The sequence below is a fragment of the Vitis vinifera genome, chromosome 3 (genome assembly GCF_030704535.1).
Source record: "Vitis vinifera cultivar Pinot Noir 40024 chromosome 3, ASM3070453v1".
Taxonomy (NCBI): Eukaryota; Viridiplantae; Streptophyta; class Magnoliopsida; order Vitales; family Vitaceae; genus Vitis; species Vitis vinifera.
In genome coordinates this window covers 30,340-174,518 of record NC_081807.1, presented here as the reverse complement: position 1 = coordinate 174,518, position 144,179 = coordinate 30,340, and the positions used below count along the sequence as shown (strand labels likewise).

General features: G+C 37.5%; 7 protein-coding genes and 1 pseudogene across 10 annotated transcripts; 4 read left to right on the top strand and 4 right to left on the bottom strand.

Annotated features, from left to right (window-relative positions):
* Nucleotides 1–6,060: 6,060 nt before the first annotated feature.
* LOC100260651 (purple acid phosphatase) lies at nt 6,061–9,423 on the top strand. The gene is made up of 8 exons (XM_002274356.4): nt 6,061–6,610; nt 6,815–7,015; nt 7,111–7,222; nt 7,491–7,720; nt 7,866–8,004; nt 8,187–8,407; nt 8,868–8,989; nt 9,108–9,423. Exons 1-8 carry the CDS (start codon nt 6,413–6,415, stop codon nt 9,298–9,300), a joined length of 1,416 nt encoding a protein of 471 aa, XP_002274392.1. The 5' UTR covers nt 6,061–6,412; the 3' UTR covers nt 9,301–9,423.
* A 20,044-nt stretch (nt 9,424–29,467) lies between these two features.
* On the top strand, nt 29,468–40,743 carry LOC100258922 (uncharacterized). Its single transcript, XM_002274204.4, has 12 exons — nt 29,468–29,911; nt 30,733–30,842; nt 31,610–31,679; nt 33,532–33,676; nt 33,759–33,896; nt 37,047–37,186; nt 38,677–38,724; nt 38,876–38,986; nt 39,077–39,258; nt 39,339–39,460; nt 40,179–40,255; nt 40,352–40,743. Exons 1-12 carry the CDS (start codon nt 29,732–29,734, stop codon nt 40,460–40,462), a joined length of 1,434 nt encoding a protein of 477 aa, XP_002274240.1. The 5' UTR covers nt 29,468–29,731; the 3' UTR covers nt 40,463–40,743.
* A 1,071-nt stretch (nt 40,744–41,814) lies between these two features.
* On the bottom strand, nt 41,815–46,956 carry LOC100252013 (chromatin remodeling protein EBS). Its single transcript, XM_002263457.5, has 5 exons — nt 46,735–46,956; nt 46,262–46,604; nt 45,554–45,622; nt 44,407–44,542; nt 41,815–42,212 (listed from the first exon to the last, which is right to left on the bottom strand). Exons 1-5 carry the CDS (start codon nt 46,832–46,834, stop codon nt 42,186–42,188), a joined length of 675 nt encoding a protein of 224 aa, XP_002263493.1. The 5' UTR covers nt 46,835–46,956; the 3' UTR covers nt 41,815–42,185.
* Nucleotides 46,957–49,854: 2,898 nt separating this feature from the next.
* On the bottom strand, nt 49,855–56,328 carry LOC100257138 (beta-galactosidase 3). 2 transcript variants are annotated; one of them, XM_002263346.5, is made up of 19 exons: nt 55,799–56,327; nt 55,626–55,721; nt 55,380–55,492; nt 55,194–55,260; nt 54,991–55,083; nt 54,634–54,777; nt 54,212–54,300; nt 54,031–54,136; nt 53,566–53,653; nt 53,336–53,454; nt 52,878–53,042; nt 52,402–52,580; nt 52,216–52,325; nt 52,004–52,113; nt 51,531–51,641; nt 51,345–51,458; nt 50,813–51,015; nt 50,395–50,731; nt 49,855–50,238 (listed from the first exon to the last, which is right to left on the bottom strand). In XM_002263346.5, exons 1-19 carry the CDS (start codon nt 55,964–55,966, stop codon nt 50,110–50,112), a joined length of 2,541 nt encoding a protein of 846 aa, XP_002263382.2. In that variant the 5' UTR covers nt 55,967–56,327; the 3' UTR covers nt 49,855–50,109. The 2 variants fall into 2 exon arrangements, with proteins under 2 accessions (XP_002263382.2, XP_019073535.1); XM_019217990.2 differs by lacking the exons at nt 53,336–53,454; nt 53,566–53,653 and having other exon boundaries at nt 55,799–56,328.
* A 16,578-nt stretch (nt 56,329–72,906) lies between these two features.
* On the bottom strand, nt 72,907–88,554 carry LOC100257200 (uncharacterized). 2 transcript variants are annotated; one of them, XM_010649386.3, is made up of 18 exons: nt 88,398–88,554; nt 88,017–88,077; nt 87,228–87,264; nt 84,980–85,110; nt 84,777–84,872; nt 84,595–84,673; nt 84,035–84,168; nt 82,472–82,611; nt 79,693–79,743; nt 79,522–79,604; nt 79,386–79,440; nt 79,162–79,276; nt 76,982–77,498; nt 76,684–76,897; nt 76,493–76,563; nt 74,231–74,399; nt 73,969–74,098; nt 72,907–73,749 (listed from the first exon to the last, which is right to left on the bottom strand). In XM_010649386.3, the coding sequence occupies exons 1-18, from the start codon at nt 88,497–88,499 to the stop codon at nt 73,061–73,063; spliced, it is 2,874 nt and encodes a 957-aa protein (XP_010647688.1). In that variant the 5' UTR covers nt 88,500–88,554; the 3' UTR covers nt 72,907–73,060. The 2 variants fall into 2 exon arrangements, with proteins under 2 accessions (XP_010647688.1, XP_010647689.1); XM_010649387.3 differs by having other exon boundaries at nt 84,777–84,860; nt 88,398–88,547.
* A 1,945-nt stretch (nt 88,555–90,499) lies between these two features.
* LOC100854920 (uncharacterized) lies at nt 90,500–97,283 on the top strand (annotated as a pseudogene).
* Nucleotides 97,284–119,557: 22,274 nt separating this feature from the next.
* LOC100262246 (BEL1-like homeodomain protein 6) lies at nt 119,558–126,019 on the top strand. The gene is made up of 5 exons (XM_059735748.1): nt 119,558–119,669; nt 120,435–121,415; nt 123,482–123,861; nt 123,965–124,025; nt 124,992–126,019. The coding sequence occupies exons 2-5, from the start codon at nt 120,486–120,488 to the stop codon at nt 125,694–125,696; spliced, it is 2,076 nt and encodes a 691-aa protein (XP_059591731.1). The 5' UTR covers nt 119,558–119,669; nt 120,435–120,485; the 3' UTR covers nt 125,697–126,019.
* A 439-nt stretch (nt 126,020–126,458) lies between these two features.
* LOC100248561 (protein CHROMATIN REMODELING 35) lies at nt 126,459–142,857 on the bottom strand. 2 transcript variants are annotated; one of them, XM_019218911.2, is made up of 7 exons: nt 142,548–142,857; nt 140,572–140,656; nt 139,275–139,825; nt 137,974–138,240; nt 135,761–135,913; nt 126,868–128,651; nt 126,459–126,772 (listed from the first exon to the last, which is right to left on the bottom strand). In XM_019218911.2, exons 2-7 carry the CDS (start codon nt 140,648–140,650, stop codon nt 126,769–126,771), a joined length of 2,838 nt encoding a protein of 945 aa, XP_019074456.1. In that variant the 5' UTR covers nt 140,651–140,656; nt 142,548–142,857; the 3' UTR covers nt 126,459–126,768. The 2 variants fall into 2 exon arrangements, with proteins under 2 accessions (XP_019074456.1, XP_002273814.2); XM_002273778.4 differs by having other exon boundaries at nt 142,455–142,745.
* Between the last annotated feature and the right edge of the window lie 1,322 nt (nt 142,858–144,179).

The following is a 144,179-nucleotide window of genomic DNA, read 5'->3' as shown; positions in this document are numbered from 1 at the left end:
TTTGTTTTTTTTTTTTGTTTTTTTTCTTTTGTTGTCAGCATTTTCTATGCTCTGATTGGTTCTCAATCTTACCGAGAACTATGCAAAATCTGGAGAGAAAGAGAACCAAAAAAGGGATCCACAAAAAAACACCGGGCAAGAAATTAAATAGGGTTGTCTACTGGAGTAATTATTATATTAAGTGGCCATGCAATCATAAATATTCCTTAATTTTATGGTATTGGTTATATCATTCTCAGAATCAGTTAGTGGAAATGACACTACTTCAGAATATGGTATGGGTGAAATTGAGACATAATAAGATTTTGGACATGATGACAAAGAGAAAATGTATGTGTGGTAGATGATGGAGAATATGATTCTGATGCAGATTCTTTTAGTGGTGGAAATAGATAAAAAAAAATTGATTGTTTAGTAGATATCATGCATAGATTCAATCTACTGATTATGAGACAAAACTCAATTTATTCTGTACAAAAGACTTTTCTGAGTATGTTAAACAATAGTAAATCAAATATTAACTATTAGGAAAGTCGGAAAAATAGTAGTCTTAGAACTGATAGTGTGTTGTATTCTTTACAAATGGATATTGAAAATATATCTTACTATGAAATTTGATGAGAGTAGTGTTTTTAAAAGTTGTATGGAATTGTTCAATATATTAATTCATCCCAAATTGATTACATTTAATGATTATCTAAAGATGATTTTGATTTTTTGGATCTGAATGTGTTTGGATAGTATACATTTGAGACTATAATTATTCAACAATGTAAAGGATTTACTTGCTATTAGGGCATATCGAACAACTTCATTCAACTGTATAACTTTAAGTCAGATTGTTGCTAAAAGTATTATTAAATATAAATGAAAGTATTAATAAAGAGTTTAGTAGAAATTATCAATGTTTTGATAATCAAGTTGGTTATTAAACTAGAAAAGTTATCAATTAACGGTTTAATAGTCAGATTAATGGTTAAACTGTGATCAAACTGATAACGTCATAAATATATAATTTATATTTTACTAAAATTAAAAATAAATTTTAAAATTAATAATATTTATAATATAATTTATTCATTTTTATATAAAATGTATTAATATTTTAAATTTTATTAAACAAAATATATATAATATTTAAATATGAAAAGTTATTGAAAATGGAAGAAAAATGTATTTTTTTTTTAAATAAGATATACATCTTAATTAACTTTTAATACAAACAAAGGAATAGTAGAGTGGTACAACTATTTTACCGTGAACTTTGCTTCTCTTACAACTTTAAAGTCGATTTTTTCTTTAAATCACGCACTATATTAATTCCACATGAAAAATGAAAGGAGATATGAAGTGTTTTATAAGCCCTTACATTCATCCAAAAGCAATTGCTTGTTGGGTTGTGAGGCTTAGTGCATGAGCCATGTGTCAACTAGTATATATAAGACTTGTCTGAAACTCTATAGAATATCTCACATATTTCCCTTGTCTTCCACTCTTGTATAGAGATGTATGGACATATTTAGGCCTCTCCAAAATCTCCCAAGACTCCTTTACTAGTGTATATGACTCCAAGATTTTTCAAAAACTTCCTACTCCCCTACTTCCAAGTAAGAGAACTAGATGAGAAAAATTGAAAATGTTGTTCATGACTACTCATACACAAAGTGTAAATGATGGTTTTCATTAGAATTACTAAATTTTGTGTTTTGACAAGGATGCTTTTTGGGAATGAATTATCTATTCTCTTCATATGGATACGACGATAATTTTGAGCTATCATTTATAGTTATGGTAACTTCCATAGGCAATTGCAGAGGAAAACTTAAGGATATATGGCGTCTACTATAGCTTCATAAAATGATTGTAGGAGTGTTGCAATGATGATAAGTCAAATTGTAAAGCATTTTGGAAGGGTAAATGAGATACAATGCATAGAGATGAAGTGCCTCGAATCACGTTGTAACAACTTTTACTACCATCAATAGACTAGGCCTTTTGGTCTATTATAGGCCATTATCCCATGTTCTTGGATGGCAATATGAGAAATATAACAAAGATGAGACTAGACTTGACTATTTCTTGGACAAGACACTTCAATGCTCCCATATGTTTTTCATCGAATATAAAAATACAAAGAACTGAATTTCATTAAAGATGGATAGTGATTTCAAGCCCGTATTGAATAATAATCCATAATATCAAAATCCTATATGTTTTTCATCAAATATAAAGATACAAAGAACTGGATTTCATTAAAGATGGATAGTAATTTCAAGCTCCTATTGGATAATAATCCATAATATCAAAATCCTTATGATTTTATTAGGTTTTGACATTTTTATTTTAATTTATTAGTTATATATATACATTTTTTTGTAACTAATTATAAATTTTTGTAATGTTGCCAAAAAAAAATCCATAATATCAAAATCCTTATGATTTTATTAGGTTTTGTCATTTTTATCTTAATTTATTAGTTATATATATATATATATATATATATATACTTTTTGTAACTAATTAAAAAATCTTGTAATGTTGAAAAAAAAAAAACAGAGATCAAGAGCATAAATAAAGTTCTTTAACAACTTTTGGCCAGGTTTTATCGTAGCACTATTCAACGATATGATTTGTCCAGTATAAAAAATATTAATTAATTAAATTTATTTTAAGATAAATTACATATAGTATATAAAGATAATTATGATCTTTAAAATTTTTTAATTAAATAAAATTCCATTTCTCCTACTTAAAAAAATGAATTTCCTTATTTTTCAAAATAATAAAATATATATAGTGAGATATGAAAATTTAATGTAAATACTCCTAAAAAGATACGTTGAGGCTATAAAATAAAACTTTAATGGATCAAGAAACTCTTCCAAACAAGGCTTTTACTTTATCAAAGGACTTTTCATTAGGCATGGCAAATCCTTATCCCCTCTAGATATTTTCCCCCTAATAATAAGGAAAAACAGTGTAGCAATCTCTATATCTCGATCTATGATCAGTTCATCAGGGAAAGAAGACCCAATTAACAATAATGCAGATCAGTTGAAGTCTAATTTTTAAGCAAATCTATGAGTGTAAAATACAAATCGAAGAAGAACAAAAAAAAAAACAGAGGGTTTATCCTAATCACCTCAATGTGACTTCTTAACCACCGAAAGAACCTTGACAGCAACAACAAATATGAGGAGGAGCTTTAAAACCTGTGAGTAAAGTTAAGTATTGAATGAAATTGATCTAAAAAAACAATCACTGACTCTTGCCAACCCAATTCGCACATTCAGTGGTGCAAACCCGGTCTTCCGCCAATCAAATCAGTCAGAAAAAAGGCTACAAAAGAATGGACGGATACAATGCGATATTAAATCATTTTTATATATTATTTCAAAATATTAAATAATTAAAAAATGTACAATTTTTTAAATTAATTTTACTGTTTTTATTTTACAGTAAAACAAGGAAAATTATTAAACCTAATATTATTTTTCTTTTAATATTTTACTGGAATCAAATAGTGGGAATATTGTAAAAACGTTCTCTTGTTGGGATGGTAATTCATCGATATAAACTCTCTTTGCATTTGTTTCATTTTAGAATATTTTAAAATTGCAAAAAACCAAAAAAATATTTGGATGGTTTGATTTCAGGAATATATTGATATTATATCAATAAAAATTGAAACGTTTGTATAATGATGAGATAATACCTAGATTTGAAAAAATAGACCTCATTCTGGCATTTTTATTTTTGAAATTTTATCTAACAAATGATCCATGTGAGATAAGAATTAAATAATTATTAATAGGTTGTATTTTATATTTTCAAAATAGAGAGGTTAGGTGGTGTTTGTCTTTTTTTTACTTAATTTTAAATAGAATCTTAATATTTAATAGTGTTAAATATTAAGTTGTTTGTTTTTATAGTATTTTATTTCTATTAAATATTAAAAAGTAAAAAAAAACTAATATGTTATTTTTCTATTTAGAAAAAATTACATATTTCGGTTTTTTCTATTTAGTACAAAATTTATAATAAGTTATAAAAAAGTAAAAAAAACAAACAACCTAAATTCTAAAAACAAATTGTTTTCTGCAAAAAGTAAAAAAATAAATAAATAAATAAACACCACCTTATTATTTGAAATTTAGAGTTTAACTTTGATAAAATAACCCATAAAATCTATGTAAAAAATAAAATACAATCACGAAAATTTGCAAGAAACTTTGATAAATGAAAATGCAATAATACCATGTGAATTTAAAAAATGTTTGATAGTAATTTTGGGAAGTGTTTTTAATCTTTCTAATATTTGAAAATTTTTATTTTTCAAGTATTAAAAATACTATAAACACTTTGTAGACATAAAAAAAATTAGTGCATTAAATTACCATTAATTTGGTCTTCTAAAAAAAAGGATAAGCCTCTCATCTTATGGATAAGTCTCTCTCTCATCTCCAATAAAAAAGATAATAATAAGAAAATTGTTATTATTATTATTATCTTGTTGGTAAAACCTCCCGAAAAAGAAAATTTGCTAAAATTAAGGAACTAAATCACTTGAAACAAGAAAATAGGCTTGCAAAATAATTAGAGGGAAAATATTCTTTGTTGGAAAGAATATTATTTCTAAAATTGTACCTGCCATATTCTTAAATTTAATAAATTATTTGTTCACGTTATTTTTCCTATTTTATTTTGCTAATTTTTGCGTACACACTTATCAAAATTATTGCCAAACACACTCTAAATTATGTTTTTTTTAAATTAATACCGGTATGATATAGTAATATTAAACAATGAAGCATTGAGAGAAATAACTTAATTTGATTTAATAACTTAATTTAAGTAATTAAATATATTTGATAAAATAATTTAACATTACAACTTAAAGTTAAAAAATAATTTAAATTATTATATCAAAATAATTAACTTATTCTTACTCTTAATTTTAAATCATTTTTACCTCATTTACTCATGAGAATATATTTAAAAGTTATGATTCTACTTCCATGACTTATTTTTTTATAATAAATATTTTATTGTTATCTTATATATTTAAAAATTTGTTGTTTAAAATTAATGAAAATAAAAATAATTGATTAAAATTAGGAGTTATTTGATTAAAAGGGTAATTGAAAACTCAATTTTTGAAATTTAACCCTCTATTATTTTTTTTGGCTATATATTGATAAAAATGTTCTCATTCTGTTTTTTTTTTTTTTAAATATTTTCCTTTAAAATTTGCATGTAAACACTTGAAATAATTAAGGGCATTTATGTAAAAAAAAAAAAAAGGGGTTACTCTTCAAATGAAAACATGAAAGAGATTAAATTCACAAATATAAAGATTATATTTAACCCATTTAACCAATTAATTCTAAAATTAGTAAGGATAAATGTATCAATTTGATGATTTATAATGAATTTTAAGTTAATATAAATATTTAGTTAAATTATAATATTTTAAATTAGCATAAAGATTAGATTTTACGTTTATATGTTATATAATTTTAAAAAAAATTATGATATTTAAAATAGTCCACATTATATGTAAGTATTTTGATTTTTTTAATTGTGAATTAGATTTTTTAATTTATTTTATTATATTGAAAATAATATATGTCATTTTGTGGAGAATTGATGGTTATATCAATGGGCTCTTTCCAGATCAGGGGCTGCACATTCATTCATGTGGTCTTTTTTTTTTTTTTTTTTTTTTTCAGTTTTTCAATCATTTTTCTTTTTGTTTCCTCCCCATTCCTTCCTTGAATCCAGTTTTTAATTTAAAATTTTAATAAATTTAAATAACAAAAAGAAAAAAAAAAAAAGAGTGGGGGAAAGGAAAATCTAAGTTTACTACGTAAAGAAAAGAAAGAAAGAGAAAACAGGGTTAGAAAGTATCATACGGCTTTATACCATTTGGTGTTAATATATTATCTGCTTTAACCAGCCCAAAAGCATAATTTTCTCCGACTAAAATACAAGTGTTCTGGCAACTACCTATTTTTCCCTTCATAGCATTGATCAGTCACCATTTATCTCAATGTCCGCTTCCCAAAAAGTCAACTTTTCGGCTCCTAAAAGGAATCATCCACTCGTGACTTGCGAGGCGGATTCTCATTCAATATTATTTTTCAAAAACTCTCCTCTTCCGTCCAGTCAAAATGTTTCAATTCCAGCCAAACTCAATCCTCTCAGGCCTTCAAAATTGAAACTTTATTTATTTTTTTCTTTCTAAATTTGTATATTCTTATTGCATCTGTGAATATTCCCCGAATTTTTCTCACCAAAAAAAAAAAAAAATTCTATATCAAGATGAGCCAGAGGGACTGGTGAAGAAGAGAAGAGCCGAGTCAGAGTGCGGGTTAGTGGGTTTCTGGCGTTGTAGGATCAGATTGCAGTGATGATGAGGCCGTCTTCTTCTTCTTCCTCCTCTTCTGTTGGGATTGTTTTTGCTGTTTTGGGTTTGGCGTTGAATGCCGCAGTGTTATGTAATGGAGGAATCACTAGTAGTTTTGTGAGGCAGGCGGAGAAAAGCGTTGATATGCCTCTTGACAGCGATGTCTTTGCTGAGCCTCCCGGCTATAATGCCCCTCAACAGGTGAATTTCTCTGTTTTTTTCAGTCTCTGATTTGTTTATCAGTTCATTGATTTGGTGGGGTTTGTGGATTATACTTGTAATCGATTGAACCCCTCTGACACCCTTCTCTTCACAATTTTGCCTTTCTTTTGAGTAGAATTTAGTGGGTCTGATCTCAGTTTTTGTTGTTTCTGTTATTTGATTTTTGGGTTATCATTGTTCAAGGTTCATATAACACAAGGAGACCATTCGGGGAAGGCAGTGATCGTGTCATGGGTCACCATGGCTGAACCAGGTTCAAATACAGTGCTCTACTGGAGTGAAAAATCCAAGGTCAAAATGCAAGCAGAGGCATCCGTAGTAACCTATAAATATTACAATTACGCTTCTGGTTACATTCATCACTGCACCATCCGGAATTTGGAGGTGGGTTTTCGACCTATTTGATCTATTTTGTTTGCTTGCCCCATTAACAATTTCCCCTGTTTTTCTATACTGTAATGCTCTGTATTTGTTGGCAGTTCGACACTAAATATTACTATGAGGTTGGATCTGGACACGTTAGGAGGAAATTTTGGTTTGTGACTCCCCCTGAAGTTGGCCCGGATGTTCCATATACTTTTGGTCTTATAGGTAACTATTCTTCATCAATGAATTCAATGGAGATTGCTAATGATGGGTAAAACTTTACCATTCGGATTTGATTCAACCATTGGGTATGTGAATCAGAGAGATTGCAGGGTCCATTACTTCAAGCTGTTTAATATATTATAATTGTTTTCTACTTGAATTGATTGATTTTGAATACTGGGTAGCTTTAGAAAATATTCACATGGTTATGTGTTTGGCATATTTTCAAAGGAACTTAAGGTTGATTCAATGTGTTGGGCATTGTTTTCAGGTGATCTTGGTCAGACTTATGATTCAAATATGACGCTTACCCATTATGAATTAAACCCAGCAAAAGGAAAAACAGTACTGTATGTTGGGGACCTCTCTTACGCTGACAACTACCCAAACCACGATAATGTTAGGTGGGATACATGGGGTAGGTTTGTTGAAAGAAGCGCTGCTTATCAACCTTGGATATGGACCACAGGAAACCACGAGATTGATTTTGCCCCTGAGATTGTAAGCATCCTCAACATATTCCATTTTTTTTTTTTTTATGCAAAGTTATCATTTGATCGACAGCTGAACTCTGATGTATGCGTGCTAGACATCAAAACATTACCACTAAGTGAGATTATAATGAAAGAGGGATTCTTTTTTGCAGGGTGAATTTGAACCCTTTAAGCCTTTTACTCACCGGTATCCAGTCCCTTTCAGAGCATCAGATAGCACCTCTCCCTCTTGGTACTCCGTTAAGAGGGCTTCAGCATATATCATTGTATTGGCTTCTTACTCAGCATACGGCAAGTGTATTCACATCTTTCTTCTTTAATTTTATTTTATTTTTTCCATATGTTTCACTACTGTGGTGCACTAAACATTTGAGCATACGGTCAGGTTTGACACGAACCCGTTGAATTTACCAAAAATGCTACTGGTCAATGTGAAGGATTTTTGATATCTCGTAGCTGATTAATTGTTTCAGGGAAGTACACTCCTCAATATGAATGGCTCCAACAGGAGCTACCCAAAGTTAACAGGACAGAGACACCATGGTTGATTGTTCTTGTGCATTCCCCATGGTATAACAGTTACAACTATCATTATATGGAAGGGGAAACCATGAGAGTCATGTTTGAGTCATGGTTTGTAGAGTACAAAGTTGATGTTGTGTTTGCTGGTCATGTTCACGCATACGAAAGATCTGTAAGTGCACTTCATCCTCCTATATATTGTAAGGTTTCAAAATGGTGTTTTCATCGGTTCTCTGTTTAGCAAGGTTTTTGAAAACATTTCTTAAAAATCACCTTCTCAATTGTTTTTAGAAACAAAATTCTGTTTGGAACTCAAAAATGAAAAACGGTTTTCTCAACTGCTTCTCCGTACTATACTTGTATATAATATAAAAGCTCCCAAAATATTCTTCATATTTTTAATTGTTTTTCAACAAATTATTGAAAAAACAGTTTTAATTCAGTTAGAAAACTGAAACTATTTTCAGTAACAGTACCCAAATAGGCTCTTAATATCAGGTTTCCTAAATCCCAGGAAAAGCTTATAATGGAATGGAATGGAATGGAATGAAATGATTTCTTAAATTTTGTCCATTTGTAAACATTATTCCGACATTCTCTATTTATGTTCCTTGACAACTACTAACTAACAGGAACGTGTATCCAACATTGCATACAATATCATCAATGGCATGTGCACTCCTGTAAAGGACCAGTCTGCACCCGTATACATAACCATTGGTGATGGAGGAAACATCGAAGGCTTGGCAAACAAGTAAAGCTTACTCTTTTATATCTTACCGACATTGGTCTTTTATGATATCATTCAGTTCCTACCAATTGGAAAAACAACATCCTAAGTTCATTAAAACCGTTACTGGATATTAATGCAGCATGACAGAGCCACAGCCAAACTACTCTGCATACCGAGAAGCCAGTTTTGGACACGCTAGTTTTGATATCAAGAACCGAACCCATGCTTATTACAGTTGGCACCGGAATGAAGATGGATATGCTGTGGAAGCTGATTCTATGTGGTTTTTCAACAGATACTGGCACCCGGTTGATGAATCCTCAAGCTCATGATCCTTTTTTATTTATTTATTTTTCTTCCTTTTTTGTCATCTGAATGGAATAAACAGGTGTGAGTCCGTACTCTGTAGTACATTATTCCCTCTTAATCCTTCAATAATCTGCATTTTCCCGTTATATTCTGATTTCAAGGCATGTGGCTTTTATGACAGTGAAAGAAAAAAAGGTCCCACTGTCAAATTTGAACCAAGGAAAAGGACAAATAATATAAATGGTAGAAGCATTTATTTTTCTACCCAATTTTATTAATCTAATTATTTATATTTACTCATGAACCCTTTAAATTTAATGAAATTGAAGAGATTTGTGAATATATCATATAAATTTTATATGACATGGTAAATGATATTACCATATTAAAATAAATAAATAAATTTTAAAAATTGAAATATTTGATATAATTTTTATGTTCACTATTATTATTATAAACAAAATATAAATCCGTATCATTTCATTTACTTGTATATTAAAAGACTAAAAAGATCACCTGTGGACCCCGCATTTCGATTTGCTCGAATGCGTTTCCCACTCGAATGGCGAAACTCGATTTTTATTTGAAAAATTGATTTTTATTTATTGTTTGAAAATGACTTGGAGTCGCCACTTATTTTTGTTTTATTTTTAAAGGGTAAACAAAATAAGAAAGAAAAACCCTAAGTGTGACTCCTTATTTTGGAAAAGGTGATCTACGAAAACCGGATCGGGTTCGGGGGTCAGGTTACTTATCGGGAAGGTACGGTAAAGACCATAGCACCCCTCTAAGTCCCTAAGGTCGGGTCTCTACTAATGAGATGAAGTTGACATGGCAATCAATGAGAAAATCAATGAATACTCGAATCAATCATGCACATATGAGTATCAGAATATGCAATAGAGGATAACCGAAGTGGAAGTGGATGTATACCTGATCAGCAAACGGCAATGCGCTATCACAAAATGAGATTAGTGCATAGTAATAAACATAAAGTATGTCACTCATGTCACCAAAACAGATAAAGAAGCACCAATAGCACGCATGATATTTCATTCAAAATTCATTTTTATTTCAAAGCAAATTTATTTGATGTAGGGCCCCCACCAAAGCCCGTTTTATTTTGCATGAATTAATCCCATAAATTCCATTATTCGGAATTACGGAATTAAATCCATGCTTATTTTAAAACATTTTAAAAAACAAAGAAAATTTGAAAATGGCTTGCCAGAAAGAAAAAGGCAGCCAAGTTTTATTAGAAAATAGGAGTTGGGATTATTTGAAAAGCTGAATTTGAGAGAATATTTACAAAATAGGATTTGGGGCAATTATCTTAAAAATTAAAAGAGGGGAATAGGAGATAGCACATTCCTCAAAGGTAGCCATGCATTGACATACAAGTGAAAAGGTGATGAGGGAAAACCGAGTAAGAATGCAATCTGGAGTGCCACTACATCTGCTCTGTCAACAACTCATCTTCAAATGAACCACATGATCTTGCTATATGGGCTGGCCATCCATGTACTGCACCATCAACTGATCGAAATAATTCCCAAACATCCCTTGAACACTTCTCTACAGGCTGCATACATCTTCTAAAAGATATCCCTGTGGAGTCCTTCAAATCTTTATTACCCGAATGCTGAGGAGAGCAGAAAATCCTCATTGAAGCAAAGCTAGCAATCCCCGCATTCTTTACAATCTGTGCATCCTCATCAAAAAGAGTCTCAAGCCTAAAGAGACATATTGATATCCCCAGCGGAGTCGCCATTTTGTGGACCCCGCATTTTCGATCGCTCGAATGCGTTTCCCACTCGATGACGAGCTCGATTTTATTCTTTGAAAAAATTGATTTTTATTGATTATTTGAAAATGACTTGGAGTCGCCACTTATTTTTGTTTTATTTTTAAAGGGTAAACAAAATAAGAAAGAAAAACCCTAAGTGTGACTCCTTATTTTGGAAAAGGCGGTCTGTGAAAACCGGATCGGGTTCGGGGGTCAGGTTACTTATCGGGAAGGTACGGTAAAGACCGTAGCACCCCTCTAAGTCCCTAAAGTCGGGTCTCTACTAATAGACTGAAGCTGACGTGGCAATCAATGAGGAAATCGATGAATACTCAAATCGATCATGCACAATATGAGAAGTAAAGCATGTATAAAGAATAGGCGAAATATGAATAGATGCGCACCTGGGCGGCAATCACGAATGCGCTATCATGAAACATGGTTAGTGAACAATGAACAGATATAATTAAGTGCATATCAAGGAATAGAGTAAACCAATCAAGTATGGCAAATCAATCAATCAATCAATCAATCAATCATGAAGTCAAATATGTGGGGCCCCCACCAAAGCCCGATTCATTTTTGCATAAATCAATTCCACAAACTCTATCACTTAGAATTATGGAATTTGATTTTAGCTTATTTTAAAACATTTTAAAACCATGAAAAATTTGAGAGTGGCTCATCAAAAAAGAAAATGGCGGCCAAATTTTATTGAAAATAGGACTTTTGGAACTTAAAAATTCTAAGGATGGAAAATGGGAAAATTTGGATTATTTGAAAATCAGAATTTGAAAAGAAATATTTACAAAATGGGGCTTAGGGAAATTATTTTTAAAAAACGAGAGTGAAGGAAATAAGAGATATCACATGGTCTAAGGTGGGCATACTAAAGTGGGTACGTGACTGGAAGCATGCAGAGTAGGGCCCTGAACTCGGGCGTCTTGAGTCCTGATCACATGTTGCTCCACCTCTGTCCGTAAAGAAGACCTCCTGGAGTCTTCTGAATGTTCCTAATGCTCTTTTCCAAGCATGGACACATAAAAAAAACTCAACCTTCTGTTGATGTTGCTGGAAAAACCGGGGCATAGAGACCACCTCCCCCCTTGCATCAACATCTTAGCCACAAAGACCGAAATCTCAGCACACTTGGCATCTCGCCCAACACTGAAATCACCATCAGTGAGACATCTGAGTCTACAACTGTCACAATCCCAGCTGATAGCTCCTCCTTTCTGAATGGGCAGCACTGACAAAAGACCTGGATATCAACAATTATTTGACTCATCTCAAGAATGGGATAAGCACACTTACGTGCTCCATGAGAAGGCTGAAAATGCCCTCATTTCATCATCTTTATTTTATCAACCCAGATATTAAATGTAGTCACATAGACCTCGGCAAGCAACTTCACAACAAGGAGTTATTGTAAGGACCCACGCGACAGCAAGTACAAGCGAACCTCTCGCATATATTACCAATTCTCTCCTGAAGTTCCTCACTATCCTATGCACTTCACATTCGGAGCATGCTAGCTAAGGAGTTGAACGAAGTGGGCCCACGGTTCTTTATCAAAACGAGGCTCAACAGTTTCCTTATTGTTGGAATCCTTGAGTCTACGAGGATCCTCACTGCATACCTTCAGGTTCAGACGCCTTTCCAAGCAACCATGCATATTTAGTGAAGTGAGAGTGATGACATAGTGCATGGTGGTGTAGAGAGAGAGTGGTGGTAATAGAAATGGGTATGAAGGATAAAGAAATGGGTTAAATGGGTATGCTTGATGGATGGGTGAGCATGAGTGGTGATGGGTATGAATAGTGGATGAGCTATAGCCGCGGGTGTAGTGGTGTAAGATGGATGGATATGGGTACGAAGCAATGGGCTTGAGGGCCATGGATGCATGCATGGGATTGGAGATATGAGGCGATGTGGATCAATGAAAGAACGGCATGCATGGTGGGCATGTGGTGTAGAGAGAGAAAAGGTGGCGGGATGAAGAATGGGTGCGTGCATGGAGGTATGAGGCATGGCTACGAAGAGGATATGATGGAAGAGGCATGGGTGAATGGAGGTGTAGGGTTTGAAGGGTGATGAGCATATGTGGTGAAGGATGAGAGGAAGTTGATGAACCCGATGCATGGAAGGCTTGGAAGGTATTGGCATGGTGGATACATGGCAGGCATAGGCATCATAGAAATACCAGTGTGCTTGAGCATGACATGAGTAAAAAGAGTGGTGAGTTAGAGAGAGGAGTGGGTGACGGGATGCATGTAAGTGATGATGTACATGAAGGCCTGTAATGGGATGTTAGAGAATGCACGCATGTTTCATGGATGAGGAATGGCAGCTAACACTTGAATTACAACCACCTGTCTCATGGATGGCATGTTCCTGAAACTCCTAAGTCATCCTAGCATGAAGCCTAATGGTGCGCTTCATCATGGTATCCTTACCCATCAGCACCATAAGATCTCCATGCGGACCTTTTCAAATGTGCCGTAGCATTTCTCAAACCTTCCAGTCTCACGATTATCTCAGTTTCCAAGGATATTCTCATAAGCTTGCTTCCTGGTACTACTGATTTTCAGACACAAAGCCATTCATATTGCTCTCAGTTTCAGTGAACTCCATTTTGTCCATGCTTTCCCTAGTGCACCAATGCAAGAAAGCATTCCTCCTGAACGTGGCAGTGAATTGCTCGCTCACCCGCTTGAACATCTCTTGGATTGAAGTAGAGTTACCAATGAAGATTGGGGCCATGGAAAGGCCTCCAGGTGGAGTGTCATAAAGGCTTGATTTAACATTGCTCGGTATCCAGTCAAAGTGTGAAGAGTTCTTATTCTGGACATGGATCATTCATTCGTCCACTTCTCTGGTGTTCATCTTTCAACCATCTCATCTCCCAGTTTTAAAACTGATCATGATTTTGGGTTCAAAACAGAATTTCCAACCACCTTGGGGCCAGCTTCAGTGAGAACATACACAAGGGGAGAATCCTAAACCATTACCACACTGCATTTCAAAAGCCTCCCTGGTCGTGCCTCAATAACTCCCTCACTCAGTCCGGAAGCATACAGTGGCGATGGTTCAATGCATTATCTCTCTTTCCATGGGAAAACAGGGGAGTAAGGGAATAGAACCGGGAACAGAGCAAGAAAACAGAGCAAGGAACAGAGCTGGGATTATGCTAAACCCATTTCATTGTTTTTCCATGAGTTTAACAAATCAGCGGGTTTAAGTGGAAAAATACTTCCCAGGATAGAATACGAGATACCTCAAGCTCTTCAAATATGAAACCAAAGAACAAAACCAAACAAAAACAACCCAACAAACAGAGTAGAAATCACAGAGAATGAAACGTGGGAGATATGAAAAATAAAATAAAGAAATAAAATAAAGGTATGGGGAAAAGCGCAGTAACCAAACCTGATACACTTCTTCCTCTGCTCTAAAATCTCCCCCTGTGATCAGCAATCTCCCCCTCCAAGTCTCTGCTACTCTATCACCAGCCCAAAACCAGCCAAAAACACCCCTACCTCCTCTAAGCTCTCTGGTTCCTCTACCCTCTGCCAGAAAACCCCAACCAAAAGCCCCCTCGGACCACTCTCTCTCTCTGGTTCTCTCTCAACTTTCCTCTCTATCAATGGAAAAATCCCCCTCTCCCCCTCAAACTTCGTTTTTCTGTTCTCTCTCCCGAAAAATCTCACTCTCTGGTTCTTCCTCTCTCTGGTTATTCCCCAAAAGCAAAACCTGCAGCTACCTCCACCTCTCCTTCTCTGCAGCTGCCCCCCTAATGGAAAAGCATCTCCCTCTCTCATCCGCTCCTCGCTGCAGCTGGCAAAACGGTCTGCAGCTTTTTGCAGATTCCTTGGACACGTGTCGACCTCTAGTTGGTGCCCCAACAGCCAACCAGAGATTGACACGTGGCCACCCTAGATGTCCACACCTGTAAAAAAAAAAAAAAAAAAAAAAAAAAAAAAATTAGCTGCAGAAAATGAGCCCCCAATGGGGGTCTACAAATATGCCCCTCTTCGGTAGAGTTCATGAGTGTAAGGAATATGAATACTGGAGTGAAAAGCAAGTGTGAATAGTGAGTGCAATGAAGTGAACTCTACCGAAGAACCAAGGAGACCCCCATAGGGACACGAGTGAAATGCAAAGTCACTCAGGCCAACAAACGAACACAAGGGCTCTAATCCTAACACAAAATGGTGTAACAAAATGCCTCTGAAATCACACTAAGGATCCAGACTCCCTCTAAAACGTCTCCAAAAGTGACCCGAAGATCGATGTCAAAGATGAGTAACGGTCGAACCACCTTGAAGTACAGACAAGAATGCGTCTAAAAGAGACTGCCCTATGTGGACTACGAGATGAATAGGCGATAAGCACAGGGTAACGAGGTGAGGAGAGTGAGAATAAGTGCAAATCCATGAAGGTGAGACATGCAATGCCAGAGAATATGAACGCTAGGAGCTGTGACTCTGCATGACAAGACTGACTCTAAACGCTAAACTAAAAAATAAGAAAATAAAGCTCTGCAAGCCAAACCAAAAAAACTAACCCTAAACACTTAAACTAGAAAATAAGAAAATAAAGCTCTGCAAGCCAAACCAAAAAAACTAACTCTAAACACTAAACTAGAAAATAAGAAAATAAAGCTCTGCAAGCCAACCAAAAAGCTAACTCTAAACACTAAACTAGAAAATAAGAAAATAAAGCTCTAGAAGCCAACCAAAAAGCGAACTCTAAACGCTAAAATCGAAGGCCCATAGGTGAAGACCTACGGTGGTGATAATAACTGAAACAAAGGCTCATGGATGAAAATTCATGATGGTGAATCTGAAATGCCCATAGATGTCTGATCTATGGTGGTGAAATCTGAAATGCCCACAGATAAAAATCTATGGTGGTGATAATCTCGAAATGCCCAAGGATGAAAATCCATGGTGGTGATATAATCTCAAAAGCCCAAGGACGAAAATCCATGGTGGTGATAATCTCAAAAGCCCAAGGATGAAAATCCATGGTGGTGATAATCTCAAACGCCCACAGATAAAAATCCATGGTAGTGATAATCTCAAACGCCCAAGGATGAAAATCCATGGTGGTGATAACTGAAATAAATGCTCATAGATGAAAATCTATGATGGTGAAAATCTGAAAGCCCAAGGATGAAAATCCATGGTGGTGATATAACTGAAATAAATGCTCATAGATGAAAATCTATGATGGTGAAATCTGGAATGCCCATAGATGTCCGATCTATGGTGGTGATAACTAAAACAAATGCTCATGGATGAAAATCCATGATGGTGAATCTGAAATGCCCATATATGTCTGATCTATGGTGGTGAAATAACTGAAATAGATGCTCATAGATGAAAATCTATGATGGTGAATCCAAAACAAAGGGGGATGCCCCAAACAATACTGACGGAAGGGAGATGTCCTAAACAAGATGACAATAGGGGGATGCCCTAAACAAGGTGACAATAGGGGGATGCCCTAAACAAACTGACGGTAGGGGGATAACTCACAAAGATCGACAAATGCGCCTGACAATCATGAAATCAGCATGAGACATGGCAAACCCAAAGAGAGGGGAATGCCCCAAGTCAAGCACTAAAGGGGTATGCCCTAGTATGACGACTCACAAAGATCAAGAAATAGATCGAGCAGTGAGAAAGTACACAAAAGACCTGATGAACTCAAGGATGGGGGGTATGCCCCAGTGTGACGACTCACAAAGGTCAAGAGATAGAATGAACAGCAAGAGAATCTGCAAAAGATCTGGTGAACTCAAGGATGGGGGTATGCCCCAGTGTAGGATAGTAACTAACATGAGACACGAAATCTCACCAAACAAGACACTCTGGGATATGCTCAATGATGATGCAATGAAAAAACACATACAGAGCCTCAATGAACAAATGCTAAAACAAGTCCAAGCATCACCAAAACTATGCTGACAAAGCAAAACCCAAATAATGGATCAAACAAATGCTGACCAAGACTCTAGGTCTGAAATGTAAGCAAATCAAAACACGACATGTCAACTATCAATATGAGTACATCATCACAAGTATATCAACAATCTAACAGGCCCTACCATCATGGGGGATGTTGAACCTAATGTCCAAAGGCATGTGAAAACCCAACCAGAAAATCCGAGAATGGTCTGCATCCTCCTCTGATCACAAAGGAAAAGGATAAGGTCATGTAAGACGATGAAATATGTGGGCTCAAAAGATGTAAGGCTCTGATAAGATGGGTGTAGGTATAACAGTGTCCAATGTAGGATGGATGGGAGTGTAACAAAGATAAGTGAATATCCGAATCAAACTAGGTACGCTGAAAAGACTGAGCCCAAGGTGTCAATGACTCTATGATCCATCGAAAACAACAATCATAAACAGGAGGTGGAATATCAATGTCAAAATCAGCAAGGTAGGTATGCCCCAGTGTGAATGCATCATCTCAGAATGGGTAAGCTCTCAATGCAGAATGATCTCTGGAAAGTAAGTGTCTGGTATAAACTGTCATCTCACAAAATCATCATCAAGATGAGTGGGCTATGCCCCAATGTAAGCATCTCCAAAACAAACATCCATGAAAAGAGTACAACCAATCATACATCATCTGATCGAAATGAATCTCTGCTCATCAAAGTCATTGTGGTAATATGAAGAGAATATCTGATCTCCTCTAAAGAAAGAGCATGTCTCGATGTGAACTGGTGTCTCTGAGATCAACCTCCGATGAAAGGGTTATGCCCCAGTATAGGGCAAACCCTGAAATGACTAAACTCTACTGCATGCTCTCATAAGTGCTCGTGTCCTGATCCAATCATCTCAAAAAAATATGTCAACAATGATGAGAAGGCTATGCTCCAGTGATCATATCAAAGAAATCACCCAATCATATCTCGTACTCCAATGTGAAATGAATCTAATCGCCTCCGAGGAACAACTATACCTAAAAAACTATCATCGATCGAAAGAGGTATGCCCCTATGTAAAGTACACCACATGAAATGTGTCAATCATGTCTCATGCTCCAATGTGGAAAAGGACATCTGATATCCTCCAAGGAATGGACATGGCTCAAAAATCCGTCATCGACTGAGAAGAGTATGCCTCGACATAATGGTCATCCGATAATGAAAATCTCTGAGATGGCTATGCCCCAGTGTAGGGTCATACCATAACTCTTGGTCCAGCACAATCAGAATGCTCTCGAATCAATCCCAAGTATCGCTCACATAAGAGCTATCAAACACAATGTGTGATGTCATGGCCTCAGGGTGGTCTTAAGACTCAGGACGTAACGAAGGCTAGGGTGATAGGGTGATAGAAATGAAGGGAAACTAGGCCCAAATACCCAATGATCAAAACCCATGCCCTCATGTATAAAATGCAACATATATAGAAAATATCGTGAGCCATGGACCTGAAGATGCCTACTGTGAACATGGTAATAATGATGATGCAATGAAGAAAAACCGAACTGATGACGAGATGTATAATGATGGTACGAAGAGGGTACCAAACCAGAAAATGAGGTCACTGTAAGAACGGAATAAGAGGTGAAATAAAAATGATGAATCAGAAGTGAAAACGAGGATGATGATGAAACATAGAATATGAGAACAAGTGATGATCTGCTCAAATCAAATATGAAAGGAGGTCACGTCAATAACGAACACAATGATGGAATGGACAATGACCCAGAGCTCCTAAGAGAAGGCCACTCATCCCACTCTCAAAACATACAACAAAATGAATACGAAGAATGAAAGGTCCCGAGAAGCTCACATACGAACTCCCATCAATAGACATATCCAACAAAGCGACCCCTCGAACACTCATATACACATACTCAATGATAGAGAATAATACACACATGTGCCTCTTTTTTTTTTTTTTTCAATCATTTTTTTTTTTTTTTTTTTTTTTTACATATAGACAAAATGTACATGCTCTGAACGCAAACCAAGAAAGATCTAAAGATGAAGTAAAAATGGATAAACATACTCTCAAATGCCAATGTAGCATAAACTCTCTCTAATGATGTGACCCTCTCAAGCCAAGGATCCCTGGATCAACGTCCGTATGATAGATAGTGGAAATGACGTGACTACCCTCCATGTAATGAACTGAGGGGGATCACCACTCGGGGTGGAGAAAGTGATGCAAAACGAGTAATAGATAGGATAAAGGACGCAATCGATGAAGTGTGATGAAATGCAATGATGCAATGATAGGAAAAGATAATGAGAAAGATGCGCCCCTAGGTCCAAGGCTCATGAAACTCCTAAACAATGCATGCATACATTGAAGGGCCCCTATCCCGGTGTAGAAGGTGAGCAAGGCTATAAGAAATAAAAGGTTATGATGCTCATGCGAGGCTCAAAGGGCTAGCAATGGTCTAGATGTCAATGTAGGTAATAGGGTGTAAGCTAACCGAAATGAAGGCCACCCATCCTACGACCACGGTCTCATACATCGTGCTCTCAAGCCCTCAAATAATCAATACTAAAGATCGATGTCCAACTGACATAACCACATCAACCCTCTAGAATCATGCACCAACTGTACTCCAAATGCAAAGTAAACGGTGATCTCATCAAGCAATACTGCCCATCACAAGCCAACTCTCATCATACAATATCAATCTCTATACTCACGGCAAGATAAGTGACAGTCTCATCAAGCAATCGACCAATCCACATATCGTAAACCACCCAAAGATCATAAGATATCCCTCGCCATGCAAGATCAACCCTGGGCTCAAACTCCTCACACTCTACCTGGTCGGATCAGAGAGGGGATGTGCAAAACTAGAAAAGCCGAGGATGGAAAGGTCATATAATGGTCTCAAAGGGTGATGCTGTGCAAAGCTCACAATGGATGGATGTAGGTCAAAGCAAAGTCGAAGTGTGGGAAGTGAGCAAGGTACTGCTCTGATCATAAGAAGATGGATCACAATCTCGAACTCTCTAGGTCAAATCTCTGATCCTAGGCTAATAGGCTCAATATCCTCCATGATAGGTTAAGCCTCAAGACCACAATATGCAAGCGAAGAGATGCCCCAAGTCAAAAGTACAACACATCATATCACAAAACACAAACACATGTCTATAAAGGAAAGTGCATCCAATGGGATAATCCGATGAGTACATCATGTAAAAGAAGGACAACAAAGACAATACTCAAGAATCGAGTCATAGTCTCTAAAAGTCAAAAGCAAAACAAGACTAAACAAACAAAAACAAAAACAGTGACTGGTCCTGTCATCACATCTCTGGCCACAGAGGGAACAAAATCTGAGCGCCACCGTACCAAGGTAAGCCAATCATGAGTCAATCGCCCAAGTCAATAAGATCAGGGACTGCTGGTGAAGTGGCGTCTGCATGCATGGCATGAGCTGAGGTAGGAATAGGAAACATATCGGACTGAGGATCCCCAAACGTCCCAGAATCAACAATGTCCTGTATGGCATGTCGTAGAGCAGTGCAACGATCAGTGTGATGTCCTGCTGACTGGTGGTACGCACAATATAAATCAAGACGAAACTGTGGGGGCACAGGATCTGGAAGTGCCCTAGGAGCCAGAGGAGCCAAAAATCCCATGGCCTGGAACATCTCAAAAACTCTGCTCAGGGGTGCGCTCAAATCTGAAAAGTGTCTCCTACATCGTCGATGGGGAGGAAATCGATCCTGAGGAACTGTAACGACCGGAGGGCCCCGAAACTGGGGCGGAGGTAGTGTCGGCGTAGCCAGTGAAATGGATGAGGAATGCTGCTGGAACACTGAATGTGGGCGAGACCGTGGATGTGAGGCACCCAAAGTAGTAGGTGTCGATGAAGTCAAGTGTGGCAATGAAGGCATCGCTACTCCTGGAGCTCCTCTCGATGACGATGGATGCCCTGACAAAATGAGCTCAATCCTCTCAACCCTCCGTGTCAAATCCATCATCATCTCATAAAGAGTAGTAAGAGTAATGGGTGCGATCTCGTCCGACATGGTGAACCTCAACTGAAGAAGTCTAATCTCAATGTGCTCTGTATCATAACCATCATACCATCAATATCTGCTCGGGGACCAGTCACGACACTAAAACTGTCCAAAACTATAAAACAAACACATGCAAGAGACAAAACAAAGCAACACACAACACTACTCAAGATAACAACACATGATATGCATGATACGAAACAATGACAATAATAAAAAAGAAGACAGAAACACATACCCAAGAAAACAACAATATCACTAAGTGAAATGAGAGTACATCATGTGAAAAATAAGACTATAAGGACTGCTCTCGAAGCACAGGGTACGAACTCGAACCACTAACTACAAAACAAGACTCAAATACAAAGTAAAAGAGAACAAAAACTCAAACAACCAACTAACAAGGTAGTCCCAAAATACACCAACAAGGTATCAAAGTGTCCTGTGAATATCAGTGCCCTGGGTGTCCAAAACGTGATGGTATAAGCCCGAAAGAGGAGGAACTGCATGTGTGGAATAGGCTGGAAAGGAAACAGCAATCATATCTGGACCAAGATCAGTGTCTGTAGCCGATATGGGAAAGATAACCGCACCACTGTCAATAAGATCCTGTATGGTGTGACGCAGAGAAGCACAATAATCAGTACGGTGGCCTGCCATCTGGTGAAATGCACAGAACTCGTGAGCACGAAAACGTGGAGGCAAAGTACTCGGGAATGGCCTAGGGGCCAATGGTACTAACAAACCAGTAGATCTGAGTCGCTCAAAAGCTCTATCCAAAGGCATCCCCAAATCAGAATAAGTCCTCTGACGTCGCCGATGGGGATCAGACTGCTCATGCCGTGGGATACTAGTCTATGGATGCTGAAACTAGGATGAAGGTTGTACTGTGACAGTATGAGGATGCACAGAAGGGTACTGCTGAACTGGATGAGGATGACGATGCTGTAAAGGTGGGAAATCACTCCTGGGTATCTGCAATGATCTCGCATAGGGATGATAACCAGGTCGTCGATGTTGAAAGTCTGCTGAACATACGTCTCCATAGCTCTCAAATGATCCACCAACTCTCTTCCCCTCAGTATCTGGATAAGGAATAATATCTGACCATAATCCTCTAGAGATGCCATCATCTACATCGAACAAAGCCTGAACCAATGATCTGAAATCCTGGAATGGGACTCCTGTCAGATGTCGAGTGAACCTAGGATGCAAACTCCTCAAAAACATGCTCATCTGATCTCTCTCTGCAAGTCGCTCAATCATCTTCGCAGCCTTCTCCCTCCAGCGAGAGATAAAAGAAGAAACAGACTCATCTGATCCCTGTCTAAGAGACTCAAGCCCTCTACGTGTAACACTCGTATCACCGCTGAAGGAATACTGTCTCAGAAACTCCTGTGCTAAGTCCTCCCAAGTTCTTCGATGAGATGACTCTAATGAAGCGTACCATCTCTGTGTCACGCCGCTCAATGACAATGGGAACAAAGTGAGCAACTGTGCCTCATCTAGACCAAGAGCCCTCATAACTGTGCTATAAAGTCTGAGATGAATACGAGGACATCCAACACCCGTATATCTCTCTATATCCGGCATCCTGAAACCGACTGGCAAAGTGGCCACTGGCACATCGTCAAGGTCATCCCACGGAATCATCTCATCTGGATCTCTCATCTGTCCAATCATCCGCTCGAGTCTGTCCATACGAGAACGAGGATCCCCAACAATGGTAACTGGTGTGACAATAGGTGGAATGACAGTAGTCTGATCATGCAAGGTCTGTGTAGCTGGCATCTGAACAGGTAGAACAGGTGGTGTCACTAAATCAGATGGTGTGTCCTCGAGCACTACATGCCTACCCTGCTGAGTATCCATCCTCTAACTCAAACTGGCCAATGCCTCCTGAATCAAAACCACAGAAGCGATAAGCTAACCAATCAAAACCGACTGTGAATCTGTCTATAGCAGCTCAGCAATACGAATCAACCTCTATCTCCCTCAACCCAGGGCACTGAACTAAGACTGGGACTACAAATAGACCCCTACAAAAGAACCCGAGCAAAACGACTCAAACACGACTCATGCAACGACATAGGATGCAACGAACAATGACCAATACATGATACAACACAACTCAATACATGATAGGGTGCGATACACAATCATATGGTGACAATCAAAATTTGGATATACAATAGAATCTCTAGAGTCACATGAGTGTCCAGTGTGAGACGACTACAAATATGACTAAAGAAATTCTATCGATGATCCAAAAAAATGATCGAGGTGTGAAGAAAGTAAATGGGGTGTGAAGAACACTATCACGAGATCAATACTCAATATAGACCAAAATATCCTTGATTCAATCTTCAACTCGAGCTCCATAAGAAAAAAAATGATAAGGTGATCAAGGCGAATCTCTCGAAAAATGTGTGAATATGAAAATGTGCCTTTCACCTTTCTGTAATGAAAATATGAGCATCGAGTCGAAAATCGAACCAAAGATCAAACAAAGAATATGGTACTGAGCCCATGATAGGTGTACAGTATAAAAAGATAATCAATGAACATATCCCAAAGTATCGAGTGAGTGACAACAAAGTGAAGGGGTGTGCCGAGCCAAGAAATGAGAACGAAAGCCCTAAGGAGAAAACATGCTAAACTCATCGAGTGAAAAACACGAACTAAGGCGACAAGACGAAAGGTGATCCAACCGATACTCAAACTCAAACCTGATCTCCGAGCACTCTCAACTGGAGACTAAAAAGAGGGAATGTCAAATCCGAAGTGTAACCACAGAGGCTCTGAAAGCCCTCAGATGCACCCACGTGTAGGGAGGGAGTCTTAATCGAAGGATCTACGGCTCAACCTACAAGGTGAAGGTGGCTCTAAATGGATATAGGTGGACTTTAAAGATCCCTAGCAGAAGCGATCATACCCTCCGGCGGTACGCAACCCTCTGCACGCCTCCGAAGAGACGGGGCGCTTCCATGCAAGGTGGTCATCACCTCCACACATGCACTACCTCGACATCCCAAGGGGCTCCTATAGTGAAAGCTCTCATACTCTCAACACTCAATAGCCAACTAGAGTGCATAGTGAATGGTGTGGGTGCATCCGAAAAACCCTAAGAAGCTAAAGCAGGATATGAAACACACTGGCCACACAAATATCCATGAAACCTAGCTCCGGGCTATACAGGTCTTCAATGATCGGACTCCAATTGACATTAGAGTGTCGCTCTCCTCCAGGACGCTCCCGTACATCGATATAGCCCGTCGCTAGACCCTACTCCTAATCTCTGGCTCGGTCAGAGAATCAAGCACACACAAGGCCTCACACTTGCAAAAGCGAGAGCCGAAATGAAGAAAATGACCGAAAACCAGAGGGTTGGAGGTAAGGGGATAGATGTGCGGCCCACACGGACAAGCAACATGCAATCAAGTAGAAGAAGGGCAGTCATGCGACATGCAGTCAGGCAGAGTACAGGATATATCACTCATGTATACATACAAGTCATGACAATCAAGATGAATAGTGATATGAACATCATGCTCAAAGACGACCGAGAGGATATACAAGTCAGAGAATCAACATGTCAAACTGAGTGATATACAGTGGTGAGTGTATGCATGTGAAGTGATCAGAATAATCATGGCAAAATCAGGATCAATGCGCTAAGCAATACGAAATGATCAATCAATATAAGCAGCATGTCAAAATCTCAAATGAATATATCAATGAAGCATAGAGAAAATAGCTATCTCGGAATCCTCTATCAATACGAATCAATCATCATAATCATCATGTCAAATATCCCAAACAAATATATCAATGAAGCACAAAGAAAATCACTGTGTCAGAATCTCCAATCAAGATAATCGACCAATACAATCAATCATGTCAATGTCCCAAGTGAAAACTCGGGAACCCTCAATGTGCAATCAAGAAGTGAGTACCCACTGATAGACTCATCAAATGCCATGTTTGCTTCATCTTAAGTTCAAGCTTGACCCTCTAAAATAATCCCCAGTGGAGTCGCCATTTTGTGGACCCCGCATTTTCGATCGCTCGAATGCGTTTCCCACTCGATGACGAGCTCGATTTTATTCTTTGAAAAAATTGATTTTTATTGATTATTTGAAAATGACTTGGAGTCGCCACTTATTTTTGTTTTATTTTTAAAGGGTAAACAAAATAAGAAAGAAAAACCCTAAGTGTGACTCCTTATTTTGGAAAAGGCGGTCTGTGAAAACCGGATCGGGTTCGGGGGTCAGGTTACTTATCGGGAAGGTACGGTAAAGACCGTAGCACCCCTCTAAGTCCCTAAAGTCGGGTCTCTACTAATAGACTGAAGCTGACGTGGCAATCAATGAGGAAATCGATGAATACTCAAATCGATCATGCACAATATGAGAAGTAAAGCATGTATAAAGAATAGGCGAAATATGAATAGATGCGCACCTGGGCGGCAATCACGAATGCGCTATCATGAAACATGGTTAGTGAACAATGAACAGATATAATTAAGTGCATATCAAGGAATAGAGTAAACCAATCAAGTATGGCAAATCAATCAATCAATCAATCAATCAATCATGAAGTCAAATATGTGGGGCCCCCACCAAAGCCCGATTCATTTTTGCATAAATCAATTCCACAAACTCTATCACTTAGAATTATGGAATTTGATTTTAGCTTATTTTAAAACATTTTAAAACCATGAAAAATTTGAGAGTGGCTCATCAAAAAAGAAAATGGCGGCCAAATTTTATTGAAAATAGGACTTTTGGAACTTAAAAATTCTAAGGATGGAAAATGGGAAAATTTGGATTATTTGAAAATCAGAATTTGAAAAGAAATATTTACAAAATGGGGCTTAGGGAAATTATTTTTAAAAAACGAGAGTGAAGGAAATAAGAGATATCACATGGTCTAAGGTGGGCATACTAAAGTGGGTACGTGACTGGAAGCATGCAGAGTAGGGCCCTGAACTCGGGCGTCTTGAGTCCTGATCACATGTTGCTCCACCTCTGTCCGTAAAGAAGACCTCCTGGAGTCTTCTGAATGTTCCTAATGCTCTTTTCCAAGCATGGACACATAAAAAAAACTCAACCTTCTGTTGATGTTGCTGGAAAAACCGGGGCATAGAGACCACCTCCCCCCTTGCATCAACATCTTAGCCACAAAGACCGAAATCTCAGCACACTTGGCATCTCGCCCAACACTGAAATCACCATCAGTGAGACATCTGAGTCTACAACTGTCACAATCCCAGCTGATAGCTCCTCCTTTCTGAATGGGCAGCACTGACAAAAGACCTGGATATCAACAATTATTTGACTCATCTCAAGAATGGGATAAGCACACTTACGTGCTCCATGAGAAGGCTGAAAATGCCCTCATTTCATCATCTTTATTTTATCAACCCAGATATTAAATGTAGTCACATAGACCTCGGCAAGCAACTTCACAACAAGGAGTTATTGTAAGGACCCACGCGACAGCAAGTACAAGCGAACCTCTCGCATATATTACCAATTCTCTCCTGAAGTTCCTCACTATCCTATGCACTTCACATTCGGAGCATGCTAGCTAAGGAGTTGAACGAAGTGGGCCCACGGTTCTTTATCAAAACGAGGCTCAACAGTTTCCTTATTGTTGGAATCCTTGAGTCTACGAGGATCCTCACTGCATACCTTCAGGTTCAGACGCCTTTCCAAGCAACCATGCATATTTAGTGAAGTGAGAGTGATGACATAGTGCATGGTGGTGTAGAGAGAGAGTGGTGGTAATAGAAATGGGTATGAAGGATAAAGAAATGGGTTAAATGGGTATGCTTGATGGATGGGTGAGCATGAGTGGTGATGGGTATGAATAGTGGATGAGCTATAGCCGCGGGTGTAGTGGTGTAAGATGGATGGATATGGGTACGAAGCAATGGGCTTGAGGGCCATGGATGCATGCATGGGATTGGAGATATGAGGCGATGTGGATCAATGAAAGAACGGCATGCATGGTGGGCATGTGGTGTAGAGAGAGAAAAGGTGGCGGGATGAAGAATGGGTGCGTGCATGGAGGTATGAGGCATGGCTACGAAGAGGATATGATGGAAGAGGCATGGGTGAATGGAGGTGTAGGGTTTGAAGGGTGATGAGCATATGTGGTGAAGGATGAGAGGAAGTTGATGAACCCGATGCATGGAAGGCTTGGAAGGTATTGGCATGGTGGATACATGGCAGGCATAGGCATCATAGAAATACCAGTGTGCTTGAGCATGACATGAGTAAAAAGAGTGGTGAGTTAGAGAGAGGAGTGGGTGACGGGATGCATGTAAGTGATGATGTACATGAAGGCCTGTAATGGGATGTTAGAGAATGCACGCATGTTTCATGGATGAGGAATGGCAGCTAACACTTGAATTACAACCACCTGTCTCATGGATGGCATGTTCCTGAAACTCCTAAGTCATCCTAGCATGAAGCCTAATGGTGCGCTTCATCATGGTATCCTTACCCATCAGCACCATAAGATCTCCATGCGGACCTTTTCAAATGTGCCGTAGCATTTCTCAAACCTTCCAGTCTCACGATTATCTCAGTTTCCAAGGATATTCTCATAAGCTTGCTTCCTGGTACTACTGATTTTCAGACACAAAGCCATTCATATTGCTCTCAGTTTCAGTGAACTCCATTTTGTCCATGCTTTCCCTAGTGCACCAATGCAAGAAAGCATTCCTCCTGAACGTGGCAGTGAATTGCTCGCTCACCCGCTTGAACATCTCTTGGATTGAAGTAGAGTTACCAATGAAGATTGGGGCCATGGAAAGGCCTCCAGGTGGAGTGTCATAAAGGCTTGATTTAACATTGCTCGGTATCCAGTCAAAGTGTGAAGAGTTCTTATTCTGGACATGGATCATTCATTCGTCCACTTCTCTGGTGTTCATCTTTCAACCATCTCATCTCCCAGTTTTAAAACTGATCATGATTTTGGGTTCAAAACAGAATTTCCAACCACCTTGGGGCCAGCTTCAGTGAGAACATACACAAGGGGAGAATCCTAAACCATTACCACACTGCATTTCAAAAGCCTCCCTGGTCGTGCCTCAATAACTCCCTCACTCAGTCCGGAAGCATACAGTGGCGATGGTTCAATGCATTATCTCTCTTTCCATGGGAAAACAGGGGAGTAAGGGAATAGAACCGGGAACAGAGCAAGAAAACAGAGCAAGGAACAGAGCCGGGATTATGCTAAACCCATTTCATTGTTTTTCCATGAGTTTAACAAATCAGCGGGTTTAAGTGGAAAAATACTTCCCAGGATAGAATACGAGATACCTCAAGCTCTTCAAATATGAAACCAAAGAACAAAACCAAACAAAAACAACCCAACAAACAGAGTAGAAATCACAGAGAATGAAACGTGGGAGATATGAAAAATAAAATAAAGAAATAAAATAAAGGTATGGGGAAAAGCGCAGTAACCAAACCTGATACACTTCTTCCTCTGCTCTAAAATCTCCCCCTGTGATCAGCAATCTCCCCCTCCAAGTCTCTGCTACTCTATCACCAGCCCAAAACCAGCCAAAAACACCCCTACCTCCTCTAAGCTCTCTGGTTCCTCTACCCTCTGCCAGAAAACCCCAACCAAAAGCCCCCTCGGACCACTCTCTCTCTCTGGTTCTCTCTCAACTTTCCTCTCTATCAATGGAAAAATCCCCCTCTCCCCCTCAAACTTCGTTTTTCTGTTCTCTCTCCCGAAAACTCTCACTCTCTGGTTCTTCCTCTCTCTGGTTATTCCCCAAAAGCAAAACCTGCAGCTACCTCCACCTCTCCTTCTCTGCAGCTGCCCCCCTAATGGAAAAGCATCTCCCTCTCTCATCCGCTCCTCGCTGCAGCTGGCAAAACGGTCTGCAGCTTTTTGCAGATTCCTTGGACACGTGTCGACCTCTAGTTGGTGCCCCAACAGCCAACCAGAGATTGACACGTGGCCACCCTAGATGTCCACACCTGTAAAAAAAAAAAAAAAAAAAAAAAAAAAAAAAAAAAAAAATTAGCTGCAGAAAATGAGCCCCCAATGGGGGTCTACATCACCCTTCAAATTCAAATTCCATTACAGCAAATTGGAGAGAAAATGGTGAAAATAACAAGAGATGGAGAGAAAACTAAAAAAAAAGTAAATAGTGAAAATAAATTTAAAGATTATATATTATTTTAAACTTATTTTAAATAAAACTTTTTATATTTCACTTAATTTTTATTATTTTATGATAAATAATAAACATAAAAATATTATTTTTCTTAATATATTCTTGAAAAATGAAAATGATTCTGCGAAATTAAAAAAGGATAAAACAGGAACCGAAAGAACTGTAAAGGACTGAACTGCACGTCATTCAAATCTACCGAGTCACCGAACAACGCTATAACGCATGTCCAGACACAAAACTGAATCTCACCGAAATTCACCAGTAGCACGAAACTTCTGTGCACCCAAATCCCCATATCCAGAACGCACGTCGAATCCGGTGGTGCCGCCGATCATATCTCTAGGCCGGTGCCATCGTCCACCTCACGCGTTCACCGTCGGATTCGCCGGCACTGACTGAATCAACGATTTCTGATGAAGGATTCGCCGGAAGCTTCGTAGCATGGCGGAGGAGACGATCGAGAAGAGCAGTTCATCAGAAGAGGAGAACAACAAGGCAGTGGATCCAACTTTTTTCAGCTGTTTGCTTCAGCCTTCGAGTGCTGATTCGGATCCACAGTACATTGGAATTCGTCGTCTTCTTCTCCGCCGGAAGGCCGAGTCCGGTGTTCATCGCCGGAAGGTATGCTTCGGATTCGCCATATTGTTATATTTTTGAGAGATCTGCTTTGAAAGGGAAAGTTGGAAAGTTAAGAGTGACTTGAGCAAATTTTGGGAGAGAATTGGTTATTATGATCAAATACGAAGTTTTTCTTATGCTGAATTTATTTGGATTCTTGCATTTTGATGGAGATGTTTAGGGATCATAAACAAGCTGTAATGCATCTGATGTGAAGTGCCTCTAGTTGTAACTTTGAAAATATGTTTTCTGTTTTTGAAAGCCAAAAACCAGAACCGCAGAATAGATGTTTTAATGCGTTCGGCAGTTTGGACTTTGGAGAAAAGAATGAAGTTAAGGGCCAAAAAGAATCGAATTTTTAAACAGAAAGAAAAGTGGCTTTTTAGGAATAGGGACCGAAAACAGGAAATGCAATCAAATAAGTGTTATTTTCTAAATGAATGTGATTTTAAAAACAGTTATTGAGATAATTGTCCTAATTTTATATGATTTGTTTACACACTGATCAAAATTTAGGATTTAGGTTACTTTTTTGTAAACCATTTGGATTCATAGTGGGGCAAAAGTTGTACTTCAATTTCTTGGCAAAAGTTGTACTTCAATTTCTTATAATTAAGAATTTTGTATGACAAATTTTTGAATGGTTGGTTCACTCTGTGAATTGTTGTTCTTTTATTTTATTTTTTTATAGGCAAAATAGAAGTACACTTTAATAGGCACCTATAGAAAGATGGGATGCTGGAAGTATACAAAGATTTTTTGGACTTTGATGTTTGTAATTTTACTTTTCACAAACAATGGCTTATAGCACTGGTTTATTGAAGGATTGGAGATGCAATGGAAAAGGCTATGTCGCATACCGGAATTACATTCGCAGGCCGAGGAATTGGGAAAGTTTGCATGCACCAAGCCACTCAAGCACTCCTGGTCAAAGGTTATTGAAATTTTACTTGATGAGTTCTGTGAAATGCTTGTTGTTGACTTTTCTCAAATTCATAATGCAAAGTGAATTTGTTTTTGTTCTCATTTTCACAATGAAGATCGTAGTTACAGTATGATTATGTTGACCTCAAATACAGGAATAACGGGGATGTCATTGCACCTAGCTATGTAAAAGGATCTCTACTGATTAGGATTTTTGTATAATGAGCACTTTTCCCAATCTAATTAACGCTATTGGCATGGGTACCAGTATGAAGATTTAATTACAACAGGTGCCTAAGGTTAAATGCGACATACCCTGTTTCTGTTGGCTGACTTGTGTGAAACTTAGGATGAGGTCGTCCGATAAGAAAGCCAAGCTCTTGCTTATATGTTCGATAATTTCTTCTTTGGAAGTTATACGGCTTCCATTGAAAGAAGGAACCAATTTAATGACTGGATAGGGGCTCATACTGAAATGAAAGTTCCAATTTAATTTTCTTTGTTTGGAATTTAGTGCCATTGAAGAAATTTTCTTTTCTTTGTGGAATTTTTCTATTTCTCTAAATGTGTTACGAGATCTACTAATTCAGCATTTGTTTCTTTGATTTTCTGTATTCTTTTACCAAGTTCGTAATCTTTAACATAATATTTTTTGCCTTTTATTTAAAAATTGCAAAGAAATTTTCTGACTATGCAACTTCCTGATTTAGAGTGCTATTTAAATTCGTGTTTCCATACAATTCTGACATCAGGGTAATTTACTGGTTGATGCATCAGTGGGCGATGGATTCCGTCTCCAGCTCCACTCTCCCTTTTGTTTGAGGTGGACAGCTGGAGTTCCAGCAGGGTATGTGGAACATTTTATGAAGTTTTTGTTTTAATCTTTCAGAGATATATGTCTTCACCTTGAATGCATCATATATTGCTAAGAAATCATCACACCCCCTTTGAATTAATTATGTTTTATGGATCACATTCTGTTGAAATGACATCTAAATACGGCACTTAAAAGGAAATGCATAGCATGGGAAGAAAATATATATTATTATATATTCTGTAGTGCAAGTAATTTTTGGAGGGGCCGATTCTGCTGTAGTGTTGCTCTATACTATTAAAAAAATTATTTTTGAGGTACCAAATATCTCTTGTGTGAATGATTTGGGTGTCGTTTCTTGGTATGTGGTTCCCAAATATTGTATCCTCGTAACAACCTTAATTTTAACCTATGAACCATTTCTTAATGGTCCAAAAGAAAGTGGTACCTGGTTAACACCTTAATCAAACTGGAGTCATTGAGACATTTTGGACCTTGGTCTTAATCATGTTGCAACTCACAGAATTGGTTGTGGCCTTGAATTGTGATGTAGAATTCAGGATAATAAATCTCATGTATTAGAAATTGCAAATTGCAGTTAACTATTTTGTAGTAACAAACCTTCAGTAGTCAGATCCTTGTTCTGACCTGAAGCTTCCACATATAAGCATTGTTTTAATTATTTTTTTAATGAATTATATTTGATATACATATTCAAATGTGTATTGTTGAATTTTGACTGCTTTGTCAACTATGAAAGTACAAATGCAATCTAAAGTGAGAAAAATATAATAAAGAAAATCAATTATTGTGATATAATGAAAACTAATTAAATATCTGAAATTTTCTTCACTCTAAATCAAAGCCTACTCAAAGGTCATTCCTCAGCAAGTTTTCCACTTTTCTGGGTTCTGGGAGGAGTGGATCAATAAGAAACTTAATATTCAGCATTGTTGCATGAAGTGGCAATAAACAGATTTCTGCTTCATTTTCATGTATGACAAACCAAGAAGTTTCCAATGTATGAATCCTGCTTTTTTTGGCATTCAAGGTAGGAGCTAATCAAATTAAAGGATTAAAAAAATATTAAATAAAGCTAAAAACTACTAAAATTATTCTAGCATATTAAGACAACCCATGACAAAAAGTGCACAACATGACTGCGTCAATGTTTTGTCTCAATTTTAAATATCTGAGAGTTGGAATTGAAGACTTCACCCGCAAATCTTGTGTTTAGCCTTCAAAAATTGTGGTTTTAGTCTCAGACTCTTCCTTCTTCAGATCTTTCAACAAGGCTCTCTCTTCTTTCTTTGGTCATCTGTCCACAAATTTGTTGGAAAGGCTCTTGCTCTTTGCTGTCTAAATCGGGTTGCGAGTACCCTCTTTTGCTTACTTGTTTACAAATAAAATCAAGATTTTCTAAAGTTTTTGAAATTAAGTTTTTAACCTTCATCAAACAAAAAATGGAAAAAGAACCATAAAAAAGGTGTGCAAATTTTAGCCCTAACTAAAAAATTAGATTGTCTTAGTACTGAAATTACAATACATAATTATAATCTTAATTTTATTTGTTTAGACTCAAAATTTGTAGATCTGCCTTAGAAAATAATGTTGCCCACCCTAAAGAACGAAAGCTAGAGGGTTAGGAGGGTTGTTAATGCTATGAGTATAGTAACCACATTGTATCTGTTTGTAGTGATTAGTATGGTCATTATTCTAAAAAAGTCAAGCTATTATGTTGGGAATCATAATTTCAGTATCTGTACCATAGTCTTGACCTAGTATATGTGGGACAATTCATAGCCATATTAACCAACAATTGATCTTTTTTCATATAATTTTGATTGTTTCTTCAGTATAAGTTTGATAAAACACTTACTTGCAGGACCTACGAAGTGGCTATCAAGCTTCAAGTCACAGGACCAGTTTCAGCTCAAGTGCAAGTGACAACGATCCCCCAGTTCGAAAGGTTGAACCTGCATATTCCTTTGTAGGAATGCATTGCATCTTTGACCAATGCAAAGCTTCAGGTAATATTTAGAGTAGTCTCAACCTTTTTTGCAATAAATGGTGAACTTTGTTTTCAAGAGGATTCCTTTGTGTTGTTTCCAGTTACAGTTTTGAAGTTTGGGAACAAGAGTTCTGATCTACTAGCATATGGAGCAGCAGATGGAACCTTGACAGTCTGCACTGTCTCTCAGCCTCCTTCAATCATCAAAGAATTGAGAGGGCATTCTAAAGATGTGACAGGTTGGACTAAATGGTATTGGTTCTGTAGTCTTTCATGCTTAATCCTGTAGTCATACTTCTCTACTAACTAAGTTTTAAAGCTTGCCTAAACCATCTAAATATGATGGCGATGATGGTCAAAGACGTCTAACCAGACATGCTATTGAAATGTTGATGAAACGCATTCTGCCATTCTGGATAGGGGTGCTCAGATAAGCACTGTTCTGAAAATCATACTCTAATAGTCTAGTGCTAGGAATGACCAACAATTTTGGAAGACTAAACAGGAACTTTTTAAGGCAATAGAGTTTTTTGATTGGTTTCTTTAAGAAATGAACTTTCATCTCTACATGTCGTTATGCGTATGCGTAGATCGGTTAGATTGAGACTTGAGCAAATCCAAAGGGATTTCCTTTAGGGGGGGGGGGGGGCTTTGGAGCAGAAGACTCATCTTGTCAAGTGGGTGGTTGTATGCTCAGATAAAAGTAAGGGTGGATTCGGTTTTAGATACCTTTCTACACTTAATAGAGCCCTTTTGTATAAATGGAGTTGACGTTTCATGGAAGAAAGGGAAACTCTTTGGAAACAAGTTATAAGTAGGAAGTATGGAGCAGAAGAAGGGGGGTAGTATACCCGTGAGGGAAGAGAGGGATTTGGAGTGGGGTTGTGGAAGGAGATTAGGAAGGAAGGATCATTGTTGAGCAACAACATTGTGTTTTCCATGGGTAATGGTAGAAAAGTTAGATTTTGGAAGGATATATGGTGTGGTGATGAGGCTTTATGTGACTCTTTCCCCTCTTTGTTTGATTTGGTTGTTTCAAAAGAGGAGTGGGTGGTGGAGGTTTGGGACCCTTCAGTTGAGGGGGGGGGGGGGGGGGGGTTGGAATCCTCATTGTTCTTGGGCTTTCAATGATTGGGAAGTGGTCTTGGTGGAACAATTTCTCATGACAATTCTAGGAAAGAGGGTTAGCGCAGATTTGGAGGATAGGGTGCTACGGAAAAAGACAAAAAATGAGATTTTTTTCAGTTAAGTCCCTTTACGGTGCAGTAGAGTCGGGAAATACAGTCCGGTATCCGAGGAACATCATTTGGAGTCCTTATGTTTCCCCCAAAGTGGGTTTTTTTTGCATGGGAAGCCTCATGGGGGAAAGCTTTAACATTGAATCAGCTAAAGAGGAGGGGTTGGACCCTAGCTAATAGATGTTTCTTTTGTCTCACCGAAGAGGAGTCTACTAATCACATCTTAATCCACTGCATGAAGACTAGGGTTTTGTGAGAGTTAATATTTGCTTTTTTTTGGTGTGACTTGGGTTCTCCTTTGCTCGGTAAGGGAGACTCTCCTTGGTTGGTATGGGTCCTTTGTTGTCAAGAAGCGCAAAAAAACTTGGAAGCTAGCTCCTTTATGCCTTTTTTGGACAGTGTGAAAGGAAAAAAACAGGATAGCATTCGACAATGAAGAGTTTTCAGTTCATAGGTTGAAGAATTCTTTTGTGTGTAGTTTTTGGTCCTGGACAAAGTTGTATATAGACATTGACCCTTTACCTTTAATCAACTTTTTTTGATTGGTTGGGTTCTAGGTGAGGGTGAGTAAGGTTTTTTGTGTCCCCTCTTTTTTGTTCTTCTTTGCCTTATGGCGCCTATTGTATACTTATTGTATGCCTTGGGTTATCCACTGGGCTTCATTTTTCTACATTTATATATTTTCTTTTGATTCTACCTATCAAAAAAAAAATCTCTACTAAACCAAAAGATTTAAACAAATTATGATATATGAAATGGAAATTGAAAGAGGATTAGAAGTATTCGCACAATACATATTAAACTAATGTAGTTATAAATAAATCTACTTATGTAGGTTGAGTTAACATAGTGCACAGACCACCTGACTGAATTTCAGACATGAATATTTAGCCCTGTTTTATTTTGTGCTTTTTCTTTTTGGTCTCAACCAAGGAAAAACTATAAATTTCTGGCTGGGGAAGAATAACCTGTTTTCATTGCAATTGTTTCCTATGTCAACAACTTGATCACAGTTGGTTGTATCCTACACAAACTTAAAATTTTTAGGCTGGATGGCCTTCAAGGAATTGCTACCATTAACTGGAATTTAAATTGTTTATGAAAGATATTTAGCTGAATAAGTGGGTCCTTGTATCACACTCCTAATTTTGGGCTAAGATTCTGGAATGATTAGGTTCCAATCCCCAAATTTAAGGATTGGAAGTGGGATCAACATCTGTAGTAGGAACCTGTTAGGCAGCTGTACTCTTAGTTGGACAGACCAGTGTTTTGGAATGTCAAATTTTGGATGCAATGTGGGTTTCTATTGAATGTAAAGGAAACCTAAAACCAGTATAGAATTTTTTTTTTAATTAATTAAAAAGTGAAAATTATTAATCTTTCTAGGAGGGAGGGAAAGACTGCAGTGATGGGCTATATTTTTTCTCTTAAACTTCTATAGAGGGAGGGAGGGAGGGAGACTGTTGACTGGCTACATTTTTACTTCTTAACAGAATTTCTGGTCCCTTCTGTATCTTTAATGATTCTTTTGTTCCTCTCCTTTTAGATGATAAGAGTCTAACAAAGTGCACTGCCCACTGAGCCCTTGACATTGAAACAAGGAAGGAAAAAAAGGATATTGTCATAGCGAGCATTAGGAGACCAACGGATACTAATATGTCAAAAAAGGACCTGGAAGAAGAACGTCTCAGTAGATTTACTGGCATAGAGATACGAGAAGAGATTGCTCCATACTTCTCCTTGATGTGTGTTGTCAATGTTATCTTTCTGTTTTCTCAGTCTAATGCTTTCATTTGGGGGGCAATCTTATGACTGAATGGCCTGGGTAAAAGGTGGAATTGGAAAATTAGTTTTCTCCTAAATGCATTTTGCATGGACCTAATGTTCCTTGAAGTTTTTGCTTAAGGGGAATAATTTAGGAGCCTTTTTTAGATCACTTTTCACTCTTAGCACTCGTCACACCTTTCCTACAATTCATGGCAAAGGGAAAAAAATAACACAGCACAGTTGGGAGCATTCAGGCAGTTGCATGATCCTTTCTCTGTCGGTAGGAAGGGAACACTCAAGTTGATTCTGTTGCAATTTCTGGAGAATAACAGATACAATACTTCCATTTTATGTAATCTTCTTTCAAATGTTCATAATTTTCAGATTTTGACTTCTCATCCAACAATCAGTACATTGCATCCTCATCAATGGATAAAAGTGTCAGAGTATGGGAGATATCAAAAGGCCTTTGTATTCGAGTAATATATGGAATCTCTTCACAATTGTGTATTCGTTTTCATCCTGTAAGTACAAACTTTTGAAATGCTCATATATGCTATATATGCTATATATACTCTATTTATTTGTCTTTTAGACATTAAATGTATATTCTATTCATATCCTTCTTAGATGAGTGATTTAACTTTGAGATTAAGTTAGCCTAGCCCATGGGCTAGGCTTAAGTTTTCCATTTTTTTGTAGGAAACAAAAATATTTTGTTAAGAAATAAGGCCGGACAAGAAAGAGAGCATGAGATGTTTGTGAGAATGCCCTAACCATGAAACCAACAACAAAGAGAAGAGAACAAAGAAAACAAAAGACTACAACCTGTAACCCCCATGTAATTCCTCCTGTGAAGTTCAAAGCAAAAATATTGACAATTATGGAGACAATCCTAAACCTGCCCCAAACAAAGAATTAAGAAAAACTGTTTTAGAAATTGATCAGAGCACTCATCCTTTTCAAAGAATCTGTGATCATGCTCAGTCCAAATACATGAAAGCAAGCAAAGAGACCCTGACTGCCAAGCCTTCCTATGCCAACAAAAAATCTGTGATCATCCTTTTCAAAAAAATCATTAAGGAAAAATTGTCTTAGATGAGTGACAATTTTAAAATGACTTGTCTTAAAGCTACTTGCTTTAAGGCTCAAGTAAAAAATAAATAAATAAATAAAAATAAAAAAGAAGAAGAAAAGAAGAAGAAGAAGAAGAAGAAAACAATCAACTTAATGCTTCATACTATTAAATACAATTTAGACTTAAATTAAGACCTATTTAGATTAGAGACCGAACCCCCACCCCCCCAAAAAAAGAAAAAAAAAGAAAAAAAACCCTTAGCGTATACTTCAGGTGCTTTTAATACAATTGCTTTACCTATAAAAAAAAGGACCAAAAAAAAGAAAAGAAAAACACCTTAGTGTCTTAGCCAAATGAGGGTTGCACCTATTTCTAGGTGCCTAAAGAATGATCAAGCCTAAGGATTTTAAAGACTCTCCAGAACCTTCCTACATCTGCTAAGTTATACAGATGTATTTACACTATACATGGAATGGTCTAATATTCCCAACACAGGTCCAGGACTTCTACAAATCTGGATACCTCTGGAATGTCCCGACCTTCTGCATGAATGTTGTGAGGAGCTTGCCACTGAACCTCCTTACCAGGAAGCTGAATGGAACTCCAATACTCAGTTCAGAGTGGTTTTATCTAAATCATATTGACAGTATTGATCCTGGATTAAAGTGCAGAACATAAAATTATCAGTAATAATTGTCATTAATTTTACTTATTGCCATTTGTTGACTCAACTCGTTTTTAAAAAGTATTTTACTCTTCAATAACTTTTTATTTTCAATTTTTTTTAATTAATTTTAGGTATCTTATTAACTTTTGTACTAAACCATCTTTAATTGTTAATTAATAATTAAAATTTTCTTTGTTCTATATATTTTATATTTTTTACTAAATTGGCCAATGAATTTTTTATTTCCTCTTTCACCTTCTTTGATGCAGGTGAATAACAACTTCCTCTCAGCTGGCAATGCAAACAGAGAAATCACTGTAATAATTGAAACTTTTGCTTGCTATATCTTTCAAAAAATGCCACACATAGAATTGAATGATTATGAAGTAACTGAGATGGACTGTGTCATTTTTTCCCCAATATCTGTTGAATCTTATTAATCCCAACTAATCAGTATTAGAATTTCAGGTTTTCAATTTCAGCACTGGAAGAGTTATTAATAAAGCAGTTTTTGATGATGCGGTCACGGCTGTGGACCATGATCACACTGGTCAACTTATTTTTTGTGGGGACGCACAGGTGTGCTCTTGTATATATCTATTCGTCTTCATTATCTGATCAACTAATAATAATAGTAATAATAGTTGTCCAATGTGGTGATTTGTGCAGGGATGTATATACACAGTAAATATGAACTCTCGCACAGGATCATTATCCCGTTCTCATCGCAATCGGAGTAGCAACAATCGTAAATCTCCGGTCACAACTGTTCAGTACCGAAGTTTCTCTCTGCTGGCTCGGGGCCCTGTATTGCTGACATGTACTCAAGATGGAAGTTTGTCCTTTTTCAGGTCCTGATTGGTAGAATATTCCTCTAGCTTTTAGGTTTTTATTATGAAGTGCTGATAAGGTTTGCTTCTTGTTCTGTCAGTGTTGCTCTGGAAATACAGGGTTATTTGACTCCTCGTTGCTCACTCAAATTGACACCACGAGTGCACAGCATCCGCGCTTCCTTCTGCCCTCTGCTTTCCCTTGAAAAGGGAGAATACATTGGTTTGTCAATCTCACTGCTATTTTTACTGTGTTTAATCCTAAGGGTAATTGTTAAATGTAGATTTTTCTGGATATACCTAGAACTAGGTCACTGATAAAGAAAAAAATCTTTATTGGTGCCTAGCAAGTGGTAGTTTCATATGTTCTCCTGATTTTTTCATCCTTCTGGTTGTCGAGCTCTTCCCAAGGTGGTTGGAAACATAGAACCTTACCTTCCCACCACCCCCCCTTGATACTAGCTGAGCTACGGCTTGTTGCTTGACTTGATCCCTAAATATACTTGAAAAGCTCTACTTCAGAAACTTAAAGATTTCTGCTTAAAAATTTTGGTAGAAACACTGATCTAAATTGCAAATCAAGTTAGAAAATACATATTTACTGAAAAATGCTAATGAGAAAACATCACTTGCATTTTCACTTTCAGACGGATGGTAGGTTTTAGTTTCTGCATGCATTTTTGCATGGCAAATTGAAACAAACATTATAAACTTAGAAATCTCTCAAAAAATTTGTTAAATGAGTATACAAAAGCAGACTATTTTAATAAGTTGAATACTAAAATTCTGAAACTGTTATAATTAAATGTAAAATTAATCAAATTATAAAATTACAAAATTTTTGCCACAATTTGGAAGCCTGCAGTACAACTTCCACAAGAATCAAACTTCCTTTCCTCTTTTGCTTTTCTTGCTGACATGTGGTTGTTGTAAATATGAAGTTGCTGGAAGTGAAGATTCAAATGTCTACTTCTATGATCTGACTCGGCCAAGGCATACATGTGTAAACAAGTTACAGGTCCATCTCATGTGCTTACCATATTTTAGTGGTTGATTAGAGTCTCCAATTTCCACCCCCTCGGTTTGAAAAAAACAAAAACATTTGCAACTGCAGGGTCATGGTTCTCCGGTCATTGGTGTTGCTTGGAACCATGGAGAGAACTTGCTGGCTTCATCCGATTCTGATGGTACTGTCATTGTATGGAAGAGAGCAAAGACAAGTTGAGACCACCACCAGCGCATTGGGAGGTAAATTTCAGAATACAGACTGAAGGACCATGGCAAGTTATTATAGGCTTTATTTGTGTGAGTCTGCCATTCTTTTATGAGACTGAGTGTGGCTTTTGCTGCATCTCACACACACACACTCCCACATTCAAATGTTTCAGGCAGATGAGAAAACCAAGTCGTCATTCTTGAATTAATTCTTTTGTACCATTCAATTGATTACCATTTCACTCTTATCTAGTGAAAGCTTCAAAGGCGGCCTTTGAGGTGATGATGTACAACATTCTCTTTCTTTCTTTTTTTTTTTTCTTAAAAAGAAAAAGTCATCTCATACGTGAGAGCTCTTGAATTTGTTTGGACTACACAACTGAATGCTGGTTGTGAGAGGTGTTTAGAGAAGATTTTGGAAAGAAGCACACCGGTTATTTTTGGTTGAAATTCAGTCCACTATGTCAAATAGATAGGAGCTTATTGGTTAAGATTTGTAAGTGTAGACAGAAACTCGGTCCTGTTATTTGTGGTCTTGTTTTCACGGTGTTCAATACTTGGTTTTGGCTCAGATTTGCTATGATATCATAAAATCTACGAATCAAAAGTCTCACCCTTTTTTAATTGAAGAGAGTCATGGGAAAATTAAGTTCATATTTAATAATTGATCCTGAAAATAATTTTTTATATTTTAAAATGGATTGCATGTTTGACAATTTTTTAACATAAAACATTTTTTAAAGAATGTGTTTCGAAAACAGATTGATTTTTAAAGACAATACGAAGAATGCTTTGAATTTTTTTTTGTATTGCATGTAGACGTGTACTTTTTCATGGGGAATAAATCAAAATAATTGTTTTTCATCTTTGAACTTGTAGAGAGAAATTTGCACCTGAGTGATTGAGAATGACCTAAAAATTATTTTTAGAATATGATTTTTTAATACCGTTTTTGAAAACATTTTCAAGCAAGCCTACTTTGTAGATGATGAGCTTGGATGCAAATACAGCCTAGACGATTCATGGACGTAATCCAAATGTCTGTTACAGGCACCTCTATCTAGAGTGATGAATCCAAGGGGGCAACCCTTTTAGCTTGAAGACGATAACCCTTTAAATCAAGACGATCGATGGAGAAATTAGAACAAAGAAAAAAAAAAAAAGGTGAAAACTCTATAAATTAATCCAATGTTGCGATTCTCCTTGGCAGGCATCAAGGAGTTTTGGAACTTCCTTTCTGAGGTAGCACAAAGATGAAGATGATGAAAATTTATCCACCCAAAATGCCAAAAAATGGTGAAATATATGTGATGGGAGGTAGGACGGAGAATCCAGAACAATTCGTAGAAATAGAAAAGAAGATGCATAAAAGAAACCCTTTAATCTATTGCTCTTAAAATAAGTTAAAAGAGAAGAGTTTGGACGACACACAAAACCCCTAAAAGGAAGAAGAAAAAAGAAAAGAACCTATATTTTACATAATTACAGGTGACCAAACACATCCTCGACCTTCAAAACGGAAACAAGGTTTTAGTGTCACTCAAAATCAAAACGATAAAGACAGAAGAGTTTCAAACCAGTTTCCCTTTGCCTATCATCAGCACACAAACACTGTTGCTTGCGATGCAGATACCTTTCGGCTCCGTGTTTGCTTCAACACTACTCTTGAGATTTAATGGGCTCCAACTCCAACATTAACTTCTACCTCACCATTTTGTGTTTGTATGATACAGTTACCTCCGCCGCCGTTTTGTATCCACCTGAAATATCCCCGCATCACACATCACACATTGATGTTATATGACAACAAGGATGACAAAAATGATAACATGGAAAGGAAACAGATTTACCTTCCTGAGCATCCAAGTGATCTAATTAGGAAATATGTTAACTTGAAATGATCTCTAGTTATAGTAATAGATGTTGATTTAGATCTCAAACAAGATCTTGGATATTGAGAGTGACTGATCCAATTCAGCTATCTGACATTTCTCAAAACAAAATTTTAGCTTTTCTGGTCACATTTGCTATTTTCTGTAAATAAAAAATAGCATTTCTGTGTGGCGTTGCCACTATCTTGCAATGGCCAATAACTATGATCGTTTGACAAACTAAAAAGAATAAAAATTGTAAAGCCAAAATTTTGATTTTTTTTTTCTCCATCTCATTAGCAAACCAAGCTTTTAAAAAATATTAGCAACATCCAAATCAATTTTCAACATAAAGTGAAGTTACTTAATGCAGGCAGACAAATATGAAAGTATAATTCCCCCCCTGAAAACTTCTACAATGCCCAAAACAATGCCATTTTGCACCTTCAAAAACCTACCAATTGCAAAATTATCAGTCTCCACATCACATGATCATCCTTTTTTTAATTTAAAAAAAAAATACAATAAGCCCCTCTCTAGATCATAGAGAATTGGTGAGAGCAAGCTTCAGTGTATTAGAATTTGAATTTTCTCTTATTATGAAAACAGAGAAGAGCCGGCTGTAATCTTTAATCGAGAAAAAAATGATTCAAAAACTAGACAGAAAGAGTTGGGAATATAGAATCATTAGAAAGTGGCATCAATTTAGAGAATGAATCTAGACAGAACACAGAATAAATGGAAAGAGTAAGCAACACGGGAGAATAGACGGAAAAAATTAGCAATATGGAGAATGAATGGAACACCATCTCTCTGCGTCAACACCTTCAGGCAGATATGACCAACTGCCTGGATAGAGACAGGGCTCCCTATACACCCTCTTTTGGCCTTTTCTTCTGCTAGCAACCCTCTTGGCAGACTATCACCGATTGCATGGTTAGAGAACAGGGATCCTCATCAAACTTCCTTTTGGCCTTTCTTCCACCAGCAATGAGAATCTCTCATCACTATTAACATTTTCTCAGTGTCAAGCATGATGTGGGGGGTTGGCATCTACAGCTCGGGCCAAACCAGTTTCCATCTTTTTCTGGGTTTGTATCCAGCAGCGCAAATATCCCCTCTTTTAGACAAGGTGGGTTTGGCATCATTAGGGATTATGATAGGGCACTTGGTCGTATTCCCTATTAGAAAACCATCAGGTGCTTCACCCTCTCTTGGCAGACTATGACCAATTGGATGGTTAGAGAACAGAGCTTCCCATCAAACCTTTTTTTAGCCTTTCTTTCAATATCAATTGGATTGTGTTTCGGCAGGCACAAAGACACTACATTTGAGACTAAGGCAAGTTTGGAACTCTCTGAGGTCATTCTAGGAAAGTCAGTGGTATTCACAGTCAGTTCTAATACTAATTTTTGTCATTTCTTCTAAATCAAAATCAAGATTTAAGAAATTGGTGACTTGGTTAGTACTACTTGTAGAAACAAGGGTTTTCAGATAGCTATTGAAAATTGGAAAGGTTGTCAACTAATTTATTTAAAGAATTAATTTATTGTTGAAGAGATCCACTTGGGTGTAGACCATATAAATGGTTAAAAGTTTTTCTTCGTGGTTGCGTGTTAGACATGGTTTTTTTTCAAAAAAAAATATTTTCTTAAGAATGTTCTTTTTTTTCGGGGATAAGAGTCTGAGATTATTTAAATTCATCCCACCTATCCAAAAAAAAAAAAGATTACTTAAATTCATCCCATTTTCACACTATTTTCTCATATATTATAAACCATAACTTTCTTTGCAATTTTTGTAAAATGCAGTTCTCTACAACCTTTAACCACTAGCCAGCTTTCTGCTCTGATTGAGAATTTCCCAGGCCAATGGTGATTTCATGGATGACAGGGATTACTACTTCAGTTTATTCTACAGGCAGATTAATAATTGACATATCAGATGAAACCTCATTTTCCAAATGGCATGAATGTCACCTTCAATTTAAAAACAGCTACACTAGATCAAAAAAACCAAAAAAGAAAAAAAAAAAAAAAAAAAAAAAAAACAAATTTGTTCATCATTTCAGTGAATGAAGTACCTTTGCGTCAGAGTGTCTTGATGCATTATGAGAATTCAGCAACTTCTTTTGATCTTCAGAAGAACAATTTTGGCAGAAAAAGTGCTCGAGTCTTTTAGCTTCCTCTGGAGTCATGTCTATACAAGCAGGATGAAACCTGAATCAAAAGTAGCATGCTGAAGATTGCTTTGGTCTAAGTGCATAATTCACAATTTACCCCAGAAATGGAAGTTTTTTTTATAGGATACTTGTTGGCTATTGGACCCTTTAAAATTAGACATAAATGCAATCACACTTACAAAAGGCATGTGAATCTTATGCCTTGACACTCATCCCAAAATTTGGCTCAAGGAGAACAACTTGAGGCTCAACCAAAAAGACTTCTTAAATTTAAGGTATACATGGGCTTAACATCCAAGGCATTGCAAAAGCCCTAATACTAAGACCATACATCTTTTAGATAGACCAAAAAGTAAGGTCATACTAGAGAATTTACTCTTAAGCTTATTCTTCTTATCTTTTTTCTTTTTTCTTTTATCTTTTATCTTTAAATTTTTTCAAATTAACAGGTTGGTATCTCATGACTAACTACTTTGAAGTAATTGAACTGCTCTTTGAATCTCTAAACTAAAGGTTTAGCAACTTATGGCGAACTATTTAGAAATGAAATCTTTTCTGAAACTCCATTTCACAATAAAAAGGTAATAGCAGTGTATTTAGAAGTCCCAGTGAAAAATTCTCTTTGTAAGAGTGTAGTAATAGGCATTTGAATCACTAGTGAACTATTTTTTAGTGCACTAAACTTATAGGCAACCACTTAGATAGTATAAATTGTTAGAACTTAGAAATATGAAGCTAGTTGGTGATTAATATGAACCATCTTCATCTTTTTAATTAATGTTCAATGTCCACTTCAACTAGCAAGTTTCATGACATTGTCACTGAGTGACAAATTGTCACTATCTTGTCAATAAGTTTATGTCCACCAATACAAGTACATAAATAATCACATACCAGCTTAGCACAATACATATCCTCATTGAAACTCTAATATTCACCCTATAATTCAAAAGTATATTCTGAGGAACAATCCAAATCAAGTTACAAAGAATCTGTCCACCAAACCTGAGACAAAAAATCTTAAACAGGTCCAAAGCAAATAACTCACCAATCAGTGCACCCCTCACACTGCACCATTAGGTCATCGGGGTTGTAAGGCATCTCGCATTTACAATACCTGCCACGGAAAATCGAGTGATAAACCAGAAAAGCCCAAATAAAATGGAATGAAATAAATTCAAAATCACAACCCTCAACTACCCATTGGAACTGAAATCTTAAATATAACCCATTTTCTTCAGTTAAAATATCAAATCACAGAACTAACCCCTCCAGAAAAGGAGAAAAACAGGCTTGAAGTAGGGAGTTCATCCTAATTCATGACAACGTGGAAATTAAAGCCCCAGCTTCCTCATTATCTTAAATTCTCAACTTAATTGCATCAAACTCACATAACAAGCCTGATAAAGATACAAATATGGATTCTTAAGGAGAAAATATTAATCATATCCTTGTGATTGAACAAATAGTAACACTAAAAGTACTAAGAACTAATATATTTTCCATATTCACTACATACAGAGAATTCATCATAGATTGCATAGCATCAATACAGAAAAATCAAATTTTCTGGAAACACTGATGAGATCATACAGAATGAATCTGAAATTCCCCCAAACCCAGGCGTAAAAACTAACAAATCTATTGGACACACAAATAATTAGCATGCCTAAATTTGTTATATATATATAAAAGAAACTAGATCATATTAATTGAACCAAAAATTGATCAAAATACCGGAAAATTCGAAACGTACACAGCCACTCTATCGGGATTGAATGCTCCTGTAGACGAATTGTACTCAAAACGACAGAAGAAATCGTCGTTCCCAACAGCATCAAGCTTAGTGTAGCTCTTGAAAGTATGAACCGTACACTTCCCCTCGATCGTATCGGCGCTCTGCACATCGTAGTGATCAGACAGAAACACCTCCTTGGATCCGTGAAATTGCCGCCTGCCGCCGATCGACTCCTCCGGACGGTAGTACCATCGCACGTGCACCTTCACGCTTCCTCTGCCGTCCGATTCGATCTTCTCCACTTTTGCCACGTACGACGGCTTCGACGAGTCCGACGGCCGCATCAGAACGCAGTCGCCGGCTGCAAAACGGGAACGGCGCATGTTAGCAAGAGTCGGCTCCTTGGGCGGCGTAAGATAGAGGAAATTTTCCGAAAAAATAAAACAATTTTCCAGCAAATGAAAAAAATTTCCGAGAAAATTTTGGCTCACCTCGAATTGTTTTATTGATAGATTTGATTGTGTAAGAGTCTAGGGTTCGTCTGGGAGCCCGGGCTTTGGCCATGAACTGTTGAACAATACAAACACACATGCACACGCTCGAAGACAAATCAAGAGAGAGAAAAAATAGAGAGAGATTGGCTTTTTATTTTTATTTTTTATTTTCTATATATTATTTTAGAGGAAATTTATTATCCGCTGCTTCGCGGGACATGGTTGGGGATTCATTCAGCGTTGAAAGTGCGTAAAATGGAATTGACTTGGGCCACGTGAGGGGGCATGATCGAAATTAAAGTGAAAGGGAGGGTGGTTTGTTTGGAGGATGGGTGTGGATCCACGTCGACCAGTGATCTGATCAAAGGCTAAGACAGCGTCGTACAACGTTGTTTACACGTTATGGCGGTGGAGTTGGGTTTGGGTTCTACACAGTTCCAGTCGCTTGGGTTACTTCCAGTAAGCCAGCAAAAGAAAATGGACAGAAATAAATATATATTTTTTTTTATATAAAAAGTGTATTTGTTACAAATCAAAGTATTTTGAATTATGTAAAATTATTTTTTCCAATTTTACGTGTGAGGGAAATAAAAAAATTTATACTTATTTAAGAATTATATTCAAGCAATCGAGCTTAAATCCTAGTATTTTGAGAAAAAAAATCACACCTAAGTCTAATTTCCACTTTAAATATAAGAATGTAAAATTAAATATATTTTTTAACAAGCTTCGATGGAAAATATTCTTTTTAAGAAATTGATGTGTCTTAGTTTTTTTTGTTTTTTTGGAGTATCAAAAGAAATAATTAAAAATATAAAATGCATTTTGAAAACTTTTGTATTATAAAATTATAATTAAGAATCATTTTGGGAGGAATGAAGAGGTCTCTGATTTGGTAAATGGACGGATAGGATGGCATGTGTCATCCACAAAAATCAAGGGCAGCTGATTAAAAGCTGCCGTATCTAGTGGGGCTGTATGTTGACTTAAAAAGGGGAAGTAGCATTTGTTGTTGACTAACGAACCATAGAATATTTATTTCCCTTCTTCTATGCACAATGCACGACTTTTTACAACATTCTTTCCTCCAGACCGAGAAAAAGAGGAAGAGATAAAAAAGAATAATTTTTAAAAAAAATGTCAAATTAAAAGGCTTAAAATTATTAGCAGAGAAGTCAATAATATTCATCATGAGGTTTTTAAGGCTTCAACTTTAGCTTAATTGCAACATAGAAAAGGAGGGGTAATCAAGTAAAAAAGCACTTGTAATTTTTATCATTAAAACATACAAATAATGGAATTAAAGTATGGAAAATGAGATCTGATGCAGGGTAATGACCACCTTGTAAATTGGAATCACAACCCCCCTAACCATACATCTAAAACAAAACCTATATACCAGATGACAATATCTGAATGGTTGACAATGCCAACTGGGTCATCACCCAAACTAGTGTTGTGGCGATGGCAAGGAAATGGGGCAACGGCCACAATCAACCTAACCTTTCAAACTTCTATGAACTAAGCTCTTTTAGGGCTATGTCTCTTTCTCTCTAACAAGTTAATGTCTGAAATGAAGCATGTGTATGTCTCTTAAAAAAGGCTACTTGACCTTTCAAACGGGCATATGTCTATTTGAGAGATGTCATATGCCGTTTAGGAAGATGACTGGGCAATGGGCATCGCTGTTGAAGCAACAATTTTTCAACATGCTTCTCCGTTAATCTTCATGTTATGTAATTTTGATGACTGAGTATAATAGCTCCATCCCCTATCGAGTTTCTTGCAAACAAAGGGAAATACTGGACATGATTAGATGGATGGATAATTAGTTCGATGGGGAAAAAAATGAAGAAGAAAGAGGAAGAAGTTCAGACTGATTCCTCTCTTGCGTTGCGTTAACCTCAAACTAATTATCCATATATATATATATATATCTGAGGACCAAGTAATAAGTCATTGACTCATGGATTTATTCCCTTTGGAATATGGAAACCATTAGTAGATACCTGTACATGATTTCCATGTGATGATAGCATCTCAACTTTTGCAGGCGCCACATAAGATGAGGCAGAGGCAAAATGTGCATTCTTTTTGCACTAGAAAAGGACAAAGGATGGTTTCCAAATCATCCTTCTGTCCAAAAAGATGGGCATTGAAGCAATGAGAACTAGGATACCTCCAATCACCATTTGCATCCCTTTTAATGCAATAATTCTTTGGTTGTGTTGTTGGCTTGGATACTTTGTGCTCAAGTAATTTCCCGAACACTACTGCTAACATTTTTTTCTGCACGACATGGAGTTACTAGAAAGGAATTCCATCAGTTACTGTCTTGATATTACTTACTGGGGAAGGATCTACCTTCAGAACTAGATAATTTTTCTTCATTTTCCAGTGTTGTATTATTAGAATAACTGATAGATCTCAATGTTGGTTAGTTTTCAGATGATCAGCTACCAGCCAGTATGTTACTGCAACAAAGAAAGATGAGCTGAAGCAGACCCTTGTGAAGTGTAAGGCTACTAATGGAAAATATCCAGATTCCAGTGGTTGGTAATGTGTTCTTTTGGATTTCTCATTTCTATCATCAAATTATTCTACCTCTGAATTGCAGAAACCTGCCAGAACCAAAGTAGAAGATGATCGAGTGGTCCTATTAGCAAAATGTTGTGCTCTAAATGAAGCCTGTGTTGAAAAAATAGGCCTTTCCCACATCTTTCTGTGCTCAAAGGACCATTAATATTGGATTCCTTGGTTGTTTCTGGAGATCCAGGATCAGGGCAACTTGCACCAATGTATTTTCCAAAAACAAGTGGGTCATTGTTAAACTAGTTCTTGCATTCCAACCTCATTTTTTTAGGCAGTGCTTAGGTAGAGAAAATAATGGGGACCCCCCAAAGTGTCCATTTGCCTCACAAAAAAGGCTAAAACTTTATGCATATTTTATGTGACTTCAGCCCCACCTCAGAATCCAATTCGTTAACCCCATCAGTTACTTCAAATGGGAAGTGTTCTATATGTGAAATTCTTTTATGATAATGATGAAAGGAGAATAAGGCAGGGACCAGGACATTTCCACAAAAACTTGTTAACTGAACCTCACAAACACCACTATTCCATGAAAGCCACCCTCTGAATTAAAGATAAATGCTTACAGCAACAAGTAGCTGTCAAAGTACAATTCTTTGCCTACACAAATGAATGTGACATGCCACAAAACTAACTAAAGTAGTCCTTTTTTCCTACACTTGTATTCATTTCACATTGTTTGCTTCTTTAGTTGCTGCTATGCACAGTTAAAACAAATGCAGCAGGCAATGGATATGTGGAGTTTGATTTCCTGACCTTATGTCAAACCCTTGAATTTGGTCAGGCATTACTCGTAGTGCTAGGGGCACAAACAGCTTCCACAGACAATTTCTTGAACATGTTTGGACATGGGTTTGCAAAGTTACTGCTTGATACTGCTACCGAGCACTTCTGCTGTCCTATGCATTTCTGGCAACAAGGAAAAGAGGGAGAAAATGAGGATCCAATCTATATATGAATTTTAAGATTTAGTTTTTAACTCAGTTCAGAATTTGACATTGAAATGGAAATTTTAGAAGCTTAGTGAAAGTGGACTATAAAAACAGAGAGGAGCATTTTGAGTACCTTCTCTAAGACAGCTTGTGACGTTGGAGCATGACAAGTTCCTTTCTGGAAATTCCCACAAGTCCCAGATGGAGTTCCAAAGCTGGCAAATTTAATAGCAGAAATGGATTGCCCAGATGCACAATGCAGGTGAACCTTGGGCTTGCTCATCTCCTCGGGTCTTTCTTGACTTTCAATATGCCAATTCTTAATGTTTGGGTGATGCTCAGAGACTTCAGCACATACAGTTGTGACAGATCTCTTCATGAAAGAAATCTTTGATGCATCCCCACCAAGTTCCTCAAAAAGTACCAATAGATTTTGGGTTGGCTTCAACCAAGACCGAGGAACATGGTACCTGGAAACACAAGATTCTTTTCCTTTAGGTACTCTTCCATCCTGCTTCATACCTGAATGAAAAGGCTGAGGATGTCCTTACCATCTTTGAGTTGGTTGACCACAACCAAATTGGCATTTTGTAGTTCGGAACGTCCCAGAGTAACTGCACCCACTGCAATTACCTTTGGCATAAGCAGTCCAATATCTTCCAATGCTTTGCCCGTTTATCCATACTTGACCTTTCCCCATGCTACCCATATCTAAAGCCAAAGGTTCGTCTCCATCTGGTGCATCAAAATAAGCCTGCACATTTCTACAATTTAATTTCCTTTTGGAAGATATTTCTACATGCCCAAGCACTATTTCTCACTTTCATTTTTATTGCTTAACAAAGAATCCTAAATTTGGATAGTAGAATCCATTACAGCTGACATTAGAAATCATTTATCATTTTTGTTGAAGCTGCTTTTTAATTTCAACCAGTCTCACAGTTGAAAATTGACTTTGGAAAGAAGATAATACAGGTATACAACCTACCATCAGAGTAAAACAAAAATTGGCTGTTTTGGATGTGATAGATTTTAGTGGTCGTTAGATACAACTCTAATACCATATGTCCATTGTTTCCATACCTTATACCATGTAAGTGGCTGTTGTTTCTGAGCAAATAATGATCCTTTCATCCAATCAATGTTTGAAATTACATTTGGAGAAACCAGATTCATGGCTTCTCCCTTGAGCCCAACCTGGAAAATGACAAGCTTATTTAGCAAAAACCGTCTCCTGATAAACAATGCATCATAAACAAATTCATTCACCTGGTATGACCATTTCTGCCAGGATAAATCCTTCTTTCCCTCATCTAGCCCATGGAGAACAACTGGTCCTAGGACTCCTGTGCTCCATGTTTCAAAATGTGGCCCATTGTTCTTCAACCATGACAAACAGAAACCCTTTTAAGTTTAAATTGGCCAAACAAATGAAAGACAGAAGGGAAGAAATTTTGGTTTTTGACAGAAAGATTGAAAGAAGTTGAAGTATCATAGTGTTGAAAATCTGAAAATAGACTTAACTGAATTGCCAAAACTCTATCATTCGTTTCAAAATTATATTTAAATTTCAAACCTTCTTCAGCAGCTCATAATAAACATTGGGTCTACTAAGCCAAGCAGTACTTTCTTGATTTGAGTGCAGTTTTACCATGGTTGCATTCAGGTGTTAGGAAACTAGCTCTAATATAAACTGCGATTTAGAGCTATCAAAAAAAATAAACTGTGATTTAGATACTAACTGGCAGTCCAACAGCTATACTGAGTACTGAGATTATATTTGACCCAGTCTGCAGGTTGACATCTCCTGTAAAAGTAAATCTCCTGTCTTCCCGAGTCCCAAAGGCAGAGCCTGCAATAGGAGCACAATGATACAAACTATCAAGTAATTGTGTACTATCTCAAAGAGATTATACATCATATTTGAAACTAATTGGTCAGCAAAGCTGTGTACCTGAAAGATGTCCATTGATAAATACATGCATAGCATGGCCTGTGGACTGGACAATGAGAGTAGGATGCTGGCCTCCATGCAGAAATGACTCAGACGAACTTATATCAATCCTGGATGGATGTGAATAGAAAGGTAAAATTGCAATATTTATATATTCAACATACTAGAAAATTTGATTCATCGCACCTGGTTGAATACCAGAGATAGTCACTGGTATCTCTGGTAACATTTAACTGTTCCAAGAGACCAACAACTGTGATAGTTGAATCATCATCAGCTGAAGATATATCTTCATTGAAAGTCTCCCATGAGAGCAACTCAGAATTTGTTGGCAACATTTGCATTTGGGATGTTTGAACTCCAACCTGCAACAGACAGAGATGCCTACATAACCTCGGCATGTATAAAAAAAATTAATAGTACACTACAAAGACTCATGCTAATTCATCTAGACTGCATTTGTCTGTACAGAAAATAATTTCTGGATAAAGGCGCAATCAACATTGTTGGCAAGGTCTGGTAATGACAATGTCTCTTATAAAGCCTGACATAAGATTAGGTCAAACTTTCTTGAAAATGGCTTGCCACAGAAAATAGATGAAGCCATTTACTTTATGCATAATCAAAAGCATCCCCTTACTACTATCTTCTGTTTCACTCACTGTGGCAGTGTTAAAGACAACATTTTTGCAGTCAGGAAGGATGCTGATGGACCATGGTGCCAAGTTGTAGTGCATGCTGTTAAATGTCACCCTTGCAGCTGATGTTGGATTGTAGTTTGAGAGAAAAGCTGCACAGCCTCCAGACTCAGAATAGAATACTTGTGCCTGAAAATGTTAACATCGAGTTAAATCTCAATTCTGAATGATTTTAGGATATTTTCAAAGCCATTTAAGGAAGATAATTTTTTCGATTTCCAACGGCATAGTTCAAGCGTACTGCTTAACAGGGCTGAAAAAGGAATGGTATAGCTTGCCACCAACAGTGTTCTTCTCTTCCTACCTCAAAAATGAGCACTTGGAATATCTCCACTTCTGATTCATGACTTACTAAACTTAAACCATACAAAGACTGAGTCGGAAGCCATTGAAGTTGCTTCAGAATAAAAATGATGACAAACCTTTGCATAAGTTCCTAAGGAAGTCTCAGCAGGATCAGCAGATAACAATGCTCGTTCACATAATTTAATAGCCTTATGGAGCTCCTTCAAATGACCATACTTAGGTTGTCTTATCAACCCTATCAAATCAGAATCAGGCACTAGTGAGTTAGAAGTGCAACAATTATATGTTGCGTCTACAAAACCGAAGGATGGGCCTTTCAGGTACTAAAACAGGCGAGTGTTCTCACCATATTCATCAATTGGAGCATCGTAGTCATAGCTAGTGGTAATGAAAGGACCTCCAGCTGTTCTTCCAAAATTGGTTCCTCCATGATACTGTCAGAAACGATACATAAATAAGCTTCATTTAGCAAAATGAAGCTCCCATGTCTATAATGTTGCTATCATTGGAGAGATGAAAAGGCTTGAAGCAAGCATATGCTCCAGAGAGCAATGTCAGTAAAAATGATTTTCGGTTGATTGCTTGAAAGTAGAGAAAGCTTGGAATTGAACAACTGCCATGCCTTCCTTGATATGCCAAGTTTTCATACATGTCCTTCTGTTTTCTAGGCAGCCAACAAGAAGTACAAGGAAGTTTTTTTCTACATTCCACACAATTATCTTCTGGAACTATTCATAGGTCTACTTTTCCATATTACCAAATGCATCAATATCAAATTAGCAAAGAACTAAGAAATTGAATTGCAACTGACCATGTAGTAATTAACAAAGGAGCCCCCTTTTTGAATGAACCGGGTGACTGCAAATGACAAATCTTCAACCGGCCGTTGTTGAATTGGGCCAGCAAATTCAGTAAACCTTTAAAAGAGAGAGACAGTAAATTTGCATTTCATGGTGTGTATCTTTGAGGGGGATATAGATGTCAAAATTTACCAGCCAGACCAAGCCTCAGTCCATAGTGTGGGCTTATTTGGTTTGTTTGGAGAGAAATAGTCGCAATAAAAACCATTGCACGTGTTAATCTGTCATCAAGATTTACAGAAAAATGGATTCAAAATTTTGCATCTTTGAAACTAACCGGGAGTTCAAGCCAAAAACCGCCAAACTTGCTCCTAACATACTTCTTCATTATTCTTCTTTCTCACAAACTTGTAAAAAGAGCCCACCAGATAACAGGGAGGTAATGCAATAAATATATACAAAATCCCACAAGTAAAATGGTTATACTAATAGTGATGAAGTTCAAGAAAACAAAAAAATAGGAAGATCGTTAAAGGTAGCTTCTTAATTTGTTCAAGGTTATGTAGCAAACGGGAGCGCTAGGTTTCATGTGCAAAAAGTATGAAATTGCTCACCACTGGATCAGGGGCATCATCTTCCTTGCACATAACCCATGGCACCCCTGTATCCATTGCAACTGCCATCTTTGCAGCCCAAGTCAGGTATGCATACCCAGGAGCTCCAAATGCCCTGCTTTCATGGCCATATTCATTCTCAATCTACATAAAGAATTGGTTGAAACACTGTTAAGTTTTACCACATAGTGGGACTCTCATCGCCATGACTAAATTAATCCTTGTTCTGCATTTTCTCCCCAAAATCTGAACTCAAAGTTTCTGACATATATAGAAACACCTAAAAAATTTGCAGTATTGAAATGCTTAATGTGCCATGGCGGACAAGAATAGGAAGGCAGAACCCAAAAACCAAACCTGAGAGATGATGATAGGGCCACCTTGGGACTCAAACAACTTCTCATTTTTCATCATTTGGACAATTTTCTGGGTGAACCTTTGCATTGCCATCTACATTATGGAAAACATAAACAACAAATATATCAGTAATTATCTAAAAGACTGATGATTGAAGACACAAAATCAATATATGCTTGTGCAGAATCCATATATAGAAAGACCTTGAAAGGCTCATTATCTGTTCTGAAGCTAACGCCTGGAACAAACTTCAACCAAACAGGAAAACCCCTGGAAAAAAAGCGGGTAAAAAATCAAACACCGAAAGGAAAGAAGAAAAAGGTGAATTTGAAAAGCGTAAACCCATTTCGTATCAAGCTCTATAAATCATCAAGTAATGGTAAAAGTACCCAAAATTCCACTCTGCACAAATGTAAGGCCCAATGCGAAGATGCACATATAACCCAGCTTTCTGGATCAGCTTGATGAACCGAACTAAATCATATCTCCCCTCAAAGTTATACTAAAACCCAGAAATCCGAAAAAAAAAATTATAAGAAGAGAAAAGAAAGATGAAATATAAACAAGATAATGAAAGAAAATATAGGTAAAACAGAGTAGAACTGTAGAGAGAGAATGAAGAGAAGACATAGTACCTTCCCAGGAGAAGGTTCATGAAGGTTCCAGAACACATATGTATCTATGGCATCCAAGCCCCCATCCTTGGCCTTCTGTATGAGGCCTTCCCACATCTACATTGTAGAAAAAAGTCAGGAAAATTCCACATTGCAAACACATTTTCTCAGGAAAATGTGGGAAAGTAGTGTACTTGAGGGGTGCTTCTGGGGTAGTGGATAGACCCAGAGAAGAGAATTCTCCTCTGCCCATTGATGATAAGAGCCTTCCTGTCATAGGTTACACTACACTGGGTCAGCTGAATACACAGAAACACCCACATGCACAGAAGAAACCACTTGGAATCTGAGATAGCTCCCATTATCTTAGACAAGAAGAGAGAATGGTTGAAGACAAATGAAAAAGGCAAAAGATATGTGAAATGTGAGCAGTAGAGCCTCTTGTGGTGTCTCCAGTCTCCGCAACAAAATTACAAACGAGGCTTCATTCAATTTGGATTCTTTCTTCCGTATTTTACTTATTTTTGGAAGCATTTACGCCCATTGAAGAAGGTGGTGGGAAACTTGAGAATAGAGGGTTGTTGAGAAGATTGAGATGTTTAGCATATGAAGATCAAAGAAAAAAAATTGCGAGAATGACAGTTGTTTGTCATTACTGAAGCTTTAAAATAATTTAAGCTATTTCTTTAAATCGATAGGAGTTACAATCACTTCAAATACATGGGTGAATTACGATGAATATTTCTTAAATAACATAAATGAATAAATAAAAGTTTCTTGAGATTGTTTGAAATTGGTCCTTGAACTCCCACACTCTTAATATAAACTCTGTACATAAGATTTTCTAAATGCCTGCTTTTCAAGACTTTATTTGAAAACTCTTTATATCTATTTATATAATAAAAATAATAATTCAAAACCTTTATCACTAAACAAAGAAATAAAAGGGTCCGTTATGATATGCAAAGGCATTTTTAGAGGATCATATTATAAAAATGTTTCATTAATCAAGTAATATTATATATCTAAATGTCATCACTTTGCCTTTATATATGATTTCAATCTCATATATTTATACATTCAATCCATCAATAGGTTCATTGTATATATAACTAAAAAAACATTAAAAAAAAATGAAACTATAAAAAAATAAAATTATTTTAAGTACGATATACTTCCTTTAATACGAGGAGAAAATTTTGAAAGTTTTATATTTTGGTAAAGTTAGAGAGGTAAATAATAGATACAATTGTCAAGGTTAGTGGTGATGAGGTTGAGGGCTATGAGCATTACGGTGTCGGTGAATAATAGAAGCCCGTTTGAAAATTTGACATAGGATGCTTTCAATTGCTACTTTATTATCCACACACGATACCCTTTGCCTTTTTTGACAAAATGGACTCTTGTGTCTCCCACAACACACCCACCCATGAGTGGCCCCACCCTTTCCACACCTCTCTTCACTTTTCTTCCCGTTCGAACAGGCCAATAATCACGTGTAACCAAAGGCTTCAGCGTGAACATTGAATATAAAGTAATAAAACTTAAAATTAAATAAATGATATCACTCTAAAAAAAAACCCTATTTTTATACATTCTTTGAATAGGACTTTTATATAAAAATAATATAATTTTAAATTAGACAATTATTTTTCCAAAAATCAATTTTGATGTAATTACATCATATTTGAATAATCGTTAAAGAAGTGATTTTATCTATCTTGCAATCTCTTGGATTTGAATATAGTTTTTAATTATTATCTTTTAAATATATTTTTAAAAAAATTATATTTTGATGAAGAACCTCACTACTATAAAACTTGATTAATAAACATTATTTTCAAGCTGAAATTTTAGCTTTTAATCAAATGGATATTGACATATTTTATTTTGGGATGATGACATCAATTTTATTTGAGACAGACCCATATAAATGCTTTGTTTGGGTAGAATATGATATGGGATCATCACTCATCAGTACATCAACTTTTTCCTCTCACTTTCTCTTTTCCCTGCACTAGTCGCTTATGCAGTGTCATGATCCTAGCATGTCCTTTTTTTATAAAAAAAAAATTATAACTTTTACAAGTATTTATCACGCATTCTTTTGGTACAATTGCTGGGCCCTAAAATGGATTGGTTTTTAGGGGTCTAATTTTGGCTTTCTCCGTGTAAAGGATTCTAAATTTATTTAATTTTCATCACCATTGAGGGAAAAAAACATATTTGTCAAATTGGTGTCTTTATCACAATTTCCCTTGAATTCGGCATTTATTTTAAAACAATAGAATTTCATAGTTAATGGAGGTATCGGGTTACCAACAGTGGCTTATTTTGCCAAGCACCGTTCACCCTTTGGCCTAAGCATCCTAAACACCTTGTTAGGACTGGCATGTTGCATCCAAACCCATCGATGCCCTGCCCTCAACTAAACACCCGTAACATAATTGGAATATCCAATCTGTGAAACCAAAGTTTGATTAATCTTGATTTTGATGATAACAAAATAAGGTTTAGAACTAATAATTATATTTCAAGTGTAATTAGACAAGATGATTTCCAAAGTGGCAATCATAAAGACAAATCAAGTCAAGAAAAAAATCATGAAGAAGAAGATCACCTCAAAGAGAAGTGTTTTTCAAGACCCAAGCTTCATAAAATCTCTTTGTAAGGTTATTGGTACACTAGGATTTCCATATATTACATTCTTTACTTATGCACCAAAATCATCCAAGAGTTATTTTGTTTTAAATATTTTAAGAATTGGATGATTTCATGTTTTCAACTAAAACCTTGTGTTAAATGTCTTTCAAACTTGTTTTAAAAGGTTTTAAGTTGAAAAAGTTGATTGTTGAGTCAAAAAACGACTCAACCAGTTGAATCGGGTGAGGAACCGGTCGACCGCAAGTTCAACCGATCGAGGTCCGGGTCGACCCCCAACTCAACTGGTCGAGGCCCGGGTAGACCCCCAACTCAATCAGTCGAGGGTGCAAAAAACTTTCTCTTTCTTCCAGAACGGTTGTTCAACCGGTCAAGGTTGAACATCAACCGATTAAGGTTCGGTCGAGGTCCGGTTGAGGTCCGATTGAGGCCCAACGATCACCTGCCAAGCATTAAATGTTAATGGCTAGTCAACCGGTCGACCCTTAGCTCAACCAGTCGAACCCCAAACGGCTAGTTTGGTTTTTCTCTTCTATAAGGCTCCAATCTTCATTGTTTCAAGAGCTTAACCTTCCCAAACCTTTCTTGATTATATTTGAGCCTTGGAAGAGTGTTTTTGAGTGCACCATTGTTCTAAAACTTGCATATCCTTAGTGCACCTTTCAATCCTAATTTTCTTGTATCATTTAAGCTTAAAGTTCTTGTGCTAGGATTTTTGTGAGATCTTTTATTTGTAAACCTTTGAGAGGAAGTTTCTCAAAAGTGTGGTATCTATTGAGAAGTGTAAAGGGTGCTTGGAGCCAGAAGTCTAAGAGGGTGAATTGGAACCATAATCCAATTGTATTGCTTGAAGGCTTGGTTTGGAAGCCTTGAATTAGTGGAACCTCAAGCTTAGAATTGAAGCTAGAGGAGAGTGGATGTAGGTCGGGTTGCGCCGAACCACTATAAACTCTTGTGTTTGCATTCTCTCTTCAATACTCTTTAATTTATATGCAATTGTCTTTATATTGCTTATTATATACTTGCATATAAATTGTCTCTTACATTCACTTAGTTTAAATTTGCAAAAAGAGACCATCACCATATTCACCCCCTCTCTAGGGTGATTACCATAGGTTGGATTAATCTCATATTTCTAACACAATCATCTTATTGTATTGTAAGCTCCTCGAAGGCCAAGCAATCTAGAATGGGTATATTGGAAGCATAGTCGAGAAAGATCCATAGGACCACTCACGAAACTCACAAGGCGTGAATAACAAAGAGTTACACCAAGAACGAATCCCAAAACAAAATTGCCATGCCCCATCAACAAAAAACCGTTATGTTGGTCAGTCACACGTCGCCTAACACAAACTTGGCCAACCAATAATAAGCTTGACGCGACCCTCAACATTTGACCCTTTAACTTGTCATTTCTTAAGGAAGAAGTTAAACCATTTGGCCAATCAAGATTCAATAAGGGAAACCTATATAAAGAGGGCTACAAAGGGCGGAGGGGTGTGGGGGCCTTCCCCTACGTGTCAATTTGCATGTTAGTCCACGTGGCGCTCCTCTCAATACCATCCGAATGGTCACCATAGTACCCAGAGCTTCCCATCCGAGCCATACAGGCTTGCAACCAACAGTACTAAACTCCTCAAGCAGGCAACGTTTTCCGAATAGCTTTCGATTCTCCCTTACTACATGTAATCATTCTTTCCTGACATAGGTATGACCGATGGGACCTTCCCCAATCCTCACATCCAATCCTCATATCCATGTCAGAAGATTATCACACACTACCCCATACCTCCAATAGGCTGAAACGATGAGCAAATACATCATGACACACCATCTGATGGCACAAGCTAGCTGCCCTAAACTGTAATGATTGTCCTACCATCTATAGGATAGCCATCATTGTAGTAAAAGTCAAAGTGTCAACTCAACACTATAGTGACTCCCTCCTAAGCATTATAAAGGGCCCTCTCAAGCATAACCCAGGTACGCAAAAAGGGCTAGCCTATTCACTCTCTTCTTTAAAGGTTCAAGCCCACCTGTGTCTAACTTAAGCTTCGGAGGGGCTTGCTCGGACAATCCGTCTTGACATCCTTTATGCAGGAAAATAGCTTGCCTAGCCTGCAACTGCTGAGTAGGGACTTTCAGTGGCACAACAAAGGGAAGATTTGACTCCAATTGACCTCGCATCAATATTAGCGTCATCTGTGGGAACAATTAAGGATGTCAACGCCCTCGAGAAGCCGATCATCAACCATGGGTAGCGAAGGCTACTTCGACTGGTGTGAAAACATGGAAAGACACCAGCAAGAGAGTGAACGACAAGTGCAAGCCCTGGTCCGCGAGGCAAGGAGACTTCGAGAAGAGAACGACGTGTTGCGTATCCAGGTATCTTCATCAGGCTCATCTGGTAGTCGACAGCCCAAAAGCCAATGAACGGACTCCAAACAAAATGAAGAAGTGTCATTTCCCAAAAATGCGAAGTTTCCCTCTAGTAGTCAGAAGGTACAGCCTGAAGAGAAGGTTCCACCAACTTGCCCAATGTTGCTAGATGAAAGCTTTGACTTCACCCGCATCTTAACAAAAAGGAGACACGACAAGATGTCGCAACTATCTGATGCAATGCGCACACGGTTGGGGCCTCAAACACCTGGCGTGGAAGGGAGACCACGTGTAGCAACGGCCCAGGAGATCTATCCTGGTTCCTTGGCTACAGCGGTGATGCCAGACTGGCCTCCCCATCCACCAGCACAACCACATGTTAGGCTTCTGGTTGAGTCAGGTCCGTTTGGCTCTATTAGCAGGCGTTTGGATGACATGCTCTCCACGCATTTCAGACCTTACATCATCGACTATGAGCCCCCAAGAGGGTTCATAGTGTCGAAATTCACAACATACGACGAAACAAGTGATCTGTTTGATCACATCATGCATTACAGGCAGCTCATGACCCTCGACATAAGAAATGACGCGTTGTTATGTAAAGTCTTTCCAGCCATCCTGCACGACCAGACTCTATCATGGTTCCACCGCCTCCTAAAAAACTCCATGAGTAATTTCTGGGACTTGTCGGAAGCCTTCATGGGACATTACCTATGTTCAACTCGACACAAGCATAACATAAGTACCCTGCAAAACATAAAGATACAGGAAAATGAATCCCTGAGAGAGCTCGTAAAACGATTTGAATAGGTTGTGCTCCAAGTAGAATCATGCAATATGGATGTCATCTTGTAAATCTTTGAAAGAAGCATCTGTCCCGGAACACCTTTCTTTGAATCTCTCGCTAAAAAATCGCCCGCAACGATGGAAGACCTATTTAAACGAGCAAAAAAAATACTCCATGCTCGAAGACGACGTCCGCGCGACCACACAACAAGTCCTGGTTACCAGTCGACCTGCCAGAAACGACCATGCCGAAAACTCTAAACCCTCAAACTAGCTAAGGCAAGTTGGCAAGGGACGGAACGGACAATAGTAGCTTAACCAAGTTGGCCTAACCCCCCTCAGTATCTCATACGACAAACTTATCCCATTATTCGAGATCTGTCCGATTTCAAGTGGCCAGAGCCAATTAAGTCAAATCCGGAAAAACAAGATCGGAACAAGAAGTGTGTTTATCATAAAGATCATGGTCATACCACGAAGTAATGTAGAAGTCTCCACTACTTAGTAGAGAGACTAATCAAGGCTAGACACCTGAAACAGTACATCCGCTCTGACGGAGCACGAAGGGAAACAACTTGGAATTTGGCCACCCAAGTACCCACAACCTCAGCGGCTCCCAGAGTTGTCATCAACTACATCCATGGGGGGGGCGTTGACGAAAAATACAATTCCAAGCAAAAAAAGCAAAGACTTTTCCGAGTAGCCTCCGTAAGAGAACAGGTCAGCTCCATCTAGCACAACTTGCCAAGTGGGGGTGCACGCCCAGTGGATAGGACAATCACCTTCCTTCCAATAAACCCCAATCGGGTACTACAGCCACACGAAGACGCCCTAATCCTGACATTGGGGATAAGTGATTTTGATGTGAGAAGGATTTTAGTCGATCCGGGTAACTCAGTTGACCTTTTACAGATGTCAACATACAGACAAATGAGAGTCCCACCATCTGCTCTAGAGAATCCCGAGTGGATACTATCTGGATTCAACAGAGCCTCAACAACTTCCCTAGGAGACATCGTGCTACTTGTCCAGGCTGGTCCAATTATCCAGAATGTGTAGTTCTCAGTGGTGGAAGACTTGTCCCCTTTTAATGTCATCATGGGACGCACATGGCTTCACGACATGAAGGTCATCCCCTTTATGTATCACCAGATGGTGAGTTATCTCACCAAGGACAGACAGATCGACCTTTTTGGCAGTCAGCCGGGCGCGTGCCAATGTTATCGAATAGCACGTGAATCCGGATCCACCAGCAGTATTAAGCCATGCATAAATCCGGCAAATGCGAATAAGCAATAGAAATTACAGAACCCAATGGACAAAGATCCGCTGACAGCTAATCCACTTCAACACTTGCATTTCTCATATAGCAGCGATCATGTTACTTACATCAGCTCTCTTCTAACGTCAAAAGAGTTAAAAATACTTGAAGACGTGTTTCATCAAAACAAAGATGTCTTCGCATGGACTCACTCCAATATGCCCAGAATTCATCCATCGGTAACCTCATATCGGCTTAATGTTATACCTTCCTTAAGACCCATCTGCCAAAAGGTCCAACGTTTTCACCCGAATAGGCAAAAGATCATCCAATCTGAGGTAGACAAGTTGTTGGCAGCCGGATTTATCAGGAAGTGGAGTATCTAAATTGGCTGGCGAATGTAGTGGTTGTTCCAAAAAATGGAGAAAAGTGACGAGTCTGTGTTGATTACACCAATCTGAACGAGGTTTGCCCAAATGATAACTTCTCTTTGCCTTGGATAAATCAGATTGTCGACTCCACTACCGGACATGAGATGCTTTCTTTCATAGATGTATTTTTCATATACCATCAAATTCCTATGTTCTAGCCAGATGAAGAGAAAACCGTCTTTGTCACACCGCACGGGTTGTACTGCTACAAAGTCATGTCATTTGGGCTCAAGAACGCTAGAGCCACCTATCAAAGGCTCATGACAAAAATATTCAAACCTCTAATTGGTTAGGTCGTGGAAGTCTACATCGATGATATTGTGGTAAAAAACAAAACCAAGAGCGAACACGCCTTGCACTTAGAAGAAACGTTTCGCTTGATGAGAGCATACAACATAAAACTCAATCTGGCTAAATTAGCTTTTGGTGTTAGCGCGGGCAAATTTTTGGGATTTATGGTAACCCAAAGAGCAATAGAAGTCAATCCGGACCAAATAAGAGTTGTCATGGAGACGTCTACCCTAAATAACAAGAAGGAGTTGCAACGCCTTATGGGTCGTCTAGCAGTACTAAGGCACTTCATAACCCAATTCACAGACAAGCTAAGGTTCTTCTTCCTCACACTAAAAGGGGCAAACACGACCGGATGGATGGATGATTGTGAGTAGACATTCAAATGAATCAAACACCATCTCACCCAACCACCCATTCTAAGTAGCCCAGAACCCGGTGAACAACTCTACATGTATTTAACAATGTCTGACTGTGCGGTCAACGTTGTTAATTTCGTCACTTGAAAGACAAAGAACAAATATTCATCTACTACGTAAGCAAATCAATGGTTGATGCAGAAACTCGATATTCCAAGATGGAGCAGACAACCTTAACCTTGAAAAACATCACTCAAAAGCTTTGCTCATACTTTCAAGCACATCAGGTGACTGTACTCACGAACCAACCACTCAGAAGCATTCTGCATAAACCAGACTTGTCCAGGAGAATGCTAAGATAGGTCATAGAGTTAAGTAAGTACGAAATCAAATATCAGCCTAGACTGGTGATGAAATGACAGGTCATGGCTGACTTTATAGCTGAAGTCTCCCAGCAGCCATCCCACCTCATAGAATCCCCTGAAGAATGGTAGTGGGTTCTTCATGTGGACAGAGCGTCCAAGGCCTCAAGTTCCGGGATAAGCCTTGTCTTACAGTCACCAACTAGTGAGCAGCTAGAACAGACTATCCGGCTTGGTTTCCCTGCCTCCAACAATGAAGTTAAATATGAAGCAATCCTGGTCGGGTTAGACCTCGCCTTCACTTTAGCAGCAGCTAAAGTGAGAATATATAGCATCCTCAACTAGTCATTAAGCAAATTCAGGGGGAATACGAAGCCAATGATGAACGCATGGCTCGCTACCTCGTACGGGTTCCTGAAGAAGAAAAGCAGGCCCACATATCTGAGTACAGGCTGCCCGCTTTACTTTAATCGGGGACAGCCTCTACAAGAGATCATTTGGGGGTTGCACCTCAAGTATTTGAATGATTCGGATGCACAGTATGTTCTGGTTGAACTCCATGAAGGTGTATGTGACAATCATGCAGGCGGGCGTACCTTAGAACATCGCGCTCACTCATAAAGATACTATTGGCCCATCATGAGACAGGATGCTGAAAACTATGTCAAAAGTTGTGATAGGTGCCAGAGGTACACTCTCATACCTCGTATGCCCTCCGAAGTCTTCAATCCGGTCACGAGTCCCTAGTCATTCACACTGTGGGGGATGGATATAATTGGCCTCCTACCCATCGCAGTCGTGCAGAAAAAGTTTCTACTCATAACCACTGATTATTTCAGAAAATTGGTAGAAATAGAAGCCTATGCCAGCATCAAAGACAAGGATGTCTCTAAGTTCGTATGGAAAAACATCGTCTGCCAATTCGGGATCCCGCAGGCAATTGTAGCAGATAACGGGTCACAGTTTGATAACATTGCCTTCATAACCTTCTACTCAGAGTTAAAGATCAAGAATATGTATTCCACGCCCTATTATCCCTAAAGCAACGGACAAGCAGATGCAACAAATAAAACCATATTCCCTGCACTGAAGAAAATACTGGAGGAGGCCAAAGGAAAGTGGGTAGACGAATTGCCCAGGGTCCTATGGGCCTACTAGACGACCCCTAGATGACCTACTGGAACCATCATTTTTTATCTTGCCTATGGAATGGAGGTAATCATCTCAATCGAGATAGGCATGGCTATAGCCAAGACGATCATCCAAGGTCAAAGAAATGATAATTAAGAGCTTGAAAGACATCTAGACTGGGTAAACGAAGAAAGAGGAAATGTTGTCATCCGGAGAACATCCTACCAACAAAGGGTCATCGCCCACTACAACAGAAAGGCCTGGCCATGGGCGTTCAAAGTTGGGACCTTAGTCCTCAAAAAAGTCTTTGAAAACATAGCTAACAAAGGGACTGAGAAACTCTAAGCGAATTGGGAAGGACCCTATGTTGTGGCTAAGGCTGGAGACTCAGGGGCATACCACTTGCAAACACTAGATGGAGTGTCCATGTTCCATACCTGGAATGTGTCTAACTTGAAATAATATTGCTAATAAGTTGGCTTGAAAAAAAGTAAAGTGTGCACAAAAACAAGCAGAGAAAGAAACAAGTATTCATTAAAAGCACAATTGTTCATTACAATGTCAAATCCGGTTAGGATAATTAAAGAAAAGAAAATTACAAGCAATATCACTGCCCGACAGAGGGGTCAGCTATAGAAGAAACTTCATCTCCTTGAGTGGAGATGTCGGCTACAGTGTCCTCATCATCAGAAGGATAACTGGGGATATTTTAGGTGATGTCGTTCTTCTTCATACAATATTGATAACCGAATAAGAACATGTCATCAACCTGTTTTTGGTATTCATCCTCCAACTTCTTCTTCTAAGAAACGAACCCTGTCCAGAGCTCCTCTAGTTCTTTCTTTAGGTGATCATTCTCTTGTTCAACATCCCTGCACTTGGCTTCCGCATCATTCTCTTCCATTCTCAACCGACGTGCCTCAGCTTGGGTCACCTCTCTCTACTCCCCTGTCTTCCTCAGTGCCTCGGCTCCGTCCGCAATAGCCTTGTAAGCGACAGCAAAATCACCTTCTGTCTGTACCAGCTTAGAGCGCAATTCTTCACTGCCACCCATCTGTTGGGTAATGAACGTCTTCATAACCTCGACGACCTCTAGCCGCTTAAAAAACAGGCACGCTGTCGCATCATGTTGCGGATGCCGGCCACTATCTAAAAGCAGCATTAAAACAAGTACCAGAAATCAAAAACTAAGGAGGGGTAAGGCTTACCACTTCCATCGTCTCATGAGCAAAGTAGTCCTACATCGATTGGATGTGAGAAACGACGAATTCTTGAGTACCGTATGGAAGTCGAGTAGCGACATTAGCCGAGGGATTGTCGTCTAGGTCCACTGAAACCCGTTTGGTGAGCGGGAAGAAGTCTGCTATGTTGGTCGAAAGAGGCTCGGCCTCAGTAAAACAGGGAACCTACTTCAGGAATTCCTTCATCTCGTCCCAGCTTGGAACACGAGAAGGAATTGAGGCGTCCTTTCTATCAAGGTTATCTCCAACATGGGTTGGACCAATGGAAGTCCCATCTTGTGTCAGGCAGACATCTTTCCTAGTAAGGGACTTCGCAACCGGCGTATTGTTGGGCCGTACAGCATCAACTAGGGGCATGGGCGCCGAAGGTGCATTCAAAATAAGCTCCACATGGGTGTCATTCGCACAAGACCTCTTAGCAAGAAGCGAAGTGACTGCAATAGATTTGGAAAGACACTTGCGTTGCCTCTCCTTGAACCCCGCTAGTAGGTTCGCCACCATGTCTTCCTCATCTTCCTCTAGCTCGTGGATGACGCAGGGCACCACAGACTCAACCCATGTGCCCGGCTCAGCTCCCAAGAAGTGCAAGTCATCCTCTAAGTCCTGCTCAATACTAGCCGCGAGTTAAGAGGCAAAAGTCAAAGCGGACGAAGACACGAGTGCCGGAGCGAGCGCCTTATTAGCAACCTTAGTAGCGAACTTCTTTTTGGTTGGGAGGTGGACGGTGGAAGTAGTGGACAGACGGTTCCCACACGGGACTTGCCTTAGCATCCCCTCTTACCTCTTCCTCTCCCTCTGATCAAGACGGTCCTGATGTACCTTAACGTCTACCTCACGCACAACTTTGTAGAAGGGAAGATCCTTCAGCACGTAATGCACCCCGGGCACCAAAACCTTAAGGAGTAAGTGAGGAATGATGTGGAAGACGTACAACTGAGGCTCCCAGACAACTGCCAGCAAATTCCGGTCCGTTATGAGGGTCTGATGATTCCTTTTGCCCGCAGAAATTACGAACAGCTTGTTAAGTAGGTCAAAAGAGGCCTTCTCCACTTAATCCACTAGTCGACCTCTCTTTTCCTTGCCTGTGTCACACAAAACAAGAATGTTAGTACCAGAACTACAACCGGTAAACTACAAAGAGCAAGCAAAGGAAAATGGAGCCAATTCTACCCAGAATACTCAATATGTGACGTGAGCGAAAGTCACGATCCGAATGCTCAACTAAACCAGCCCACGAGTCCCGAACAAGGATGTGCCCCCTAGCATCGCCCTTGGAGTCTGGAAGACCTGTCACCAATTAAAGAAAATAGATCTGAGCGGATAAGCTGAAGATACTCTTCCCGCTCATCTTGATTGTGTAAACAAAGAGGACCTCTAGCAAGGAAATGTTCAAATGAAAAATCATGTCCAAGATGTTGCATCCTATCAGCACCCTAACAACATTCAGATGAATGAAAGCCAGAGGAATTTTGGTATAATGGAGGAACTATTTGAAGAGCGAAGGAATGGGAAGGTGGAGCCCTGCATTGAATTGCTCCTTACTAAAAAAAAATGGCATTGGGAGACTCCTTCTCAATAGACATAGGAGCACTATCCACCAAGTGTAAGGAAATGTCATTCGGAATGAGAAAACTCTCCCAAAACTCTCGTTCAATAAGGAGTTTAGTAGGTTTTTCCGAACAGATACTGCCGGAACTTGGTCCTATCAGGCCACCTTTCTAGCCCTTACCAACCACGCTGGTAAAAGCAACATCCCCTTTTGTTGGCATACTAGAACAGTGGGTTGTGTGAGACCTGCACGGCACAACGTTGAATGTTAGAAAACAGTCACCTGGCCCTTCCGCCAGCAGGCAGTGTCCCAGATATGTAGCAAGCAGCAATAGCGGATTTTAAGCTCATACCTAAGCAAGTTACCTAGTCCTACTTGCCAAGAGAGTCCCAACTAAAGGCTTCCCCACCATGACACTACAATAACCACAGGCCAAAAAGCCTAGGTATAGCCTTCTAAGGATCGGCAGGGAAGAGACATGGAAAAATAAACCCTAGTTCTAACAAGTACTCCCAAGTCCTGCCACTAACGGCGATTGCCCTCCCCAGAAAAAATCTAAAACCCCACACTATGGACTTCACAGCGTCCATTTCATACTCAGAATATCCCTAAAAATGCAAAAACAATCCCAAAGCAGCAAGCAAACCAACCAAATAAGCAAAAACGAGAAAGGAAGCCAATGCAAAGGAAAAACGAGCTTACCAGAACCTAGAAATGAGTCTGTTGGCGAAATATGAAGCCGCCTAAAATGAGATTGGAAAAGATGGTGGATTTGTCTGGAAGTGAACAACAACCAGAGTTCCAAGCGGGGGAGTACAGAAGGAAAGATGGAGAAAAAGGGTTCCAAAAGCGAAAATATTCAAAATGTGACTCTAGGGTCTGGAATCCCCTATTTATAAGGGACCAAAACCTTAGGGATCCCAAAAAACACGCCTTCTAGAAGCATATCCCGAGGCGATGCGCCGCCTGACATCAATCTCAACAAAAACAACCCTCATTCAAACCCCTAAGCGACACGCGTCCCACAAACATCGGGGAAATTTGAAGAGACATTCTAACTCAACACCTCTATCCGAACATAGGCGCACATGTTAAAAAGGGCATTGTGAGGGCCTCCCCCACGTGTCAATTCGCGTGTTAGTCCATGTGGCGCTCTTCTCAGTACCGTCCGAATGGTCACCATAGTACCTGGAGTTTCCCATTCGGGCCATACAAGCTTGCAGCCATGAATACTAAACTCCTCAAGCAGGCAACATTTTTCGGATACCTTTCGATTCTCCCTTACTACATGTAATCATTCTTTCTTGGCATAGGTATAACCGATAGGACCTTCCCTAATCCTCACATCCATGTCAGAAGATTATCACACATTGTCTCATACCTCCAACAGGCTGAAACAACGGGCAAATACATCATGACACACCATCTGACGACATCAGCTAGTCGCCTTAAACTATAATGATTGTCCTACCATTTACAGGATAGTCATCATTGCAGTAAAAGTCAAAGTGTCAACTCAGCACTACAGTGACTCTCTCCTAAGCATTATAAAAGGCCATCTCAAGCATAACCTAGGTACGCAAGAAGGGCTAGCCCATTCACTCTCATCTCTAAAGGTTCAAGTTCACCTGTGTCTAATTTAAGCTTCGGATGGGTTTGCTCAGAAAATCCGTCTGGACATCCTTTGTGCAGGAAAATAGCTTGCCCAACCTCCAACTGCTGAGTAGGGACTTCCAGTGGCACAACAAAGAGAAGATCTGATTCCAGTTGACCTCGCATCAACAAAGGGGATTTAATTCTCTCTCCATGATCTACCTACCTACTAGTCTTAAGCAAAATCATCGATTCGTTGGAGACTCAATAGTTAATGAACCTTGAAAGTGTAGTGCAACAACAATTGGTATTATCCGTAGGAAGAGAGCAAAATCCAGAAATTGACTATGAACCATCCACGTTGTTGATGTACACGCTCCCTCAGTTGCGGATGAGCAACCCTAAAGGACACAATGAGCACTTGAATCCAAACTAGTAGAATGTAAGAAGCAGTTGAATGAACTAAGGAAAACTGCCAACCTACATAGACAAGAGAATGAGGTCATGGTAGTTCAACTTAGCAATGCGGCCCAAACACATTCGGCAGATGAGGAAGTATAACGAAGGCTGTTGAAAAACCACTTCTTAGGCCTACCAAATAGCTCGTGCCAACTAGGCACTACAATCCCTAGCCTAGGCAATGAAGCTACAAAGCCATGGGACCCCAGGGACGCCGCACACTCCTCATGTGAAGCATATGAACCAAGCGAAAGCCACCAACCCTGCCCAAGAAAGGACCAAACGATACCACCCAATATATCCTGCTCAAACCTAGACAAAACCTACGACATTCCAACACGAAGTTCTTGGGAAAGTGCCACTCAGAACCGCCTCCTAAATGCCCAGGCTAGACCTTGATAGAAACCATGATTTACGCAGCGGAAACAAATCATGATGAAACAAGCATGGAGGCAAGCCAAAACCATATGTAAAAGACTGACCTTTTTCTCTGCTGAAAACGCCCACAATCTCCTACAATCTTCTGTTGTTTACCTTATCAATTTCCGGACTATGATTTCTGAGTGGACAAAAAAAAACAATAGCTAGGGTTTTGTCACTCTCTTTTCTGTTTCTAATATACTCTCTTCAATGGGAAGAAGACCGCTTTCTTAGAAACTCTTAAGCGTATAATTTGCTTCAAGAAAACCGATATAAGCGTGACTCTCTTTCCCTTAAAATGCTCATTTTAAATAAATTAGATTATCTATTTTTAATTAAATAAAATTTAATTAAAAACTAATCTATCATTTATTTAAAACACATAATTCATGTATAGTCCAAACAATTAAGGCACAGTAGGGACCGCAGGAATAAAATTAACAAGGCTACTAATTATAATAAGAATTCATATAGAACCAGTATATTCTCATTATAATTAATCACAAATTATACCACTAAAAATTCATGATTGAACTCCTTATTAATCTTACAATTCCATTACATAATAATTTATGTTTCCCACGTTAAGATTACAGATGCTATTTACATCAAACAAATTACTGACAATTTATTTGAGTAACAATAGATCTTCAAGATTGTCGCTTAACTTAATTTATGTGTCGGATAAAAATCTACCTGCAGGGTTTACACTATGAAACCTTATAAGCTTACTTAAAGTGCATCATCAATCTCTATACCGAGACGTGGATTCAATCATTATTTAATACATCGCAAACATAAAGCGTCTTTGTCCAACTCATCGAGTCTTATCGCTCCAATAAATGAAACTCACTCTTTAATGAATCAAAACACAAGACATTTTATATTTGCTCATATTAATTAAATCATGATTAAAAACATAAATCTTATTTCTAATGTCCTAGAGAATATGTTTTAACAGTCAGTACAAAACATTCATTCTCTACTTGGTCCAATTAGTTATATATAAAATATACTAACACAATTATTATTAAATTATGCCGAAAGATTAATTTATCTAATGCAAATCTCCAATTAAATACAAAGAAATAATTGTTTATAGAATGACATCATAATAACATACTATTAAATTCACGCTTATGCATGGTTAATAGTATATCTCTATCAGACCTCTCAGCCTTTGGGTGGCCTTCAGGGAGCTCACAAGGTAATAGGACGCTTGGATATTCCAGTTTCAATGCAAGTGCTTAGCTGAGGCAGGGTGGCGAAATATGGGTCTGGATGCAACATGTCTATCCCATTAGGGTGTTTAGGATGCTTATGCTAAAAGGATCACAGTGCTTGGCGGCCCAAGCAGGCCTAAACACCTTGTTGGGATCGACACGTCACATCCAGACCCGTATTTCTACACCCTGCCCTTGACTAAACCCTCGTAGTGTAACCGGAAAATCCAAGCATCCTACCGCGTTGTGAGCTCCCCAAAGGCCAAGCAATCTAGCCCGGGTATCCAAGAAGCATAGCCATGAAAGATCCACCAAACTACCCATGAGACTGATAAGGCACAAATGCGAAAGAGCTACATCAGGACCTATATGAGAAACAAATCTCAAAACAAAGTTTGTCTTGTCCCATCAACAAAAAGTCCCTCTATAACCATGTGTCGCCTAACACAAACTTATTCTAGACCCAATAGTCAATGGACCGTGAAAGGGTTGTGCAACAACACTTAGAAAGAAGGAAGTCTTGTGATGGGGCTTTTTGCAAGATTACAATAACCTTTTTTTTTTTTAATTTAAAATGTTGTTGAACAAAAAATAATTCTAAAATTATTTAAGGGATTTGACATAGAACTCATCAAGGGATTCAGCTAAAAAGAAAAAATCATAAAATAAGAAACCAAAATTTGAAAATTTTAAATTTAATACATTTATTTAAAAGTAACTAGGATTTTTTTACAAGTACTTTTAATGTTCATGTGTATTTTTGTATTTATTTTTTAAATAACTTTTTTTTTATAATATTTAAAAAGAAAAAGAATACTTTAGTGATGGGACTCGCATGCAGAACCTAGAAGGTTTGGTGATTTCGCGCTCTAGGGGATCACAGGAGGGGCCTCCGCCCATTTATGAACCCGAGCCACTGACCAAGTTTTCATATAAGGGTCGACGTATGGGACCCACCCACCAGAAAGAAGGCATCAATTAAATAGTCTCGGCCAGTGTGCTAGTCGAATCTCATACTTTCACTTATGCGTAATCCCAATTAATTTATAACGTATATTTTTAAGTGTTCAAATTTGAATTTCAGTAGAACCAATTCCATGCCTTGGACTTTTACTTGACATAAACCTATAACAGAAGAGCATGGACAGCAGCATTGAAAGTGGGGTAACAAAATTGCAAGGTTGTAGGGTTACAATCCTCCGGAAATTGTCAAAATTTTAACAGTGCAACAAATTTAAGCATTTAGACATCAGTTCCTTCCATGGAAGAATAAATCACTCACAGCTACAAACCATCTTAAGTATAAATTATGACTGGAACCATCTCTTAAGCTGTCTGGAACCTTGTTTTTGGCCATCAGTTTTGTCATCAGTCTGCTGTGAAAATTTAGCTCTATATTGTTCCACCAGCATGTCCAACTTATCAAGTATGACCTGCCCTGATGGATCTTTACTCCTTCGGGTCCTTGTTTTTTGTTTCGGGCTTTTCCCTTCTTGTACTGCTATATGCTCTTGCAGCTTCCTCTTTTTTGGTAGCATATTTGATTCCTCTGAAGACTTTGAATTGCGGGCTTTGCTGATTGTGCTTTCTGCTTTTAAGGGTTTTTCATCATCAGGCTTCCCGATTCCATGGGAATTGTTCAGCTTCTTGCGTTTGTCTTTCTGTTTTTCTTTTGCTGGATTAATCTTATGTTTCTTTGCAGCTCCATGTCGATCAATGACAGCTCCTTTGATTACCTTATCTTCTGGTTCATCTCCTTCATTGGGTTCTGAAGTCTTCAATGGTCCATCATTATCCCTGGACTTACGTTTTCTTGATTTCATCTTCTTGTTTGGGCTGGCTTCTGGTGTGTTGGGGTCATCATTTGGCTGCAAGTCCTCTGGATAGCCATGGTTAATCTGCTGGTAAGCCTCCAGCTTAGCCCTCCTTTGCCTCAATGTTTGGATATTATCAAGAGCAAACTCCACAATTGGGCGATGTTCAGGACCAAAAGTTTCTATAAATAGCATAAGATCACATTCCATCAGAATAGATTGAAAGTTCTGCATCTCAATAAAAAAAATGTTTCAAACTATTAAAAAAATGCATTTTCAGTGTTGAATCCCCTTTCAAACAAAAAAAATAAATGCTAAAGAAAATTATTTTCTTTTTCCTCGACTTTTTTTTTTCCTTAATAATTTTTTTGGAACCAAACATGGCATAAAAAACACTTTACCAGGATTGTTGTTAAGAACTCTCAGGGCTACAAGTGCATGTTGATGCTCTGTAAACTCAATGAAAGCAACTCCTCGTGAATGGTTCTTTGTGACTACTTTTCCTTTCTTCATATCCTTCAGAAACTTTATCTGCATAAGCATCACTAAAGTGGCTTAGAAACAAAAAATAGAAAACCAAATTTAAAAGGAAGTATCTTATTACATTCAGAATTGGCATAGAGAAGGTAAGCTGATTCTCAAGTATTGAAAAGGATAACAAACCTGTTTAATCATGGGTTTTTGCTTGGTAGCACGTGAGGTAACTGCATCTATACAAAGCTTTTTAACTTCTTTTTCTGTCATTGACTTGGGCAAATTGTATATGATAAGTCTAGTCCTTGAAACATGAAAATTTGGAGATTCTAATTTTGTATCTTTTTGTCTTGCCAACCTGCACAGAGATTAGGCAGTGAAACTTTGCAAGGAGCATGAAACAAAAGCAGGCCAACAACCAGAGTTAGAATGTTGAGAAGCAGAAAAATTTTAGAGAGACAGCATGAGAGATTTTTCCAAGAAGATAAGAATCAATCAAACTACAAAATCAAGAGGAGAAGATGAAGAAGAAGCATGATGCAGAGTTGCTGCAGGAACACACTGCAGATTGTAGCCACAGTAATAGTGATGGGAGCATCTGTGGTGGATCTACAGCTCTTCCTCTATCCTCCATAAAGGAATTAAAGAGATGCATACCTCATATATACACACAAACTAAAAGAAGTAAAAGATGGGAAGGAAAAAAAAAAGGGAGATGTTAATTATGGGTCATATCTATGTTAGAACCTGTACCAGATTTATCTTTTTCATGCCTAGCAAACCAAGTGAGTAAAAATTCACCACAAACCTTGTTACATGCATGACTGTTTGAGACATATTTACACCCAAATCTATGGCAGGCCACATACATATGGACCATTTTACTTCTTATTGGCCCGAAAGATATAATTACCATTAGATAAATGGACAAGTCTTAACTTCCATGCCTTAAAGCAAGTGTAGGCCCATTTCCATGTTACTCCAGTCATGAGGTCCCACCAGAGTGTCTTCTACTTATTATAGGCTGTGAATTAGATCAGAATCATTTTCAACAAGTCCATAAGAAGTGATCCCATTTTTTTCATCGGTCCGGGTAGAGACCAAAAGTCTTGAGCAATTGATCCAGCAAAACAACTCAAAAGATAAAGTAACGTTAATTTCTTCATTCCAAGTTCAACGTACCATTTGTACAATTAACAATCCCCTTTGTTACATGATTTCTTCTTCATACAATATATAAAGAATCTATGGGACAATTACTTAGAAGTACATTTTGTGCAACAGCCCTTCCTATCTGATAGAAAAGGATGCCATGATCCTGAACCGATCTTACCTGGGATCACAAATCCCAAGTTTGTCTATGAAGAGTGGATCTAATTACATGCAGGTTTTTTTCACAAGTTGAAGAGTGATTTGTTTTTAAATTATTTGTACTTTTTCTTTATAGAAACAACCAAATTTCACAAAGTAGGCACTACGAGTATCCTATTTGCTGCAAATTTATCATCATGAAGAAAAGTGTTGAAAATGTGGTGAGGGGTAGTTCTGTACCAGGGGAGTTGCAGTTTGTGCATCATCATATTTTTCATCTTTTAAGTTAAATTAAAATAACTAAACTAGGATAGGGTTTAAGGAAGTTGCAGCTTAACGTGGGCAGATGCACTCTATAGATAATGTCTTTTATGTGGCCAATTGACTAACTGAAGTTAGATTATGCTCTCTCTCTCTCTCTCTCTCTCCTGCCAATCAATCTAAACCCTCTTCAGGTTCCTTGCATTGAACCCTCCAGGACAACTAATTTCCAATAAACATCCCTCCAGAATTGCAGCTTGTATTTCCTTCCAAGTTAAGTTTCATCAAACCACACTTCATCAATGAGTAACATACACAGAAATCTCATCTATAATATAAGTATTTAACTCTTATATCTGATACAAAATATACAAGATTTAATCTCAAAAACTGGCGTGGTTAGGAAATTTTAAAGCAGCAAAATGTTAAGATTAGCAAGCAGAACTAGCAGGATTCAAATCAAGATATGACATACTCCCAAGTATTTTTCTGTGCCTTTGTTCAAATAATAACATAAACATGGAGCACACCTGAAATTTTAACATGTTCATAGCTAAATAATTCAAGTATATTCAGATAAAGAAGGCAACATGGGAGAAAGATATTCTCCCTATCTGCTTCAAATTCCCATTCAATTTATCACTGGTCAATCTTCTGTTGCATAAACTACAGGTTGACTCTTCATCTAATTTAGCAATAAATAAAAAGTCTAGATGGTTAGAAGAACGAAATCAGTTGTTCTGACAAAAGGGACTTCCAAAGTGAAACCCATTATCAGTCTCAATTATCTCACTGCACATTATGCATGTGCAAATATCAAGGGGAAAAATTGCTTCTCATCCTACATTTCTACCTTAGAGTGTTTCTTGAGAAACTTACATATGGCGCTTTGACATGTCACTAGCTGAAACACCTTCAGCAGCTGGAGTCCCTTCAACAATGAGACCTTCCTATGAGATTGAAGTAAAAAAATGGTAAATCATGTTGGAGATCATCTATAACTAATACAAATCTGCAATAACAATACAGCTTCAACCCCTAGGGGAATGAAGTTTTGCTTTAGAACCAACCTTAGCCAGGTAAAGATTGCGGTGATCACGTTCCTCAGGTTTGCTCTTCTTCAATTCCTTATCATGAGCTGATTTCTTGTCCAAAGCCTTCAAAGCTGTCAATTGCCTGCCCTTCAGGAAAATCCCCAAAGAAGATGTGGGGTTTGCTGCTGATACTGCAGCATCAGCTGCAGCTACTGTATTGAACTTAAGAAACCCTGTTCCTTTTGGTCGCCTGCCAACGAGCACAATAAAATCACATGGAATTACAACAAAGGACAAGAAGTATAGAAGGACATCAAATTAAATACACTCATACTTGGTTACTTGATGGAGAACAGGGACAAAGGATTGCACTTCACCAAATTTGGAAAATTGTTGCTTAACTTCTTCCTTGTCAATATCAAAAGGCAGGTTGCTTATGAAAATTGTTCTCTGCAAATCATCTTCTGACTCTATTGGTCTAAGATTTAATAATTTGCTTTTGCTAGAGTTTTCAGGTTCAGTTACATCTGATGCTTTTTCAGATTCATTGGATGTTTTTTTCAGTACGTCAATGGTTTCATCAAAATTTAGGTCCGTGGGTCCACCACTGGAAGAAGGAAGTGTTCCTTTAGCAGAGGATGTGATCAAGTTCTTTAAAACCTTCCTTGCAATGTCTGCTTCTTCATTAAAATCAAATTCAGTAGGCATTACTTCTTTCTCTGTTGTATTGGAGTCATCTGGAGCACTACCAACCCCTTGAGGGTGTGGTACTTTATTATCAATATCTGTAGTGTCATCCTCCAAATCATCACTATCAGTATCACCTTCCCCATCTCTCCCATTCAGTTGTCCTGTAAAATTAACAAACCTAAGCCTACATGAAGAAATGACTCAACAAAAACAAAGGATTTCAATACAAAGTGCAGAAACAAAAGCAATCATAGAAAAACAGTCATGTGAACCGTATGTCACAGTTCACAGTTTCTAGATGTTATTGCATATTTTGGAAATTATTTATTTAGAAATTTTGTTGAAACCAGAAAACAGGTGTCTATCAGATAAGGATATAGACAAAAAGATAAATATCATGGATAAACCACTAGCCTTTATTTTCCATCAAGCCATTTAACAATGCAAATGAAAGCAAACTGCAGCCTGAAGAAAAGAAGTACAATCCACCAATACAATCTTCAAATCTCATTGTGAATCAGCACATGTTCATGTTTAGTAGAGGTAACTAGAAAACCACCAAAAGCACTTATAAATCAGATTGACCTTTTTTTAAAAAAAAAACTATCTAAATTTCAGCCCAGGAAACAACAACAAATAGGGAGAGGGGTTTAGAGGTGTTGGTTTGCACATAACCAAACTGGACTGCAACTCTCAAACTAATAAAAATCTGATATTCAAGATTATGAATAGAGATCTCTACCCCCTCAATAGTTTTTCTACTCCTTTCCTTCCAAGTGTCCACAATAAGCATGATGTGGAGCTATGCATGTCTCCTGTGTGCCCAAAAACTTCCCTATGCCAACCATCTAATAGTCCTTCAACTGTCATGGGAAGTGACCACAAATCAGAAGCAACCAAGTAATGAAAGAGCAAAACTTCAGTGTTTCTTGCCATTCTCACAAACAGAACACCAGTTAAGAAAAACTTTTCCTTATTTATAAGAATGCTATCTACTGTGACAGATGATTCGAAGAAGGATACCTATGAAGAGAAACCTTTGCACCAAACTTCTCTCCAAGGAAAAAACCCTTCTTTGACTCCCTCAAAACCTTGAACATGAGCTTGACCAAGAACGTCCCTTCTCCAATTTTAGCCCATACAATTCTATGCTCTACCTCCCCTCCCCTCCTCCCACCCCTATTTACCCAACTGTAGCCTCACAGATCAATCAGATCGCTCTGTATCACCCCCAACATTTTGTCTTTCAAGGATAACAATGAGAGAAGCAGTAACTAAAAACTCAGTCTAAAAGGATGAGAAAAGAAAAGCCTAAAAGGTAAAGGAAGCAAATGTCCCAACATGATAGAAAAATAGTTAATCTAGCAGCTATGTCCTTGTAAGCATCATCGTAACATTTGAAAAGTTTCTACATCTTTAAGAACATCCTTTAAGCCATATTTGAATCTTACCCAAAACAAAAGTCATAAAGTAAAAGAAAGAGCTCATCAGTGAGAGGCCACTCTCCAAACAACAGGTTACATAAAATTGAACCCCAATATCCTCACCTTCGTCCTTTCTTCATCCAGTTAAAACATGGAAAAAATTCAATCTGATTATCAAATGTTTGCCCAATAAGTAAAGAACAATGGCATTAACCAATACAAGAGACGGAAACATGGAGAATCCTAAACAAGAAGAATATCCTTATCTTCTTCCTTTCTTGAGAAGTAAATAGCACACAATTGCATCAAACAATACAGACAAGGAAGAAAAGGTAACAAAAATACATTATGTGTCCTTAGAAGAGAATAGAATTAGAATACAGTAAAGGGTCACAATTACCATCTTCTGATGCAACAACAGGATTAGCACCAGTGATATAAATTTTCTTTGGAACAGCCCAGTCAACAGCTATGGGTCTTTTACCAATTTTTTCCCCATTGAACTTCTGGATTGCCTGGAAAGGAAAAAAAATAAACAAGAAAAGAAAATGAAAAAGTAAGTGACCCCACAAAACCCGAAAACTTCACTTACTTTTAACATAATGAGTAGATTACAAACCGCACATTTTCTGCATCTTGCTTGCTTGTGAACTTAACAAATGCAAAACCTCTAGATAACCTGCTTAAGACAACCAGTAAAAAAGGTAAATATGAAATTCCATTCACAAAAAATGTAATTCTGGATAATGAGAATATATACCCTGTCTCAGAATTCTGTGGAATAAATGCATCCCATACAAACCCAGCAGATGAAAAAATATCTTTTATCTCGGTCACTTTAGCCTGCATAGATATAAGTAGTTTAGAAGAATTGAAGATCTACTCCTACAGGAAAATAAGGTGAATTGGTGATAATGTTGGCATAGTCAACCTTGAAAGGAAGATTTCTAACTATGAGTTTCCATTTTTGAGTCTTGGAGCCCTGGTCCACCAAAAAATTAAAAAAGAAAAAGGCTGTTATGTCTTCATCAAGTATAAAACTGTTAACCAAAAAAAGACAAAAAAAAAAAAAAAAAAAAAAAACTATTTGTCCTGACTAAGAAAAAAAGATGAACAAAACCCCAGATATCATATCTGATGGAACCATAAGAGACTGAAAACCACAAGAGTTAATTATCACAAAGCAGATGTTTTAACACCTTGGATGAGAATATTCAGCACAACCGCAATAGCGCTTTGTCCATGGTTGATGAGCAATTGGGGAGAGGGTAGCCAAAATAAAATCCATAAACGCTTCTTTGAGACTTTTCAGAGTCTAAGAAACATATTAAAAAACAAATTCAACATTTTTGGAAAATAAAAACAAGCGCAAGTTTTGGTACTTGACCAAACTATCAATTCAATTTCATCCAAATTCTCTAGCCCATCAAATGAAACCTAAATTTTATTTATGATCATCAATATTTGACTGTTTTTCAAAATGTTAAACAATTGTAAAACCATGTATCACATTTCAAACTTGTGGCCATTCCTTTCAAACTAGATTTTGACATTTATACATTAACTCAATTCTCCAAAAACTTATTCTATTGTAAAAGGTAAACAAAATTATGAAGAAAGAAGCATTCATACAAAGTTCATCAACCTAGGTTTCTAAGTTTATGTGTGGAAATCATGACCAACACATTATCAAACTTGAGCACCCCCATGGCTTCAAAATACTGAAGGGTTTATTAGATTTAGAAATTATTACACATTGGCAGATAACATTATGAGCCCACAAGTTAAAACCATGTCCAGATGCAAATACAACAATATTGAAGTGTTGGAGCCAAAAACTTATGTGGCCCAAACATCAATATCTCTATTTGTTTTTTGTTTGCAAAACAGGAAAAAGAAAAAAAAAGTATCAAAGATATTTGATACATCCCTTGGCAATGGGTGGTGGCTTTCCTTAGTAAATTGCCAGACAAGGAAAGTGGGTGAGTTAGAGGATAGTAACTGGTTGTTATAATTTTAAACTGGTAATCATCTTACAATATAACAATTGATATTATGTCAAAATATAATCATTGATATAATCTCAAAAAAATGTCAATCTATAATAATTGCTACATCTCATAACAAAAGTATTGATATTATCTCATAACAGATAATTATTGATATTATTGGATTAGAGTAGAGGATACTACCCTTAGCCTCCAAGTTCTTTTTATTGATGTGGGTACCCGTCAAAAGAAATGTGAAGATTGGTAAAAACCAAAAAAAAATTATATCATTATAACCTTTCAAGCTCTTAGAAAATTTATGATATTTTTTTCCTTAACTAAATATGTTTTATGATATAACTACTTTTTACTATGAAAAAACATTATCTACAATGCTTTCCTCATATGACTAATAACTAATATACATACATACACACACACATACATATATACAACTCACTCCTCTAAAGGCAAATTGAAAGCAAAGACCACCCCTTTGACAATGGCCTCAAAGCAAGCCTCATATAGGCACTGAGCCCCATTAGGCAAGCCTCATTCTGGCACCAACCCCAGTGGACAAGCCTCAAATTGGCACCACCTTCATGACAAGTCTCATGACACTAGTATCATTGTAAGCATGGCACCAAACTCTTCATGCAAAGCTTCTTAATCAAAGTAGCTACACTTAGCATAAGTTTTTCCACTTTTTAATTTTCTCACTTTCTGAAATTAAAAATACTCAAGAAAGTGTGAAAATGGGAGAGGAGCATCATCTGTATGATAATATCTATAATTATATTTTGAGACAATATTTGTAACCTTATGCTTTACTTTTTCATTTTATTTTGGCTTCGTCTTTGTTATATTTGCTTTTCTTGCAGATGAATCTAAAAACTTCAAGTATATTTCACAGGTTTGCTTTGAATATTTTTCTATTTACTTTTATCTCAAAATATAACTAATTTCATGAAAAAAAAAATGTCAGACTTAAAGAGTTGAACAACATCATACCACGTGAAAACATTGAATGCTAAAATTTTGAATAGTTCGATTTAACAAAATATGGCTTTAATGGATAGGTTCATCATAAAATCCACAAAAATAAACTCTTTAAATTTTTAGAAGTGATTTTTAATTCCAAATTCTAGTTAGGCATATGTACTTGTACTTTGTGTTGATATAAATGTCTTTATGTGTTATCTTTAAAGTTCCAACTTTTTATGTTCATCATCATTCCTTTTCAGAAAAAAAAAAAAAAAAAACAAGTACATATATATATAAAGATAAAGATATCCTAGTAAAACTTTTTCAATGTAGGATATCTTACCTTTCTCTCCTCTTTTACGATCAATTTCTAACTGTTGTGTACATTTTAAACAATTAATATAACAATTTTTTTAAGGAAAAAATTTTTGAATTTGCTTTTCTCAATAATTATGAAAAATAGTTTAAGGTATATGCATTGTTGTTTCACATAACGTATCATATCATGTATCATATATGTATCATAAGATACACTTAAGATAAGATATGACTGTAATATGTATTCATAAAAAAAGTATCAGTATCGTAAGTTTTTAACAATTATGCAACCATCTTACTAATCTTATAAACATCTTGTTGAAAAATTAGAACCCCTTAGGCATTCAAATAAACCATTTGTAATTTAGAACATATAGAAATTTTCCAAAAGAAATAAGCTTTCCTATATATATACTTTACCTCCCCACCCAGTTGACGTGCCCAAACAATTCCTCCCTTTATCTCTTTTTGATGTAACATCGCAACAGAAGCATGTGCCTCTTTGACACTTGAATAAAGCACAGCTGAGGCATCGATTTTGCATCCATCTTGAGAGAGACCTGGAAAAATGTCACACTTTGTTGGCCTTTTTACCATTCAAATTGAATGAATTAAATTTGTACGTGAAATGATTCCAGTTTCTTTGGTGAGATCCCAACTGAAAACCCATTTACTTTTGACATCTCAGACTAAAGACCCATGTATTCAAGTGTGAATGTAAGGGATTGTGAGTACTAACAAGAAAAGAGACTTTCAGCTCAGGAGATTTTAAGCAAAGGAAGAAGCATAGAGCAAGTGAACATCAGAGCATATAAATTGCGAACTGCATTAGAAAATATCTGAGGACTTTATACTATGCACAAGAAAACATGTAAGGTGAGCTTCCAGTTCTCTTGGCTCTATGAAATGTTTAGCTCCTGGTAATGAATTAATGTTCATGCACTTTGATTAGCAAAAGAAGAAGCTATTTTCTGTATATTTTTGGGAGACTGACTAATAAGAAAAATTGTACACATTAAATAGTACAAAATTGTCTAATAATTTGAAAAACCATACAAGTAGACATAAAAACTTGATTCTTGAAAGGGTGGGTTAGAAAAGATAGGAAGACTAGCAAAATTGAAAGAAATCTCAAAGAAATGCTATTGAGGTCCAGCTACATGTTGACTATCACATTCAGAGCATTATCTGCTATACTGACAGAACAATGCATTCTGTTTAATCACAAGAAACTATATGAAACTGAAAGATGGCTTCAACCAAAAAGAAAACAAAATAAAATCTTAAAAACAAGATAGGATTATTATAGACTAAAAGCGGAGGCACTGTACTTCACAGGAAGGTTGTGACTCAGGGAAAAAATAGATCCTCCCAAGTTATATTTGACACCAACCATCTCAACTATCCAAATGTTTGGCTGTAGTATGTTCAGTTAGAGATTTGAATCCTCCTTCATCTCTTCTCAATTTACAGAATGCAAACATGTTGGCTCATGAGATCGAAAGAGTCATGATTGCAGAAGGTTAAAGCAGAAGATAAACAAAAGGTTTTGACAAGGCCCAGTAGGAAACATATTCTGTTACAAGGAAAACTATGAAAGGTTGCAATGAAATTAAATGACTTTTAAGGAAAACAAAAGATTCATGAAGAGCTTTTGAATTAGGAGAATTGTTTTGTTACCTCCCTAAATTAATCTACTCATTAAAAGATAAAAGACCACTCTGTCAGTAAACAAGTTAATGGGTAGCCTCTTGCATAAGAATAACCTCATATGTGAGAAAAAACATACATGTAAACAGTAAATCCAGAGAAATGATCAGTATATCCAATTGTATCATAACTAAGTCATTTTCACTGGTTTAGTAAAAGCAACCCAATCAAAACAAGATGACATTATGCTAATGCATATGCAACATGAAACAAAATATAATCACGGAAATCAAATGTCCAATATCCAAGGGAAAAGGACCAAAATACTCTTACCATGGTGTTCAAGCTCTTCTTTTGGAAGAGGATAAGTTACAGAACAGACAGTGCCAACCTCTCTGGCTCGGAGGTGAACAACCTCTGCCATATCAGCATTAAGAAGTCCACCAAATATGACAGTCCGAGCAACCCTTTTAACACGAACAAATGCATATCAAGACTCAATTGTTTGAAGGATTAGACCAATTAATCATATTAAAGGAAGAGCAACAAAATTGTATCATACAACAGTGAATTTATAATTGAGCAACAAAGAATAGGCATGATTAACAATGCAATTCAGGTAAATTTAGCAACTCAAAATTCAAATCTGGACCCAACAAATTAAAAGCACACAGTAAACTTAACCAAACAAACTAACAAGATATTATTTGAAATTTCAGGGGTTGGCTAATGTTTTACCTAAGGCCATTTCTTCTATTCAATTTGGCACTAGATAGAGAAAAAAATTAACTAATATAATGAACTGGGTACTGAAGGGAGGTCATAGAATCCAGAAATGTGAAATCATGCTCAACTGATTTTCTAATCAGGAGATTAGAGACCAAACAACATACCTCTGCTTTTCTGAAAAGCTCCCTTTATCAGCTTGATCAGTGCAAGGTTTCAGTGCTTTTCTGAGTTCCACATGTTTCTCTGTGTTTTCTTAGAACATCAGTCAAAAAATAAAAAAAGATACACAAGAAAGGAAAACAAAACAAACTGAACGTGATTGATGAGAATATTAGCGACATTGAACCTATTTCCTGTAAGTCTGAAGCATGTCCCTGCTTGACCACCTCAGAAGAACTATCCTTTTCCGTTCTTGTCTTAATGATATCATCTGAATGAACCGCTAATAACAAGATAAATATGAGAGAAAATCTTAGAAACAGGGTGGAAGCCATGAAACAGAAAGAGTTGTGTAAAATTACTTCCAAAACTAAATTAAGCCATACTAACCTTGATTTTCCTTGGATCGACGCTGTTCAAGGGGAGTACGGTGCATGGCAAGCTTAACTCCGATTTTCCGACCACCAATAGATGAACCATTTTTCAGTTCAATAGCCCGGTTAGCATCTTCTTTAACAGCACTATACATGGATGCAAACACGCAAGAAAGGTAAACATGAAATCCTTAACTTTGATTTGGTGGTGGAAATGAAATGCTAAAAACAAAATGCACGTGATAACAGTAGTAAGAAATGGTAGCACAAAACCATCAATAACAAATATAAGCACCATGCAATACTCACGAATAACACTCCTAAAAACAATTACAGAGATGCAACATATTCAAAGCCCAGCGTTCCAAGAATCATCCAATAGGTCCAAAACCAGAATCTCAATACTAGAGTCTCGATGAAAAACTGGTGTAGCCTCTTTTTCTCAGCCAATATGTATCATTGTCTCTAAGGTTTTTGAATTCCTCCACATAAGTTTGTCTAGCACAGCAACTATAAAAACTATATTACAATAATAATAAAGCAACTTATAGAATTTCTCATCCAAACATATACATTGTTCTTTTTTGTTGATACACCCTTTCACTTAGATCTTGTTATATAAGTATGCACATAGAAAGATGAGAGAATCCTCACAAAAGTTAAAATAGAAAAACAAAACAAGGCTCAAAATAAATAAACAACAGGATCATTTGGAATAGAATCACCAACAGAATAGACAGGAATCTAGCTTTCCTCTTTGCCCACATATCTGCCTCCTTGGTTGCGAGCTTACGTCTCCACAGCAAAGGAACCCCCATATCTTTATATAGGTAAAATATCCTCCTCAATTTAATAAGCATATCACCAAGTATCTCAACTGCCTTTAGAACCCATGAAATAAGATGACAACTGCCATATTCCCTTCCATCATCAAGTTCTAGGTCCCTGAGCAAAGAAAGTCTTTGAGGCCTTCAAGCAAGACAAGGATGTCAACTCCAAAGTTCCAATAGCCATCACTATCCTGACTGGTTTGCAAAAGACTTGAATAACATTCCACCTGTGCTCTCTGAAAATCCTTCCAATCCCCATTTGCCTTTGGAGTCCCAATGCCCAACTACCATTATTCATCTCCATACTTACCCGAGGAGGAGGAATACAGTATCTGGTAATAGGATCACACAAATAGCTTCAATATCCATGCATATAAAACTCAAAGTTGCACATCTAAATTCCTCATTCGTGGAGGCCTAAAGGAGCATATCTCATCCCCTCGCCCCAAGCCCACATTTGTTCTAAAGAAGCTAGTGTTCCTTTCCATTCAATTACCTAGCCCATAGTTGAAAGGGCATGCTTCCATAGACGCTGCACATCTTTGGGGTGGCCTAAAGGAGAAGCTAAAGAAACAACCTCTTCCATTGCGCAAGGAAACAAAGCAATGGAGGAACAAGCAGTCCCCTACCAGACCACTAGACAGACATAGTGAGCATCAATTTGTGCCAATAGATTTACAAGGTCCCTTGATTTGGAGCATTTCATTGGTATTTGCCTTCTCATGGGCCATAATTAATGCAAGAGCTCAGACCATCTATGCGATTGTTCCAAGACGTATTTCATTAATCACCATCTTCTCATATGTGTTTGGACTTTTAACATATCCTTTTTTGCACATTGCAGCGTTTTCATCCAGTTCTAAATCGTATATCAATACAGGGAGTGATACCAGTACTTAAAACCTTAAACTGCACCTCCTTAATAGCATAAAACCAGAAATTTATAAACATCTTGATACGCATACATTTACTAGTTCTAGAGATAGACTAATTATAACTAGCAAAACATTTCCATGCTTCAAGAAGTTTGAAACATAATGCATCACAAACTACAAGAGAAATCTTATTGAGCTGACATGCTATCTGTGACAACAAAATCCATTGAAGTGCTAAAATAGACATGCATATTAGAAATCCATAAATCTCCATACCCATACACTGCAAATTCAGAAAACATTTATCAAGAAGATACTGTATGCATCTAGAAACCAGTCTAACATCCAGAACGAAATCGAACTAGTTTCCATGTGATTTCACACATTTTCTACTGACAATCTCGTTGTCACCCATTTCTAAGAAAGATTTGAAAACAAAGGAGCATGAAATTTAACCATTGATTGATCCTTGTGAATTACAGGATATCTCCAAAAGTAAGCAGTTAGTGGGAAAAGATGAAGTCAACTTGAATGGTGAAAACCCACAGGGCTAACTTACAATTGAACAAAACCAAATCCCCGGTGTTCGGTTGACCCTGTGAACAAAAAAAAGGAACAAATTAGAACACTGTAAATGGTTGGCACTTAGTAGCATTATAGATGCAGACAATGATTTCAATTTTCAACTAATAAGAGTGAAGAAGGAGAATTGAAGGATTTTAGCATGATTTATTTCAACTCAATCAAGCAGGTCTACAGATTTTCTAGGTCTCTTCTTTACGTTTGATGGCTTCAAAGCCTTCCTCTTCGTTAGTGACTTACCAGACACTTAAGCTTTACTGTCTAAATAAAAATCCATAGCAATTCTAAGTATGCACGCACACTGGCTTAGTATTGCTTTGGCATGACCATCTCTTGCTGGCATGAAAACTATCCCCACTGTTACCATGAATGCTTCATTGGGGTTGGAAGTAGATACAAAATTTGAAGACAGGTATGTTCATGCAAGCAAGAAAGCACCCACGTATGAGACAACTACATCCACTACTCTTTCCATGAAAGCTAAAAATTGGCAGCTGAGAATAATGCATAACAATTTAACTTCAATCAATGTAGAACAAACTAAAATCATGAAAATTACCCAAACAAGTAAAGAACTTATTTTCTAAACGCTAATGCAGATTTAAATTGAACAAAAACAATAATTAAATGTCATATCGATGACTAAGCAAATAACAGGGCATAGAAGCTCAAAGCAGCCATTATCAATCACATTAACACACTCAATTCCCTAAGAAAAATAAAAATAAAAATCATGTAGATTTTCTTCAGGTGCATTTCTTCTTACCCTTCTGTGTGACCATGAAACAGCGCCTAATCGGTCCAACATCACTGAATGTTTCTTCGAGCTGAGTTATAGGGCCAAAAAAAAATGCACGAATTTAGTCCACGAAACAGTGCAGGACTAAATGAATGAATCTCTGATCCTCCCTTTGGTTGCCAAATTTTAAAAAAAAAAATTAAAATAAAATAAAGGAAAATAAAATTTGAATTCTGGAATTTTCCAGGGATGAAGCAAAAAACTCCACTCGACTGGGGGAATACAAATATTATCTCTTTAGTTTAGGTAGAAAAGGAAAGGGAAAAAAAGGTCCAAAATTTCCCCTCATGCTCTGCGGTTCTCTCATAAACCAAACGGAGGATGAAAGGCGAGATTAATCGATAATACCTGAGAGTTGGTGAATGAGTAAGGAAAGTTGGAGACGAACACAGTCGAAGGGCAGTGTTGATCTCTTGCTCCGCCACCCTCCGTTTTGTTCTTCTTCCCCATCCCGGTTTGGCAGGCGATGAAGTGGAGGAACGATGTACCTAAGGCGATTTACACAGTAGAGACGCTGTGTTTAGAGAGTTTATATACTGGGGGTTCGAACTTGGGCCGCTCTGGGCCCAAACTGGATGGTCCGAATCCGTTATATTGGATTGCACTTGTAAGAATTAACTTTTAGCAGCTAAAATTTTAAATAATCACATGAAAAAATTCATTATTAAAATGGTATAATCCCAGAAACTTTGATTTAAAGAGAGCTCTTAACCTATTTATAATGACATAATCTTGGTATATCTTTTAATATGTGAATAGTTTTTTTAATTATTACAGGAGCTTTGCAATTTATTTTCTTGTAATAAAAGTAATTTAAAGTAACTTTTTCATTTTTGACTTGTATAATTGAAATTGAAACCAAATTCATTATATTAAATATAAAATCATCCAAACGAGTGGCAACACTATGGCAATGCAATCCATGTCATTTTGCCTGATTAGGACCATTGATTACATGTCCCAAGATGAATACAAGCAATTCAAAAAATGAGGTAAGCCAACATTTTCTAAGAGAAAACTTTGACCTTTTTCTCTCTTAATTTACTAACTTATTTATCCGTGATTGTCGAAGAATTCATGTGGGAAATGGTAACACAAGCTTTAAAGGCACTCTTTTAAATACATATTTCATATATTATCAAAGGAATCAATTTAACTTTCATTATATCTCCCAATAATTTTTATTTTTTATTTTTTTTTATAATCGCGGATGTCCGGGACAGCTTATGCGCACCTCGACTAATCCCACGGGGCCCTGAAGTTAACAATCGGGTAAACCTCCAATGGCCCTAAAGGAACTCAAATTAGTGACCATTAAAAAGCAAACCCAAAGCCGAACCAACTGAGCTACCCCTCAGGGTTATATCTCCCAATAATTTTGTAAATGCTTTAATTGAATTCATGATTATGATTATGATTTTGATTCCTTCCCTCTAGATAGATTAAAACAAACTCTAAATAGGCCTAATTAACAACCTTTGGCTTCAAGCTAGTCCCAAAGAGCCGAAGCACTCCTCATCAATTGAGTTGATGATGATCAATGTTAAACCCGACCCATTAGAGAAGAGACATTTGCGCCCATGAAAACCCATAAGGGCTTGGGTCTAGAAATTGGGTTGCACAAAACCTTTATCTCAAGTAAAGGTCTTCTGAATTTTCCAAGCCGCTAGTGTTGAAAGCATGGATTGAAAAATCAGATTTTATTAGAGACGTTTGCGCCCATGAAATTCAACACCGATTATCAATTGAGAGGAATATTGGCAAAAAAAAAGGGCAAAATCGGCTATATATCGATGAAATATCGGTTTATAACCGATAAATCGGCGATTATTTATTTGACATAATACAAATAAATTAATATCTTAAAAAACAACAAATTGAATATCTTAAATTAATAATTATACAATTTTATATATTATTTATATGTTATATAAATTTATTATTTTAATATTATTAATTTATTAATAAATAAAATATTCATTTATAATATCTTCTAGCTATCAATTTATATTTGTTGAAGTAATACTAGATTCTTAAGCTTAAATATAAATAATTTATTATTAAAATATATATTTCTAATTTCAACAATAAACTATAATTTAATAGTTTTTAATTAAATTTTAAAGTTAAAAAAAAAATAACTGAAGTCTCAGTTAGCAATTGAGGCTTTAGTTCAAAATGAAGTCTCAATTGACAACTACGACTTCAATTCAAAAACTGAAACCTCAATTGGCAACTGCGGCTTTAGTTCAAAAATGAAGTTTCAGTTGCCAATTGAGGCTTTAATTAAAATTTTGAAAAAAAATATATATTTTTATAACATGGTCCGTACGTGGCATCAAAGAGGCTAGTTTGAACATAAGTTTCATAAAGTGATTAGATATAATATTTTTTTTAATGCATGGACCATTTTGACCCAAAACTCGGAAAAAAAATATCAAACCATGAGTATGGAGGGTATAACCCATCGAAGAATCCGTACATATGGGATTTGGATTCATGTAGCTGAGTTGGGAAAACTACCTCTTGTTCTCCTCATTCATGGCTTCCCTAAGCTATGGTCTTCATGGAATTACCAGATGACCCACTTGGCCAAGCATGGCTACCGCGTCGTCGCACCTGATATGCGAGGCTATAGAGACTTTGATTCTCCCCCTGATCTAGCTTCATACACCACACTCCACCTTGTTGGAGACCTAATTGGCCTTTTGGACCAGCTCGGAGAAGAAAAGGTAGTTCACCTCCTATATTGGAAAAACCTTTTCTATCATCTTCTTAGAAGCTCAAGCACAAGGTAAAACTTGATTAGTATTGCTTTGGTATTTCTGCAACATTTTAAAAAAGTCGTTTTTACTTCTCACGAATAAAGAAAAATGATGATTTTAAAAGTGTTGTGAATTGAAAAATAAGATAAATTATAGGGTTAATTGATTATAATAAGATTAAGATATTTTGGCAATCATAAACATATAAATAATACTGGAGAAATTTTATATATTATATAAGTATATGGTAACTTCACAAATGAAGAAATTATTTTTATTTTTTTTCTGAAAATTATTTTTTTAACTAAGAATTAGTCTCAATTTGTCTTTTTGATAACCATCTCGAGAACATCCCTAAGCAGGGCTTACACTTATACACCAAATTCCCCCAACTTTTAAGGGTTCCACCAGCCCACCCGCTCACATGCATGCATTCTTCTTTTAAATCCCAACAAGAAATAAAAGTAGTTCATTTTTGTAGTGAAACATGGTGTTGAATACTAGTGTCGGTGAGCATGCATTGTAGTGGGGCATGACTGGGGCACAAAAGTGGCCAGCACGTTTGCCTCTTGAGGCCAGATAGGGTCAAGGCACTAGTTAACCTCAACGTTCCCTTCAGGCCATGCTCACCGGAGCTCAAACCACTCAAATTCATGAACCAAGTATTTGGTCATTGTGGGGGGTTCCCCTCCACATGTCTCTTTCAAGCCTAAGACCCCTTGGTCGTCTAGGACAAACATGATACCCGTCTGGGATCATTCTATCCAAACAAAGATGAGTTTCGTCTGGCACCAAAAGTGAAAGGGTTTCCTTCTCCCACAAGGCCAAACAAAATCGGCAGTTTAGGCTTGTTGAACTCTCAGACAGGAAAATCAGTCCAATCAAGTCCTCAAGATTTTTGACATGCGTTATCAATCGCACCTGACGTCTGAGCGTCGGCCCAAACACCTGACACCTAAGCGGCAGACGGGACCCCATTTACACCTAAAAGTCAATGTTCATTAATTATTGCACACAATTCCAGACATTGACATGCTAAATTGACAGTCAGCTGCATGGTCTAAGATTTTGGCACGTCAGTAAATGGCACCTGCTAGTCGCCCTTATCTGAGATGATTGCCCAGTTGGCCTAAGGCCAATCATTATTACAAGAAAGGTTAGAGTGCATAGTTAGCACTATAGTGGCCGTGCCATCAGCTCTATATAAACCCCTCAAAAAACACGAACAAGGTACACATGCACATATACACTCACTATCTCCCACAAAATAGTTAAAGTTACTTTTGTCTGACTTAAGCTTCAGAGGGGCTTGCCCAGACCACCTGTCTGGACATCCTCTTATGTAGGAATGAAGTTTGTTTGACTCTAGTGCAGCTAAACGAACTCCTCAAGAAGCATGAAGAAGGGAAGAAGTTTGTCTAACTTCAACAAAACTAGACGGACCTGACTCCAGTTGACCTGACACTAACATTGGCGCCATCTGTGGGAATCTTCCGGGCAGTAGTGGTTTCACTTTTCAATGCCTCTAAGCTGGTGAGGAGGTCCTCACTCACATCCATGTTATGGGCCAGGTATGCCATCATGGTTTCGACTGCTTCCAACCAGAAGAAAATCTAAGCTCGCTGATGCATGAGGTTTCAGACTCTAGCTATCACCTGAGAAGACAGTAGGAAAATCGTTGTGAAACAAGAGGCTAAGGAAAAATGAGCAAAAAATGGGAGACAGCTTACCATTTCTACTGTTTCGAAAGTCATGTAGTCTTGCATGGGCATAATGCGGGAAATGGCGGAGTCCGAGGTGCCATACGAAAGTCGTGCTATAAAAAATCCATTGAGATCGTTGTTTATCTCAATCAAGATCCATTGAGTAGCCAAAAATAGCACTCTCACGTTTTGTATTAGAGTTTCTCTGTTGGTGAACGAAGGGATTCGCCTTAACAGTGTCATCAGCGGAAGACAACTTCTCATCCAGCTTAGGAATGATCTCCACAGCAATAGTCGAAGGCACTGGCACCGGTGGAGGAACTGAAACAGGTTTCAAACAGGCAGGTTTCGGACAGGCTTTCTTGGAGGGGATAAGATTGACATCAATGGATTTGAACAAGTGTTTGCACTGTCTCTCACGAAATTTGACCCTCAAGTTTGAAGTCATACCTTTTTCTTCTTCCTCCTCTTCACAAATAATGGGGAACACTACCCAATCAACCCCTGTTTCTAGCTTGCTACTAGAAGCCGAAGATGATGAGGATGATGAAGCTGATGGAGAAAATGAAAATGTGGGAGGCGGAGTCCTTGCTCTCCAGACAGCCCGAGCAGCATGTTCATTCCTCTTTTCAATAGGAAGCCGGACAGTGGAACTGGAGGCCGAACAGTAGAATTGGAAACCGAACGACCAGCAATCGGAGCTTACCTCAGTGTCCCTTCCTGACGTTTTCTCTCCAACTCCTCTAAACAGGCCTGGTGTGCCTTAGAATATGTCAAATGGGCAACCTCGTAGAAGGGAAAATCTTTCAACATAAAGTGTTCTCCAGGCACCAAAGGCAGAGGAGCCACACGAGATAATACAGGAATGATGAACGGCTTGGGATCATCGATCAGCGCTAGTAAGTTTTTGTTTGACATAAGAACTTTGTGATTCCGTTCAGATGCGTCAATTTCGAACAGCTTGTTGAGTCGGGTGAATGAAGTCTTTTCCACCCACTTTACAAGGCGTCCCCACCTTTCCTTACCTATATCACACAAACAGAATGACCAACATTAAATCCACAATAAGGAAGAAATAATTGCAAGATTCGAAGAAAGTGACGAAAGCATATCCTACTCGGAATGTCCAACGAACATTGTGGAGAAAATACTATGTCTGGTCCCTCGGATGAACCACTCCAAGGACCGGAGACTAGGACATGCCCCTTTGCTCGACCTTTGCCTGAATCTAGAAGACTGGTCACCAGTTGGAGGGAAGGAATATGGGAAAACAAGCTAAACCTTTCCTTCTGACTCATTTTGATAGTATATACGAACAAGATTTTCAGCAAGGAAAGATCCAACTGGAAGAGCATGTCTAGAATACTATATCCCATCAGCACTCGGACAATAATTGGATGGAGAAATGTTGGAGGGATTTGTGTAAAATGAAGGAACTGCTTGAAGAAAGAGAGGAGGGATAGACGGAGCCTCGCAACGAATTGTTCCTTAGTAAAATACATCACGTTGTTGGGTTGATCAGTGGAGGATAGAGCATCATCGTCTATTAGATGAATAGGGATATTGTCTGGTATGTGGAAACGTGCCCAAAATTCCCGTTCCGATAGGAGACTAAGTGGATGCTCCGATTTAAGGCTCTTGGCTCAAGTGTCTTTTCAACCACTTTTCTGAGGCCTACCGCTTCCGCTGGTGGAAGCAACACCTTATTTTGCCTAAGTAGTTCTAGGCTATGTGGAAACCTACGCGAGACAACGCAGTTATCAAGATCGATTACTGATCGATTACTCGGCCCATTCCCTGTTTAGCGGTACAACAAGAAACCTAGACGGACCAAAAGTCCAAGTCTAAACGGATCGTCTAAACAAAACTTGTAGAGCAAGTCTCTTAACCTATGAACGGAGGAAGGGTCATCCTCATCGTGCCAGCGCGACGGTAGCAGGATGAAACACCTGAACCAATGGTTGGATGCACTGACAACGTAGGAGCAGCAAGGGGAACCTAAAAAGCCTTAAATTTGACCCTTTGTTCAACCATCCTCTCCAAAGCAAAAACATAAAAAAAAAACCCTAGGATCTGGACGCCAGGGCGTCCATTTCCTGTCTAACCCAACAACCGCCAGTGCGTTTCAAAGAAAAATAACAAACAAAAAGAATGGTGAATGGTGGAAGGCTTACCGGAGTCAAGAATGAGCATTCTCTAACAAGAATGGAACTCACTGGAAACAGGCTGATGGACGACAATGGCGAAGGCGAAGAGCTACCGGTGACATATGCGACGAGGACGAAGGTACAGAGCGGGAAGAAGAACTCCAAAGCGAAAAAATTCCAAAAAAGTAACTTAAAAGGTGTAGAGCCCCTCTATTTATAGATATCCAAAAACCTAGGTACCCCAAGAGACAAGTCGCCTGGAAACGCTTCTCGAAGAGGCGCGACGTCTAACGACCAGCCTTGATGGATGCTACCTATCATTGCCACTCCAAGTGACACGTGTTCCAAAACACTCAAATAAACCTGAAGAGACAGATAATCCGTTTTGCCTCAACCCGTCAGCTACTTGGCTGAATAAAGGTAGACGGATTAAGGGGGCATTGTGGGGGGTTCCCCTCCACATGTCTCTTTCAAGCCCAAGACCTCTTGGTCGTCTAAGACAAACATGATACCTGTCTGGGATCATTCCGTCCAAACAAAGATGAGTTCCGTCTGGCACCAGAAATGAAAGGGTTCTCTTCTCCCATAAGGCCAAACGAAATCGGTGGCCTGGGCTCATTGAACTCTCAGACGGGAAAATCAGTCCAGTCAAGTCTTCAAGATTTCTGGCATACGTGATCAATCCCACTTGACGTTTGAGCGTCGGCCCAAACACCTGACACCTAAGCGGCGGACGGGACCCCATTTACACCCAAAAGTCAATGTTCATTAATTATTGCACACAATCCCATACATTGATAGGTTAAATGGACAGTCAACTACATGGTCCGAGATTTTGGCAAATCAGCAAATGACACCTATCAGTCGCCCTTATCTGAGATGATTACCCAGTTGCCCTAAGGACAATCATCATTATAAGAAAGGCTAGAGTGCATAGTTAGCACTATAGTGGCGGTGCCATCAACTTTATATAAACCCCTCAAAAAACATGAACAAGGTACATGGGCACATATACACTCACTATCTCCCACAAAATAGTTAAAACTACTCTTGTCTGACTTAAGCTTCGGAGAGGCATGCCCGGACCACCTGTCCGAACATCCTTTTGTGTAGGCAAGAACTTTGTTTGACTCTAGTGCAGCTAGACAGACTCCTCAAGAAGCACGAATAAAGGAAAAAGTTTGTCTGACTTTAGCGAAACTAGACGAACCTGACTCCAGTTGGCTTGATGCTAACAATGATATTTTCTACATAACTCAGTTTCAGGTACATTTATATCAGTAGTTGTTGTTGGTCTGTTCATAACTTCATATTGAAACAGTAATATCTTGATATCATCTTTAATTAGTAATGCATTAATTCAAGAGCCAGGAAGAGCATAAAAGTCATTTTCTAGGTATGATTGTTTGACGATATTGAAAAAGTTTTTACTAGTGAATGTGCCTGATCTTCTGGTGCTCCTCCTGGTGTTGAGATCATTGATTTTCTCAACACCCCATCAGAATTACCTCCATGGATTATTGAGAAGGAGCTTCAGTTTAGTGCCAGTAAGTTTCAACAATCTGGATTTACTGGGGCTTTGAACTACTACCGTGCCATGGACATGTAAGTTCTTGCATTTACGTTGTTTTTAGACCATGTACTTTAATAAAATAAATTAAAGGAAACTAGTGGTCTATCTTTGGTTTTAGGGACCATTAATTGTTTTTTAGCGAAATGCTCAAAGTTGATACAAGAATTGATATCAAAATCAGGATTATGGGTTCGAGTTAGGTCACCCAATTAATGATTCTTAGAACATGCTGGTGTGATGTACATTAGGATTGGTGGGAGTTGATCAAGGTTTGAACAACCTTTAGAAATCCAAACTTACATATTATTTATTTGATATATGATATGATGTTTCATTAAAATATTAAAAAATGGAAAAGATAAACAAACACTCTGACTTAGTTTTTCATTATATTAGATTAATGAGTTTATTAATTTTTCAAAATTATTAAAGTGTCTTGAATAGTCAAGTGTCTAGATGCACTTTTTATTTTATGTTTTTAGAAAATAATAGTGAATTTTGTTTTTGAGATATATTTTTATAGATTCTAAAATAATTATTTTGTTTAATAACCCATAGAAACATATGGGAATTTGAATTGCCCACAAACTTGACATAGGTTAGGAATTCACAAATCGACCTTGGGTTGGATTTGTTGTGGATTGGGCATACCACATTCATGTTATATACATTTGTTATGGATTGTGCATACCAGTTTCATATTATATACATTTGATGTTGCCTGAGCCAAATATGGCGGAAGCTTTCTTTTTGTTTTTCTTTCTCCTCTTTTTCCCATGCTTCCAAACTTTTGGGATTGTGATAGGAATTGGGAGCTTCTAGGGGCATGGCAGGGAGTAAAAATTACTACACCAACGAAATTTATTGTTGGGGACGAGGACGTGGGATTTGAAGCATTTGGGAGAGGGGACTATATAAAGGGAAAAGCATTCAAGGGACTGGTACCTAACATGGAGGTTGTTGTGATTGGTGGCCATCATCACATCCAAATTGAGAAAGCTGAACGAGTTACTAGTGAAATTCTATCCTTCTTTGGTGAATGGTGATCCATCACTGTTTTGGATTTGTTAAACCATTCAAAACCTTAAATTAACTATTCATACATTATTTGTCTTGTGTCACTTTTCAATGTTTTTTTTTAACAAATTTCAATGACAGCTTTCTTTGTCTTTCCTGTCAATTCATGTTTGTTGGGCATCGGCCTCATGTAATCTTTCAACCATTTGAATGTTAGAACTTATTTTTTAATTTTAAATCCATGGTTTTTTTTCATGATTTGATTTGTGCGTGTTTTCAAGTTGTGTTTTTCTTATTCTAAGTAAAGATTAAAATCATTTTTTTATATATATTTATAGTAAATTAGACATTAAAATTTTTATTTTTTTTTTACATTTTTTTTAATACCAACATCCCGGACTGTTTTTATCTATTTTAATTAAAAATACATGATTATGACTTTTTTTAGGCCGAAGGATTCACCAAATCTATGGAAAATCCAACTCCATAACATTGTCAATAAATTATCAAGAGCATGAATCAAAAAATGATGTCTTTGACTGATTTCTAGAAAATTCTAATGGAAGAAAAAATTAAAATATATATATATATATATATATTTGATTATATTCGACTTATTATTAAAAAAATGAAAAATTAAATACAATTTAAATTAATTACAAACTTATGGATTTTAACTTATTTAATATTTATGAATAAATATGAAAAATAAGGGACCTATAAAAATATCAAATTTTCCCAAAGACGGAGGAGTCTATGAATGAAGGTCGGTATAGTTGATTGTGGCTTTTAGGCAAAAAACACATAAATTGAAAATATTCAAGGTGCTGACAATGGCATAGTTTGTGGGCATGACACAAAAGATTTGGGACCCCGACTATTGGAAATCTATTATCGTCATCATTGTCATAGGGAATGGGCCTACATTTACCCCAAAAAAAGCTATCTCTTGTGTATGATTCTTATCCATCAATGTGATTTGTCCTCGTTCCCAATGCCATTCATGTTTTAGATAACAAATAAATAGATGAAATTCTAGTTTAAAAAAATTATAAAAACGTGCATTATAGAACATATTTGAAAAATACAAAACTCCCTATTATATAAAATCCATGTGAATTTTTAAGCTTAATTACATCTAGCTATTAAATTGAATGGAATTAAATCACATGTCAAAGACAAGCTTTCATATCAAAATTTAATATAAATACCAAGTTTTTGTTTTGAAGGTGTGATTTTCATGTAATATAGATTATTATAATTTTAAAATTTATTTAAGCAATACTTATTTTTTTAAATTGTTTATAAAATTTATTATTTTTATTAAAAGAGTTTTTTTTAATGTGAAAAAAGTTAAATGTTAAAAACTCAATGATCTAATGGTTTTTAGATAATGAATTAAAAAAAAACACTCTAAATATTTAAAATAATGTCGTTGTGCATTTAATACTTTGCAAGTGATCGACAAGGGTTAGATTGAATCTCGACCAAGAATAGGTGTTACTCGATTAGAAAAATATTTCCTTATATTGAGAGAACGGTTCCTTCTACTAAGAGAGCAATTCCTTTTATTGAAAAAGCAACCCTTCTAGAATAGATAATATTTTTTACACATTTCAATTGGAAAAGAGCAATCAATCAATCAATTCTCCTAACTGGTTAAGCCAATTCAACCCATCTTCGATTGATTATCCGTTTTTAACTTTAAAATCTATCTTTTTCAATTCCAATTTTTGCTTAACACTTATACAACATCTTTAAATACTTTTATTAACCAATTTTAAGTAGTTTTGCCTAAGGTTTTTAAAACAATAATCGATCTTCAAGACTTAAAAATAAGTATGAAAGAAATGTATGTTTAAGTAAAAGTCCTATATATACCAAAGTATTCATCTTATATTGAGTTTCAAGATTTTCATGCATCCTTAATCTTGTTTTATTGATTTCTTATCTGATTTTGTTTATTAAAACTCGAAACTTAACTTGATTTTACATCATTAACAAATTAATTGTAATTTGTTATAATCAAAACATATTTAGAGAACTATTTGGGCTAACAATTTGATTTTACATATCATGATCTATAATTGAGTCATTTATACTTGAAGTTATATGTTTACAATAATAATAAAAAATATATATTTCCATGTCAATGTCTTCCCGTGTCAAACAAGACCAAAGAATTAAAGTTCAACTTGTTTCTTTTCAAATACCATTAATTAAATTCATTTATTTTGTAATTTAATTCCAAACATACAAGGGGTTATTTGGTAATATTTTTAAAAATAGCTTTCAAAAATTGTCATTGATTTTTTAAAATAAAATTCCGTTTGGAAACTTAATTATAAAAAACCCGTTTTCTTAATTTAATAATATAAAAAGTTTCTAAAATATTCATCATTTTTTCAATTATAACATAAGACACTATTAAGAAAAAAAAATTAAAAACGCTTAAATTTGGTTTTTATTCATAATAATTAAAAGAAATTATTTTCTATTACAAATAAATCAAATATATTTTTTGAAGGTAAAAAATTATTTTTTGTTTTTTTTTAAAACTATATTTTGCTTTCAATAACAAAAAAATTATTCTCCGAAATAGTTACAGACCTAATTTTCCCTCAATGCATCTAAAATTCGAAGGAAAAAAAAATGTACCATGCCATCCTATCATAATAACAAACAAAAAGTTGATAGCAAGACAAGAGGGAGCTTAGACTTTGAGGGAAAGGTGGAACCCACGGCAATTATCCATTGGACCCATCCCCGTCGCTACTGATCTCATCAATTCCATGAAACTCATCCTGCATTTTTTATTTTATTTATTTAAAAGAAACAAATATAAAGCATGGCTGCATGGGATGGATATACAGTCAGTTTTAATCTGGACCATTCAAGATATATATTAATATTTTAACCGTTCAGTAAAAATACAACCGATGAAAATAAGATAAAAATATAAAATAATAAAATTATATAAAAGTTATAAAATAATTATACTTATATTAAAATAACAAGGCCCGAATTATACAAGTGAGACCATTGATTTATAATAGTTTGTGTTAGGTCCCGTTCCGAAGCTAAAATATCGTAGACCCCGATTCCACCACCATTCAATAATTGTATACATCTCCTTCTAGAAGCAACTGCCACTAATCAAGTGATAATCATCACTGCCACTGTTGAGGCCTTGCGTCCCTGGTGATCCACGTAGTTGCCAAATGGATGAACACACGATCTCAACCAATATAAATTTCTGGTTCAGTCGTTCCTGCAAAAGGCGTCCGGACAGGGTGTCCAGACACACCCTCCGATGGTTTTGTCAGCCACGGTGAGAGAGAATAATCAGTTGGCTTTTTACTAGGTATAGCAAATTTACCTTCCTCTTTGTGTGAAGGTTCATAAATATCGTACCAGAAGCTTTGTTTCCCTCTTTAATGGTAGGGAGATATTTTGGCTTGTCATGATGCCATTAGGTGGTGGTAGGGTCATCATCACCCTACGGGCGGCTGACAGAAATCGTGGGAGGCGCCGCGGCTGTCAGAGATCGTGGGAAGTGACTTGCCGTCACTTCATTCTTGTCCTTTCACTCTGCAGGTGGCGGAACGTAGGCCATGGCAGGCTGTTATGATGACGTGCAAGACTTGCTTACTTCAGTCAATGGTCCGGACAAACATATCCGGATAGTATATGTCGGTCGTCCGGATGTTATGTTTGTGAGTGTCATGTGCCTCTCCTTGAGGGAGTCCGGATATGAGAAGCACGCCACGTGTACTCTTGGGGAAATCCGGATGGGGGTAATCCGGATGAGAATGCGTGCCACGTGTCACTAGGAAGTATGTGCCACGTGTCATCAGGGGGAGGGGTCCCTACAATGCCCCCCTTTTTAACTTGCCTATTTTGCCTGAGCAAAATGGGCGGGTTAAAAAATAATTGGTTTTTTGAAACTGAGGTTACTTTTTTCGCTCATTGGGCCACGTGGCTAGCGGAGGCGAAGAGAGAGAAGAGTGTTTATGATGAGCCGCCGTCTCTGGGTATTCCCAAGTAGCATGTCGTTTCAAATGATGGCGTTTGCTGAGCGTTTGGGATACCGAGGGGTTGTCTTCCTATAAATGGTAGACTGAGCCCTCACTTTGCATTTTTCCTTCTGAGCTTTTCTTCTGTTTGGTGCTTTTTCTTCTACCTTCTGTGTATCTTCGTTTTCGAGTGAAGCTTTAGGGTTTTCTACCGTCAATATTTGCGTCGTGATGGTGACTGCATTTGCGGTTTTCAACCCTACTTTTCCGGTTTGCACTCGGTACGTTCGCTTTTCTTGTTTTCTCCTTGTTGTGTTTGTTTTGTGGTTTGTTGTTGGTTTGTTGGGCAAGTTGCTTTGCGACTGGGTGTTGATATTGGTTTCTAGGCCTTTTTCGGGAGGTTTTTGACTGTTTTTCTAGGTGTGTTTAGGATTTCTATTGCACCCCTATACTTTTTGTAGGTTGTCGATCTTTCTTTGTGGTAGAGTTAAGCTTGTGGGGTCGATTTGCTGTGTTTTGACTGTTGGTATTTTTCCATGCAGGTTCTATTTCAGTCCTAAGCTAAAAAATGTCTGCGAACAAGGAAGCTACCTCATCTGGCTCGTCCGGCGATGCTCATGAGAAATCTGTGGATAAGTTGAGTGTAAAGGAGTTTCGTGAGCGCTTCTGCATCCCCAATGGTGTATCTGTTGAACTTATTGATGGCGAGGCTGTATCGACTGAGAAGAATGAAGACCACACTATTTTCTTTACCAAGGAGCAGTTCAACGCTGGGCTTTAGTTTCCTCTGCCGTCGTTGTTTAAGGAGTTTCTTCACTTCACCCAGATTCCTCCGGCATACATCCATCCGAATATGGTCCGGGTGCTGATGGGGTGCAGCATTCTAGGCATGTTGTTCAATTTGGACCTCTCGCTGCTGGAGGTTCTCTTCATCTACTTGATCAAGAAGGTGAAGAATGATATTTTTAGCTTCGTCGCTAGCCTTCCATCCCTGTAACTAGTGACCAGCCTTCCGGATTCGACCAAGGGGGCCGCCAAGGGTCATATGCTGGTCAAGGGTTTATGGGCGGGTTTGGCGGTGCATCCGGACAGGCCGTTCGCTCCCAACCAATCGTTGAAGGTCCCCGGTATGACTAAATTACTTCTTGTTTTTTCATGGTTTGTGAGTTTAGGTCAACATTGTTGGGTCGTTGACATACTTTTGCTTTCTTGGGTGTAGGCCAGGATAAAAGGGGAAAACTGGTGGAGTGGGTGGAGAAGGCCTCGTTCGATCGTTTGAATAGGCTTTTGGAGATTGTGGCGGCCGAGCGGAGTTGTGAAACACTTCTCTCCGCGCAGAACCTCCGTTCGGTCACCCGGGAGCCCCAGTCGTACGTGCTGAACATACTCCCAAGGCGGCTACCCAAAGAGGTGGTGGCTGGGGAGCATTTTGTTCTTCAAGACCTTCCATTCTTCGCGGCGGTGCGGAAGGCAGATGCCCGGACACGCAAAGCCCGCCTCAATAATCTAGAGGTGAAAAGGAAAGAAGGGCTTTTGCGGAAGGCTCCGGGTGGCAAACGGCCAGCGTCCTCTCCACCTGCTGGCGCTCCAGCAAAAAAGAAGAAGAAGGTTTCAAATAAGGGGAAAGAAGTAAAACTTCCAACTCCCCCGAAGAAGTTTGTAATTCCCCCTTCAACTTATGTGAATGAAGTAACAATAAGAGAGCCAGAGGTCCCTCCCTTGCCCTCTATTTCAAGCGGCTCTGAACGCCTCACGGGTTTGAATCATTCGGGGCCTTCATTGTCAGTGGTTGGACGTCTGGCTCTTCTGGCTAAGGAGGCGACTTCAATAAATCAGCCCGACTCTCCCCATCCGGATGCGGATGCAACCGAGGCTTCTTGTGCTACCACATTGCCTCTTTCGGCACCCCCAACGGAAGAAATGGGGGCAAATAGTCAGGGTTTGCCTCCTTGCGAGCTGAGCCCCCTTACCCTCGTACCAGTGAAGGGGCCAACTACAAGGAGGTCGCGTCCGGCGCGTGACTTGAAGTCTGGCCTCATCTGGCGGCTTCAAGATCGCTTTCTGGAAACCATTGAAGTCAGCTGCTCGTCCGTCCAGGAGGATCACCCGGAGGGTAGCGAGACGAAGATGGCAGAATAGAACCCAGCTGCCCCAGTGCTGGTCCCGAATGGGGTTTCACCCGGAGAGACCCAGCCGGCCGAAAATGAGGGGGCCCCGGACCCAAAGGAGGAGTCACTTTCTAACGCCTCATCAGGGGGGAGTCTTGTTGATGATGCGGCTTGCATCTCTGCTAGCTCTTTTACCTACGCGAAGTTGGAAGAGAAGCTGAAACGGATTCCATCCGGCTCAGACGTTGCCATGCCTTCAGCAAAAATGTTCGAAGCGGTGGAAACGGTATAGTTTACTTCTTGATTTTTCTTGCCATACTGATGTGTTTGTGGCATGGTTTGTAACTTTGTTCTTCTTGTTTGTGTGTTTTTCTGCAACTGGTGAGCGGTCTTCGCGGCATGGCCCAACAACATGATCTGTTTTCTGACCTGCTGCGGACCGCTGATTATACGAAGGCCTTCATCTCTCAGCGCAAAAATAATGAAGAGAAGCTGCTCTTGAGACTGGAGCAGGCCGAAGCCAGTTTATCCGCCGCTCGAGGAGACAACGAGGCTCTCCGAGCAGAGCTAGCTGAGGCAAAGAGTCGGGAGGAATCTGTAGACTCCCCCCTGCATGAGGCGGAGGACGAGATGACCCTTCTGAGAGGGGAGGTGAGGCAACTCCGGACGGAGGTATCTATCGAGAAAAAACAGAGAGAATATTTGCAGCTGCGTTTATCAAAGCAAAAAGAGGAGCTGGAGGCTGAGTTTGCTGCGGAAAGGGAGGAACTTGAAGCGGACTACCAGAAGCAGGTAGATGAAATGTACTTCTTCGGCTATCATTGCTGTATGAAGAAACATGGTATCAAACGGGACGTCCCTTCAATTCTCCCGGGTGAGGAGGAGAAGCTGCGCGGCAAGCCTACTCAATGAGAGCTTTTCTTTTTGTAATTTTTTACTGCTATCTTCTCTCTGTATCTTGTAGTCCAGAGAACTCTTTGTATACAACTTAACAAATATCAATAAAACATATTTTTTCATATTTGTACATGTCTTTTTCTTTCACTGGTAATATTGTTTTAAATTAGACACATTCCATGGTCTGAGTAATGGAGTTCCGTCTAGCTTTTGTAGATGATAAGCTCCACTTCCACTTGACTTAGATACTATATAAGGTCCTTCCCAGTTGGCTTGAAATTTTCCAGCTCCTATTTCAACAGTATTTTCGAAAACTTTTCTAAGGACCAGCGTACCATTTTTGAAGCTTCTAGGCCTTGCTTTGCGATTGTAGTGAGCGGATGCCCTTTGTTGATAGTCTTCCATCCGGATGGATACAGTTTCTCTTACTTCGTCTGCCCAGTCCAAATTTCTTCCTAACTCCTCATTTGCATCATCCTGCGTTCCTGCCTCGATCTGGATAATGGGTAGCCCTATTTCAGTAGGAATGATTGCGTCCATACCGTATGCGAAGGCAAATGGAGTGTTTCCTGTAGGGCGTCCGGGTGTGATTCAATAAGCCCATAGGACTCCGGGTAGCTCCTTCACCTACTTTCCTTTTGCTTGCTCGAGCCTTTTCTTTAAGGCAATGATTAACGTCTTGTTTGTGGTCTCTGCTTGCCCATTACTTTGAGGATAACGCGGTGTGGAGTATGAATTCTGGATGTTTAGTTCCGAACAGAAATTCTGAAATGCGATACTATCAAACTGCGGACCGTTGTCGGCTATAATGATTTGGGGGATTCCAAAGCGGCAGATGATGTTTTTCCATACGAATTTGGTGACATCTTTGTCTTTGATGCTAGCGTATGCTTCAGCTTCCACCCATTTACTGAAGTAATTCGTGGCGACGAGCAGGAATTTCTTTTAAGCGGGTTCAGTTGGTAAGGGACCTACTATGTCCATGCCCCACTGTGCGAAGGGCCAGGGGCCTGAAATTGGTTTCAATGTCTCCGATGGCATATGCGGAATGGGGGCGTGCCTTTGACATTTGTCACATTTTTTGACATAGGCTGCCGCATCTTTCTTCATTGTGGGCCAATAGTATCCTTGCGAATGGGCCCTATGCGCCAGAGATCGTCTTCCAGAATGATTTCCACATACCCTCTCGTGCAACTCAGCTAATACGTACAGGGCCTCTGAATAGTTTAGACATCGAAGGTAGGGACCTGTGAAGGATCGTTTGTACAAGTGCCCCCCAATCAGGGTGAAATGGGCGGCTTGCACCCGTTTCTTGTGTGCCTGTCCGGAGTCCTCGGGTAGAGTGCCTGTCCGGAGGTACCCTATAATGTCGTTCGTCCACTCTTGGTCGTCTGCTTGTTTTGCCTTAATGGTGTTGCAAGTGGAAGCTTCCGCGACGGAAAGGTTGGTTTGCACAGGTATAGGCAACAATATGGCTTCTTGGATGGAGAGGGAGGCAACTATGCCTGCCAAGGCGTCGGCGCGCCCATTTTCAGTTCGTCTTATTTTTTCGATCGTCCACTCAGTGAATCGTTGTAAGGTGTCCCTTACTTTATTTAGATATCGCGTCATGCGCGCATCCTTAGCTTCGTATTCGTTCTGGAAGTATCTTACCACAAGTTGGGAATCACTATAAACCCGGAGCTTGGAGACGGATAGAGCCAGGGTAAGGTCCAATCCGGATAGGATGGCCTCATATTCCGCTTCATTGTTAGACGTAGGGAACCCCAACCGGATGGATTGCTCCAGATGTTCTCCTATTGGGGATTGCAGGAGGAGCCCTACCCCGGATCCTGACGATCGGGAGGCTCCATCGACTCACAAAGTCCATCATTCTTCTTCGCTTGGTTCCTTGTGTTGGATGGGCCTTCAGGAGTATTCTAGCACGAAGTCAGCCATTACTTGGCCTTTCATGGACAATTTGGATTGGAACTCGATTCCAAATTCGCTCAATTCTATGGCCCATTGTAGCATTTTTCCGGTTAAGTCTGGTTTGTGCAGAATGTTGCGAAGGGGTTGGTCAGTTAGAACGACCACCGGGTGGGCTTGGAAATAGGGGCGGAGCTTCTAGGCGGCACTTCGAAGAGCTAAGGCTGTTAGTTCCATATTTGAATATCCGGTTTCTACGTCCGCCAATGCTCTGCTAACGTAGTAGATAGGTTTCTGCTCCTTGGGTGAGGGGCAGTGAAATAGAACAGCGCTGATCGCCCACTCTGACACAGCCAAATACATGTACAATTTTTCTTCAGGGATGGGGCTGCTCAAGATAGGCAACCGCATAAGGCAGTGTTTAATTTTATCAAAAGCGCTTTGACAGCTGTCTGTCCATCAGCTTGCTCCAGTTTTTCGTATTGCCAAGAAGAAGGGTCGCAGTTCATCAGTGAAGCGGGCTATAAAACGTCCTAGCGCGACGAGCTTGCCTGTGAGGCGTTGTAATTCCTTTTTGTTCCTGGGAGGTGGTGTTTCCATGACTGCCTTGACTTGATCCGGGCTAACCTCTATCCCTCTTTGGCTGACCATGAATCCCAGGACTTTGCCAGCACTTACGCCAAAGGCGCATTTAGAAGGATTCAGCTTCATGTCATACTTTCTCAAGAGGTGAAAAACTTCTTGCAAGTGGAGGACATGCTCCTTCCGGGTTTTGATTTTAACCACGATATCGTCAATATATACTTCTACTGTGCGGCCGACTAAAGGTTTGAAGATCTTTGTCATCAGTCTCTGATAAGTGGCGCCAGCGTTTTTAAGTCCGAATGGCATGACTTTGTAGCAATAGAGACCATATGGTGTTATGAAGGCTGTTTTTTCTTCGTCGGTCAGAGACATGGGGATTTGGTGGTATCCGGAGAAGGCATCCAAGAAAGAGAGCATCCCTTGCCCAGTAGTGGAATACACAATTTGATCTATTCGTAGTAAAGGGAAACTGTCTTTTGGGTATGCATTATTGAGGTTGGTGTAATCGACGCATACCCGCCATTTGCCTTCTTTTTTGGGTACCACTACTACATTTTCCAACCAGTCCGGGTAATCCACTTCTCTGATGAATCCGACTTCTAGCAACTTGTCAATCTCATTCCGGATAATTTTGGTGGAAACGTCTAACCCTCTGCCGGATGGGTCTGGCTGTTGGCAAGACGTTAAGTCTATGAGAGGTAATGGAGGGATCAATTCCCTTCATATTAGAATGTGCCCATGCGAAGACGTCATGGTTTTGTCTGAGGGCGTTCTGCATGTTCTGGGTCTCTTCCGGTGTCAGGAGGGAACTGATATTCGTAAGGTGAGTACCTTCTTCTGAAATTTGAATTGTTTGCAAGGGATCCGCTGTCGGGGGATCTTTGTCCGCCGGACCCAATAATTGCTATTGGTCACATGTATGGCTAGACTCAGGGAGGGATGCATCCTCCTGGCTGGTCCCTGCTTCTCTTGCTATCTGGTAGCATTGACGAGCGGCTAACTGGCTGCCATATAAGTCAATTTTCCCATCCTTGGTAAGGAAACTTACCATTTGATGATATGTAGAGGGGATGGCTTTCATGTAATGTAGTCATGTGCGCCCCAAGATGACATTGAAGGGTGATAAATCTTGTACCACCGAAAATTGTACGTTGAGAGTGACTGGGTGAGCTTGGACCGGCAGTATAATGTCTCCCAAGGAAGTAGTTGACGACCCGTTGAATCCGGATAGGATTCGCCTAGGGTTTTCGAGGCCTGTAAGATTGTACCCCATGTGGCTAACGACCGATGCTTGCACAAGATCGGCCGAGCTACCCGAGTCAACCAGGATGCGTCTCACGTCGAAATCTCCTATTTCTAGGGACATGATGAGGGCGTCGCAGTGCGGCTACAATATCCGGGTGGGGTCTACTGGTGGGAAAATGATTGTCCCATCTATGGGGCGGGGGCCCCCTCCAGTTATCCCAGGCCGAATGGAGTTGACACGCTCGCATACCGATGCGGCCCGTAACAACTTTTGTCTCTTTCGTTTGGAGTCATACTCCTCGTCAGATGGGCCTCCGTTAATATAGTTTATAACGGCTTTGGGGGCGGCTAGGGCCTTGGGGGCTCCAGTGTTGTGGTTTTGAGAAGCGTCTCTACCTCCGGTATCTGAGCGGAGGTATTGCTTTAAGTGTCTCGCCCTTATGAGCCTTTCGACCAAATAATGGAGGCACCTGCATTCTTCCGTTGTGTGACCATGCTCTTTGTGGAAGGCACATTTTTTGCTATGATCTCTTTTGGATGGGTCCATTCCGAGGGGTCTAGGCCACCTGAAGTCGGACATGCCTTGGATCATAGGGAGAAGTTTCTCATATGATATGGAGAGAGGCGTGAGGGGCGGTCTTTCCGGGCGACCTGGCCCTTCCTGCCTTCAATCAGACGACCTTGGTCGGTCCGAAAGTTTGGCATTTCTATTCGCGCCACTTCTAGATGTCTGTCCAGCAACCAAGACTTGCTGGGTGGCTGCTCGTACGTCATCTTCGAGCATTGAGTATTTGTTTGCACGTTTGAACAAGTCGTCCATCGTTGTTGGAAGCTTTTTAGCGAGTGATTCGAAAAATGGGGTGCTTGGACAGATGTCTCGCTTGAAGATCTGTAGGACAGCATCTATACTGTAAGCCTCTACCTGAAGTACGGCTTGATCAAACCGTTTCACGAACTCCCTTAAGGATTCATTATCTTGCATTTTTATGTTTTGCAGAGTGTTGATGTTCTGCTTATGTCGAGCGGTGCATAAGTATTGTCCCACGAAAGCCTCCGATAAGTCTCTGAAACTGTCAACGGAGTTGGGAGGTAGGCGATGAAACCATGAAAGGGCCTGCCCTTGTAGGCTGGCGGGAAATACTTTGCATAGCAGCGCGTCGTTGCCTATATCGAGAGTCATGAGCTGTCGATAATGCATGATATGATCGAAGGGGTCGTTAGACCCATCGTATGTGGAGAATTTGGGTACGAGGAATCCCCTTGGGGGCTCGTAATGAATGATATGAGAGCAGAAAGGCATGGAGAGCATGTCGTCCAGCCTTTTGCTGATGGAGCCAATGGGTGGCTCATTTGGGAAGCTTTTCCCAGCTTGTCGTACCACTAGGTGCGGTTGAACGTTCTACACCATAGGGGTGACCATAAGGTCACGGTGCAGGAGAACGTTCTGCACCCTAGGGTCAGGGTGCGCTCCCCAGGTTGTGGCTACTGGCGGCCTTGGCCTCCAAGGCTCTTGTGGGCCTAGTCTCGCACGCATTGAGTTTGACTACTGGGGCATTTTATCGCGTTGTCTTTTTGCTGAAAAATGAGTAGAGTCTGAGCCTTCCTCAAAGGGAGCTCGGTGCATGGGAGTGTGTGGCTCATGTGGCCTAACGTTGCTTGTTTCTGGGACTGCTCCTACTGTCCCAGGGTATATTGACTCTGGTTCTGGCCTCGAGTTTGCTATCTGGCCTCTTGAACGCTGACGACGGGAAGGCCCTGTCGATGAAGCCTGGATGCGTAGCACCGCGTTTTCTTCTCTTAACTTTTCTGTCTCCTGGAGGAGAGCTTGCAGTTGTCGTTCGCTTGCCAACTGTCTTCTTGCGATGGCTCGGCGCCATTCAAAATTATCTTCCTCTCCCTTCCCAGATGAACGGCTTCGGGAAGATGTGGCCATCTTTGTTGGTGACTGAATCAACGACCTTCCCACAGACGGCGCCAATGTTGAGGCCTCATGTCCCTGGTGATCCACGTAGTTGCCAAATGGATGGACGCACGATCTCAACCAATATAGATTCCTGGTTCAGTCGTTCCTACAAAAGGCGTCCGGACAGGGTGTCCGGACACACCCTCCGATGGTTTTGTCAGCCACGGTGAGAGAGAATAATCAGTTGGCTTTTTACTAGGTATAGCAAGCTTACCTTCCTCTTTGTGTGAAGGTTCATATATATCGTACCAGAAGCTTTGTTTCCCTCTTTAATGGTAGGGAGATATTTTGGCTTGTCATGATGCCACTAGGTGGTGGCATGGCCATCATCACCCTACGGGCGGCTGACAGAAATCGTGGGAGGCGCCGCGGCTGTCAGAGATCGTGGGAAGTGACTTGCCATCACTTCATTCCTGTCCTTTCACTCTGCAGGTGGCGGAACGTGGGCCATGGCAGGCTATTATGATGACGTGCAAGACTTGCTTACTTCAGTCAATGGTCCGGACAAACATATCCGGATAGTATATGTCGGTCGTCAGGATGCGATATGGCGGTCGTCCGGATGTTATGTTTGTGAGTGTCGTGTGCCTCTCCTTGAGGGAGTCCGGATAGGAGAAGCACGCCACGTGTACTCTTGGGGAAATCCGGATAGGGGTAATCCGGATGAGAATGCGTGCCACGTGTCACCATGAAGTATGTGCCACGTGTCATCAGGGGGAGGGGTCTCTACAGCCACATGTCTAATTATCTAATTTAATTTAATTTATAATTCATGTATGGATTACCTACTCGATTAGTTTCATTACAGCTGGCATTTTTAAATTTGATTACTGTATTTAATAAAAGATATGTTAAGTATAACATTATAAAATTATGCGAAGAGTTAGGTCGGCTTTTTTTTTTTTTTAAATTATGAAGAATATTTTGAAATGTAGTATCCTTTATCCTCTAAATTATTACCTCGGATCTTAGTATAATGTAAGTCATATCAGTATACACTTCTAAGAAATAAATAAAACTTAGGTGGTATTTATTTTTTTACTTAATTATAAATAAAAATTTAATGTTTAATAGTATTAAATATTAGGTTGTTTGTTTTTATAGTATTTTATTTTTATTAAGTATTAAAAAAAGTAAAGAAAAATTGATATCTCATTTTTTTTATTTAAAAAAAACTAAATATTTTGATTTTTTTAATTTAGTAAAAAGTTTATAATAAGTTATGAAAAAATAAAAAAAATAAACAACCTAAATTTTGAAAATAAATTGTTTTCAACAAAAAACCAAAAAAACAAACTTCTTCTTAGTCTTAATCTTAAAATATATTTAATGTTTAAAAAACATTTAAAAAATTGTTTAGCAAAACAATTTTCTCATATTTGATTTAAAAAAAATTGAAAATTGTTATTTATTAAAAATTAATTCATTTGGTTATAGTCTCATCTTCTAGTGAAGCCAAAAAAGATTTGAAAAAAAAATCTAAAATTGGTCAATGACATGTGTTATAGATATTTTTCATGTATTTAGATTCAAAATTGTTAAACTTCAATAGTGTTTTCTTTTTTTATAAAAATTATATAATACTTCTTGGAATAAAACTTTAAGTTATGTTTCACTCCCGAAAAGTACTAGGGAAATAAAAAAAATATTAAAAAAAATAATTTTTTTATACTTAGTTATTTTATAGAAAATAATATATAAATAAGATTAATTAAAATTTTATATATTTTAAAATTATTTAATCTTTATATTAGAAAGTAAAAATAAGTAAAATAAGTTTGAAGTAATATATAAAAATAATTTATTGATTTTAAATCTATTTTTATTTTTCCTCTTTTTTTTTTTCCTTTCTATTTTTTTTTCCTCTTGCATTTTTCTTTACATTTTCTGGAAACCAAACATATACATAATTTTTAATGTTATTTTAAACTAAATAATTTACCTAACTTTGATACAATTTTTTTTTCACAGAAGCGTTATGTCAGCCTCTTCAACTTGGAATTTTTTTTTTAATGTAAATGTATGTAAGGGTGGGTGGGTGTCATGAGAGAATTATTTATACAAAAATTTAAATAAAAATAGTAGGAAAATGATATAAAAATGATAATTAGATTTTAGTTCTTGGTTATTAAAAAAGTGTAGGTGCCTAGCCACGCCTAACGGGTGAGGACTGAGGACATTAATTTAATGGAGTTGGGTGCAAATCACTCAACCAACATTGCATTATAAAAATGAATATTAAAATCTTAATTAAGGATATTGATTTGGACACTCCCTATTCTTTATACACGATGAAGTGGATAGATCAGGGGCTTGTTTTTAATTATTTTTTAAAACAATTTTCGGTTCGACTTAGATATGTAAAACAGTTTCTATGAATATGTTATAAAAATAAATTTCAATTCATTTTTTTTTATACGGTGTTTTGAGTGATGATTTAAAGTATAAAAAATAATTTGAAATTATTTATATTATATATATTTTATGGAAAATAAGTTGAAAAAATTATTTTTTATATTTAAATTTTTAAGTGGAATATTTAACTACCGTTTTTGTTAACCCAACGATTTATTCTTATCGGTTCATTCTCCTCATGAAGATAAGTTTATATATATATATATAATTCAAAAAGCTAAAGACAAATGGATGTAAAAGTGTGATTTAGAATATATACATAGAAATAAGATTTAATTTGAAAAAATATATGATATTAAAATATTTATTAAACAAAAAGACTTATGTAATAGTAGCCTTTTGAAAAAATCTATAATATCAAAAAATTATCATATTAAACTTTTTAATATCATGATGAAGTTTGAGTCCCTCGATGAGAATATAGGTATATGAGATAATAGTAAAGCTAAACGAGACAAAAAAAAAATGGAATCTAAGTGAAAGCAATGAGACTTTATCTATAAATTAATGTGATGCTATTTGATTTGTGATGTTTTTTTATATGCAAGATGGCAAGTTCGCTCTTAAATTAATAATTTGGGCAATGAGAAAGACTTTATTGCCCTTGGATAAAAAATCTAGTAGTAGACTTAAAAATTAAATCTTATACCAAAAATTAAAATTTTTATATGATTAGTTATTAGTGATTCATTCATTATTTGTGGGCATATAATAGTCAAAAAATTGAAAATCACGAATTATTTATGTTGAAATACAAATAGGTAAAAGACATTGATAATATGATAGTCATTACAAGTATGTATTCGTTGAGTATATGAAAAATACTAAAACTCTTCATCTTTGACTTGTAAATATATATAATAATTTTAAATGAAATGAAACTAAAAACTAAAAACTAATAATTTGATAAGAATCAAGAAAATGAAAATGAATGATATCGAGTATAATTTTAAATTCATAAAAACTAAAAAATTCATATGATTTTCGAAACTACCCGCGGAAAGGCAAGTTAGGCAACATGGTAATAGTACCCGTGGCATGTTGGGTAAATAGAAAAACAGGGGAAAAGAGGCACTCCTTTGACCAAAATACCAAACCCATTTATTACTAATTTAATGCTGCCAGCCTTCCTTCCAAGGTTAGTGATCCAAATGCCATTTACTAACAAAATAAGGACGAAAATACTTATGATGAAAGAGGAATTTCATATCTTATCGTGTTGTACTTTTACATGTGATAAATTATTTTTTTCTGAAATTCTTTAAGTCATAAAAAATAAAAGAAATTTGCTTTGTGTTTCATAGCAAAATTGTCTATTCCTTAAACTCTGAACTACTTCAAAGTCATAATGATATGTTTGGCAATACATACATATGAACACACGTTACATACATGTTTTCAAAATATTGTGTACAGTACTTATTATTATTGTCGCCAGGACACGATATATAAATTTGTATATTTTCAAAAAATTATAACCGACTTGTTATCAAGATGCAGATATATTTTGTTATGCCTCTTTTCAAAATAAACCAAATAATAAATGCACCTTTCACCACTTAATATCCCACACTTTTTCTACTGAAGGTTGTCAAAATGAATCACCTCCTCGTTATCATACATATTCTACAAAATATTCCATCCCATTTTGTGAGGGAGGAAGTTTTATTATTATTATCAGTAAGAAGGTTTCTTCATTTTAACAATATTAATTCTTGCTATTTAAAAACCATAGAGGTATTCTTACCATAGGATTGTTTAGTTTTTGCACATCTTTACGGATGTTTGATAAAATTGAAAATTAAATATAAAAAAACTTCATATTAATAATTAAAAGGTACATATTGACCGTTCTAATTGTAAGTGTTGAATTAATTGATTATTTGATGATGAAAACCATTTAAAATTAAAATTATTTATCTTATAAAATTAACATTTTGCTAATTATAGGTCCAATTTTAAATATTCTTTTCAATTTCTATATATTTTAGAAAAATTATTTAATATAAAGTATCATATGCATTGCAATTTGTTAGACTATTAGATAATTCGTTTATAATTTGTAATTTGTTTGACTACTAAATAATGCATTTATAACTTGCTCACTTAAAATTAAGCATCTATATTTCCTCTAGAATCTATAGATATTGAATCCTAACACTGATGTTTGTAGTTTCAAATAAGAAATTATCATTATCATTTTTTTAAATGTATTATTAACTATTATATTAAAAATATTAATTTACTTGAAAATATCTCACACGTTAGATCATGGAAATACATTGCTACAAAATTATATTAGCAAATTTAGAACTTTATATAAATTATCCCAACATTTAGATAATAGATATAATAATAATAATAATATGAAAAAGTTCTTCATTTTTGAAATCATACCAACAAAATATTTTGGAACCTTGATAGAATATTCTTATAATTTATAAATCAACCAAATCAAGTTTTTTTAGAATTATAATTCATTGTATTAAACAAAATTAAAATAGATATAAATAATTATCCTGACAAGCAACTTTCAATACTCCTAGTTGTTAATAACTTAATATCATCATTTGAGGATTTGGATTTCACTACACATTGTAAACAGTTGAGATCTGACATTTCAAAGGTATTGCTTTGAGAGAATTTATATTTAAGATTGACTATTTTTATTCCAATACGTTATCCCAATGAACTAAATAGTAAAAGGAGTGTTTTATTTATAGGAAATTACATCACTAATTTGGTGCTTTTCCAAATAATATAAATATTTTTAATTTTACAAAAAAATAAAAACTCTTTATTCAAGGGAAAATTTTGAAAGAAGTACATGGATGACAAATATTTTTATTTTTTTCAATATTAATAATGGATTGAAAATATACTTCAATATATATATATATATATATATATACATATATTCAAATTATTCAACAACAAGAAATTAGTAGTATTTTGAATATTTATCTATTTAGATACGTTTGTAATGCTTTATCTTAAGAGAATATATATAACAATTTAGTATTTTTATGTTAATTCAAAGAGTGTTGTTTAAAGTGATCTATGGAAAATTAAAGGGTTATTTTTTACATTTAAAAAAATTGTTAAATACATTCCTACGAATTTATCAGACCACATTACCTTTTATGAATGGTTAAATGTAAGAAAATATTTAATGTTGAATTAAACAGGTCAAAATTATATTTGTGTATTTGGACCTTAATTTTGTAATCTTGTACATTGGTACTTGGATCATTTATAATCACCAATGATTTCAATAAATGCTTTTTAACAGTTCGGATTGCAAGTTGGTGGTGCTACTGCTACCAAGTCGGTATTGTTTATAATGACTTTGCAAAGCCCACTTTTTAAAATTTAATAAAAGATGTTTAACTTAAACCTTATTAACGTGTTATAAGATGCAAATTGGACTTTACACAAGGATGAAAGAAATATTGACCATCCTTGAACCTCCTTTTTCTTTTTCAATTGATGTAAAAAATTTATTTGATGTTTGATAAGGTATTGACTATTGAAGCAAAAAATAAAAAGATTATTTGAAATGGTGCTTGCTGCTTCCTGCTTCCTGCTTAATAACCTATTGAACAAAAGATAAAATAAATACATTTTATATGTGTGAGGCGGTGACGAGGACATCAATAAAATAAAAATAATTAATCTTCCAGCTTTGCCCTAAAAAGGCAGACACGTGGTGAAAGACGGACTCACTCGCTCGAAATCCACTTGCTCACACACCAACACCCACCCTACCCCTCCATCGCCACCGACTCCAAGTAGAGCCCAACACACGACTAAAAGCCAAACGCGCGCGAGTGATGGTAAAGCATCGAGGCATCAACCAATCAAATGGCGCCATTAAATAAACCTTAGATTTTGCGGGTGCGACTCCCAATGCCATGCGTTTCGTCGACTCGCTTCCCCATTCACGTATCCGTGGGCCCACATCCCACGTCAACCTCCCCAGGAGCGCTGATGCTCTGTACCTCTCCCCAGCTTTTTAAGCCATCCTTTCGGGTCTTAGGATTTTAATTTATTACTAACAATGCCTCAATTTTTTCTTTATTACCAATTTACCCCCTTAATGAATGATGTATTCAAAATTGAATCATTTAATTCTTGTGTGTTCTTTGGGCAAGTACAAGTTGGAAATGAGGTTGTCATGGTTTGGTGGTCTATGAAGTTACAATTATTACATTTTGTTTTAACTTGGAAGTAAAACAATGTAAACAACGGGAGCATTTTTTATTTTTATTTTATATTAGTTGGAGTCCCATGGTTCATGTAGATCTGTGTGGTTGTTGTGACTACGAAATTTGAAGTTCCTTGGAGTTGACTAAATGGGAATATTGGAGGGTAATTTAAATTTTGGTTGACAACGATTTAATTTTTTTTAATTAAAAGTAGTTTTTAAGAATTTATTTTTTAAATAAATTTAAAATATTTTCAATTATTTTCTAGCATAAAATATTTGAATAATTTACTAATATTTTAAAAACTTTTACATTCTATGCAAGTGTACGAGCATCTTCATAAAAAAAAAATTATTTTCTATAGTTGAGTTCCTAAAAATAATTAAGAAACATTTTAAAATTTATTTTTTTGACAAATTTTGTTAAAAATATTACCAAATACCGGATTGGTTTTTGAATTATGTTTTAAAATATGGTCTCAAATATTTTTATAATTCTTTTATATTTTATAGTTACAAATATAGTTTAATCTACCAATTATAACTTTATACCATGGAGAGGAGAGGAAATGAAAGGAAAGGAAGTAAGAAGTGTGAAAATAAATCAAAGTAGTTGATCTAAACAATGTTCTCGAGTTAGCTGTTGGAACTTTTAAAGAAAAGGAGAGTTACTAATTTTTAGGGGTAATTTCAATTGAGATCACTGACTTAAATTTCTTTGGGGCCACATTTCTCTTAGGGAGGATTTATTTAATGTGTTTAGTTTGATAAGAATCACATAAAATTATATTAAACTTATATGGTTCATCAATACGTGTGGATATAAATAACATTTTATTTAGTATCACATGGGCCAATTTTATATAATCTCTCATCTCATTTTATAGGATATGAATGATACAATAAAATTTAATAACTGATAGTAAAATCTGGATAGGGTAAAAATATTATCTATCATATATTTAAGAAAAAAGTTTATTTTTTTTTTATTTTTAAAAAACAATCAATGATAATAAAGCGAAACAATAATTGGCCTCACGGACATGCAAATAATAGGATCCATCATCATGATTCGGGGGTCCACGAGCCACCAATGAGTTTGGTTAGCCACTTTATACCATCAAGGATTCAAGAGACAGTGACCATTGATCTTTTTAATATAGACTCTCATCATCTAGTCAGAACTCGGAAGTTTAAAAGATGGAGAATTTTTGGAGCCTTTTCTCCTCATCAAAAGCCTCTCGATGGGGCTCACCATCTTTATAGCTCATCACGTTTGGGAATATTTTCTCAACTTAGATGAAGAATATTGTATTAATTTCATTTTGTGGGTTAATTACTTTCAAAATAACAACTTCCTTGACCCAATATATATATATTTTTTTTTAAAAAAAACTTTTTACCAAAGTGTTTTTATCTTTAACATTTTTGTTATTAGCGTTTTTAAAGACAATAGCTTCCTGTTTGCATATAATTTTTAAAATATATTACATGATAAAAAGCCACTTTTGAAAGGACCATCAATCTTCATACTTTTTAAATTGATCAAATATTGAAAAAAACATTTTAAAACTATTTCAAAATCACTTTGAAACATGAAAAGTTAGATTTACATAATAAACTTTTCATGATGGCTGATGTTACATTTTTTTTCATTTATAGTAAAATATGATTAAAACATGAAAACTTGAATTGCTTATTTCTGTAAGTGGACACTGTCAAATTAAAAAAATGAGATCTTTTAATAATTGCATCAATCTGGAAAGGTTATATTTGACATCTAAGAGACTCTCTTCAATAATATATGGTTTTTCTCTGTAATTAAGTTATCTTAAATAAAAAATTATTATATTATTATCCTTTAAACAGTCCTTTTGTAATATATTTGTTTACATATAATTTTTTTTTTCCAAATGAGAGATAGAAAAGGCAAGTGAAAAGAAGTAGCAATAGAATCTTTCTTTACATTTGTTAGAACTTAGAACTTAGAACTTAGAAGCATGTCCAAATGGGGATGCAAAAGTGGATGATTCAGGCATGATGAGAAAAAAACAAAACAACAAAAATATAAGGGCCCACCAGTGAAAATACACTAAAAACGGAGGGCCTGGGTGCAAAAAGTCCACAAGTGGTCAGAGAGAAAAAGACAAAGAAAAACAGTGATATGGGCACTCAAATGGTGGACATCTTTCAAAACAATGAAAAAAATATATATAAAAAAAAAAATAGAAAAAATTCATACATGGTGGATATTGAAGCAAAGAAAAAAAACCACAAACCAGACCTTTCAAAGAGGAGATGAGAGAGAGGTTAGAGAGAGAAAGTAGAGAGAGACGGTGATGGTGGTGGGGGGTTTAAGAGAGGGTTTAGGTCTACCAACTGGTAGTTAGAGATTGAACTCCTTAACCAAACATCATCAACAACAGCAAGACAAAGAACCAAGTCAAGCAACAACTTCTCACATCATCCAAACAAGCAAGCAAGCAAGAAACATAGAGAAAGCAAAGCAAAACTAGGATGAAAGGAAGAGAAAGTGACAGAAAGTGAAAAGACAGTTTTCATCAATTTTTTTGTTCTTTTTTCAATTTCCTCTTCTTTGAGCTTCATATATAGAGAAAGAGAAAGAGAAAGAGAAAGAGAAAGATGGGTGTGTGATTCTCACGTGGGGGTGGGAGATATGGGAATGATGGATAGAGAATATATGATTAGAAAAAAAGATCAAACAAAGTGAGAATTCATTGCCATGCTTTCGTTTAAAAATTCAGGGTTTGAGTTTGTTTATTGCTGGTTGTTTGCATCAGTCCCATAAAAGAGAGAGAGAGAGATTATGTGTTTGTGGGTTGTTTATGGATCTCGGGATCGGTTTATGTCTGTTCTTGGGAGGATTGTTCTCAGCGGATCCGGAGCTTTTCTGTTCCCCACAATACACACAACTGTTACGGATTTTCAGGTTTTATTTTATTTTATTTTTGCCTTTCTATTTTCATTTTCACAAGCTGCTTTCAGATAGGAATTTTTTTTTCTCTCTCCTCTACTCTCCCTCAGTGCCTGGACACGATGATGACAAGAAAGTAAACTTTTTTTTTTTGATCTTCTGATTCTAACTGATTATGGGTCTGTCTTGGTTTATTTTTCTCACTGTTTTTATTCTTTTGCGGGTGTGTAAAAAAATTGGTTTTCTTTTCTGGGTTTTGTTTTTGAAACCTTGTTACATGAGAAACAGAGTTCAATTTCTTTTTTAGTTGGGTTGTTTTCTGATTCTGCGTTCAGAGGGGTTTTGAGGTGGTCATTATTGCTAGTTTTATTCACTTATTATTTATTACTAAGTTTGTTGCACTTGATGGTGTGGAATAAATGAGATTTATGGAGGCTTTTTGCTCTATTGTAGTATTCTAGTTGGCATGAATGGCCTTTTGAAACATTAATAATGATAGAAGACTTTCGACACTTTGATGATTCCATGCCAACCTCCCTTCTCATAAGCCCAAGTTGGGTTTTTTGTTTCTTCAGTTTGCGCATATATACTAGATTCCTTTCTTCACAAGTTCATTGGCAATTGTTATTATCTATGAATTGTATATATTTTCTATGAACTCTTCTGAGATCACCAGGAATAGCTTCTTTGTTCCTGATGAAAGCCATGGATTAAAGCCTTGAAACCCATATTGCAATTGTAGCAATAAGACAAACCCAGATCATGCTTTTTCGCTTATCTTTCTTCTTTTAAGCCAAATCAGAAATACTGGTTATCTGAAGCTTATATGCTGCTGAGGGAATTTTGATTGTGGAAGTTTGTTTTTTTTATTTATTATAATTTTCCCTATAATTGTTTCCAGGGAGAATAGGTAAGTGTACACTGAATTCTGGGCAGTAAAGAGAAAGAAAAGATGGCTACATATTACCCTAGTTCAAATAATCAAAGAGATGCTGCCCCTATGCATTATTTAAGGGAACCTTTGCCCACATCATATTCGGAAGTTCCTGTTCTTCCCACTAATATGATGTATATGAGCTACCCATCGTCTTCTGGGTCATACTCGGACACATTGGCTGGGAATGCCCAGCAGCACAACCACAACTGCATTGAAATTCCATCTGTGGCAGCTTCCGACTCCACCCAACCGCAGCATGAAATCTTGTCAAGCCTTAGTGGGTCACATATAGTGGAACATGATTTCAGCGCATGGAGGGATGGTAAAAATGAGATGCTAGTTATGAACTCACTGGGTGGCCCTGCAAGCCTTCTTCACACCGGGCAGCATTTGCAGGCTCAGGGCTTGTCCCTTAGTCTTGGCACACAAATCCCCTCAGGAATCCAAATTCCTTCCATTCAATATCGGAATCCCAATCAGGGTTTCACCTCATTCTTGAGTCCTACTTCATCAGTGTCGGGTGAAGGTGGCGGCAGGAATGGCTCTTCTAGGGATGAACAGTTGAGAAATGCTGAATTTTTGCCACCAGGTGTTCTTGGAGCTAATCAAGATTCAATTAAAGTGGATCCATCTTCATATGGAATGTCAAGTATTGCGAGGACCATTCCCCATTCCAAGTACTTAAAGGCAGCCCAGCAACTGCTTGATGAAGTTGTTAATGTTCGAAAAGCTTTGAAGCAGCCTGATTCTGAGAAAAACCAAAACATACATGAGCTTTGGAAGGGTTCCAAAGAGGCCGATGTGGGTTTGAAGAATGGAACTGGTATGACTCCTGCAGCTTCAAACCCTCAAGAGCCTGTCAGCAATTCCTCAAGTGAGCTTTCTCCTGCTGAAAGACAGGATTTACAAAACAAGTTGACAAAGCTTTTGGCCATGTTAGATGAGGTAAGAACTGACACACTAGTATTTTATAAGCTGGTTCATCAGTTTTCTAGGTCCTTTTCTCAGGTATATGTTAGGTAGTTTAGCTATGGACTGGACCAAATCTAGTTGATGCAAAAGTATCAACTTCAGACTACCACTACATTTATATCACAGGTTGCATATTTTGAAATTTTTTGCATATTTCAAAAAAATGATTTTTTTTTTTATACTCTAATATTTGAATCCATTTTATGCAAATTGTTTCTGGATACTGATTGAAGATGAGGAGTGCACAGATTTGTGTGTTCAATAAGAAGTCTAGCAAGCTTGGTATTGAACCTCTAAAATATAACAAGTAGAGTAGAAGTAAAAAACCATTTGAGGTGTTTCTGGGGGACATAATTTCAGTTTCTCAGGCTTGTTCAGCATGAAGTTACGTTGTTTAAATGTATTTTGGGGATGGTGTTGATACTTCAGAAATAAATTTGGTAACATGGTGTTGATGATTAGGAACTAGCAATTTTCTATCTTTCTGTCAATTATAGGATGCTTGAAGTTAAAAGGTTTTGTGGGATTTTCAGGAGGCAGTGGAATTGAACAATGAATCTGATGATTTAGGCTTACTTCATTGGACACTTTTTTCAGTCGATTAAACCAAACCTTTTTAAATGTAAAATTCCAATTTCTCTGGTATGAGAACTTGCAGACTGAAGTCTTTTGGATTGTGTGGAAATGGGTGCATGATGAACACATAAACAACTTTATGTGATGATCTGCCATTCATTATTCTTTTCCCTTTTGAGTTAAGATTTGTTCTGGTATATATGAATTATGATGTTCCATTCTCCTGAAGAGTAGTTTGACAATTCATATTTAAGCATTTTTTTATTAAATAATAATAAAGCATCTTATTTTTCTTTGTTGTCAAAAAGGATTCCTGCAAATCTTTTGGTAACTCTTGCCCTGATGTTTAATGCGATTGCTCAAAACCTAGTCTTTTGTACTCAGAAATTAAACATTTGGCATTGATACTGTCTGCTTCTCTCATAGGGTTTTGATTAATATAGAGTGATTATTGAAAGAATTAAAGCAATGAAGAACTGAGTCTATCTACTGAACTTTTTGGTTAGCTTAGCCCTTAGGATGTTCACATATGGCATATCATAATGTAAAGCTACTATGAAGGATGTGAGAAGGAAGTGAATGGTTGAGTCTATGTCTTGGGAATGGAGATCCCTTATGTTTTGGAGTCTTAACTCAAAAACACACGGATAGAGATTATTAGCTGACTGACCATACTAAAATGAGAGAGTTAATTTTTTTTTTTCCATGTTGCATTTAAGCTTCTGAAGACCTTAGATTACCATTATTCCCAGTTTACTTGTATCAAATTAAAGCGAGTTTTGACCTTCAAAAGTAAATCCACTGCTAGGTTTTCCTAAGTTCCCCACCAAAAGCACAACTTTGTTAATTTCACATGAATGAATTGTGTTTTTCTAGATTCTTTTTGAAAGAATATAGAATGTATGGGCTAAATTTCGGCTGCTGGAGGGGTATTCCTAAGTTTTTGGATACCCTTCCCCACTTTGTCTATGCAATAAAGAGGACAAATACATGAGATGCAAATTTTGCTTGTGGAAATTATTCTTAATTTCTAGATTGAGTGAGAGAGGAAGGAGAAATTATTGAAACAAGCCATGATCCCTTCAGTTACCCCTGGAATTGAAAATGATGATTTTGAAATGTTCTTCTGGTCTGGTCTACCCATCCGGAAAGTAGAATCCTGATTATTTTAACAATTGCTTTTGAGAGTCTAGCATATTTTGTGAAGAAGGTGGCTGATCATTCTCTTTCTTTTTCCATCTGTGATGTAGAATAGATTCATCAAATCTGCTTAAACAGGCTGTGATGTAATTTTATTTTTCTCTACATTCTGCTTCGGTAGTTTGTATCTGTATGAATCATTGTCAAAACAAATATGATATTTCCCAGTTTTCATATGCCTAAGAGACTGATGTATAAGCTTTACCCCTTATAACACCTCTAATTTGAATGAACTTGTGTTGATAATCATTCTATTGTCTCAGGTTGATAGAAGGTACAAACAGTATTATCACCAGATGCAGATTGTGGTATCATCATTTGATGTGATAGCAGGATCTGGGGCTGCAAAACCCTACACAGCACTTGCCCTCCAGACAATTTCTCGCCACTTCCGCTGCTTGCGTGATGCAATCACTGGCCAGATTCGAGCAACGCGAAGAAGTCTTGGGGAGCAAGATACTTCAGGAAACGGCAAAGGGGTTGGAATATCTCGCCTGCGATATGTGGACCAGCAGCTCAGGCAACAGAGGGCTCTTCAGCAGCTTGGTATGATGCAACAACATGCCTGGAGGCCACAGAGGGGGCTGCCTGAAAGCTCTGTTTCTATTCTTCGTGCTTGGCTATTTGAGCACTTCCTTCATCCGTAAATACTCGGCATTAATCCTTTTTAAGTTCATTTCATACTTTTTGTTTGCAAGACATGAGCTCTTCCATTCATCAAATTGCTAATTTTTTATGTTTTCCAGCTACCCAAAAGATTCTGATAAGATCATGCTGGCAAGGCAGACAGGCTTGACCAGGAGTCAGGTAAGAAAGGAACTGATTGTATTATGTAGATATGATTGTTAATAATGATTTAACTGTTCATCTATGAGGCAATCTTATGTTGTAGAGCTTTGATCTTGGATATTTCTTGCTTGGCTGCATTTACTAAATGATTCTATTGTACACTCCCGTCCATATAAACAATGATTACAAGTTCATAGGAATAGTCATTAATCTCGGAAATGTTGTGAAAATGGTTGGAAAGTCGACAATGGTTTCAATAGCTATAAACATTTAGGCTATGTTTGGTTCATGGAATATATTAGGGAAAAAAAACAAAATGCTAAGGAAAATGGTCTTCTCATGTTTGGTTTTATTATGAATACAGAAGAAAATAAAATATAATTAAAATTAGGTAGAAATTTATACATTTTAAAATTATTCGGTCTTTTATGCAATGGTGGAAGATAAGTGAAATAAGTTTTAAAAAATATATAAAAATAATTTATTTACTTTCAATCTATTTTTTATTTTACTTCACTTTTTTCTTTCTTTCTATTTTTTTTCTTTATATCTTCTTTTCCTCATATGGTTTGGTAACCAAACATAGTGTTAAAGAAAGAAAATTGAAAAAAAGGAAGAGAGAAGTTTTGAAGAATGACTTTGAATGAGCAACCTATTTGACATGGGGGAGAAGGATATGCACACATTTTACAATCTTTAGGAATGATATCTGGCGAGCTGCTTTGAATGCTTGATTTGTATGCTCTAAAATCGGGCTTTGTATGTTTTAACATTTTTTTTCCCTATGAAGGGGTTCTTCAAAATTTTGTAGAATTGCCAATACAGATGGGATTTCATGCACTACTTTGTTTTGTTTTTTTTTTGTTTTTGGGTTGGGGTGGGTGGTTAAACCAATATCATAGTCGATATATGACTCAAAACTACCTTGCATCCCTCATATATTCCACACACCGAGTTTGATAATTTATTTGTTGTTTGGGTTAGGTCTCAAACTGGTTTATAAATGCGCGGGTGCGTCTCTGGAAGCCCATGGTGGAAGAGATGTACAAAGAAGAGATAGGTGATGCAGATATGGACTCTAATTCTTCGTCCGAAAATGCACCCAAAGCGACAAAAAGTGATATCAGGGCATCTGAGGAAAGAGGTGATGATTTTCAGCCAAGCACAACTTCCACGGTAACCGAGAGATGCAGCACTGGCCGATTTCTTGACTCCAAATCCAGTAATGCTCCCGATGTAGAGATGGGGGGACCAACTGCAGGAGCCAGTTTCAGAAATGGGGAACGGGGTGAAACCCAAACTGAATATGGAATAGTGAAATTAAGCGGGGACCAAAGGCCTAGCGTGGAGGAATGCAGCAGCCTCTTCCCAGATGGCATTGTTCAGTCTGATGGGGGCAGCGATAGGTTCATGGCAGCCGCTGCTGCAGCATACCACATGTCAGAGTTGGGGAGGTTCGGAAGTGGAACTGGGGTATCTCTTACATTGGGGTTGCAGCATTGCGAGGGAGGCAGCTTACCCATTTCCAATGGAGGTCATCACAGTTTTGTGGGTATGCGGGGGGCCGATATGTACAACCCAGCAGCTTCTTCAGTGGGGACTGACACGGCCGATTTCGACTGCATGGATCCTGGCAACCGGCAGCACAGATTCAGCTCCTCCCATCTATTACATGATTTTGTAGCCTGAAAAACCGTGCCTGATTACTGATCCGCATGGGCTAATTTTCAAAAAAGGGAACCAAGCCATGGCTCATTCATCTTGTTTGCTTGCTTGCAAAAGCTGAAAAATACGAGTCGGGTGGCCCCTGATTTTCTGGGTATTGAGATATATCAAACACAGTTGTAATATAAAAACAAGAATGAATTGGTTGGGAAGTTAGTTTATTTGTAAAGATGAGATGCGTATTTTTTGTTTTAGTGTATGTTGAAGGCAATTTGTACAATTACTTCAACTGTGGTATTGAAGCAAAGATATTTGAAATAAAAACCAGTGTATGAATTGGATGATCATAGCCATGATGTTGATTATTACTTCACAGGAGTTTTGGAGGCACTATGAGGTTTTGTTTGTTTTGTTTTAAACAAAAAGAACATCTATTAAAAGTGTGCCAATAAAAAGGATCTCACCCTATATGTACAGGGGTGATACACACAAAACATCACAGTAAAACACCCAAAGGCATATACAAGAAACTGCTAATCCATCTACAAGGAAGACTACGGAAATCCATCATTGAAGAGCTCTCATTTCCAACGAAGCATGGGACCACTTGAACAGGGGATTTAATGAACTCCTTTAACCTTTGATTTGCGAGTTGTTCTTTGCTGAAAATCCTTCAGTTACAAGAACAAACAAAGAGGAGTCATACACCAAGCAAAGGTCATTATGAGGTTTTTGCCTCTTACTAGATAGAAAATTATAGGATTTGTAGACCCTGTTCAACACAGATTTTCTATCCGCAACAGCAGGATTGGATCGCAGATAAAAGCCAGAACATGGGTTTTCAAACAAAACCACACTTTTCTATCTACAAGGATAGACAGGTGATGATGTACGAATGGTAATTACAAAATTTGCAAAAGGGAACAATAATAACAGAAAACATGGCAATGTGCTAGGCCAGTGGTGTTCCAGAAGTTAAGGGGCATTTCTCACAAAATCAGACAAATGCTCTCATAAGGAATGAAAAAGAAAAAGCACAGATGACTTATCCCCTGTCTCCATCTCCTCACGAGTCTTTTTGGAAGATGTGTGAGAGTCACCTGAAAATTTTCAAATGATAAATGTAAGGCAACATAACTGTGAAATTCGTAGACTGGAACTTGGTGATGACATGGAAGAATAATGAATGACCAACCTTCTGTACAAAACTGTTATATCTTCCCTCAGCAATGGACTTTCCAGGAAGAGATCCCCAGAGTCACTGACATCCACAGTTTCTGCCTCAAACTCGTGGTGACCACAGTACTCATTCCACTCGAACCACATCTTTGAAATCAATTCTTTCTTGAAGCAAGAATTGTGGTCTTCCTCTTCCGGTGAATCAGCAGCAACCAACTTGTACACATGCACTTTCTTCTTTTGTCCAGGACGGAAAGCCCTGCCTATTGCCTGGCGGGTCACAGATGGGTTTAGATGGACATCCAAAATAAGAACCCTAGATGCCCCAACCAATGATATTCCTTCCCCACATGCTTTAATTGAGCCAAAGAAAACTCTTGCATCAGGAGAGGTGTTAAAGCGTTCCATTGACCATTCCCGTTGCTCTGAACTAGATTCACCTGAGATGGCAAATATTTCTTTTCCTGGACTCCAACCCTTCACTTTCATGGTTAGTTTCTCCAAAAATCTCAGTGGTAGAAGGTACTGACTGAAAACCAACAATTTCTCCCCTGAAGATTGACACAAGGCCAACACATTAAGGAAGAACTTTGCTTTCACTCCATCTCTTACATCCAATTGCTCTAAGATCTCATCCATCTTTTTCTGACAAGTCATCTCATCCGTCTTAGATTCATTTGCAGCAAGTTTTTCTGCAAAATACTTCAACTGTGGGTGTAAATAAACAGCACTCCCAACAGAATTTTTCTTGAACTTCCTCTCAAACTTGTTCAAATTTCCAACCTCCTTCTTCTGTCTGGCACTGAGATTGAGAAGTACAGTGAAATCAACCAGTCCAGGTAGCTCATCCAGGAAATCTCCTTTATAGTAGTGCAGAACTTTGCTGGTCATCTCACGGAGATCTTGTATCACAGTTATTTTCCTCCTGAAATTATCATCCTTCTGGAGTGTGTTTTCCACCAGGTCGTAAAAAGCATCTGCAGCATTGGATTTCAACTGCTTCCTTACACCCATGATGTCCACCTTGCTCATTATACGCTTAACAACAGCACGGGAACTTTCCAACTTCAGGAACTTTGGACGAACAAGATTCAAAATATTAAATACCTCTTTCACATGGTTCTGATAAAGGGTGCCTGAGAGTACAACTTTCCGAGGAGTTTGAACTTTTGCAAGGGAGTACAGAACATCAGTGTTCTCATTCCTTGGAGTGTGACCCTCATCCAAAATAAGAATCTGAGGGGCCTTTAACAGTATTTCTTGGCAGGCAATTGTTGCCTTGGAAGCTCCATCACCACAAACAATTGAGGAGAACTGCTTGTACCCTAAAAACAGGATGCTCTTCTCTGCCACCCATTGTTTCAACACCTCTAGCTGCTGAGGCCGGCTATCTGCTTTCACAGAGTAGAAGTCATACAGTGGAATATCCTCAACTTGCCAAGTCAGAAATTCCTTTTTCCATGTTGCCAAGATACCCTTGGGAAGTACAACAAGAGGTCTGGCTTGGGGATACTTGGCTAGGAAACTTTGCATGAAACTAATGATCATGAAAGTTTTCCCAGACCCTGGAGCATGAGCCAAAATGCAACCCCCAGGATTTTCTGCCACCAAGTTGCTTACCAGAAAATTGAAGCCCTCCACTTGATGGGGCTTCATTTGCATGCTGTGCCTCGGATGTGCGTGGATTTCAGTTACAGTTAAATTATGCTCAGAAAATCCAAGTCCATCTGAAGGGTCATCAGTTGGCTCTCTATCTTTGGTGTTTCGAGGTTCATACATGTAAGTTCTGGATCTTTTCACCTAGATAAAAGGAAAAATCAAATTAGAAGGATATGATTTTAAAAGAAAATAAATAAATAAAACCCAGAAAGCACAAAAATTTCCCTATATCAAGGTCCAAGCAACTGTATATTGACTGATGGCCTGTGCGAGAAAACCATATTTGCAAATCACACTGTTCAAATTCAAAAATAATATGACAGTTATTGACAAATCATATGATATAAAGAAAACTTTCAAAGCATGAAGAGCACAAAGGAGAGGACCACCAGTTATAAAAGAATTAATAATAACCTGATCTATCTGATCAAGAATCAGTATTTTAAGGTTAAGAGTATTAGGAAGTCCAATCAACATCCATAAATAATAAACCCCATAAACAAAAGGAAAAGAATTATATTTACCTCAAAATAGGAATAATGCTATCATTGTGATATTTGCAACTGATAGATTGGGTTATTTATCATAGGTAACAATTGGAGGTGATGACAGCAAATTTTTCATGGCTTAAAGAATGAATGAAGTGTAATTGTCATGCATAACTCAAAAAAAACCTCTAATCCAATGGCATACCAAAAGGAAACCAATGGAAAACAATAAATTTCTGTGCTATTCCCACTTTTCCATTTCCTATGTATCTGCATATAGTCTAAACCCACAAAAAGGTAAGGAGGTGTTCTTCAGTGAACTGGTAAATGCTTTTCAGGTTGCCAAGAGCAACTTTGTAAATTTGAGCATTTTGAAAGACTGCCTATAAAAAGGTGGGGGCTAGGATGACCAGCAATTGGTAATTGGTCTTCTTTACATAAAAAATTTAATTAAAAATAAATGAGGAATATAGAGGAGAAGAAGCCATTGAAGAAGTCCTACCTCAGCAAAGGGGAAAAAAAACAAAAAACAAAAATGCTAAAAAAGATATTAGAACAAAATTGTAAAGCCTCCCACATTCCTCATGTGCTGGGCATGTGATCCTTCCTGGTTTTAATGAAAGAAAATGGTAACTGTCTTTTCTTGAAAATCATTCTCAACCACTGTCCTTAATCCAACCTGGCATCCAGCAAATCCCAATTTTGAAGACAAAAATTCCTATGATTAGAAGCAAAACCATCAAAGCATACATTTGTATAATACTAAATATGATCTATATTGAAAGATAGATGCAGTACAGTCAGTATTGAAATGGAAGTATTAAGTGTCAAATAGAATTGGTCCTACTATCACACATTAATAAAAATTTATGAAAAGATATCCACCTGAAGGATGGTAGGTCATCAGTTTGAATCAGAGCTTAAAACCCACAACAGAAAGAAAAGTTTGAGCAAGTTTACCAGAGATTAAATATTGATTTTACAACAATATCCCAAAACAGGGAACTAAAGAAAAGAAAAAAACTAAAAAACCCATGAGCGGTTTGGCCATGCTATTTTATGTTTAATAGTTTAAAGTCAGAAATAAACCCTCAAAGGAGGATGAATTTAATGTGGCAATGAAGGCAAGGATGGCAGTGTCCAATCCAAATCGCCATAGAAATAAACTTACCGTAAAACCTAAAACCCAGCTATAGGCTTACTAATCACGTCTTTTAAATTATTTGGGTAGGGTTTTCCAGTTGGTGAGACCGTAACTGGGTCTTTTGAATGATATGGACTAAATGGTCCTAGTGAGTTCTGCTTGCTGTTTGCTTTTTCCTTTTTGGCTGGCCAAATCTGGTGGTTCTCTATACTTCCTGTGTACTATGATGGAAAACTTGACCGGTTTCACACTCCCCCTTTCAAAATTTCAATGTACATTCTCCAATACTTTAGAAAATGAAAGAAAGTATGGCCACCACAATAAATTGAGATTAGGTTGAGCCCATTATGAAAGCATAGAAAAGGAGTATCCTTTAAGTCATTAGTGCCTTTTAACATAATTTGTTTTACCTATAAAAAATAGGCTCTAAAAGGCTGAGACCTAGGAGCCAAGACATGATGGGCAATCATTTGAGCAACATATAAACAGCGAAAAAGAAAAGTTCTGGTCCTCATTAATTGAAGAATAACTATATAATGAGCATGTTGCCTGCTTAAGTTATGTAACATGCCATATAGTAATTGACTGCTAAAGTAACCGCCAAGCCTTCCAATAGAAGTTGGCAGACTTGAGAAAATCAGAAACTTACATGAGTAAATATTAATAAGATAAGAAACAATGGTTTTGCTATAAAAAATTCAGATAAAAAAATTATGATGCATCCAATTAAAGGTAGCAAAACAAATGTTGAGGGAATCATGATATTAGCCTAACAGTGAACAATTCAGGACATATCCTGCAAATCATATTTTGTTGCATAACAAAATCTTAAAGCAATTTATGAATTAGTTCAATTAAAATAGATTTCAAGTTACTAAACATATTCCTCAAACAGCTGTTGTTGCCCTCATGGGGCATACACAAAAACTGAAAGACATATTTAATCTGCATTAAAAGTCGATATTGTGACAATACAGTTTTTTTTTTTATAAGTAAATGCAATTGCATTAAGAAAGCAAAAAAAATACACCTAAAAGGATACACGATGTATACAAGGCTAAAAGGCTTAAAAAGGGAAGGAAAACACAAAAAACCACCAACTTACTTACACCTCAACCAATTAATGAAATTGAGTAAAGACCACGAGCTAGAGCCAACATTAACCCTGACCCAACCCAAAAACATGTACAAACAGGACCGTAAAATAGCTTGGTCCATTAGTTCGGTGTCTTCAAAGGCTCTTCTATTTCTTTCTCTCCATAAGGACAAAATAAACACAATGGGGCTGCATACCATGCTTTTTTCCTTTTCCTCCCAACAAAAGAGCCATGCCAACTAAGGAGTCCTTGATAGAAAAAGACATGATCCACTGAACATCAAAAAGAGCACAGATGAGCTACTAAATCATGGTTGCCTTGGGACAGTGAAGAAGGAAATGGTTTGCTGATTCCTCTTCAGCTTTGCACATAAACCACCTACTTGGTAAAGACCATCCCCTCCTTTTTAGTTGATCCATAGTTAGAATTCTCCCCCCAAAAGCTTCCCAAGCAAAAAAGCTCACCTTATTCGAAACCCAATTCCAAAAAATACTTTGAGGGAACTCTCTAACATTGCAAGGAGCTAGGAAGGAGTAAAAGGACTTAACAGTGAAGAGGCCTTTCTTTGAAATCCACCAATTCATGACATCCTCATCATCCCTTCTAAGCACTTGTCCATTTAATTTTCTAAACAAAGCTTCCACATCTTTTATTTCCCAATCATCGTTGTGTCTTGTGAAAACAAGGTTCCAGTGACCCACTTCTCTTGTCCCATCCCATAGCAGGGCAACCCAAGCTTCTCTAAAGGAGGCTAAAAAGTACAAGCTTGGAAAATCCTCTTTCAAGGCATTCTCCCCACACCACCTGTCATTCCAAAATTGCACTTTTCTACCATTCTCCACCTTAAAAGCTACCCTTTTGCCAAACTCCAACCACCCATTCTTGATGGCCTTCCAAAGGCCCATCCCATGACTTTCCTTTGAAGCACCAAAACACCAACCTCCCTTTTCCTCTCCATATTTCCCTATAATCACTAGTTTCCAAAAAGGCTCGTTCTCAGAAGCAAACCTCCAAGACCATTTTCCAAGGAGAACCATATTCGGTGAGGAAAGATTTTTGATGCCCAAGCCCTTGTCCTTTTTCTCCATGCAAACATTAGACCAACTCACCAAATGAGGCCTATTTTGGAGTTCACCTCCTCCCTAAAGAATATATCTTCGGATCTTCTCCAACCTTAAGCACACCTAGTGGGGAATGACAAACAAGGACATGAAGTAGATTGGGAGGCTAGAAAGAGTGCTCTTTACCAAAGTCAATCTCCCTCCTTTTGATAAGTATTGTCTCTTCCATAAAGCGAGTCGCTTCTGAAATCTCTCTTCCACTACATCCCAAACATGAGGGGACTTGAAAGTGGCTCCTAAAGGGAGGCCCAAATAACAAGAGGGGGGAGAACCCACTTTACAACCCAACACCCTAGCCAATTCCTCAAAATAGAGAACCACCCCCATAGGAATCAACTCACTTTTATGAAAATTGATTTTTAACTCGGAGACTACCTCAAACCACATGAAAGCTTAGCTCAAAACTTTCAAATGTTCCTTACTTGCATCACAAAAACCTAATAGTAATAGAGTTTAAAAACATAATAGTAGTACAACAATGGAAAGGGGCTTTCGAGTGGGCTTCTTAGCTAGTGGGAGAGGAGGTGTGGGTATGATAGTGTTTTATCTTTTATTTGTTGATGATACTTTGATTCTATGTGACTCTAATGAGCATTTGGAGTTTTTTTTTTCATAAGCAAAAAATGCAAATATATTAAAGTGTGCCAAAAGACGACTCACCAAAGTACATAGGACGTATCCAAATAGTGCCTAAGCACATCTAACCTGGGAAAACACAAAAAAAATACCCTCTTAACAAGAGCCTAAGCATTCTACAAAATCACATAAAGACATAGAACCTATCTCTATGTACATCTTCACCTATGAAAACAAAATTCTAAGAAAAAAAAATCTTCAAATATTGATTCAAATGCTCTTCATTATCAAACGACCTTTGATTCCTTTCCATCCACATAGTCCAAAAGATATACAAAGGAGTTGCTCTTCAAACCTTCTTACATCTTTTACCCATAAAGGGACCATGCTACCCCAAGGAAGCCTCCTTGATGGTAGCAACTTGCACCCATTGGACACCAAAAAGAGCAAATAGCAACTGCCAAAGGACCTTGACCTTGGCACAATGGAGGAGTTTACAAACAAAACATCTATTGAACAAAGACCACCTTCTTTTCTAAAGTTGATCTACTGTCAAAGCCTTTTCTAAACTAGCCTCCCATGGAAAAAACTAACTTTCGAAGGCACCCAAGAGTTCCACATTACACTCTTTGGAAAGAAAATTGATTCCCTCAATTCCAATGCGGCATATAAATACTCAACTTAGAACTTGTTGTTTCTCTAGGTCATCCACACCACCTTGTCTTTCCCCGCATTATCAAGCGCCTCTCTTTGCAACCTTGAAAATAAATCCTCTACATTGTCCACTTCCCAGTCATTTAGAGGTTTAGAGAAACAAGGCTCCAATGACCTCTCTCTCGTGTCTAAATCCATAGATCCCGCAACCCAAACCTTTTTTGAAATGGCTAAGGCATATAAAGAAGGGAATGAAACACACAATTGTTCATCCTAACACCATTTATTCTTCCAAAACTCCACCCTTCTCCCATTACCCACCACAAAAGAACTACAATAGAAGTTATTCTATTCCTTCCTGATAGATTTCTAAAGCCTAACATTGTACCCAACTCATACTTTTTTTTTTTAAATCGAAAAAAAGAAATATATTAGAAAAAAAAGTACGAGAAAATGATGGGAGGTCCTCCCCTTTGAATACAAAAAACCACACAAAAGACTAAACACCTCCTCCATCTTCTTCCCCTATATTTTCCACTAATGAGCCAATTCCAAAAGGCTCCTCTTTCAATTGCATACCACTCGTTCCATTGCATAAAAGTGACTTATTCAACAAAGAAAGATGTAGATGCCTAGTGCCTAACAACACCTTCCCTCCCCCACCTTTCCCCTTTTTTCCTTGCTCTACTCCATACATACTGTCGACTACTTCACAACATGCATATTTTTCTCTAACCCCTCACATCCCCATAGGAAATCTCTTTGAATTTTCTTCAACCTTAATTTGACTTTCCTTGAAATACAAAATAAAGACCAAAAATAAATAAAAAATGAGTCTTTTATGGAACCTCTCTTCCACCCCATCCTAGACCACCACTGATCTAAAGCAAGCACCTAGAGGCAAACCTAGGTAGGTAGATGGAAGTTTGCCTTATTTATACCCTCACTCTGAAACCAACTCCTCAACATGATCTACTTTAACAATAGGAATCAACTCACTCTTATCCAAGTTAATTTTCAGCCCCGATAAAGCTTCAAACCATATGAGCAACTAGCTTAAATATTTGAGTTTGGGAAGCCTCACAAAAAACAAGAGTGTCATATGCAAACAACAAATGAGACACCTCATCCCCTTCATCACCTCTAGCCCTCATCTGAACTCCTCTAAGGTAAACCAACCTTCATAGCTATGTTGAGTTGGGCTTTCATGTGGCTTGAGGTAATTTCCATTTAAAAATTAATTTGAATAAAAGTAAGTTAATTCTAGCGGGGGAGGTTTCTAATTCTAAAGATTTGGCTACGATATTGGAGTGTAAAGTGGGCTCTCTCCCTTCCACTTATTTGGGCATTCCATTGAAAACCTCTTGTAAATCTTTGCTTGGGACATAGTGGAGTAAAGATTGAAAAAATGGTTTACAATGTGGAAGAGGTCATACTTGTCAAAAGAAGGAAGACTGAATTTGGTAAAGAGCACTCTTTCTTACTTACCAATCTACTACATGTCTTTACTTGTAATCCTTTCTAAGGTGAGTTTAAGATCGGAGATAATTAAAAGAGATTTCCTTTTTTTTTTTTTTTTTTGGGGAGAGGGGGGTGTTGGGGAGGGGAGCTCCAAAATAAGCTTCATTTGGTGAACTAGTCAATAGTCTACATGGATAAAAAAGATGGGGGCTTGGGTATTAGAAATTTGTCTACTTTGAATAAGGCCCTTCTTGGAAAATGGTGTAAGAGATTCGCATTTGAGAACAAGTTTGTCTAGAAGCAAGTGATTGTAGGGAAGTATGGGATGGATGAGGGGGGTTGGTGTTCTCTTTGACATGTAACTTAACACAATTTATCTTGAAAGGCATCATGTTTGCTTTGACTAATTCAGATTATAATTTGAGTAACTAATTGAGCTCAAACAGAAAACATATTTTGTTCTCTTTGACTTCTTTCTCTTCCTCTCTTCCTTTTTTTTTTTTTTTTGTGGGGGGGCAGGGTTGCAAAAAAATGATAAACAAGATTATTTGCATGAAAAAACAATTCCCTTATGCAAATTATACATATTTCAGCTACCCCCATCTGCTATTCACCATTCAAGGCCTGCTTATTTATCGATCCAGCTTCAAACAGTTACATTCAGAAGGAGAATAAAATAAAATCAATTGATAACAGAAAAAAAAGATACCTTAGTATACTGGTACTCAATTATGGTTTCAATACTTTTGTTGACAACTCCACAGATGCGACAAACAGAACCAATATCATCCTTCAGAACAAAAGAATGCTCACATTCTTCTTTGCTTTCTTTTTCGTCTTCTCCAGGATCCACAGCAACATCCTACAGGAAGCATTATAAATTTGAACCAAATATCAGAAACTTTAGAGAATCAAATACTTGAAATTATATAGCAAAAAAAAATTCAATAAAAAAGTGGTTTTGATATACAAAATAACAAGAGCTTCCCAGCTAATTCACTCTATCAAAGCTAATAGTGAATCATGCAATAGCATATGTGATTAATGAATTTGATTCTCAGATAAGCAAAAAAATGATATTTTGCAAAAGTAAATAGTATCTTTGGCCATTTTAAGTGAAAACACATAGGAATCTAGTGAATCCTCAATCATGGAAAGAAAATTAGTTATATAAATATAAAATAAAATAATAAAAAACAAACAAAAGGAAAAAATCAACATTATTGATAGAGCTCCAGGCAATCCCAGTCACTGGAAAGAGTGTTACTTATATTTTATTGAATTGGAAGTTCTTTGCCCCCAAAGATGAGATCTTATTCCTTGTTTTTCATGTAATACTCTAAGAAATATTCAAATGCTGGTGTCTCATACCACTTGATACCAGTCTCCTTTGACCAATGGTAAATGTATAAATTCTAAAAATTGAACAATGTTGGTGCAGGCAATTCTGGTGGCCAGTATTCAATGATGGTTCTATTTGTCTCAACCCAATGAACCCTTCCCACTCCCCCCAACCAAACCCAACACCACCATACTCACCCAACAACAAACAAACAAACAAACAAACCACAACCATAAAAAAAAAGAGATCAACATTAGTGCTAAAAATTCAGACAATGCCAGTGACTGGTACAGATGCGGAATGATAATAGTTATGATTTGATGAATTGAAGGTTCTTCACCCAACAAAGATGGAACCCTATTTCCAGGTTTTTCTTGTAAAACTTTTAGAAATGTTGAAATGCTGATGTCTCCTGTCACAAAGTACCAGTCTACCTCAACAAATGGTAGAGGTAAAAATATAAAAAAAATGACTAATGTTGGTAGCCATGGTCTAGGCAATTCTGGTGACTGGTATTTAATGATAATTTTGGTTTTGATCAATTGGGGGAGTTTACTTTTTGACTTTCAACCATTTGCCATCTCGTGAGTAGCTGTCACTAGTCTTGACGAAGAAGAGGGTGGACATGAATGCCCAGAATGCCCTGTTGCTGCAAGAAAGGGATATTAAATGGATGCCCCAGAAGAGGCTGCTAGAGGAACTGATGCAATAATAATTTTTTAAGGGTTTCAGGCAGATAGAATACTACTATTAAAATAAGTAAAAAATTAGCGAGGGAGGGAGGGAGGGAGAGAGAGAGAGAGAGAGAGAGAGAGAGAGAGAGAGATTGAAGTATTGATGTATCATCTTCATCTGCAAGTAGATCCTTTTCTAATAAATAATCCCTTTCAATCTTTTAAATTTTAAATCTGAAGTATCAAGTCTAGAGTAGGAATATTTGTTTCTTTATACCCATCTAACAGCAAACTGACAGACCACAACAATCCCAAACCCTCCTAGCCAGGGATTCTTAAGTAGGAAATCTGCAGCAACGTTATTGAACCCAGAATGCCCAATCAATGGAGCAAGTCAACTCCAAAAAAGGATTCTCTACCTCCAAAAAGAGAGTAAAACGCCCTTTCTTTCCTCCTACTCCCCCTAAAAAAAAGAGTATAGATTTTAGCCAAACTGAGGTTTCTTTTGTTTTTCAACTTTCTATCCTCTCAACCCCCAAAAATAATCCACCCCAAACATTGGCAGGAGTATAGTGAATCAACAGCAAAACCACTCAATGAGCCCATCAAAATTCAACCTTACTAAACCTTAATCCTATTTCCAAATTTTATACTACCCATTCCAATCAATAACCATATAATTTTCCACACAAAATCAAAACCCTAGGTCCCCAAAATATTCTTGTGTCAAATAACAAAGTAGACCTGAAATTTTAACAATAGCAAAAGAAATCAGACCACTGAATCATTGATAGTTTATAAAAAAGAATGACAACCATTCAAAGATCATATCTTTTTGGAAGAAAGCAAATTTGAATGAAGATACACTCAGTCACTAAGATAGACAAATAACTCAAATGAAAATACCTTTGAAGATTGTAAGGCCAAATCAAACTCTTGCCACATATCAGCCAAACCATCATCTTCAGTCTTAGCTCGAAGATTGCCTTCATTGGTTTCCATATCATCTTCCACACCAACATATTCACCTTGCACTTTTTTCATTTCAAGGTTAGCCACCAAACTTTTCTCTCCCACACCAATATACACATCCTTATCTTTTCTGATTTCAGTAGCACCCATCAGACTTCCCTCTTCTACTTTTGGGGCTATACTCCCAACATAATCCCTAACCTGGATTTGTTAATTAATAATGAGATTGCAAACAGCATAAGAGTTAAATTTAAACAATCAATTAGATGCTAATTTTTTATGAGATATTGTTATTAATAACAATGGGTTAGAAACTAATAAAAAATTGCAAGAGAAAAGATATAGCAATAAAACTAACCTGGATATGGTCATAAAATAATCATATTGGAAAGATCATAAAAGTTAATTTGCAACAATAAAGCACATACTGATAAAAATTTCAAGCAAGAATAAATAACATTTGACAAACAACTATAACATTACCAATGGTCACAGCACTGTGGGTTTTTTTTTTTCTTTTTTAAAGTATTAAGAGTCTTCTTTTGGGCTTTAATGTCAAAGTTTAGCCTATCAAAAAGTTAGGACTCTGTTTTCCTATAACAAAATGGGTTGGCCTTTTTTCGTTTACTTGATGAATAACCATTTTTGCTTTATATGCATGGAATCTAACGTGGAAACCCACATCCCCATCCTCAATCTCCCTAAGCGAAGCCATAGAGACCAGCTTTATGGCCTTTTTGCTGCAAAAAAGACTGCATTTTAGGAGATGGTAAAAAAAATTGCTTTATCCTTAAGTTTCCCAAGAAGTCAAATATGGATGCTTACTTCTTCAACTATCTGTTTATTTTCAATCTGTAATTATTCACTCAGACTAGTTGGAAATTGAGAAAATAATTCTGGCAACCAGCAAGAGTATGTTAAGATAACTTTTCTTAAAGGTGTAAAACATGAATTACTAAAAAACTCATGACATTTTTCTTTAAGGAAGAGAAAAGGATTAAATGGTTATATCAAAAAAAAAAACTTTCCAGCTCATCCACCACTTGCATAGATATCTCCAAAATTCTTAAAGTGGGATAACTCATAACTGAAAAGTAGTTGAAAGTGAAAGAAGGGTAAATCGTGAGTTTAGGTCCTCAGGAGCATAACCACATGCAAGTGAGTTGAAATTAATTTGAAATGCATGCACTCTTAGATATGTAATGCTAAAGTTACAAATGCAGGAAAAGACTTACCACAGGATTATTTGCAAGAAGTCCAACAGAAGGTTTTCTCAAGACAACTTCCTGATATGAGAAAGAAGGCCAGGCTGTTTCCTGTGGTGGATGAGAGACCTTCTGATCTCCACAGTCTTCATCATCTGAATCGATAATCACAACAGGTAATGTTGCATCTTCTACAGCTGTTGCTGTTAGAGCATCATCAACAACGTGATCATCCTCCAGATCTATAACATCTTCGTGAGCCAAATGAGAGGCCTCTCTATTCACCAACTTTGAAGCCTTTTTGCCCTGTTTCTTTCCCAAATCCGTGCACATATATGAAAGTGAAGGATACATTACATAATAAGGTTGAAGCATTTGCATCCTTCGAGCACATAGGGCCTCTATTTCTTTAGTCACACTTCCGAATCTTCCGGCATCTAAACCTTCCAGCAAATTGGGAATGGCAAATGGATCAGAATAATCAACAACATTTGGGCCAGCCTTCTGCCGCTTCTGTTTTGGTTCAGAATGCATATTTTCTTCAAATGTCCAGATCCTTTTATGTTTGGTGGAGTTGAACTCTGTTTTCAATATGAAAAGTCATACTCAGACCTTAAAATATGAGCAATCACATTCATAAATCATAAAGCATAAAACAGCTGAACAGGCTAGACAACCATAAAGTTCAGAAAACCATGTTAGGATAACTTCAAGTAACTCAAAACATGCACAACAAAATGTAGGGAAATTATGTTTTAAGAGCATCAAAATAACCTTTTCATAAGAAGATATTCCATTAAAAAGAAATTACGAGCATTCCGCATAACTACTAACGGAAAATGTAAGTCTCAGCAGTTTATTTTTAGTATCTGGCAACCTTACATGTGGACTACCTCAATTGATTGCCTTTGGGAGGTATTGCTCCTAAAGAAAAAGTGCACAGTTCAGTATTATAGAATTTTCTAGCATGAAAAATTGACTATTCAATACATCCACAAAAATATGACCATAGATCTATGTTTTTAACCCTATCACTTCCATCAAGATCCAAACTTAAACCTTACTTACCAATAACCAAGGCCCTCTTATTTTTTCCCTTCTTTCTTCATTAAGTAAACAATATTCTTAATGCTTGCAAACATGTATTTTCTTATCAGAATGCATGTAAACATGCATGAGATGCACATATGCAAAAACAATGTCCATAGACAAAATAAAAATTAAAAAATTGTCTAAACAAAATGTAAAGAAATAAAGAAGATGTTTAATGAATGTAAAAATGGGAATGAGTATTGGACAAATGACAAGATAGAAAAGTGGCGAATACCAGTCAGCTTGTAGGGCTCAAAGTTTACTGGAATTGGGTTACCATAATTGCTTGACAAACCTCCATTTGTTGGCTCCATAGATCACTGAATAAACAAAAGGAAAAGAAAAAATAATAATGCAAAGTCAACACAAGTTGAATGGTTATAAACAAATTATGCTAATGCTCAATTTGATTGCAAATAAAATGTAGGAAAGAAAAATAAATTAAAGCTCTAGGTCTTAAACATATGTTGTTCAAAATTATCCATTCAACTGAATCAAAGAGAACCATTTAAACTAATTTGCTCAATCTCTTTTTTTCTCCAGAGTCAACACAAGAACCAAAAGAATCAAACAATAACTTCATTTCTTTCCCTCCAATTTAATGTGATTAATGATCACAGAGAAAAAATGAGGGATAAAATCACTATAAACAAATTACAATCTAGTCACAGTCAGTGAAACCACAAGTTGTTTGGTTGTCAAAACAAGTAGGCAAGGAAAATGAACTGAGAGGTCTCAGATCTGCCCATTGTTCACAACCCTAGAAAGAAAAGAAAAAAAAACACACTCTCAGCTCAACTAAATCATCCCCCTACTTCAGAATCGAGCTATTCATTTTCTTGGAAATCAACACAAAAGAACGGCAAGACTCGGTAAGATCCCCCAGTGTTGGTGTATAGTGCTGTGAATGCTCAAATATTGTTTTTCAATATCTTGCCTTACTGGTCTTTGACAGATCAGAGATAAGCCATGGAAGAGGTAGCTGACCTCTTCAATCCACTCCTAAAAACCAATGGGCTATTGCAGTCTATGAAAAGGTGGCCAATAGGCTGGTAATTTTCTTTTATTTTATTCTTTAAAAAAATTAATTTTTTAAATTTTGATCAACCTTACTGGTCTGAAGCTATAAAACATTCAAGTATATGACTTAAATAGTTGAATGTGCTACTTTGTGTGGAAGTTTATGTGTGTTCTTCAACCTCTTTGTTGTGGCCTCACTGCCACACTGATCATATATAAAATATTCACTCCTTGCTACAAAATCTTCAGCCTAGATCACCAAATGGTGATGGTTATTGGTTGCTCAAAATCTAAAATGTTCACAACATTTAGATATAGGGTGTAAAACACAGTTAAATTGATTAATATATACTATTATTAATAACCCAGAAGGATTTAAGCCACAAGAAAACAACCTTCTTTTCCTTTCCTTTCAATTAAGTACAAAAAATGCTAACACTTATTAAACAGTGATATAAATCGAGACTAAAAATGTTCGCATCTTATTGTGGCTAATCATTTCAGCACAAAATGCAGAAACTTTTACTAAGAAATGAAAATTACTCTAAATAAATTGTACTTTAGCCATGGATAGTTAAACTCTGATACTGCGATTGGTAGTCAGAAAACTATGTGCAAGGGAAGCAAACTATAAATCTTTGTGTGTTAGACTATCCATTGTTCAAAACTCAAAACCCTCTCTGCCTTTATTTTCATTCTCTTCATTTAAACTTAAAATAGCTAAAATTTCCACCAAGCCGTGATCCGAACCCGCAAATTACCCGGCTAGCACCTAACCCTAACGCTCCGTACGTATCAAAGAAAATGCAGGAAATAAAAACAAGATCAAACTCTTTCAGGTCTTATTCAACATCATTTGAGCCATTAAACAACGAAGAAAACCAAAGAAAGAAACCGGAACTTAATTCAACCACGTAAACTCGAGTTCCTCGTTCTCGATTTCCTTTTAAAATCAGAACAAGAGACGTGATAAGAGTGGTAATACGACTTTCCTTCCTTTTCCCCTCTATTTTCTTGGCAACCAAATAGTGGGTAAAGGCCATAAAAAACACAAAGAATCCCTAAATTTAGCGATTTGAAGGTAAGAACATGGCTCACATTTCTTCAGGGCGCACTAATCGTTGCTCTTCTCCCTCTGAAAACTAGGGGAGATAGAGTGAAAACTAGGGGAGATAGAGAGAAAGGAGTTACAGTGTGATGTTAAAGCGTTTCGCTCTTCTTCGCTGACAGAAACACAAATGAAACAACACGTATATCATACGCAGAAACTTGTGTGTCTCGCGCTCGTGCCCTAATTGTATCCACACTATTCCTTGACTTTTACTCAGAGACCTTGATCTTTCTATCTTCCCTTCCGATCACCGTTCATGACTTCGACTTTACTCACATAACTTGATCGACCTTCCATCACAATCCAGCGATTTATTTCTTTCTTTTAGAAAAATAAATAAATAAAGAGAAAGAAAAATTAGGGGATGGAATTATAGGTTTGCTTCAAACTATTTTTTAAAATAGTTTTCTTATTTAAATAATAAACATCATTTTTTAAAAATAATTTTGAAATTCGAATGCTATGTTTGGTTTTCAAAGAATTTTGAGAAAAATGTAAAAAAAAAAAATAGAAAAAAAGTACAAGAAGGAAAAAAATTAAATTTAAAATTAATAAATTATTTTTATATGTTACTTTAAACTTTTTTTTCCATAGTTTAATTAAACATGATTTCAAATATTAGAAAAATTAAAAATTCTTTACAAAATCATTATCAAACACACTTTAATTATAATCATATTAAATTTTGCATCATACAAAGTTAAAATAGTTGTAAAAGATAACTATAAGCAAAACTAAAGTAATTATAATAGAAGAGCAATTGCATTTAAAATAAAGAGAAAAAGTTATAGAAATGCAAATTTAAGATTTTTTAGTGATTTAGCATAATATTACTTACATTCACTCTTCTGAAGGTCCAATCTAGTGGTGTTCCACTATCAACAAGTGCTCTCTGTTGATACTTTGTTAATTGAGGATGGATTCCTCCCTTAGTCGTGGCAAGAGAAGTTTCCATTCAGATACCGAAATCTAGACTCCTTGTTTCCTTGCATAAAGATGTCTGGATGGGTTGTTCGGGCATACCCTTCGAAACTCAAGTTAGGCTAGAGATCCCTAATAAGAGAGAGAAAGAGAGGAAAAAAAAAGAGCTCACAATGTCCTCTATTCTTCCTTTTCCTTCAGTCGTGTTTTTATAATGCTCTAAGGTGGAGTAAGGCTTAGCGATGGTGAGTTAGATCATACAATGATGATTTGTGCAGTAGTGACAAAGCAATCATCACATCTGTAGGACAACTGGGGGGGGGGGGGGGGGGGGGGGTTGTGTCAAGCGACGTTTCATGACATAGCCTGCCATCCTTTCCACCTTGATGATGCCCTAAGGCCTTGTCTGTTGACGCAGACGTGAGGATGGGAAGAGTCCCATCACTCAATTCGATGTCAATTAGTCATGGTCTTATATACTAGAGAAGACTTGATGCTATTAGGAGAGTACATACCGCTCAGTGGCGTAAATGGTCCGGACATGAGGTTCCCCGAATGTCTTGGAATTCGTCCAAACAATGATGAGAGATGTGACACGTGGACTAGCCGGAACGATGCCATGTGGACAGACGCGTGGAGGAATTTTGTGGGTGGACACGTAAGAGAAGGCCCCTAAATGCCCTCTTTCAACACGTGTACTTGTGTCCGGACAGGGGTGGATGGGCTGAAACGGTCTCTTGGAGTTCCTTAAAGTGAGTGAGACATGTGTCATCCGCTTACCGGAAGGACAC

Excerpts from the sequence above, each read along its gene's own strand:
- LOC100257138 (XM_002263346.5), bottom strand. The coding sequence starts at position 55,966 with ATGGGAGCTATCTCAGATTCCAAGTGGTTTCTTCTGTGCATGTGGGTG. Across the intron at positions 52,326-52,401 it reads TATCTCTGGTATTCAACCAG|GATTGATATAAGTTCGTCTG; the intron begins GTGCGATGAATC and ends ACATCCATCCAG. Across the intron at positions 51,459-51,530 it reads GGCAGAAATGGTCATACCAG|GTTGGGCTCAAGGGAGAAGC; the intron begins GTGAATGAATTT and ends GTCATTTTCCAG.
- LOC100260651 (XM_002274356.4), top strand. The coding sequence starts at position 6,413 with ATGATGAGGCCGTCTTCTTCTTCTTCCTCCTCTTCTGTTGGGATTGTT. Across the intron at positions 8,005-8,186 it reads GGCTTCTTACTCAGCATACG|GGAAGTACACTCCTCAATAT; the intron begins GCAAGTGTATTC and ends TAATTGTTTCAG. Across the intron at positions 8,990-9,107 it reads ATCGAAGGCTTGGCAAACAA|CATGACAGAGCCACAGCCAA; the intron begins GTAAAGCTTACT and ends ATATTAATGCAG.
- LOC100262246 (XM_059735748.1), top strand. The coding sequence starts at position 120,486 with ATGGCTACATATTACCCTAGTTCAAATAATCAAAGAGATGCTGCCCCT. Across the intron at positions 121,416-123,481 it reads TTTTGGCCATGTTAGATGAG|GTTGATAGAAGGTACAAACA; the intron begins GTAAGAACTGAC and ends CTATTGTCTCAG. Across the intron at positions 123,862-123,964 it reads TTTGAGCACTTCCTTCATCC|CTACCCAAAAGATTCTGATA; the intron begins GTAAATACTCGG and ends TATGTTTTCCAG.
- LOC100257200 (XM_010649386.3), bottom strand. The coding sequence starts at position 88,499 with ATGGGGAAGAAGAACAAAACGGAGGGTGGCGGAGCAAGAGATCAACAC. Across the intron at positions 84,169-84,594 it reads AGCTTTTCAGAAAAGCAGAG|GGTTGCTCGGACTGTCATAT; the intron begins GTATGTTGTTTG and ends TCGTGTTAAAAG. Across the intron at positions 74,400-76,492 it reads GACATGTCAAAGCGCCATAT|GTTGGCAAGACAAAAAGATA; the intron begins GTAAGTTTCTCA and ends ATCTCTGTGCAG.
- LOC100258922 (XM_002274204.4), top strand. The coding sequence starts at position 29,732 with ATGGCGGAGGAGACGATCGAGAAGAGCAGTTCATCAGAAGAGGAGAAC. Across the intron at positions 39,461-40,178 it reads TGAAAAGGGAGAATACATTG|TTGCTGGAAGTGAAGATTCA; the intron begins GTTTGTCAATCT and ends GTAAATATGAAG. Across the intron at positions 40,256-40,351 it reads CATGTGTAAACAAGTTACAG|GGTCATGGTTCTCCGGTCAT; the intron begins GTCCATCTCATG and ends TTGCAACTGCAG.
- LOC100252013 (XM_002263457.5), bottom strand. The coding sequence starts at position 46,834 with ATGTGTGTTTGTATTGTTCAACAGTTCATGGCCAAAGCCCGGGCTCCC. Across the intron at positions 46,605-46,734 it reads TATCAATAAAACAATTCGAG|CCGGCGACTGCGTTCTGATG; the intron begins GTGAGCCAAAAT and ends CCCGTTTTGCAG. Across the intron at positions 45,623-46,261 it reads AATCCCGATAGAGTGGCTGT|GTATTGTAAATGCGAGATGC; the intron begins GTACGTTTCGAA and ends TTTCCGTGGCAG.
- LOC100248561 (XM_019218911.2), bottom strand. The coding sequence starts at position 140,650 with ATGGAGCCAACAAATGGAGGTTTGTCAAGCAATTATGGTAACCCAATT. Across the intron at positions 138,241-139,274 it reads TTCTTGCAAATAATCCTGTG|GTTAGGGATTATGTTGGGAG; the intron begins GTAAGTCTTTTC and ends TAACAAATCCAG. Across the intron at positions 128,652-135,760 it reads TTGAGTACCAGTATACTAAG|GTGAAAAGATCCAGAACTTA; the intron begins GTATCTTTTTTT and ends CCTTTTATCTAG.